The following is a 117,941-nucleotide window of genomic DNA, read 5'->3' as shown; positions in this document are numbered from 1 at the left end:
CTCTAAAAACATTGAGCGATTAAGAAGGGAATAAGTAGGGGATACTTTTTTGACAAAAGGACCCCCAACCACAAGACCCGATATTTAGAAAAGTTTAACTGAATGGAACCAAAATAAAAACTTCTTATATTTTCACCGAAAAAAAATGTATTAAACGTATGGGGAAGGGTGTACCTTGTTCACTTCCGCTGATGGCTTGAAAGTTGACTTTACCTCGCACACTCAATAAAAATCGAACCAATACAAAGCGGACACTCGAATAATTTTGCATTTTTCCGAGTGGAACCATCCTAACAACTATTTATCTATCAGAGTTTGTTCGCCACACACAGAGGAATTGGACTGCGTCAAACAGAAAAGAACCAAGCCATCTGCTGTTGCCGAATCCAATTGGGCAATGTAATTTTATACATGAAAAGGGTTGTGCGGATTTTTGTGCAAATTTCAGTGTATTTTAAATTTATTCATTCATTCATTCATTCATTCATTCATTCATTCATTCATTCATTCATTCACTCACTCACTCACTCACTCACTCACTCACTCACTCACTCACTCACTCACTCACTCACTCACTCACTCACATTTATTTATTTATCTATTTCAATTTTAACGGGACCAGTCCCAAGTGGATTCCATTTTGCAATAAGGAACCACTATTTCTGGTTCTTCTAAAAAATCACTTATTTGCATTGGGAAATTAAAGGCATATATGTTGTTTCTAAAATGAGCCGGAAATAGTGGTTCCTTATTGCAAAAATTTAATCCAATTACATAACACTTAAATAAATACGAAGGCAACAAAACATACAACAAAACGGGTAAAGAGAGTGTGACTAATAAATAACTAGAACTCGTTCTTTCACCAAAGACTTAAAATTTTCTCCATAGTGTACGAAGCAAATTCTCTAAAATTTTCAAAGAAGTCTGCACAATAGTTTTCTTGTAAAAAATTGAATTGCCCAGTTAAATTTGGCAATAGCTGATGTGGCTTGGTTCCTTTCTGTTTAACGCGGTCCAATTTATGCTCCTTCGATACGCCCATATTTTTAAAAAAATGTGCTTTTTGATACAGGCAACCATCAATGAATGATTAATGTTAGCTCTGTTGCAAGTGAGTGAGGACCTGATATGTGTCATGCTTTACTTAATTTACATGCGTTTTTAGGTTGTAACATAAACAGTTCTGACTTGGGCATAGCCAAAAATGTGTATGGTCAAAACTAAAGAAAAATCAATAGTTTGTTCCAAGATGAGCCCGTTACCGCCTTATTTTTTCACTGGTGAACCCTATCTACAAACAAGTAAATTACGGATCCTAAATTTGGGACAAAGCTCATCCCTAACTTAACCTGAAATACCATTACTAGAGGAGTACGGCTGGAAATAGCTCAGCAACGGAGCCTTAGATTTCGATTGGATATCGTGAAAAATAATGCCAAAAAATCTCCATGACTTCTTAGAAAGCAAAAGTGAAATGGACTTTTTTGGGGGAGGGGCGAATTTCAACGGCTGTGTAGCCCCGTCCTCCTTAGTTAAATTGCATTAGTGTGGGCGTGTCAATGAAAAGCCCTGAAAGTCGCCTAATGAAGTGAATATTTCACTTATTCCACCACGATAGAATCCGCGCAGACAAAAAAATCTTATTCTACTATTCCCTCGGGTGGTGGGGGTGTGATCACCTCTTGCTGGTCCATGGTCTGTCAGTAGGGTTGCATAAGGCTGGCCTATCATCAGGAAGACCATGTGAAATGCTTCCCGACTTCCGAAGGTTTAATTAATCGTGGGTCATTTGACGTCAATTCAACCAGGCCCAGTACCTGACCCACTTCGATTTGGCTGAAAATTGGTACATATGGGGTCTTTACATCATTCTAAGAAACTAATCAGTAGGGTCTGCCTATCCGACGCCCCTTTCACGAGATATCGACCCCCAAAGATGAGGTGAATTTTAGTGATACCTATTCAAAAAATCCCTCTTTAGCCATTCTCATTTTCTCTACTTCCCTTCTCTTTGACTCTCCATAGCGAGACTCTGTATCAATCCATTATACTTACAAAGAGTGTTTCTAAATCAACTTTTCATGTAAATCCTGAATATGCCGTCGAAATTGAGCTGAAAATGATTTAAACGGCCTTAATTTAGGGTTTTTCAAAATTTACTATTTTTTCGCTACTATTTGTTCAAATTGAATTATCCAACTGACAGTCTTTCCGATTTTTGATTTTTTTCTCTACTTCAAGCTTAGGATGTATACTTTTGGATGATGAACTGTTTTTAATTGTTATCGAACGATTTAGGGCCTAAAAAATGCAAGTAGGCCAAAAAAAGGTACATAATTGATGTAAAAAAAAAAAAAAAAAAAAAAAAAAAAAAAAAAAAAAAAAAAAAAAAAAAAAAAAAAGACGATTTTTTACATATTAATGCAAGTATCTTCAGAGCAAAGACTTCAATTATTGTTATTTTTCTCCCAAATTCAACCTCAAAATGTATAAAAACAATTAATTAACATTTAAAGATACTCGTCAATCGGTTTAAGGACATTGAAAAATAAAAATCGGCCGGAATTGCTCAAAAATGACGGAAAGGCGATTTTTCGTACGGTAACTGATGCATCTTACGAAAAATCGCTGCCATTTTCGATTCTGTTCCTCTAGTTTAACCTTTTTACCTACTTACCTCCTTTAACCCTCTTTAAGGTGTATACTTCCGAGTACATAACATTTGCTAACATGCATCGATGCATTACGGATCTAAAAGGAAATGTAAATCGGCCGGAAATGCTCGAAAATGACGAAAATCACAGCGACTAATTTCGAAACACTTGGATTACCGTGTAGAAAACCACCTTTTCCCGTGATATTTAATAATTTCCGGCCGAATTCCTTTTTCTTTTAGATCTGTAACCCATTGATGAACGTTAGTAACCATTTAGTCCTCGACAATGTATCAATCCATTGATGCATGCCAGTAAGTGTTAAGTACTCGAAAATATATACCTTAAGGTTAAAGTGGATGTCCCTGTTTCACGGATATTTCATCTCGGAGTTTAGGGAACAACCTTCTACAAGACTCAAGTCTACCTTTTTGCAATTTTTTGCAAGACTTTCTTTTGGGCTAATAGGATATCACTTACATCAGAAGCATGTCCCCACAGGTGAACGCTACAGTTACTTAATAATGGAGTCAATGCAGGCTTAGTAATAATTAATTCATTACAGAGTCTTTGTCAACTCCACTAGCTAGTTTCCTAATGGCAAATATTTTGGAGGCAACTTTACGCTGTACATAACTGACATGGGTGTTCCAACTTAGATTTTGGTCAATTTGGAAACCCAATTATTTGACTGATTGGCTCACTAGAATTTCATGGCCTTGGAAAACAACTTTTTCAAAGGTGTGCATTTCTGGTTAGATTTAGTATGTAGGTTTTCTCAAAATTTAACTTACGATTGTTTGCCTCTACCCAATTATTAACTAAGGCAATTACCTGTTCTATTCTCTCCAGTATATTATTGCCCTGGACTACAACGTTAATATCGTCAGCATAAATTACTGTTTAACTGTCCTTAATGTCAGACGAAAAATCAAGCAAATCGTTAATATAGATTAAGAAAAAGGAGTACACCTAAAAGCGAGTCTTGAGGTACTCCATACGAACAATTTTTCATGGTAGAAAGATACCTAAGCCCATTTTTTTAAACTTCTGTTTGTTGTTTTCGATTTGCGAGAAAGCTTTTGACAAGGTTACAGGCGTTAATTGGAAAAACTATTTTTAATCAATTCTGTAATAATATTTCATGATCTACCAAATCAAAAGCTTTAGCTGTGTCAAATTGTGAGCTGACAACCAAAAGTTGGGGTCCGTTGCCCCCCCCCCCCCCAAGGGCCCCCCTGAAAATTTTAGGGGAGCCAAAAAGTAGCTCCCTTTGACCTAGAAATATCCCCCAAGTTTCAAATCTTTATCTCAATTAGGTAAAAAGTTAGAGGGGGTGGAAGGGACTTTTGGATCACCCTGTATGATATCAACATGTTATCACCATAATATCAACATGTTATCACTATGATATCACCATGATATCAACATATTACCAATATGATATCACACACTGAAAAAAAAGTTCCAAAATACCAAAATGCTTTTTAGGCGCGCTGCACGTCTAAGGCTTAATTTTCATCGTGGTCACCAGAGAGGTGATGCTGAGAGAACCCGACAGTCAAGGTTCGCCAGAATTAAGCCGCGCTGCGCCCGAGTTCCCAAACGGTCCCCCCTTCGAAGTACTGACTACGACCGATGTTGCTGAACTTCGGTAATCGCCCGAGTGTCGCTGCCACTCCGCCACGGACGCTCGCGTGGGGGAGGAGGCTAATTTAGCAGTAATAAACGTCCCCAGATCTGGTTCAATGATTAGAAGCAATGATATTCTTTTTTTTCTTTTTTTTTTCTGCTATTTAATGGCTTTGTGTCTAAGCACCTGTAGCCAACTTTAGACTAGTGTGTATCTATCGAATGGAGGTTATATGTGATTAGGAACCGACTTTAAAGGTGTGAGAAGCAAACAAAAAAAAAAAAAAAAATATAGAAACATGGAAAAAAAGGGAGGGGTTGATAAAAAAAAGTAGGGTTGAAGAGGGAGAGGGTGAGAACCCTTCACCATTTTCACGCTCTGACACCCGGCAGAGCGACTTCCTACGCCCAGAGACTGGGTAATGGAAAACATACAAAGTGAACATATGTTAGGAATTGAGTGTGGAAGAGAAAATGATTTGTTTGGAAAAAGGTAGATGGAAAAATTTAGAGGGTAAAACGGTTGGTGGGTGTGGAATAAGTTTAAGAAAATTATTAGTGTAAGAGTAAAGATTTGGTAGATTAGAGATGGATATCATTTTTGTCTAGAAAGAGGGCTATGGATTTAAGGGTATTGAGGTCACCGACCGAAAGAAGATATAGAGTTGAATAGGGTGGGAAGATTTCAAATTTATTTATAAGTTCAGAAATAAGGATGTTGCTATTTTTCAGCTTTTCACATTGGAAAAGGATATGCTCTAAGTTTCCTATGGAACCACATTCACACAAATTAGAGGTTGCTAAGTTGATTCTAAACAAGTGAGTGGGGTAAAAGCCATGACCAATTCTAAGTCTAATTGAATTCGTAATAAGGGAACGTTTCCAGTCAAGTCTGTAAAACCATGGTTTGCGAGAGAGTGTAGGGAGAAGTGATTTTAGTCTTTGTTCTTTCCAAGTACATGTTAACCAGCCAGAATTCCAATCATTAAAGTTTTGTTGGGAGATAAGGGGGAACAATTGTTTAAAATAGATGTTATTATCAACTAACTGAGCTGGATGAATCGATTTAGTCAATTGGTCGACTCTCTCGTTACCTAATATCCCTGAGTGACTAGGGATCCAGACCAACCAAATATTTTTTTCACGGTGTCTAAACAGGATTTCTTTGGTTTCTTCAATGAGGGGGTGAAGGTCCGGTTTTTGATTAATAAGGTTAACTAAGACACTATGAGAGTCCGCACAGATAGGTAACAACATTGGATAGATTAAGACTAATACTATGTTCGACAGCTTGGAGGATAGCCCACGTTTCGGCTTCAAATATAGAATTATATTCCGATAGAGAATAGACTTTATAGGATTCATTAGAGAGAAAGGCTGAAGAGGTGTATTCAGCCGTCTAGGCACTGTCAGTATAATACTGGGTAAAGTTCCTAAATTTTAATCTCATTAATTCATCAAAGTTCATTTGGATTGAAATGTGGTCAGATAGTTTTTTTGGAGGAGTGTCTAGAAAGATGGTATTAGGTTGGAAAAATTGAATGATACCTATTCTTGCAATTCTGTACATCATTCAGTTTCACAATGAAGGATACGAAAATAATATAAAGTAGATCAAGTTTTCGAAAGAGAGGAGTACGAACAACACATGAAAAAAATAAAATAAAATATGGACGGATGAATACCTAGTTATTAAGAAAGAAAATATTAAAAACGAAATAAGATGAATAAATGATATAAATTAATGTAAAATGAATAATATTATTAGTAATTTATTATAATATATTATAATAAATTATATTATATTTATTATATCATGATTTGTCCTATTAATGATATAAATTCGTAATATTATTTGATAATTTTTATAATTACTTCCTTGTCCCATCTTAATTGAGCAACATTCTTTTGACTTTAAGCCGCAGATATAAATGAAATTTTATTCAATGCACAAATGTGTTTCGAAAGTAAAATAAGTAAAAAAAAGTCTAAGGGAAACTTTACTCACAGCAATCTTGAATAACCCTATGTTTTAGCAAGTCTCATAAACTTTTCATTGCGCACCTTTTTTTTTTACTAAACGCTTTTCTATACGTGAAAAATAAGAAAAAACGCGGGAAATTTTTTTCCAGGCAAATTGCAATATTTTTCAACATTGCCTCCGCACTTTCTCGAGAGACGACAAAAAGACAAAAAATAAAGGTATATTTCTTGCTTAAAATTCTACCAGCTTTTGGATGCTTACCCGGGTTTGATGAAAAAAATTGTTTGCAGCCACGAAAAACCACAAAAACCTGAGATTAAGCCTTGTCATTGAAATATTTGTAAATTTGTGACGTCTGAAAAATTGGTGTGTAAGTGCACTTAAATATTATCACAAATTTATTCATTGAGATTTTTTTCCTTTCAATATGCTTTTTCACTGGTACCAAAAAATTTACTGCAATCAAAAATTACGAGACTTGAAAATTTTGGGTATATGTTTAGAAAGTGGTTCTGAACTGATATCAGCCGGGTTTTCCGATAGACAACTTTAACGTTGTACTTAACCCGCTTTAAAGAGTTCCAAACATTAATTTCAGGTGTGAAGTTTTTTGAAATTTTATGCTCTAAACGTTTATCACCATCATTGAATCAACTAAGCAACTTAAGCAACTACATTTCGGATTAAACCGGCCGGCGGCACGGGAGAGGTGCGAGAAGCGCAGGGAACTCCATATCGCACAGCAGTCCGAACGGAGCGTCCTAATGATAGGAGTGAGTGTAAACAATGCGACATCATAGATACCTGGTGGGGAGAGGGGGGTTCCTGGCCGTAGTGCTCTAGCAAGGTAAGGCGACACGGAGAATTTACCTCCGCCGCACACTAAATAGTCCAGGTTAAATCGCGAATATCTCGGCTTCTACTCGCAAAAGTGAGCTAATTTTTTTACTTTCTCATAATTATGAACTTTATATCAATCTATTAAAGTTTCATCGACTTTCATCGAGAGCCGCTGGCCCCATGTTCTGTGCAGGGTTCTTTAATGGAAAACAAGTGTTGTACTCGTCTTCAAAATTTCATCACTTTTCTTAAAAGTATATATAAGTTGTCCTCTTGTCGGAAACTAGTTGTTCGAAAGTGCTGGAAATAAAAAAAAAAAACAACTTTTGTTGTTAAATATTGACTTCATGCTTTTGAATGATTCGTCTCACAATACAAGGAGGTCATAAAAGATAAAAAGGTGAAATGGATGGATATTCTTGTGTAAAATTTTTGCATACTTTTCAGTGATGACGTTTTTTTCAACATAAGATTAATTAATTTAACCTAAAATTGGTCAAATCGCTGATTTTCAGGCGATTTTGCCAGTTGTTGTTTTCAAATACTTACTAAAATTCGGAAGGAAAAAAATAACAAAAGTCTAAAGTTTGAATATGATTCTTAACTTAACTTTAATGATCTCTAAAATTGATCTCTAGTAATTTTTTTCTTGGCTGCATACTTTTGGAGTTATAAAGGAAAAACTGGGCGTAGGTCCTTTTTGAAAAACTGCGATTTGACCACTTTCCAGATGGAATTTTTCGATAAAATTTTTTTGGATCTTACTGGGTACCTAGAGACTCTACATACCAAAGGAAAAGTTTGTGCTAATTTGTCCAAGGTAGGAAGCTAGATTGACTGGACTATACGAAGTCTCACTACGCTATTGCCAAGACGCACCAATTTTTGCACCATCAGACTACAGCTCTTCTGCGGTGTTGCCAATTCGCACGAATAATCAAATTACTTATTTTTTGTGCCACCTGGCAACAGCTGCACTTCAATTTATATTTTCACCTAACTTTGGGCGAGGATTCAGAAATGGACAGAGTTCATTAGAACGGAACCAACCCACATTTTCGATTAAAATTGAGTTTAGAACGTTTTTGAGATCCACTAGTTGTACACATTCCCCTGCCAAAAATTCTAAGTCGAGAAAAAAAAATTCGTCTGTGAAGAGGCGTTCAAGTTCATTTTCTAATTTGAGCCTTATGGAGAAACAAGACTTCAAACCTCATTTTCGTAGTTTCAACTTTATGTGGGTTGGTTACTTTCTGTTGAACTTGGTCCAAATGTAAGCTCCACATTGTTCAGAATGATTCAAGGCGGTTCAATGGACGGCTTTGAGCGATGCCTATTTTTCTCTGATGTTTTAGGTAGTTGTTAAACAGAAAACTAAAGCAACATTAAGACTTATAATTTGGTGATATATTTTACATAATTTAGGGTAATTAAACAATAATTTCAATGACGTTCAGTATTCAGTTCACTCCTAAAAAGTAACACATGAGAGCGAATGAGGCAACGTTAAATGCAGTTAGGCTGATCAGGTTTTTATGTACATATAGTGATGAATTAATGGGACATTTTAGAATTAAACTAACTTTATCCTTTGAGACACAAAATTTTTACAGCTAGATATGTAACACACAACCGTAGGTACACCTATAATGAGGTTATGATGGCAGGGGTTCAGTTTCAGTTAAAACTCAAAATTCACCGTATCTGTTGACTAAAAAAAAGCTACGGTCATTATGGAACTATCTTTATGTGCAATGTTTCAAGATTGTACCATACATTCCTAGGTACAATAACTTAAATTGAAGTTATGTCAGCAGGGATCCGATTTCAGACGACACTCAAGATTTATCAAAATTCATAGTAAATCATTTAACAAAAAGAAAAAACAGTTGGTACGAAACTACTTTTATGAACAATGTTGGGGGATGTCCCAAGGTTGAGTACATAGTGGCCTACTTATATCACTGGCAATTATGAGGTAACGTTTGGTTAAAGTTTGACAGACATTTGGGGCACTTGTTTAAGGTTAAGGAAAGTTAAAGATTTTTAGTTCTAAAATATCCCACCGCAGTTGAAAATGCCAATCAGACCATCAAAATTTCTTTAAAATTCCTGAATGCAGCGTTTTAAGGCTTGCATCGTCAAATGGTGGTGGAGCAGGGCCTTAGAATCTCAAATGGTGGTTAGAAGTCATTGTAGACATGCAAGTTCACATGTCCATGTCCTTTCCAGACGTTTGAACGAGATTCTTCTCAGATTTTTCTCTGTTGACTAAACTTTCTTTTGCAAAACGTCAGACAAAAATTGAGGACACCGCACCAAGAACAGCCTATAGGCGTATAGGTCGTTATTACGCCCATCTACTTTTCAGATTCTACATACCCTGGACTATGCTGTGGTAGCGATAGAATATAGATAGGTAACGGCTCGAGGTCGAAAAACCTTTTTTCTCCGAGTTAAGTCAGGCCTCTGGATTGATGGGTGCAAGAACGACCTATAAACGGGCCTATAAGGTGCTAGTTACCTTTTTCTTTACTCACTATCAATATTCTTTCATTTTGCGTTAGTCGTGCGTGATTGAAATGATTTATACTTCATATTGCCACCAAACTGACTGTTGGGCGTAATAATGGCCTATAAACCGCTTTTTTAAAATTAAATATATTAGAGTGTAAACCCAAAATGTATCGCAAAATCTACCTGGCATCCTTCAATAGAAGGGTTAGGTCACCCAAAAACACCAAAACAGGGTACCTGCATAGAAATGTCTGCGCAGTACATCCAAAACAAAACTTTAAGTGCGTTTTTCTCAAAACGCGGTTTCCAGTTATAGGCTGTTCTCTGTGCAGCGTCCTCAATTTTTCTTCTCGGGTTTTAATTTTGAGAGAAACCACTCCAGGGTATCTACTAAAACAGACTGGCTAAAAATTAGTACTTTTACAGTACATTCCCTACACATTCAGTACCCCCTCAACAGAAAAATTCAGTACTTTTTCAGTACATACCTCAGAATTCCTTGACGACATTGGAAAATAGAAATTCTTGTTCGAATTGCGACAAAAATGACGTAAAATTTCATTGGCGGCTCGAAGATTAGTTGCTTGTGTGCTGCTTACAACATTCAATTTCCCAGTATGAGGGAGAAATGGAAACTGATGAAAAATACAAAAAGCAAGAAAAGTGGGGAAGCCTAGGTAGATCTTAGGGAAGCCCAAAGACTCCTAAGAGAAAGCAGACTAGCTTGAGAAATTCTAACAAATTTAAGGAGAGGGTCAAAATCTGTAAGAAAAAGTATAAGGACCTGGTAATTTCGGGAAAAATCGATTTTGTCAGAAATAAAATTATAACATCCAAAAATAAAACCAAAACAACTTGGTCTATCATAAATGACAATGTGAGCAGAGAAAAAAGTAAAGAGGAACAGGAAATATCTGAAATTAAGAAACAGAAGGAAAAAATTAGAGACCCTAAACAGATAGCTGAAGATTTTAACTATTTCTTGGTAACATCCGCAGTCAATCAGAATTTCAGCTTTGATCCTAAGAAATTCAATTCCTGAATAAAGCTACCAGATAAACTTAAACTGGCTGGTATTAATACATCCAATGTGAGTAATACTATTAGTCAACTAAAAAAAAGAAAATCCTCTCATCATGATGGTATCAGTAACTGGTTCATTAGGTATTTTATTATTAAGGAAGAATTCTCATCAAGCCTCACGCGACGTATTAATCACTCCTTCATCACTTGTATTTTCCCCCCAGAATTGAAAACTGTTAGGTCTATCCTTTCCATAAAGAAAATGACACATCAGAAATGAAAAGAGCGACGCCAAGAATGGCACAATTTGGGCCAGAAGGGATTTTTCTGAAACCGGGCCCAAACGATACCTTATGATACCCTAAAACTCTGGTAAAAATTTTACCTTGAGTATACGCACCGTTTTTGAGAAATGGGGGGGCAAAGTTGCGAAATCGCCATCATTCTGGACAGCATTTTTACAGCAAAAAGACGGGAAAAATGGACGAAAAAGTTACACTATTGATGGGTTTGGGCTGTAAATGTTCTTATTGAGCCCCCGTGCATGTAACTGTGTTCAGTTTCAAAAATTTTGAACGTACAGTGGTCCAAAATGGGGAGAAATCGTGGACAGATAAGGATTCTTTGTCAAACTTTTTAAAAATGGAAGTAAAATTGTTGGTCTCCTGCAGAGATCATGTGAAACAATGTTCTTATCGGTCTTCAATGCATTCAATTGTGTTCAGTTTATCAAATTTTCATCGCACAATGGTCCAAAATGGGAAATCAGTGGACAAATTAAGATCTTCTGCCTAACTTTTTAAAAATGATGTACGACTATTGGTCCCCTGCAGAGATCATGGCGAACAATGTTCTTATCAATGCATTCAATTGGGTTCAGTTTATCAAATTTTCATCGCACAATGGTCCAAAATGGAAAATCAGTGGACAAATTAAGATCTTCTGTTGAAATTTTTGAAAAATAACATGAAACTATGAGGTTTTTCACTAGATTCGAAAGGTGTAAATTCAAAATAAGTTAGTAGCCAATAAAAGCTATCCATGTTCACTGTTTTGAACTGAACAAATGAGGTCTGGAAACGGTAATTCAGGAGAAACTTAGCTTTTGGAGCCTTAAAATCCGGCTAACTGGGTGGTTTTTGTCCTAGTTAGTTGTCAGAGAATAATTGTAGTTAGAATAATACTTTACAATAAATCCTTTCCAAGGATTTAGGAAAGGTTAGGTTAGGTTAGATTTCAACAGAAGATCTTAATTTGTCCACTGATTTTCCATTTTGGACCATTGTGCGATGAAAATTTGATAAACTGAACCCAATTGAATGCATTGATAAGAACATTGTTCGCCATGATCTCTGCAGGGGACCAATAGTCGTACATCATTTTTAAAAAGTTAGGCAGAAGATCTTAATTTGTCCACTGATTTCCCATTTTGGACCATTGTGCGATGAAAATTTGATAAACTGAACACAATTGAATGCATTGAAGACCGATAAGAACATTGTTTCACATGATCTCTGCAGGAGACCAACAATTTTACTTCCATTTTTAAAAAGTTTGACAAAGAATCCTTATCTGTCCACGATTTCTCCCCATTTTGGACCACTGTACGTTCAAAATTTTTGAAACTGAACACAGTTACATGCACGGGGGCTCAATAAGAACATTTACAGCCCAAACCCATCAATAGTGTAACTTTTTCGTCCATTTTTCCCGTCTTTTTGCTGTAAAAATGCTGTCCAGAATGATGGCGATTTCGCAACTTTGCCCCCCCATTTCTCAAAAACGGTGCGTATACTCAAGCTAAAATTTTTACCAGAGTTTTAGGGTATCATAAGGTATCGTTTGGGCCCGGTTTCAGAAAAATCCCTTCTGGCCCAAATTGTGCCAAAAAACGGTCGTTTTTGGCGTCGCTCTTTATAGACCACTATCTCTAGTCTCCTCAACATCTGAAGTTTTTAAACTTGTTATATTTGAAATTCTAGATAAATATTTACTAAAAACAATTCATTACGTGATATGCAATTGGGTTTCAGACGAAATCAATCAACTGAGTCTGCGGTAAGATCAGTGGTAGAGAGAATTGCATGAAATAATAAAAATAATATGAGTTCTGTATTCATAGCGTTTGACCTCTCCAAAGCTAGTAAGTAAAGCTAGTAAGTAAATTCAGTAATCTTTGATGTTCTTTCTCTAAAACTGCATCAAATAGAAATAGACAAGTACTTCATTAAATGATTAAACAGTTACCTAAGAAACAAATTACAGTGTGTGACTTTAAAACGAAAAGGCAGTTCATTTCTATCTAATCTAATGAAGATCATCTGTGGAGTTCCACAAGGCTCCATCCTTGGCCCCATCTTTTTTTCATCTTCACAAATGGTGTAGTTAAATATTTAAATATTAAAATAGAGTTGGAAGACATTCGCTCTCTATTATACATAGTAATCTTTGTGGATGACATTCTTTTCATTATTAGTAATATACTGTTGTCTCAGATAGAAATCGATGCATACATTTTAGTTGGCTACTTTTTACAATGGTGTGATTTTAATGGCGATATTGTAAACATTCAAAAAACAAACTTGACTATAGTAAACAACAGCCCACAAATCAACCCAACAGTGATACTACATGATATTGTTCCCCATGAAATAACACAATTTAAGCATCTAGCATTTGTACTGGACACAGATCTTACCATGACTGATCATGTAGGTACCCAAATTAAAAGCCAAACTTTCCAGAAGTATTAATATTTTAAGCTACATATTTCTCCAAGTTTTGTGATATTGATATGTTACAGACTATCTATTATTCTCTTTTTTCTTGTCATTTGAATTATTGTATCATCATATGGGGTACATAAAATAAAAGTCTTTTTGAACAGATTTTCAAATAACAAAAAGAAGCCTCAAGGACGATCTTCAAAATTAAAAGAAGGAAGAGCAGCAAAGAAATTTTAACAACAAAAATTTTTAACATAGCCATCCCTGTTTGTGTACTCCTCTTTAATTGCATTCTTTCAGAGTAAACATCTATTGCAGAACAACAGAGACGTACATCAGCATAATACCAGGAACAAAGATGCATTAAGGAGTGAGACATCTAACTTTAAGTAGGATAAGCATAGACTCCTAAGCTTCGGAAATCAATTTTTTCGAAGCTACCAAAAACTATGCAAAAGGAGGAAAATTTGCAAATTTTCAAAAGGAGTTGTAAGACCCTTTTGATCGAAAAGTGCATGTACTCTACAGATGATTTCTAATGTTTTAATTATATTCTATTATAGTGCGATCGTAATGAATTTGGCTGATTCTGATTACTATATAACTAAATATTTGACACTATTTCACGTTTCAATTCATGTTGAAATTATAAATAAAGAGATTATTCTTATTATTATTGTTAGCTGACTGCACAATTGCTATCTTGCGGGCAAATGCTACTCAAAGAATCAATGCACAGGGGATTGCATTCCTTCCAGATTTAAGTATGAAACATGCGTGGTATGAAGGAGAAAATCCCAGACATTCTTGAAAAATTTCTGCACTTTTCCAGTCCTTCCGGACCACTTTTATAAAAGCAGTCCTATTTCTGGACTAGTAGACACCCTGTACTCGGAGGTTGAAGGCACTGGCTAAAGTTGTTAAGCCGACATGCTACTTGCGAAATTTCTTCCCGGATATTCTAGATCGCCGGAGGCCCTTTGATGGCTAAATTCTGAAAATCATAATGCCCTATGAAAAGTTGCAGATTTCCTGCCATCCTTCAGGTTTCAATGGATGAACTAATTGATGCAAATTATAGAAAGTTGTTTTTTCTTATTTTTTTATTTTGCTAAAAGAATATTTTGTGAAAATTTTTAGCAGAGAAACTGATTTGTTTCATTTAGTAGAACAATAAATTAAAGCTGAACTTTTGAGACATTACGATCCAGGTGGCTCCATACTATTGGTAGCAAAGCAATAGGTTCTCAGAGGAACAGCCAAACATGTGTTAACCCCAAAAATGTGGCGACGCACCCTTCTGTCCAACTTCCAATTTGAAATATATGATGGTTCTAAAATTATCATAATTCATGACTGAGCAGTGCTTTCCAGTAAAAATTAATTTTAATGCATGAAATCAGAAAGAAAGTGGTGAAGTAAAGAGTAAAGTTCGTCGTCAAAATGACGAAAAGCCCACATTTTTGGACTAAAATCCTTCTAAAACCAATGTTAATTGAGAAAATAGTTTGCTGCAAATATTAGCATTGAACGCTGCCAGGTAACTCCGTTCAGAGAATATTAGGGACAAGCTTGTTAAAAGACCTTCTGAAGAAGAAAATAAATAAATACCTATGATAAAAAATAAAAAGTGGCGACAAAACTTTTGGCCCAATAGCTGAAAACAACCTATGAATTATATACGTCATAAGACACGAGTCAGGCATACTTTCAACTCAGAAAAAGCTCAAGTTTTCGAGGATAATGGAAACAGTGAGTCAGAAAATGTGTAATGCAAGCTACATCTGATCTCTATTTGATTTTTTTTAACAGAAATTGATGTTTTTTTATCATTCATGTTCTCTTTGACCGTTTTTCCTTTAAAAGATACTCTTTTAATAATTCGCTGGAAAATTTGGCTCTTAAAAATCAAAGTTTTTGATCTTAAGAATCGACCTTACACAAATCATGTGGAAGTCCAGTCATGTCCAGTTTACTGCTGGTAGCTGCATCATGTAACTTGTTACAAATGCCACAGTTGTCAAGAACTTTTTTTATAGAACTTTATTTGAGTAATATTCTACAGTTTTAATTTCTTCAGGGTACTTTTGAAGATATTGAGCAGCTAAATAACTCAAAGATTTCCGAGAGTCATAAGAAAACCACTTATGTTCAGCATCCTTTGCATTTAACTAGTCCCTTCTGGGCAGAAGAGGAACTAGAGACATTTCAGAATCCTGTTTCACCATTAACTCCTGAAATAAGTAACTTCTGAACATTTTTGAGTCCCACAATAGAGGGCTTACTTCTACAGTTTTTTTTAAGGTTTTCTCAAAATGAAAAAAAAAGAGTTTTAAAGAATTATGGAAATTAGCAGTTTCCGCACAGCACAATTCACTTCTGCTGTGCTTGAATTGTATCCTATGATTTAAGTTCTGGTGAACTAAGAAATTAGATGGATAGTCCATTGACTACGACCCAAAAATGGCAAAAACCCTGCACTTTTTGATTGGAATATACCGCTTTCAGGGCTCATTGGTGGTACCCTCAGGAGTAATTCTGGAAAGGGCAACACTCTGAGACCCGCGACTGGAGCAAGATGGCGTCCGTTAAAGTCCACCATTTTGGTTTTTTTCAAAGCGCTGTCCCTCGGTTGCTGTTGATCCGATTTTAATCAACTTTTTTTTAAAAGAAAGGCAATTTCTAGGAGAAAAATTTTATTCCTCATCACTTTTCCTGTCAGACTTATATCTTGTATTCAAATTAGGCGGAACTGAAAATGTTCCAATTTTCGGAAACTTTGAGGTCAAATAACTTTCAAACAGGCGAGAAAATGAATATTTGGTCTTCTCTGAAGGAGCTGTAGAATTGTCTGGCGTTTAATTTGATACCAATACCATTTCTGTGCGATAATAAATAAACTCGTGAGACCAATTTAAGTGATGCGCGCGGGTGCGCGGCGCGGGACCCGTTTCAGCGCCCTGGACGGCCGACTCAACCCTTCAATGGGCTGTATTTCGGTTGCTGTGCTGTCGATTTTGATCAAATTTTTTTTTGTAAGTAGATGTACTCGAGAAGAATCAGCTCATTAATTATTATTGGCGCTAACTTGATAATTTTTCAAAATTTTCAAGAAAATCAAAAATTTTCAAATTTAAAAAAAATTTGTCGGTTGAATATGTGATGCGGGCGATTTAAAATGGGTGTTTTGTCATCAAATGTAAACGAAGAATTATTTGAGGTTTAATTTGATACCAAAACCAATTTACAGCGATGAAAAATAAACCCACGAGTGTAATTTCAGTACACTACCTACTGGAGCGCAAGGAACCCCTCCGCTCCTCCGCTGATAACTTACTGCGGCCGGCGCGGCGCGGCGCCGCAATGCCTCTCTTCGCGAATCAAATATGGAAGGTATGTATGGTATGTATGCAATGTTGATAACAGCGACACGCTCTTTTTCAAGATTAGAAAAGTTTTGTTTACAAATTCCTGCATGATCTAGTGATCGATGCTGTTCATTTGCGTCGGAAAAAGTAAGGTCATATCAGGCGGAATAATTCACAGATCTCCTCGCGGTAAAGAAAGCTTCGTAGACGAATGGATTCTTTAGGTGTGACTAAACAGTCTTAAATAAAGTAAACTGTTTAATATTCAATATTTTTTAGTTTCGCGTACGTACTTTTGCTGTTTTTATAACCACAGTGTCCCTTCCATAATTCGAAATCATCCCACCGCAATAAATGCGAACGAGCGGCCGTTTTGGAACAGAGGATTCTTAATGAATGTGAGTTTAAATTTATTTCCTATTTTGTGATGTGCTCTCATCAATTTGGTCAAACGCTTAATGTTGATAACACTGCTTTACAAAGTTGTTTTAACAATACGTATTTCAGAATTGTTTTAAAGTTCTTACATTCTGTTACCTTTGGGAGCGTTCATAAATTCCATTACTCACTTTTTTGGCATTATCGACTTCCTTCCTCCGCATGTAAGTGTGAGCAAAGCAACTTTACAAGCCTACTATATTGTAGTGAAGCCAACGATATGCCGATAAACCATGTGCAGAAGCATCTTTTTGTAAGTAAAATGCGAGCCCTCCAAAATTTGCCTCCAACAAAGGAGGCACTTCATCAGCATTGCCTCCGCGCATCTTATCAAGCAGGACAAATTTGGGGGCGTGCTTTTGCTCCAGATGATATCATTCCTGCTGGGGATGGAGAAGAGTAAAAGGAATGTGGAAACCAAAATGGTCAACTTTACCTTCAATCTGGGATGCATGTCGAGAGCTGGTGAAGTGCTCCTGTACAGCTGGCTGCAAAAATAGATGCTCCTGTCGGAAATCTCGTGTTCCTTGCACGCTTCTCTGTGCAAAGTGTGCACATGGGGAAGGAGTTAAATGTTTGAATGAATTCAACAAAAGGTGATTAAGTTTAATATATTTTTCAAACGTAAAATCCAAAGTTGGACTTTCTTGCATTAATAGGAAACTCCATTGATTTAGAATACTTAAAATTTAGTTGATGCAATCCAACACCCCCCCCCCCCCCCCCGGACCATGCCAGGTGATTACAAAGTATCATAACAGAGACAGAAAGGGATGGGGGAGAGGGGGAGAGAAGAACAGAAGTGGAGAGAAAATTGCAAAAATATTCTTCCTTTAGCCAAAAATACAATAATTTTGCTTTCAGGTGTCTTCCTTTCTTTTTCTAATTCTACTTTAATGGAAAGAATGAAACGAACAGATACCAGTTACAAGCTTCCTTTACTTAGCGAAGAAAGAAATGCAAAATTTTATTTATTCACTTCTTTGCATATATTCCAGTGTAATGTTGATGGACATAGCACTATTCTTATTTCTTTCGATTTAGGTATTCGTTTACTTTAGGGGGGGGGGGGGGGGGTTACATTGAATAGGATTCGAAAGATTAAGCATGAACTCCCTCAATTTAATGAGTATTTTTTTTTCTTTTTTCCTTGTTCACAGAATGGATAGTGAGAATGTTGATGAAGAGGCTCCATATCTTCCGGTAGTCCCAGAAAGTGAAGAATAACGTGCAATTAAAACTTGGATCTCCCTTTGAATTTGCCTTTTAATTCACATCTTAATGTGATATTCCATGCTCTACTTTTTTAGATAGTAGGCTTATCAACGCATGGAACGCAAGACCCTTCATGTATTTTCTTCCGCTTTTATTTTTTTAGAAAAAACGTCCAGTCTATATGCATGTGATCATTTCTTTATGATCTATTATGAATTATCGTGTTTTGTTTTTATTTAGTATTATACATTCCTAAAAAGGAGTTTTTCTGTCCAAAACTATAGAATTAAATTATATGTCTTTTAATGTTGATTTCTTCCAAGTTTTCCAAAGATCGATCAAGAAAATAGTTTAGGCTGCAAATTATTCTAGAGTATTGCTATGAACTCTGTGTTTGAAGTAAAATTCCTATCGCAATTTAATGTTCTTTTCTTCACACTGGAATGACGGTGGTATAAAATACATCTTATTATAATAAAAAATATGTTTTCCTATTCAACTCTACAACGCTATGATTCCACAGAAATTTTTTAAAGCTTCGTAAAAAGTAGTTATTTAAACGGAATATGTGGCAACCGAAGTACAGTGCATACAAAAACTGTGAAGGGCTTCAACAACCCCACACGGGTCACGCGCCGTAAGACGCGCAACCCTGCGTTCCACTTAAATCACTCAGGCAGGTTTATTTTTCATCGCACAAAATTGGTTATGGTATCAAATTAAACCTCAAATAATTCTACGTTTACATTAGATGACAAAGACCCATTTTAAATCGCCCGCATCACATATTCAACCAACAAATTTTTTTTAAATTTGAAAATTTTGAAAAATTATCAAGTTAGCGCCAATAATAATTAATGAGCTGATTCTTCTCGAGTACATCTACTTACAAAAAAAAAATTTGATCAAAATCGACAGCACAGCAACCGAAATACAGCCCATTGAAGGGTTGAGTCGGCCGTCCAGGGCGCTGAAACGGGTCCCGCGCCGCGCACCCGCGCGCATCACTTAAATTGGTCTCACGAGTTTATTTATTATCTCACAGAAATGGTATTGGTATCAAATTAAACGCCAGACAATTCTACAGCTCCTTCAGAGAAGACCAAATATTCATTTCCTCGCCTGTTTGAAAGTTATTTGACCTCAAAGTTTCCGAAAATTGGAACATTTTCAGTTCCGCCTAATTTGAATAAAAGATATAAGTCTGACAGGAAAAGTGATGAGGAATAAAATTTTTCTCCTAGAAATTACCTTCCTATTGAAAAAAATTTGATTAAAATCGGATCAACAGCAACCGAGGGACAGCGCTTTGAAAAAAACCAAAATGGCGGACTTTAACAGACGCCATCTTGCTCCAGTCGCGGGTCTCAGAGTGTTGCCCTTTCTAGAATTACTCCTGAGGGTACCACCAATGAGCCCTGAAAGCGGCATATTCCAATCGGACAGCGCAGGGTTTTTTGGCGTAGTCAACGGACTAGGACTCATTAGAAGACCATGTGAGTAGTATCTCAATGGAGTTCTTGCATGTGTCAGAGATCGGCAGTGATAAAAAAGAAGGAATTCAAGGTTGCAAAGAGATCAAAGAAATTCCATTTCTCGCTCTATTCCTACAAACTTTAGTTGCTCAGTTGGACCATATCTGAAAAAAGAGGAAAAACAAAAACAAATAAATGAAACAATTACATGAAAGGATTAGGGTGAATTTCAACTTTAAGAAACGAAGTCATCTCAAACTATGAACACCACGTTCGCAAGAGTGAATGGATGTTTTAAGAGTCAACGCAAAAAATACATTGAAGAATTGAATTTTGATATGCATTGTCTCCTGACAAAGACAACAGAACTAAGAGTTAAGTTCATACGTTACACAAGAATTTATAAGGTATTTCAATAAACAGTGTTATCATGAGAGTCTGATGTTCTCAGGAGGATGGTGGGGACCTAAAGTAAATAACTGCCTAAGAACCCTGCAACACTAGGGGGAGATTAGTCGTTTTCCATGCATTGTGATGAAGTAGGTTAACAGGTTAGTATGAAGATCAGCATTAGCACAAAGCTGGAAAATTAAACAATTTGTTCGGGTAGGTGCCAAAATGTTCGCGGTTTGAACATTTGCCAGGAACACGGATACGTTCCAAGTCAGTCTAGGCCACCCTGCTCTCCTTAGCAGTGCTTCCAGAGGAGAACATCTTCTTTGCTCTTTAGAGTGTGACGAAGACAATGTTTTTATTCTTCCTACATTCAAAAGCTAACTTTCTTTCACCATTTTTATTTTTTTGTCTCCTAATTAGTTAGCATGTGTTCGCAGTCCTTCACTTGAAAAACCTTTTGAGGTATCCTCTCCCACCCCCACAAAAAGTTATTTTCATTTCTTCCAACTTTCTTCTCAGTAAGATAACACTGTGCAATCAAAACGAGGGTAAAAAAGTCTCTGAGTCGAAAGAAAAAGGTTGATGTGTATTATGACGAGTTGAGTTCGTAAAAGACCTCTGTTTTCATGGTGGCCTTCCAGCTTTCCAGGTAAGCCAATGTCCATCAGAAAATAGACTTTTCAGTTTTTTCGATGTTTTCGTGAAAAGTTTTCCATTCAGAGTGCAAAAAAGTTTGTTAGGAACACATAGGTGTGACCTTAACATCGAACGTCAAATTGAACTAGGTGATCAAAGACCGTAATCTTCAGGGGGAGGAAAGCCATTAGAATGATGTATATATAGTATTTTAATGGGACCAGACTATATCTTCAATTAACAAAAAAAAGAATATATAGCTCCATCATCAAAAGTATATTGGTTTATGGAAGCAAGGTGCAGCAGTTAAAAAGCGGTCCCAGGACATTCTTTATGCAACCAAGATGGACTTCTGGCGTAAAATAGCTTAAGTGTCAGGGAAAGATGTCATTCGGGAAGAAGCAATACAATTATGGGCGTCGTGAAAAACATAGTGCATGAAATTTTCATGAAAAAACTTGTCTGGTATGGTCATATGCAAAAGATGCCGGATGATAAGGTCTCCTTAGACGGTTCTGGACTGGGTCCTTCTAGCAGGAAACGTAGAGGACGCCCTGCCAAATCGTAGATTGATGGTATAAGGCAAGAAATAAGGAAATGTGGTTTGTCGGAGGAGCTGTGGCAGAATCACTACCAGTAGCAGTTGAATGTCACAGAGCACGGGGGAGCACTATGAAAGCCGCATGTTATCCTCCAACAAGTTTACTTGCATCTGGCAGGAAAATAAGAGGACACTTCCTTTATCCTTTGATCTTCGGGAGCCCTACCACAATAGGCTCATTAGGCTTCTTCCAAAAAAGCACGTGCTTCTGGGTAGAAATGACTATGCGGCCTTATTTCATAGGAGTTACACAATTTTGACATGTGCTCCACAGAGTCAATGTTGAGATCATGCCTAACATTCACATTCCTCTCAAATCATCGCGTTTTTGCATCTTTTGAAAAACTTCTGTAGCAGGACAGCACTCCTAACCACTGGATTATCTCAGTGCTGCAGATTGCCGAGCATTACACGAACACTTCAGCAAGGGATTCTCTTCGTAAATTTTTTTAAATCAGTATCCAATAATTTTGTATTAAGAAATGTTTGGTCACACTGCGATCAATATCTGGATGAAACAGAATGTGGCCTCACTTTGTGAACAACTTGTTGGAATAGATTGTTTAAAGTAAAAAAAAAATATCAAATTACTTATAGTTGAAATCATGTTTATATGAGCACGTATTTAATTATATTTAAATTAGGTAACTGGATAAATTACGCAGAAGAGGTTTAGACTTTTGACTCCCATTGAAAAAAAATTGAAAGCATCTAAGAGGCTGCCTATTTTTTTCATTGGACCATGAAGATTTTCAAAAAAAAGAAAAGTAAAACTGACCTGTAATCAAAGAATAATTCCTCTCCGGAATGAATCGCTCGCTTTGCAAAGATACCGATTCTATGATCCCCATTCACCATCATCACTTTAGCATAACAGTTTGGATTGATAGAGTGGTTTGCAAATCGAATTTTATTTCCTTTGCGGGTGGCATCAACAACGAAATCTACAAGGGAATAGATTAATAAGAGTACCGTAACTTTTGCAGCAAGTAGCACTAATATGGAAAAACTTGCTTGGATAACCACAATATTATATATACAGTGCATGAATTTGCCTTCAGCTGAGTATAGTTAATACTCAATGCAGGTATGTAATAGAGTAGAGCACTCAGTTTTCACAAATGTCTCATTTGGTCGTTCAGTACCTGAAGTAAATTATGAAGGTGCCTAGCAATCTTTCCATGATTCCAGTGACAAAGTTTCTGAAATTTTATCATTTCTTAAATACTTAAGTTTCATTCCTATAAGTCTCGGTAACACAGTTAAAAACAGACAGAATAGCAGACTTTTTTGGCAGGTCAGTCGCGTGGTTGACGACCGAAATTAACTGAGACATCATCATATATGTAAACTCCGAGACCTTCTGAATTTGCACATCTGGTCACGCTTGGTTCCAGCGTTCTACCCGGCCGATTTTCTTGATTTTTGCGGCTATCGACAGGCAATTGTATCTTGATGAGCCCGCTTTATTCAGATTTTGAAAATATGACCCAGCTTTCTTTGAATTAGGCGATAAAGTTGCAAATTTTCCCATTTAAACAATGTAAATTTATATTTTTTGTCATAGTTCGTTTGAGCTTTCTACAGGGCCAATCTCCATAATTTTTACGGCTAACGACAGGTGATAGGCCCTAGATGAGCCTGCTGTAATCAGATTTTGGAAATATGTCCAACATTTTTTTATAATAGAGTACACCTGGCAGCTTAGAAAGGGGGCAAAATTTGAAATTACCGCAATTTTTCATTGACGGGAATTTCAAATTTTCCGGAAAATTGAACTAAGCGGGAAATTGTGAGTCTTCATCTGTCAGTACAGTAAGGTAAGTGAATTGAAGGTGTGCTCCTTTACTACAGACTATCCAAAAGTAACAAAACGTTTGGTTTCGTTGGTTCTGTTTCGTTTCACAAGGGGAGGCTACCGATTGTCCCCCTCAGATCGGGTTCAAATTTGGCAGAAAGGTAGAATAGGTTAATATAAGAAACCGTATTTTTTTTTAGGTGCCAATGCCCAGCCGTTTTTGAGTTATGAATTTTTGAAGTTGCCGTTTTGGCGTGTCAGCGACGCGCTCAAGTTGAGCCTACTGTGCGCGCACCTTTTAATGTGATCCGAGATGTACGATCGTCAAACACGTCCACCGGCCAAGCGGTAGCGTGTTCGCTCACGGCGCAAGGGGTCCGGAGTTCGATTCTTGATCCGAAAATTAATTTTTACAATTGATTATTTTGTTTTTTAATTGCTTCATCACAACAAATTGTAAGTCACTTTGTAAAGGCTAGGATGTGAATAATATTTTTTCCCCCTTTTTTCTCAAGAAATCATTAAAAAAAAATTTTAAAAAATACATAAAAAATAATTAGAATCATAACGTTTACAAGGTGATTTATAATTTTATGTGTTGAAACGATGAAAAAACAACATAACCAATAGTAAAAATCAGATCTTCCGATCAAGAATCGAACTCCGGACCCCTGGCGCCGTGAGTGAGCACGCTACCGTATGGCCAATGGACGGATGTGACGTTTTCAAATCTCGGATCACATTAAAAGGTGCGCGCACAGTAGGCTCAACTTGAGCGCGTCGCTGACACGCAAAAACGGAAACTTCAAAAATTCATAACTCAAAAAACGCTGGGCATTGGCACCTAAAAAAAAATACGGTTTCTTATATTAACCTATTCTACCTCTCTGCCAAATTTAAACCCGATCTGAGGGGGACAATCGGTAGCCTCCCCTTGTCAGTCTAGGCCTGAAGTTAAAAATAAATGACAGTTTTCTTATCTGAATCTTATTGGTCTAATTGCTCTCGGCCAGAGGGAGATTGGACAAATAAGAGTCGGGTATGAAAATCTTTTAATTTTTTTTGGTCGTTCTTTTGCCAAAGCGGGCCTAAGAGAGGGCGAAGCGCCCTCCGGGGGTTGGGCCGCGTAGCGACCACAGGGCATAGCCCCCTAGTAGCTTACTAATGAGAGAAAATATGAAATTAGAGGTGTACAAAGAGTAACTAAACTTATTACAAACCATTATTAAGATTGAAAAGAAAACTGCACATGTACTTGTCATAAACTTTCCCTCTTCTGTCAGCTTCATCTTGAGTAATAATTTCACCGCAATACTCAGAGATGAATTCATTCTTTTGCGCAGACTCTCTGAGAAAGATTCCCCAGCCCGCAACATCTGATGGAGCCATGAGCAAATGTTTGTCTGAAAGATAAAAAAAGTCATCGGGCACACACTGAAAGAAAGAATTAAATAAAACTGGAAGATTATTTTACAATAGGTAATCCTTGGTCAGGGCAATTTGATTGTTATAATTTTGTACTAGAATTTTGCTCTGACATGACCAGAGATTTTGGGTTGCCTTGATTTTGCTCAGTTCCACTAGATGGAGTATACCTACTGGATGCTTTGACAAGAGAAGACCGAAAAGAAACCGATTGGTCTTTGCCTTTGCCGCCGGTCTCACAGTATTAACTTCTTATTTCATGGGGATCTCAAGGTTCTCTTGGTCACGCACTTTACATGGTTATCCAGAAATCACTTACCAGTTACCACCCCCATCACTTTTTTCCTTGATGACCTAGAAATTTGAAAATTTGGGCATGTTCCTAAGTGTGACGTAGTAACTTTTTGGTCCCCCCAAAATCTTGAGGGAGAACACTCAGGTGGCCCACTCTAAGGGGGCCAACTTTTTTTTTTCAAATTCTACCCCCCCCCCCCTTTGTGACACCTATTCGAAAGACAATTTAAAAAAAAATGGGTGCAAATCGCAGATCAAAATGTTGATTTTTCACAAAAAGGCAACCGGTCAAAGTTCAAAATTACGGAAACCAGGCATTTCTGTTATCACAGCCAGATTGGGCTGAAACTCAACATAGAGCGGTTTTCTGGGACGAGAAAAACGATTCTGACATTAGTTTTCCGGGAATTTTAGTCCTTTTCAAAATGGCGGCGGTCAAAACGACGACCTAGAACGGGAAGTGGGTATTTAGGGTGCTTATCGGTGGATTTGCATAAACCTTGCTAACAGGAGGTTTCTAGGCGGGAGAAAAACGAACCTTTTATTAGATTTTTGAAATTCTGAATAACTTCAAAATGTCGGCGGAAAAAGGGTGGGAACTTGGTATTACGGACGTTTACTGGTGGATTTGCATAAAACTCGATGCCCAGGTAGTTTCTGGCTTGAAAAAAAAAATGACGCATTACACTATTGAAATACTAAATACTTTCAAAATGGCGGCCGAGTTTCATACAAATCAAGCTATAAACGTCCGTCATACCAAATTCATGTCATTTTTCCGCCACCAATTCGAAGGTATTCAGAAATCTAGTGGAAGATTCGTTTTTTTCATGCCAAAATATCCCCAAACACAAAGTTGCATACAAATAAATAGCCTAAATATCCACTTCCTGCTGGAGGTTGCCGCTTAGACCGCCGCCATTTTGAAAAGGACTGAAATTCCCGGAAAACTAATGGCAGACTTGTTTTTCTCGTCCCAAAAAACCCAGGGGTTACGAATTTCATCTCAAGCCGTCAATAAAAACAAAGATGCCAAATTTCTGTAATTAAGAACTTGAACCGGTCGCTGTCTTGTTAAAAATCAACACGTTGACCTACGGTTTGCACAATTTTTTTTTTTTTTTTTTTTTCTTTTTACTTTACGGTATTAGGCAAGTATTTTACTTTAATGAGTAAAGTACTTGCCTTTTGTATGCTGCATTTGTTTACCAAAGGACACTCTTCAAAATCGGCGTTTTTGGGCCCCCCAGGGAATCGTGCCATATTATGGGGGCTGATAGAGGATCATCTGAAAAGCCGAAACATGGTCAGTTTTCTGCCCTAAGCCCCGGGGAGACAATGGTGGCGGGGGGGGGGGGGAGTCCAAATTCTTGTATGCCCATAACTTTCAAACGGTACAAGCTATTGCAATTTCCTTTTTTAATTTAGATTTAGCGTTAAAAATACTGTAATTTAAAGAGGTTGAACTTGAAAAAATGTTGATATTTGACCAAGTTATGATGATTTTTTTAAGTAAATACCCCTATTTTTTGGGCCTTTATTTCGTAAATTTGACTCTTGCTTTAAGGCATTGTTGTTAGAACTAAAAATGTATTTCATTTTAAAACTAGACACTCTAAGCTTTAAAAGAGCCCAAGATCATCCTGGGGAAATGATTCCTAATCGCCCTATAGTCATTCAAAGTTGATGCGACGCACCTCATGGGACTCCTCGCACAGCAAGCGTCCTGCCGACGGACTCTTCCAGCACCATAACTGTGGGCTAGGAGGGGATAGAGGCGTAAAAACACGATAAAGTTACTCATCATAAAGTTATACATTGTATTTTTTTAAATATAAGCCGATTTAAATCATTTATGAAGTAAAATAAATACCACCAAAAAAAGTAACTCACCTGAATTTCACTCATTGTCGTGCCGATCATTTTCTTCATTGTCCTGATCCTGAGCTTCACCTTCGTTATCGCCAATACCCTGGAGCCTTTCATCGTTTTGTGGTAGAGCGGTAGACTCGTTACAAAATTCGGCTGAGTATTTCGGACGGTTTTGTGTCGCCCGTAAAAAAGGTGCCAAATTGATGCCGCAACATGAACACAAGGGTTCACAGTGCTTACGTGCTTTCTTCTTATAAATGCAAACATTTTCTTTAAGGGTATTCGTAGAGTCATCACTGCGATCCCAAAGTAGCAACTCAATACATTTTTATGGAAATGTGCCAAGATAATAATTTGGCCTTTATCAATAATTGATTGCACGCTGAAATTCTTTACTCACGCAACTTATGTAGATAAGAGTCTTCGCTAATTAAAATCTCATTTTTGCCTTTCAGGCAGTGATTGACAATGTATCCTCTCCTCAATTTAATTTAAAATTTCCCGAAAAATACGGTTAACTTTGTAGTTGTCCTGCAGCCTGGTTGTTTAAATTTTTTGTTTGTCGGGACGACATAGATGACATAGGTTAAAAGGCGGAGAGTGATTGGTCGGCTATGTCTTATCGCTGCTTTGTCGTGCCTTTGTCAGATGGAATGGATGACATACTGTCGGAAACTTAAGAGGTGCCGTTAGCTTGTCGTGAGTTCAACCCGACATGAGCACGACGAAGCAGCGATAACACATAGCTGACCATTCACGCTCCGCCTTTTAACCTTTGTCATCTATATCGTCCTGACAAACAAAAAATTTCAACGATCAGGCTGCAGACCGGCAAATCCGTGAAACATGTTGCGGCATCAATTTGGCGTTTTTTTACGGGCAACACGAAAACCGTCTGAAATACTCAGCCGAATTTTGTAACGAGTCTACCGCTCTACTACAAAATGATGAAAGGCTCCAGGGTATCGGCAACAATGAAGGTGAAGCTCAGGATCAGGACAATGAAGAAAATGATCGACATGACAATGAGAGAAATTTGGGTGAGTTAATTCTTTTGGTGGTACTTATTTTACTTCATAAATGATTTAAATCGGCTTATATTTAGAAAAATACAATGTATAATGTAACAATGTGACAAAATCATTGAGCTCGACCCCTTTCTTTACAATTAGGAGGTTGTCATCCATGTACCGTTTATACAACATAATTAGAAAAGGAACAGTGCTGAGAGTATCAAGTTCAAACTGCTCCATGACTAGATTAGCAAGAGTGCAATAAATCGCATCTTGTTCTGACTCATAAATTATAATCCATCAAATCGCCTTAAACTATAATTATAACAAAATCATTGAGTTGAGATTTTCGTTGCACTGAGAAAAAATAATAATTGATGATTGAATTGTTTGTCTTGAAAGTTGTTTTGTACCCATCGATATGCATATTCATATGCAATGCCATGTAGCCAATACTACTATCTGAGATGTAGATATTTTTCACCTACCTAACTCTATTTTTAAGAAGTATTTAAGTTCATCTACTCCAAAGAACCGCCATAGTTTAGGGCCTGCGAAGTCACTTTGGCATGCCACCCTGAAATTTTCAGGGTATCTTCTAGGGTCCCTGGGACAACTTCTTCCAGCAATTAAAATGTCCGTATCCCAGGACAACATATTCAAAATGGCCACCATGTCTAAAATCGAAGAGTCCGGAGATGCTCTCAAAACTTTCCCCCCAAAATAATGGAAATTTCTAAGAATTTTAAAATTAAAAGGGCATCTAGTGCTTCAACTGAGTGCCAAAAAACTTCTTCATACCCTCAACATAATCCGTCAGGTTCAAACCCACTAAGCCCTGCCGATCCCGTAAATTTAGCGACAAATTTATTTTTCGCAATTTCTACTTTGGTGACATTTTCAGCAAAACCCAAGTTCGTCGAGAAACTGTAGCAGCTGGCTTTGACCCATCATTTTACTGTATTATATCAGAAATCGACGATAGTTCTCAAATTTCTTGAAACTCCCCCAAAAAATCCAAGATGGCGGCCAAAATGACCCTTGCTGGATCCCTTGATGACACTTTTAGGGTCGATAAGCTTGTGCTCCCTTATGTGCCTTTCCTATCCAAAAATCTGGCTGGTTTTTTTAAAGTATCTAAGTTTTAAAGGTGTCCATTGCAGGTATCTCTTATGTTTCTTATGTGAAAACTCAAGTCTGACACACCTAAGCTGCAATCTGGGGGTGTGGTATACCAGATTCCATGTGCTAATTGTGATATTTCTTACATCGACCAAACTAAACAACCTTAAGCTAAATGTTCAAACGAATACAAGTACAAAAGGAGGGAGGTGCCAGCTTTACACAACCATAAGGCTGTGGAATCAATATCTCTAGATATTGGATTACAGCAAAACCGTCTGGCTTATAATAATCTTCCATGCATCAAACCATCTTTCATTATTTACTCCATGAATTTGTTGGTGTGATTCAGGGTTTCCTTGTTATCTTTGAAATGTAAACAAATTTGTTAAGATTTGTTAAAATCTATCTCTTATGTAAAAAGCCTTGTAGTGTTGTGACTTACAAGCCGTGCAAATTTCTTCACAACCGGCCGTGAAAACATGCCTAGACATTTGAGAGATAGAGCACTGATCTAAATCTGAAGTATTAGGAGTCATTGTGTGCTATTCGCACCGGCACAGCGGTCTCTGCTTGATTTTTACCCCAAAAATAGGGCTTATAGAGAAATATGTAGTGATGATGAAGATATTGATTTCACAAGCTGCATTTAAATCCAGGTACTTGGTATTATTATAGGAAAACCTGCAAATAAAAACTTACGAAGTCCTCTTTGTACACTGACATTCTTGCAAGATATCTTCTTGACGTCATACTGATCTGCTCCACAAGTCTGACATAGGTCAGGATCACATTCTCTGACAGCCAAATAGCATGGGCACTGTTTTGTGTTGCACTGTGCTTTGCAGCGGCAACCAGGAAATCTGTTTTGACCTAAAATGAGAAAGAAAAAAATTAATCTTGTGTCTTGGTGATGTAAACTTTGCAGATACCTTCCATAAAACTCTACTATGCTTCAATCATTTCTAAGTTCTATACTACAAGTATTCTCTTGAGGTTTTGAGTACATGTGCTAATACTACAGGATATGTGCACTTGAAAAAAGAAGGAAGAAGTAGTAGTAATATAAGTTTATTTTAAAGCGGAGCTTCAGCATCTAAGGCCATTAACACCTCTAAAGAAGGTAGTAGTAGTAATAAAGGTTACATCAATAAAAATACAAAAGGGTTGAGGGGAAAGGTTAAATTCTGAGTTTAGTGGAGCGCATAAATTCAAAAAGTTTTACAGGATGAGTATTCAGAAGAAAATTTTTAAGAGAGGGTAAGGGGCAGGGAAAAAAACGTTTTCGGATTTCTTTATAGAGTGGGCAGCTTATAAGAACGTGATCTACTGTTGAGGGGGAATTCGGACAAGAAAAAAGAAGGAAGGAAGAAATAAATAAATAAATAAATAAATAAATAAAACCCTTTATGTTGGGATTATTTTCATGTTCTTGTGTTTGATTTGTGCTCTTTTCTTCTGTTTTCGTAATTTTCTACATAATATTAAAATTCTGTGGCTAAATTTGTGAGCGCTGTAAAACTAAGGATAGTATTAATAATGTAAATATTGTAAACCCTCATGGGTCCTTAAATGATGTAAATGCTATGGATACATCAGCCGAAAACAGAGATCAAGAGATTTTTGTAGTTAAGTATGATTCCTAACTTTTGGTTGAGGCTAAAAATTACATTAATAAAACCTGATCAATTACCACCACATTTTTTCACCACATACACTTTCGCTACGAGGAGGACCTGGAAAATATTTTTAAAATTAAAGGGATACGTTCTATGATTGTTAAGATAGAAGCAATCAAAGTTGAATCTGAGAAAGCTACTCAGTGTAAAAAGTTATTGCCACAGTTTTCATTTTAGCAGAAAGCAGGCCGGATGCTGCAAAAGTGCGCCTAAGCATCTGACCAGTGTATGTCCTTTAGGAAAGAGGGTTATCAATATCCCAGGTTTGTAGTAAACTATGGGGCATGGGGTCATCCAGCTAGCTACAGAGGCTGCCCTTTTGCTTCAGAAATGCAGTAGGAACGAGAAACTACGATCGGTTAAAAAAATAAGAAGGAAAACTTGGAAAAAAAACGAAATCTTTCCCGGTTTGCCGAGGAAAAGCAAGCATAATGAATTAAAGTTCTAATAAAGCTGGTGTAGCAATTAATTTTAATACTTGAGTCACTCCATAGACAGATTGACGAGGAGAATAAGAAAAAAGAATGTTATTATTAAAAATTCATCATGAGTTCTTCTTAGCTCTGCAACGATTTCTGTCATATACATGACCTCATCACGAGAATCAATGATAAACATAAATGCGTGGAATGCAAATGGACTTTCTTCAACCAAACTCTTAGATTTTGGTAGTACAATGGTCAGTTTGCAGACGGATATTCTCACTTCACAAAATAAAAAAAAGGCTTTTTCAAAGGGTTCAAAATTTACAGTGCTCATCACTCTGCCAGGAAAGGTGGGGAGGGGGAGCCGCTGTGGCTAAACGACAAAATGTCAAGCATTCGATATTCAAATAGATCGAGGAGGAAAGGTTTCGAGCAGTCATAATCCAGCTTGAGTCATCTTTAGGCTCATTTAACATCGCAGCAGTGTATGCACTGTCAAGACACAGCTGTTCAGAAACTAACTAAAGTAAATTACTTGAAAAGCTTAACCACTTCTTAAGTGGAGGAGCCTGGAACACTGAGAATGTTTGTGGGGCATCCAGAAAAACAAACACCTCGGAACTCAAAACGGAACCTCGAATTCACGGTCAATTTTATCGGCGGAGACTTCATAACTTCAGAGAAGCCAACATTTTTTCCACATAATCTTACGAAAGAACCTGACACTTTCGACTCCTTCATCTTCAATAACCTCTCCTTTAAACAACAAGACCGTGTGCTATACGCTTAACATCAAAAAAGATCATGCTCTTGGAACTCTCAATTTGCGCCGCGCCTACGCTAGTAAACATCACTAATCTCCTCTAAAACTGACTGAAAAAAATTCCAAAACCACATAACAACTCATACTAATAACTCGGTTATACAAGTAAACGTAATTCTTGAGGCAGCCAAATTAAACACGCCGGTGGCCACTGTAAATTAATGAAATTATAAATAAATAAATGAATAGAAGAAGAGGATGCTAGAAACATAATAGCATGCAATGAGGTAGTTGTACGATTTTTTCCAAATTGTTAAAGTATTTTCTTAAAAATTTTCGGATAACAGGAACATCGAGAAAAAACCTCGAAAGTTCAGATGTTCTTTAAAACGGGGTTCTTCTCCAAGCCTGAAAGTCACAAGACTCTGACGTCACGACGCACAGCCACAGGTTTTTGCTACCTAAACTCCGTGCTGATGTCAGCTAATAAAAAAATTGGAAAAACTCGCGTTGTCTGATTGGACCCACTTTTCTTATATTGATGGCTACCTGAAGAGAAGGTGAATCATTTTCAGGCTTAGTTTTTGGCTCTCCACAACAATTTCTGAGACGATGAGTTAAAACCGTTCCTTTCCCGTGTTCTAAATGGAGCAAGGAGGCCGATGGGTGGTGAGCAGAGAGAGATGCGTAGCTGCCAGCCTTGCTGTGGCTCATTCCATAGCAAGCGCTAATCATCATAATCACTCAGGGCTCAAGATGAGCTTAGAGTAGCCTAACCTTCAAAGGATAAACACTAGGTCAAGATATGGGTGATAGCGGATAGGAAAGACTGCCACACGACGTGACGTGTACTTTGACAAACTGTAGCAGCCAATAGAATTGGTTTTATTCCAACTTGCATTTGATGGAACATTAGCGACCTTTTTCAGACTTCAGGACTTGATTTTGGATTTTTTAAATGTTACCACCGTTTTTCTTGCGAAAAGGTCTAAGGCAACAAATTTATTATTCACAACTCCCTCCCCAGTTTGACAACCCCATTCAGCCAATTTAGGTTTTTGTTTTCTTTTTTCTAAGAAAACTTACCACCTAACTAAAGGAGCGACACATTTTAAACCACTGAGGCTAAGAGCTCATACAGTGTTTTCAAGTAGTACAGCGTATGGGCCTAGTTTATCATCTTATCCACTTGCGGTAGGAGACTCGTTGATAAGAAAGGCGATCCTCACACTTACTAGATACTTTTTTGAAGACTCATGAAAAAATTAATGAAAACATTATGAATGCTGCTTACAATCTGAGCTGCATTTACAAAATTTTTCACAGAAATTCTGAGCAGCCACACATTGACAATTATGGTCACACTGTTGGGTGGGTGGATGACGACATGGGGTGAAATTATGAACATGATTAGAGCTTGAATCTTTTTTCAGCTGAATTTTCCTGCAATGCATGGACCACAACCGATGCTTCTTCTTCTTTTTCCTTGGAGGTGTTAAGTCTTTGAGGGCTTCTTCTGCAGAGATATCTGCAGCTTCTTTCGATGCAAACTGATACACCTAAAATCAACAAAAGAAGAGATAAGTCAATGGAAAAACAGGCTTTCATTCAGAAACCTTTGAAACCAGCAAAAAACCGATTTTATTTAACAGGAGAATTAATGTAACCTTGGCGTCCTTTCTCCAATTTCTGCCTGTCAACAAATTTTTTTTTTTGTTTCTCCTTTTTAAGTGACGGTAGGAAACTGGGAAAAAATCATCGAACTCTTAACTGGTCATAGGCTAATTTTTTCACAAGGGAGAAGTTAGAAATGTAACCTCTAAGACGTATAACATGGGGTCCTTTTTTTTAACTTTCTAATCGATTAAAATGCATTCACCATCACATGAAACTTTTCGGAGACAATGTTTTAACTTAGTTATATCCTCAACTTTGAGAAAATGACAATTATAAGTGCATTCCTTTCAGTAGACTTGCGCTAGTTGAGCTGGCAGACGTGTAACCGTGTTTCACGTAATTCTGGTGACGCTCCGCTTTTCGCTTTCTCTGTATCAAGCAGGTACCACTCATGGGTTTTTTTGGCTTTACGTCTATAGAGTGAATTTTAATAAACAAAACGCAGCTCAATTTAATCGGATTCATGTTCTATTACTTGCTCGAATTAAATTTGTAGGCTGAAAAATCGAGCGTCACACTTATCCAGTGTAATTCTGGTGACGGCTCTCAATCTGCCTAATTTCATTTTATTATCAGAATATCTTTTATTTCTAGTAGATCCGCGAGGCATGAAAACATAACCTCTCTTACTTTGCTCTTGGTACCATTAGCATTCGCATGAGAAATATATTAATGCGAAAAAGTAACTTCTGGTGATGTCACCCGGGACTATAAGCATCACCAAAATGACAATAATGTGTGGGACCATATCTTTTGAGAGGAGGTCTGCAAATTCATTACAGGTGCGGTACAAGCTATGGTTGCGATATTTAGTGCTGAAATAACTATGTAAAACTCCAACTGTTCGATAAAACTTTAAATCATAATTCGGGGTATTCTCAAAATCCCGCTCCCCCCTCTTAATTTTTTGAACCGTTCGGAATACAAAAACAACTTCAAAAAATCATAACTCCTGCTGAAATTATCGTAGAAAAAATATAAAGCAGGGAAATTTACCAGATTACAAGCACTTTAAAGTGAAAGTCGTAGGAATCCCTTCAAACTAATTTGAGGGAGGGGGGCCATAGGGTGTACCTTATTTTTGAGTTTAACGAAAATCAAGTTGGGCAACCCCTAAAAAGTTTCTATGTAGTCTCTAAATGAACCCCCTAAAAGGAAAAAAATTTAAAAAAATTTTCACCCGTGCCTCAAACGCCTAGATCCAAAATTCAAAAATTTTGACAAGCGACATATCAATTCTGAAGGAAAGTTGCAAGTTACGGCCTTTTGGCCGGAGATTTCGTCCGTTTTGGCGTGCCTTGAAGCGTAAGGTCACAAACGGCCCAATGACGACGTGAGGTAGTGGGTCGGCCGGCCGCTGAGCGCGCCCGCAGGGCAGGGTTGCGCATCGCCGCTTTACACCGGCGTAGAGCAACGAACGGTGGGGTGGGAGGGGGATATCCGGTGGAAAAGCATCCACATTTTCTATCCATAATAAAAATGCATTATACTTTTTCAATATAGATGAGGAAATATGAGCCATACAAGACAGTGATGAAAAGAGTGACGAATACATATGTAGTTTGTACGATTAGGAGCGTAAGTGGGGAAAATTTGCCGTAACTACAGAACAGCCCTGAAAATCTCCGGAAAATAAAAGCTGCTATTGTCAACATACCTGTTGATTACCAGAACAGAAAATTCTCACACACCAGAGGTGCCGGAAACCACTGGTATTTGACTAATTAAAAAGATATGTGCGATGTTGTCGAATAGTAAGCCCTTTACGCGATCAAATGCGTTCAGTGTAATGGAAAAGTTGAAGAAAAATTTGATGAAAGAAAATTGCCTTAAATTCGGGAAGTGCTCCAAGTGTTTTTCTATCATGTGAAGTGTTCGCACATGAATGTCAATGGCAGTGCGTGGAAAACCTCTGATCTGGTAATTCCAATATGGAATGAAAAATGTAGAATTCCTGTGATGCATAGTGTCTTTGTTTAGTATCCTCCACTGTGGATATTATGCATTCTCGATTAGGTTTTCGCTGAAGGATTAAAAATGCATTGTCCTCTTCATTTTCTATGATATCTAAAGCATTGCATAAAGCAATAACGAATAACATGACCATTTTTACTGTAAAATCAGTCTCCAAATTCTTGTGAACCAGCGACCGACGGCTAGCATTTTTTGATACGCGCCTCCACTCCTCATAAGAATGTAAACATTTTTAAAACATGGCCACTATGCATCACAGGGATTCTACATTTTTCATTCCATATTGGAATTACCAGATCAGAGGTTTTCCACGCACTGCCATTGACATTCATGTGCGAACACTTCACATGATAGAAAAACACTTGGAGCACTTCCCGAATTTAAGGCAATTTTCTTTCATCAAATTTTTCTTCAACTTTTCCATTACACTGAACGCATTTGATCGCGTAAAGGGCTTACTATTCGACAACATCGCACATATCTTTTTAATTAGTCAAATACCAGTGGTTTCCGGCACCTCTGGTGTGTGAGAATTTTCTGTTCTGGTGATCAACAGGTATGTTGACAATAGCAGCTTTTATTTTCCGGAGATTTTCAGGGCTGTTCTGTAGTTACGGCAAATTTTCCCCACTTACGCTCCTAATCGTACAAACTACATATGTATTCGTCACTCTTTTCATCACTGTCTTGTATGGCTCATATTTCCTCATCTATATTGAAAAAGTATAATGCATTTTTATTATGGATAGAAAATGTGGATGCTTTTCCACCGGATATCCCCCTCCCACCCCACCGTTCGTTGCTCTACGCCGGTGTAAAGCGGCGATGCGCAACCCTGCCCTGCGGGCGCGCTCAGCGGCCGGCCGACCCACTACCTCACGTCGTCATTGGGCCGTTTGTGACCTTACGCTTCAAGGCACGCCAAAACGGACGAAATCTCCGGCCAAAAGGCCGTAACTTGCAACTTTCCTTCAGAATTGATATGTCGCTTGTCAAAATTTTTGAATTTTGGATCTAGGCGTTTGAGGCACGGGTGAAAATTTTTTTAAATTTTTTTCCTTTTAGGGGGTTCATTTAGAGACTACATAGAAACTTTTTAGGAGTTGACCAACTTGATTTTCGCAAAACTCAAAAATAAGGTACACCCTGGGGGGGGGGGGGGTTTCCTGACCCTCAAATGCATCAGTTGAAAATGAATATGAATTTCCCACGAAATGAATCAATTGTCCATAAATTTGCCCCAAATTTATCTCGATAAGTTCAAAATTAGTTCAACATTACGTTCTCAATTCCCCAAATACACGGCAAAGTTCAAAAAATCTTTAAAACTTTAATGTGATTAAATTGGATCGTTTAAAGTTCGTTCTTTTGGACTTGCTCCAGTATTTGGGGACTTGAGATCGTAAAGTGGAACTAATTTTGAGCTTACCGAGATAATGCTGGGGCAAAGTCAGGAAGAATTGGCTCATTTTGCGAATCTTATGACTTTGGAGCTGACGGATTTGGGAGTCAGAAAGCCCCCCTTAAAATTGGTTTGAACTGGTTCTTACGACTTTCACTTAAATGTGCTTACAATTTGGTAGAGGGCGACCCCAAAAACGACCGTTTTTCGGCACAATTTGCGGCACAAAAGAAGCCGATCGGTCGGCACTTGGTGGGCCTGTCATGGAGCGCTACGGAAAAGAAGTGAATTTTGGGAAGCGTCTGTAATTTTTGAACTCAGCGACCCTCAAGAATCCCTAAAAATGTATTTTGCACGGTTTGAATCTATAATCTGATTCATTAACATCCAAATCCGGCTTTGGAACCATATTTTGGCGCGCGAAAATCGGTCGGCGCCTGTTGAGCGGAAACTTTAATCGCGCACAACTTCGGGACGGTTCATTTCCCCAGGCTTATGGACCATTCGCTGCATGCGGAAAAAGACGAAAAATTTAAAAAACTGGTTCTGATTCGAACATAAAAATGACTGCCTTGGGAATTTTTTGTTTCAGAGAAATTTTATCGACCATAAAACTGGAAAAAAGCACATCTTTTAATTTGAAAATGAGGCACTGGATGCAAAAAGGGCATTCCTCGATTGCGGTGTTTCAGAATCTCTGTTGCTAATTAATTCCTTGAAAAAGAATCTAATGAGTGATTTTTCCAGAATTCTCTTCATGGAAAATTGTAAAATCATGAGGAATATTTAGTAAAATTCTTAGTGAAATGGATGAATTCACTTTCCTTACAATGAATGAAATATTAGAGAAGATTCTGAAACACTGCAACTAAGAAGTGCCCTTTTTGCATCCAGTGCTTCAAATAAGATATCAGGATTTTGACCTTTAGAAGCTTTCAGCATGCAATTTTAGACGCTTTTTGTCCAAACCGGACCTCGATATCTTTCTTTGTTGGAGAGATGTCAAGGTTCACAGGTTTTGACTTCAACTCCTCTAGCGCCCCCCCCCCCCCAAATTTTGAGGGAATCTGAGATTTAGGAAAAGAAGTGCTCAAGTATGAGTAATCAATACACTAAGTTTGAAGGGGGGGGGGGCGAAATAAGCCGTTTTTGCGTAAAACTCTTTACATTCAATCACCCAAAACTCTTCATCTGGTGTACCAACGGATATTTTTTTCATTTCCTATTATATAACTACCGATTTCAAAGAGACATTTGCTTTTCCTGATGAGTAACATTTAAAACCATGAAAAATAAGGCAAAAAGAAACGGATCACCAGAATTACAACTATACAAGGTTTTCTTACCATAAAACTCTTTACATTATCAAACGAAACCTTAAACAGTAATATTATTCTCATAGATGAATGTATGTGACTTCAGAAAATGTTTGGTTTTCATAGTTTCAAGAACTTTTTATTTTAAAAAGTTGGAAACCTCAAGTCTCCCGTTAAATAAAATCGGCCCTCGCGTACGAAAATCGTGTTAAATCACATTATCTAACGTGCAAAGGTGATGTAAGAAGCAAATTAAAGTGGTCACTATAAATAACAAGTAGCAAAAGCTACCTGCTGAGGGGGCGCCGCCCCCCCAGACCCCCCCCCTTTCAAATTATATATGTGAGACTTTGAGTATCATAGAAGTCGTGCGGCGACATGCCGAATGAAATGCCACAATTAAAATTATTGGATCAGATGATGAGCTGATAAAAGCCTTACCCAGTAATTTGGGAACATTTCTGACACAGTTTGGTTGCTTTAACTATCACTTTGATTTGCGAAATACAAATCGTTTTCACTTCGTATGTAGTTAAATTTGATTTTGACTGACTTAGTTTCTGATCGATTCAAACTCATAATATACATTTAGGTTCCAGGGAAAGAAAAATGCAGATGAGCTACACTTCACATGAATATAGATTGATTAAAAATAAATAATCCGAAGAAGTGATGGAATAAATGATAATTGTTTACTACAGTAAATACTATACCTAGGATTCATAGGAATTTTAAATAAAATCCCACCCACCACTAAAATAACCCATATGTATATACTCGTGGTGCCTGCTCTCGGCTCGATTTCGCCGAATGGAATTCTTTATCATCGCGGTTGTCCTTGTTGCGTGCGGGAGGAAATGAAGGCGCGCTCGCAGTAGCAAGAAGCAGACACGCCAGGTTGCTTGCGACGCGTGAATGTAGCTTAACCTCCACAGATTAACAAACCGTCGAGCAGCCACGCGAAAAGTCCTATACCTACTTAGAGAAAAAAAAAGGAGGTATTTGCATCTTGAGGTTTGTTTACCCTGTGACGTAGGTCTGTACAACCTGGCCAGCGAAATCCGAAATTCGTACTATGAAAAATTGACCATAATTTCCGATTTTCCGAGGTGTAAAATACACAACTCAGCAGAAGGAAGAAAGAAAAATCGATTCGATATTTCTGGAGATAAATGTATCGATACGGACGATATATCAACGTTGAAATATCGATACAATATTTTGGTCTAAAATATCGATAGTCTGGTGGCGCGGAACGTCTTTGGGGGGGGGGGGGGGGGTTGGGCGCGTAGCGGCCAGTCGCAAGACGATAGAATATCGCACCCGAAGCCCGAACCCAAATTGAGCCTCATTCGAGCGGGTCTCAAAGCGGGGCCCAAGGCTGCAATCGCGGCCGAGCGGGCCTCACAGCGGCCCCCGACCCTCGGAAAAGTCATAAAAACGAATGACGCTGATCAATGTTCCCACAAAAATGACGCGGCGCAACGGCTGCGGCCACACCGGAGCGTAACTGTAAGAGGAGGAAGGGGGGGAGGGGAGGGCCCCCTTCGGCCCTGGGCAGACCGACCCTGGCGAGAGTAATAAAAACGAGCATTGGAGCCAAATTCGTCTGTTTGTTATTTAGGGATAGTGTCCTAGCCTAAGTTTATTTAAAAAATAATTAAATAAGAGGAAGGATTTCAACCCTGAAAAATGTGCTGAGACCACGGACAGCCTGTGACCCTGGGATCTTTGTCAGTTTTGGTGAGCACAGTTACAGAGATGGACCATTTTTTTAGGGGGCGAACAAATCAAAATTTTGAGCCTTAAGTTGGTCGCAACCATATCCGGAAGTCGTTACAGTGACATTTTTGTGCAATACGCTTCTGTGGAAAGTGCAATACTTAATGAATACTTTTGACAAATCGAGTTTTTTCCGGTTTGCGCTTCAAACGTGATTTATTTGTGGAGTGTCATACGTTCCTTTTTGAATTGAAAAACTTGTCAGATGCATTGGGTAATAAAGTACAGCATCTCTCATTTCTTAACGCAGGGGGCGGCAAATTTTGCATTTTTTTAAAATGTAGGTTTAAAAAAAATCGGATTCAGAAAAAAAAAAAATTACAAACGAGAAAGCGTCTTTCGGTGACACAAGAGACAGCACCTTTAATTAGTCGAGTTAAGAGAGAAACTAAACACGCAATTTGGCATGGAGCGGTGCAGCAGTGATGATGAGGACTTGAGATAAAAAGGAGAAGCCCTCAGCGCGGCGCACGGTGAATCGAGTCAATGAGATAGGTCGGAAAAAATTTGGGAACTTAAAACGCTCATAACTCCGTTTATACAAGAATCTAATGTTCTGCAAGCTGTTCCACTGGTTTTCTCGTGATATTTTCTTCCAGTATCACCCCTTGAACTTTAAAATGTGACGAAATAAACATCAACATTTGCAGTTTTTGTCAAAAATTTCATGCCCGACCCCTCTAATTGACTCAATCCACTGTGCGGCGGTCGGCGTGAAACGCATAGCGCCTACAAGACTGTAGGAATACTTCACGCATTGCGCCAAACACAGTGCGGTCAGCGCGGCGCGCCGGCGGAATTTAAAATTATTAAACCACATTTATGTTTGTTCTTGCATAATTTTTACCTTCATTTCTTACAAGTGGAAGGCTTTGTTCACACATATGTAGATAGGTTTACGGAACTTAACTTTCACGCAAAGTTCCGTGCGAACTTTTGCTAGTAGTGAGGGGCATAGTGTCCTTTCTTTTAATTTTTCTTGTTTTGCCGGTTGAAAATGCGGGTGTGATCCCTGCGAAACGTCCCGGGTTTCTTATTATATTTTATGTGTTTCTTTTTATTATTTGCGGCCTTAGTCCCGTTTTAAGTTGTTTCTCTGTTACTGTTTCGGGCCGATTAAGTTGTTTTTTATTGATGTTTCGAAACGAATGAGAAGGGGGCGGCAAGATACAGGTGGCCCATAGGCAGCAAGTAGGTAAATCCGGCCCATGGGCGGCAAGTAGGTAAATCCGGCCCTGTTTTTTAAATGAATTTTGAGTCAAATTTACGTGAGAAATTGATTTACCAAGATTATTTTTCTTAATTAAAATTAACTTTTTTTTTAATACAATTTTTACATAAATACATTTGTTCGTAATTTCCAATACTTTTTACGAAATTTTTATGTTAATTTAATTATTAGGTAAATTTGACTTCCTTTTCCGACTTTTTTCTTTTTTCGCGTTTTTCTGTGACTTTTAACAATTTTAGACTTTCTTTCCTTACTCTAGTAAGGATCTAGTCGTCAGAATCTATCCTGAACGACAACTTACATTCATGGAAAATAAAGCTTTAAATGTTCCTGACCATTTTTTACCATCCAAACTCACTGGAACACATTGTATAGGTATATGAAAAATTTGAAGAGCATCGCTGTCAAAAGCTAAGTTCTCTTTCAATTTAGCTCTTTTTGTATGGTCTACGGGTAAGGACAAAACTAACTGTTTTTGCTAAACGCTTACTGTTTTTTATTCATAAAATTTGAAAGTCTCAATGAAAGCAAAGCTATGTCCAATCACAGCTAGGTATTTTTATTTTGAGACTGCACATCCCAACTTCTCCCACTTTTTCAGCCGAATTATTTTTTTTTTTGGGCTAGATTTTGGTTGGTGCAGTAATGCTGATGGTTATTTTTAGAAGACTATGATGGTGAAACCTAAAGTTTCCGATGATATTTTATCAGCATAGTAAACTCAACCACGACTTCAATCATAAATAATTCCATTTAGCGAAATCAAGCTGAAAGGCACAAGTAAGGGTTCATGAAAGTTGAAGTCATAGCTCAACATTATAGGGTAGGTTCAAGTAACTTTTAACGTGTTTTAGACTTTTTTTCTTACCGTAGACCCTGAAAAACCACTTAAATTCAAGGAAAATAAAGCCTTAAATGTTCACACCCATTTTTAAATGTCAGAACTCACTATACCACATTATAATCATTATAAATTTGAAGAATATCGCTGTGAAAAGTTGAGTTTTCCGTAGATTTAGCACTTTCCGTATGGTCTTTAAGGTAATGACAAAAAGTGCTAAATTGAAGGAGAACTCAACTTTTGACAGCCATATTCTTTCAACTCATCATGAATATAATGTGGTCTAGTGAGTTCTGACAGTTAAAAAATGGTTATAAACATTGAAAACTTTTAGTTCGATGAATTGAAGTTGTCCCTTAGGGTCCATTAGCGCTAAGGAAAAAAATTCTAAAACTTGTTTGAACCAACCCTATAATATTCTCCCACAGGATTCAATTTCAGACAGTAATAATTAATCAACATAAACATCAACCATTACTGATAAATCATCAAAGATCCTATTGGGCGAAATTCAGCCAAAAAGCACCCGTTTGGAGTCTTGACATTTTGGCCACCGTTGGTTGCTTATTTACGCTATTAAACTGTGACTCGATGATAAAGAATGCCATTAGGCGACATTGAACCGAAAGGCACCTGTGTGGGTTCTTTACATTATGGTCACAGTTGATTGCTAAACGCTACCAAACCATGGCTAAATGATCAGAAATTCCATTAGGCATAATGGAGATGTTGCATGTGTGAGGAATTTGCGATTTGACTGTTGAATCTTGTGTAAAAGGTCACGAGAAACACGATGGTGCCACTGGTTTTCTCTGAAATCATCTCCCAAGCTCAAAAAAACGCACTTAAGTTGAGGCCAAAATGGAGGGAATATCCCACCCTACCCTGAGAGTCCAAGTCTAGATCAAGACCAACTCTCCATGCAAAGATAGGGAGCTAATACATTGACAGGGCTACCAATTTATCTGGGGACTCCAAAACTGAAAACACAGCAACCCTGCTAATGTATTTGCTCCCTATCTTTGCATGGAGAGTTTGTCTTCATGTAGACGTGGACTCTCAGGGTAGGGTGGGATATCCCCTCCATTTTGGCCTCAACTTGAGAGCTTTTTTTGAGCTTGGGAGATGATTTCAGAGAAAACCAGTGGCACCATCGTGTTCCTCGCGAACTTTTATACAAGAATCAACAGTCAAATTGCAAATTCCTCGCACATGTAACATCTCCATTGGGCCAAAATGCACCGATATCAATACTTCATATGTTACTTGGTTCCTCGAAAATTCTCCTCTTGGACTTAGCCTAAAAGTGTGAACATTTTTTAGCCTCCGGCGAAACCTAGAGTCTATACGGCTTCGCCGCACGACTAAAAACCAGCACTTAATTGTCAAACTGAGTATTTGGCACCACTGCTCAAAGTATAAATGAATGAAAATTGAAACGAAAAAACCACTTTAAAAAAATCAATACATCAGACCAGTGATTCAATTTCTGTGATTTCAAGCAGTAAGTCAAGCAGGGGCCATATTATCCCGTTGCTTACTAAAAATAAGCATTATTTCCTAAAATATCCTAAAGACCTATGTTTTGGCAAGTGAGCAACAAAAACCCTCCTAACTGCAGATCTGTAAAAGTTCTTGCAAAAAAAAGAGGAAAAAAAGAGGACCCAACAAACTTCTTAAGGGGATGTGTGACACAATCAATCTCTCACTTTTTTATCGCAGTAAACATATCGGATACTGATCAAAAGTCACCATTGCGCCAACTTTCTATGAGCCACCATTTTTACATAATCCACAATTGAAGTCTCAATAATTCCTTTAATAAATTAAGTTGGTACCAGCTAAAGAGTTAAAGAAATCCTTCATATCAGCACTCGAGAACAGGTCGGCTGTAAAAGAGGAAAACGGGAAACCCTGGGGCGTTCCGGCACATCGGATCAGCAGCCTCTGCCAAGTAGCAGTCTCATCTCGAATTCCGCATGCTTTTTCTTTTCGCCGTCCAAATCAGTTTTTTTCTCTCGCTCACTCTCATCATTATCAAGCAGCCTGCGCTGCATTTCTCCTTATTCACTGCCGGTCTGTCCTCAAAAACAGAGGTTGCTAATTTTTGGCCATTCTAAACTTTAGCTAGCCGCCATTTTGAAACAGTTCAAGATAAGGACTTCCCACTAAAATTGTTCTTCTTTAATGTTCTCTGAAATGTGGTATCACAAGATGAGGGGGTGGGTCTTTCCATCTAAAAACGAAAACTTGGGAGTCTCTTGTCCCCTATCGGGTCTCTTCTCATGGAAAGGTCTAACAGGGCTAAAAAGAAAGCTCTTTTTGTCATAGCAACGTCCTCCAAGTTTCAAATCTTACCTCGAATGGGTAAAAAGTTGAGAGAGGGGGGGGGGGGAATTTTCTCACAACCTGAATGTTCCACACTACTTTACAAGAAAGTTTGATGAGAAAAAATGTGTTGCACTGATAGGTTTCTAACTTTGTATAGTGATAAAAATGTCTATTGATAGATTACATGGGACAAACCAAAATTATGAACGATTGACCACACCTGTTGACAAGTTTTTGTCATCATGATTTGAGCAACAGCACAATAGTTATTGAGAAACACTCTCTGAAGACAGCGGAACAGAGACTGATCTGACCCGGTCCACTCTTTTTTATCATCAGCTCCCATCAATCCCAGCAGAGAAAATGAAGTTGTTGTTTCAACAGCGTTTCCAGTAAGTTCATCATTTTTATATTCTGTTGATAGGGATCAAAGAGCAAAAAAATTGGTAAAAAATTAGAAAAGAATAACAGTGTACCAAAACAAAAAAAAATGAATGGAGGATAAATAACACTTGAAAAATATGAATCAATCGCTGCAATGAGTCTTCCCTGTCACATCTGATGATCACATGTTTGTAATATCTGGATGTGAGATGAACCATTTTTCAAGCAAGGAACATTGCAATGGGAAACACACTTACACACTTTAGCATACTACCAAGTATGTTAAACTGATGCATACTAATAAGTTGCCAGAATTTTAGTTCATATCAATATCAACAGAGGGTTTGAGGATGCATTGTGATCTAGCAGTTCTGTCAGATTCCAAACCGTCATGATACCGGCTGGATTTCATTTTACCCTGTAATTCTAACTGTAATAATTGGGGAAGTAATTGTTTCAATCATAATTAAATAAAAAAATTAATACATTTGCAATACTTGCCACATTGTTCTACAATGTTTGAATTTACATCATTCCAGTCACCACTGCTCGTCATTAGCCTCTAGCAGTGAAAAATTGCTCTTAACACGTCCAAAACCCCGGAAAAAATACCATAACGGTGCGCGTGCCATATTATGATGCTGATGAGGAAGATTTTTCTGATATTTTGAAAGCTTCAGAAACTTAGTAGGCATAGCATGAGTCGTTGCTCCATGGTTGATGATACCGGCACATTTAGCTGTTTTTGATCATGAAGAAAAAGAGAGTGACGACAGCATAGTCCCTTGAAGTTGGGTCAAGAATAGCGTGTTGCTAAGTTTGAGTCCTGTTGACTCAAGTTCAAGTTACTCTTTTTCATTTTTGGCGGTAATTAGCTTATTTTCTGATATGTTATGTTGTAGTGCCATTTTGTTATGAGTTTTTGGTTGTGTATTTTGTAAATTGCAATCATTTTCTTCTATGCACTTGTTGAATTTATTAGTATTATTGAAAGTTGTTAAATTGAGAAGCCTTCAAGGCGAATTTTGTTGGCATTCATGTTCTGAAATGCAAAAACCGCAGGTGAGCGGAAACTGCATCGACCGTACATCAGGATTCCTAGGGCAGATATATTCAACCTCTGAAGATTTAAGGACACCTGTTTGCTCAACAAAGTTCAGCTCCTGGCCTTCCAATAAACAGTGGACACCAAGATGCTATGGAGCGTAAAAGCATTCAGCAAGACCATAGGATCAGGCATATTCGTACATGCACTGTTATTGCCATTTCAATACATCAGTGTAAAATTTTAGTAAGGGAATTTAACGAACTATATTTCTTAAATGGCCACCAGATAGCAAAAAAGTGTAACGCTCACAGGCAGGTTTTCACAGGCTGGAGGAGGGAGGAAGTGGAAACCCAAGTAATCCTAATTTTTCCGAAGTCAACACCTATTGCCACCCTGGGAGCAGCTATGGGGCATTCCCCTTTCCATGGGTGATAGAAGAATAAACGATTAGGGGACAACAGACTGGAAGCGGAGGAGGCATACTGAACACTAAATTTCAAGACCTTTTTCAAAAGCTGCAATAATAGTGAATTATTAATGAGATCTGACTTTAATGCAGGCGTTTTCAATCTCGAACTGGCAGGAGGACTGGGCAAGAGCAGAGGGGATGATAACCTCAGAACTCATGCCTCCCGAATACTCAAGGAAGTTTGCAAGTAATCTGTTGAGACTGGATAGATGCAGACTGAGAAAGCTGATTGGTTCACTGACAAGGCACGGTCACCTTAGGCAGCACCTGTGGAATATGGGAGCCTGGTAGACTGAACCTGTTAGCAGGCCTTGTGAGGTTGAGGATGAAACAACAAGTCGTATACATTTTTAGAGTGAGGCGCTGGAAATAAGAAGACGTGAAATACTGGGCACGACTAACTGGTACGATTGCTTTCCACTCAAGGGACCTGCTAGAGCTCTGTCACATCTCCTTGGGGGGCACGAAGTTTCTACAGGTGTGATTCGAGTACATAACTGGTCAAAATAAACTCAATAGAGCTCCCATGTTTTGGGTTTTGTCCCCCGGGTTTTAATCTCCTGTAATTTTATCAAATCTTATCCGTTTTCCAAGAGTGATGAAAATTCACACACCACAAAAAATTGGACTCGTATAATTTATTTCCGCAATTTCATTTCTTCATCTCTTATAATAGACGATTTCACCCCAGCAGAGTCCAATTGATTTTCAGGGAGGATCTAGGTAAAATCTTTGCTAGAATTTCGGAGCAACTTTGGTGTTTACTCAGATTATAGAAATCTCAGGTACCGCGAAAATGATGTAAAATACTTCGCTCACATCACTTTCAATTGTTCATCTCTTTAGAGAGAGACAGCCATTTCAAGAGGATCAAAAAACCCCAAGGAAAATTTGAGGAAAATCCTTGAGGGAAACTTTGAGCAATGTTGCCGTTTTTCCATAGTAATGAAAACTGGCACGTCTGGGAGTTGAGGGTAAAAACGGGGATACATCAATTGGAATTGTTTATCTATTTCGACAAAGAATTTATTGACAAGCGAGTTCAATAAAATTCCAGGAAAAATTTGTAGAATGGCAGGTATAAGCGAGGTTAACGTTTTCATAGACTCACGAAAATTAGACTGTCTCGGAAATTTGGAACAGAGCGTGTCGCTTCTTCAATTTCATTTGATCATTCACCCTAAGAGAGAATTTCATGACAAGTGAGTCCAGCAGACTTTATGGGAAAATTTGAGAAAAGTCCTAGAGCAACATTATTGAAAATTTTCTTCAAATTTTTTCTGAGATAAATTGGACTCTCATAAGATAAAACTCTCTAACAGTCATTCGGTTCGCTCAGAGCAAAACAAAAACAATCTTAAATGAAAGTAGAGGGCTTAGGGTTTAAAATAAGCCTAAGTTCATCCTTAGGAAACGATTAGAAGCGGAGTTATTAGTCTTCAAAGTTGACGCGGCGCGCGGGAACCTCGTATGTTCCGAGTCTCAAGGTCACCTGCGCCCCCCGGATTGCCCGCAGGTCGCAAATTTTTAAATTTTTATGCTTCTGTAGGTCGTTTTTAATGTAAATCATTCAGTGAAGATAGAATATTCGAAATTTTTGAATTTTATGGGAGGAGCAAGAGGGGGCTTAAAAGTATCAACCATTATGTCCATCATACCTCATTAAACATTTGCTGACAATGACGATTCTGTTCTTATAATTTAGAAGAAACCATGGACCCTTAGTTCAAATATACATATGATCCATACAGAACGGAACCATTTAGAAATTATGACCCATTGATGCCAAATTTTGGGGTACCCCTAATTTTAAAATTTTATTATTCAGCTGTAAGCTACAGCGCATGACGGAACTCACTTGGTAAGGCCAAATAGTTTCTCGTAGAAGCAGACGAGCTTTGAGCTTCAAAACAAGCCTCAGTTATTCTTGAGGGGACAATTTGAATTAAAAATATTTAACATTAATGTGGTGTACCTCACCAAAGGCCCATTGTGAAAAATTCAAAAATTCCGATTATTCTATCTTCATTAAATGATTTACATTAAAAACGACCAAGAGAAGCATAAAAACACACAAACTTGCGACCTACAGGCAATCTGGGGGGCGCAGGTGACCTTGAGACTCGGAACATACGAGGTTCCCCCGCGCCGCGTCAACTTTGAAGACTAATAAGTCCGCTTCTAATTGTTTTCTCAAGATGAACTTAGGGTTGTTTTAAACCTTAAGCCCTCTACTTTCATTTAAGATTGTTTTTGTTTTGCTCCGTGCGAACCGAATGACCGAAAATATCGAAAAACGAAAACTTACGAAAGGGGGACCTTGTATAATTCCCCCAAAAGTGGGTCAAAATTTAAAATTTTATTAATATCATACATATATTCTGAAAGCTCTCATTTTTTTGGAAATTGTGACACCAAGATCATCTTTCTACGACAAACCGTTGAGAAGTTATGCTACTTTAAAGTTTTTGACTTTGACCCCCCCATCCCCCTTTTCCCTAGGCAAAAAGTATGACCAGTTTTAAGTGTCCAGGAAGACCCTCTTCATCCCTGAGTAAATCGTACAATTCCGTGTTTAGGCAGATTTGGCCGTTTTGTTGTAGGGTCCTTTTAGCCTTTTGATTTCATCTGACTGCTTGTAATCTTTACAGTATGACCGTGGAATGGTAAAGAAAAATCACTTCAGCTTAAATTTCAAGCCATAATGTTGCTTGGTTTTCCTTCTAAAAAATAAAGCATGTGTAGAGACTTTCTAGCATTACATCTGGTGTAAGTATGTGGTTTTGGAACTGAACCTCACCTTTACTATCGTTGCTATCCTCTGAACTCGCTTCATTGCCTGAATCTACTGATATCTGTTTACAAATCTTCTGCTGCTTTGCTTCATTTCTGATTTCCTTTTTGACTATAGTATTTCCTCCGCCTCCAGGAATACCTCCACCTGATTGGTTTAAAGGTGACGGCTGAGGTTCTTGTTTGATCTCATCATTTATTGACATCTCCTCATCTTCTTCCTCCTCCTCCTCCTTACGTTTTTCTTCAGCACACTTTTCAGCGATTGCTGCTAACTTTTCTTTCATCCCTTCCTAAAATAAAATAATAGAGATGGGTAAGAAAAAGGAAAATTCTGGGGGAAAAAATATTGATATAGAACCATTAAATAGTCTTTAAGTAAAAGAGCCCTCAGAGAGAAGCTTCCAACACCAGTGGGGATCAGTGGCTCTCACTTTACTTGGATAAAACTTCAAGAGGGTAACATATAGTTCGAAGCTCAAAGCCAGAAAATTGGGCAATTCAATTGGGTAAAAACCAAAATATTCGAGAATGAAGAAGAGTACTATTTTCTACGCTTTCTTTCCTATGGTACAAAAATCGTTTTGCATTGCTCTTTCTTGCCTTAATTGAGAAATTTTTGGCCAGTAAAATAGAGAGGGAGCTAGGGGACTAAAGCAGGTAGGATGGTAAAGCAGAGGAAGATTGACAATAACACGAGATGTAATGCCTTTGGTAGAGGCTAACCAAGCTCCTTGCCGCATTGGTAAAATCTGAAATAGCAATAAGTTGCTGAAACACAATGGACCGACGCACTGATGCCTGGAGTGCGAGAATGGGTGCAGTGGTTTTACCAACTGAGTCCATGAGCACCAACTTGTTTTTTTGGATGTTAGTCTCCTTCCCTACCAAGGGATTCATTTATGAACTCCAAAAATTGGAAGGTCACAAATTGGAACACGCCTTATTTAATTAACAACAAAGTAAGGATAGCAAAACTTCTGCTACTTAAAACTATTTTGCTCCATTAATGAGAGGTGTTGAAATAGCAAACACTTCACAAGTTTTCAGTTTTTTCTAGTTTGAGGTTTGAAGCAGAACTGAACCTTGAAATACAAAAACTGTTAATTCAAAACATTACACAGCAAATCTTTGGCACATAACTTACTCATGCATGTGAAACTTGACAGGTAAAAAAATGAGGTGCTGTGGTTATTCACTTTGACACAATATTTGTCAGGTTATGAAGAAAAAAAGAAAAAAAGATAAGAAGAAAAACAAGAAAAAAGCATGTGAAATATTACATATTTTGATTGGGTAGAGCCAAGGTGTTGTGAAATAATAACTAAACGTTATTTAGTAGAATACACTTTATTAACTTACCTTAGGCATTTTGGCATTTCGCAATCATCAGAGGATTTTTACATCACAAAGAAATACTAAGTATAACAAAATATCACAAGCACCACCTCTGTTTCTTGTCACAGTCGTTCATCTCAGTCAGAGAGTACGAGTCTTCATTTTAGTAAAATTAGGATTTTTAGTTGGCACGCCTACCTGGCGCACTTTGCATTAAAGAAAGGATATTTATGTACCTGGAATTTTTTTGCTTCCAAAGCAGCACTTGTAGATAATGCTAGTGCGCAGAATCAAAAAAAAAAAAAAAAAAAAAAAAAAAAAAAAAAAAAAAAAAAAAATTCTAACAATAATGACAAAGAGAAATCAATTTCAGGCACACATCAAATAAATTGCCACTCTTGTGAAAGAATAAACAAAGAGAAAACAGAATGATCTCTACAGGAGTGATTCAACGAGAGTCGTCAAATGTATAAATGCATATTAACAGAGAGGGCCATAAAATTGACAAGGAATCAATCAAAGTAATACATTAGTGCAGGGATAAGAACATGCTTTCAAGTACTTGAGAAAGTAGAAATAGCAAAGGCAGTAAATAACAAGCAGTCACTGTTAAATATTCAATCAAACCAAGATTGATTCCGCGTGAAATGGCAATATGAACAAGTGCTGGACTCTAAGAAGAAAAACCCAAGATACACATATTTCCTTTATTTACCGCAAGGTGCGCTGGATAGCCAGGCCAACTAGAAAATCCTATATTTATGAACATTAAGACTTGTACACTGTAATTATGATGAACGACTGTGATGTGACAGAAGTGATATTTGTGGTATTTTGTTATACTTGGTATGACTATGTGATATTTTCTTATACTTTGTATTTCTTAGTGCTGTACAAATCCTCTGATGATGGCGAAATGTCAAAATATATAGGGTAAATTAATAAAATGTATTCTACTGAATAACATTTGGTTATTATTGCACAACACATTGGCTAAACCCAATCAAAATACATATCAATTATGGTGTTGCTAAACCCTGCAGCCTGATTGTTGAAACTTTAACTGGCTATGTTGGCAAGATAAGACAAGACATAGCCTTACCTGCATCATTTAATATATCGATTTTCGATTCTTGTCAAGCCGACATAAATTTCAACAGTCGGGCTGCTGGACTCATTCACAATACATGTTGCCATGATTCCAGCTTGAAGTGATAAGCAGCAATAATGCAACAAGTCCTTAAATAGAAAAATAACTTACCAAGAGAATGTAACAATCAGGACCACAAGGATCAGCAAATGGTTTTAAATCTGGGCCTTTCCTTTTTCCAAGATTAGGGCCAGAATGATGAGATTTCAGGCCTAGGGAAGATAAAATGAGTGGAAACATTAATACAAATGAAAAATCATGGTAGAGAGTATTTCTGTTCCGGGATCAGTATGATTATCACTGTGTTGTCCTTGATCTAATGGCGAAAACAATGTCATTATTTCATTTTAATTTTTGAATACTTAATTACATATCTCCGTTAATCACCCTAAACTTAAAATCGGGGGCAAGCAAAATTTCATTTCATCACTCCCTGACTTTTCCCCAACTCCTAATAAAATTCCCTGACTTTTTTACGATAACGTGAGGGCACTTAATTGACGTGGTCAAAAAGTACCTGTGAAGCATTGTTAAGCTACAACCTGCAGAGATTCTTTCCAGTATGATAAGTTTAACTGAGTTTTATTAAATTTGAGGTCTCAGGATCAATTTTAAAATGAAAATCATGACAGTGATCTCTGAAGTCAATGATCATCCGTGCTCCATCTTCAATTCAATGAAATGATGAAAATAACATTTATTCTATGTAACGGATACCTCATAATTTTTTTCTTCTTCCGACTTGACAGATTTCCAAAAATTTCTTGATAAAATTCTAACGATAATACTTCCTTGGTTTCTGCAATATTTCCTTTTCAATTATTTTTATTTTATACTTACAAAAATATTCAAGAAAAGATAATTCACTGCATTTTATTTTTAGATAGTGTTTCCGCGAGCAAAAAAAATTTGGCTGCCCTGGAACCACACTCTTTTGGGAGGAGTCACCCCAAGGTTGGGACCTTTTCTCTGTGGAAAGTGTGGAGTTGTACTTGTTGGAGAAATTGCAACAATGCAAAGCAAAAAGTAATATTCATCAGCTGATGTAGTTTTGTCTTGAATAGCCTGTCAATCCTGCCTCTCTCGTTATCTAAAAAAATCGCTTGTGCTCCTTTCATCACTTGTTCCTCTTGGTTATGAGCTCAGTGTATTCTCACGACATTTGAAAATTACTGAGAGTAAACATTTCAAGCATTCTCGCAATCGCAAAAAGCGATTGAAAAAACAGTGGGCGCTTGGCAATAAAGAAAATGGAAAAGTTCAACTTCTTATTGGATCGCAGAGCGTTCCAGTAATATTAGCAACAGAAAATTAGATGAGTTACGTTTTCCTAAGTTTGCTGATCTCAAACAGTGAATGCAAAAATACAAGATGAACAAGATGAAAAAAGACAGCAATTGAGAGGACATAAATGGCTGGTATAGGAGAAATTGCAACAATGCAAAGCAAAACTTAATGATCATCAGCGGATGTAGTTTTGTCTTGTATAACCTGTCTATCCTGCCTCTCTTGTTCTTTAAAATAAATCGCTTGTGCCCAAAAATTGCATCCCTTATTCCCTTTGCTATTGTTCCAACTAAGGAAGCAGATGAATGCTGATGTCCCTGTTAGAGACTTGGAGATCCAACCTTTGGAAAGATTTTCCTAATCAATGCGTGGTTCCAGCACAGCCCAGCTTCAGACAAAAGTAAGAGGAGGCGTGTTTCTCCACGGAAGTGTACGTAAATATACACTTAACCTCACTTCCGCAAAAACGGCGCAAACCTATGGTCATCGGAGACCGCTTGAAAGCACCACCCGGTTAGCACAACAGCACGATCAGCTGGCCCGTCGTGGACCCGACTTTTACTTGGAAGCCGGCTCCACAAAAAAGGGCCCCGCACACCTCTTATGGGAAGCTGCACCATGAAGGATTGCCCTCTGACTTATGTCATTCGATTCTCCTCAAGATACTGATCAAAAGTTATAATTGCGCCAACTTTCTACGATGCACCGTTTTCGCAAAAAACCTATGAGAAGATTCAATTTTTCGGTGATAAAAAGCCAGAAAGATTCCTCATTTCAGTGCTCGATTGACAAGCGGCTGTGTGTCAACAAGGAAATCAAGGGGACTCCCTCACCGAGCGGCAGTCTTATCTCGGATTCCGCACGCCGCACACTGTGGTATTTGACCAAAAAACCTGGCCAAAACCTCAAATTTAAATTTTTTTTATTGGAAGACCAATGTGATATTCGAAATCTACACTGTTTTTTACCCTGGTAGACATGTATGTACCATTTTTCGAGTGGCTCAATTTCCCGCGAAGAGACCACGAAGTTACCTAATTCTCAGCGATTATTTTGATATGTTTTGGCGCGCTACTCGTCGATCAGTTTACTTCAACTGTGTGGCCATAAAAGGGAACTTCGGCGATATGCAACACATTCTTAGGAGTATATTCTACACAACTAACCACAGTATTTTCGAAATTTCCTTTTTTAGTGATTTTCACAGGAGGTTGAAAAGTGATGTAAAAGTAAACGTTTTTTTCGAAATTCAGAGTCCGATTTCTTTTTGCGCTCAACTGCGCTCAAGCGGTTTAAGGCGGAATGTTATAGTCAAAAGAGGGTATTTTCAGGATTCAGGGGTGACAGACTGAGGAAAACTGAGGAAATTGAAATTTTTGACCTTAAAGATGGACTTTTGAGCGATTTTTACAAACATGAATGGGAAAAATTATGTCGATACTAACGACTGAAATTGGATTTTTCCAACAGCTCTGACCCATTTAGTACCAAAATAGGTGATATTTGGTCACGCAACCTGTTTCTCTGGCCCCTACGCCCTCGAAAGAGGGATAAAAAAAATAATTTGAAAGCGGATGGGAGGGTCACTTTAAAGTCTTGCAAAAGTGTTTAAACCGTTATCTAACAATCTCTGCGTGCATTATCCTTGAGTATAGACATATTTATGCCATGTTTTACTTTTACAGACAAATTTGAGTCCATGCGGCCGCGGGGTGGGGCTTTAAAAGTGGCCCTCTGGCACCATGAAATTACGCTGAGAGGCACATTTGAAGCCTCGTAACAGTGAGATATGTGGTTTTGTTACGAATTTCGCAGTGAAGTGCCCTCACTTTGAGATGTGGACCATGGGTGAGGAAGGAACCCATCAAAATGAATCATTTTCACAGGTGCTTTCTGCCCTTACGATGGTTCTTATTATGATAAAACTCATTTTCATCTTATAATTTAACCTCAAATCATCATATGGAGGTCCCGGCACTTTCATACTAGTACTAATTCTGATTCAAAACTGTCAAAAATCTAATACCTAGAATGATTCATATTAATTTTTTTGGGAAATGTTCAATTACTCCTCAATGTGAGAGATCGGCTGTTTCGTCAAAAATTTTGAAGTGACTTACACTGTTTTTTAAAAAAAAAACCATTAATTATGAGGTAATAGAAAGTCCCTATTTCGAAAAGTAGACCATAGGTGAAGGAGAAACTTGTCTAAATGCACCGCTTTAGACAGATACTTTGCGTCCTTTTAAAGGCTTTTCGGAAGGCTTCTTGCACCCTCTTTAAACTCTCCGCAAATTGTCATATGATGTGTTGGGTGGTTAAATAGTGCATATTATCACTTAAGAAGAAGTACTGATTGTAAAATATTTGTAAAACTCGGCGATATCTGATGATAAATAGTTTTGGCCAGCTTTTCAGGTCCAATTCCACAGTGTGCGCCGGCCGGCCGTTTTGCTCGACCGACCATTCAAATCAGATTCTTGAGGAGCATAAGAACAGGAAAGTCTGAATGTCTACCAGGCGAGTGCGGGAGTGCATAGCCCCTGAGTCGGCAGGTACAGATAAGAAGACGGACACGCGCTACGTTTTTTCCTTATTCACATCGGGCCTGTTCTCAAATGCTTTGTTCTTTTTAATTCATAGTTGCCGAATAATTGAATCTTCTCATAGGTTTTTTGCGAAAACAGTGCATCGTAGAAAGCTGGCGCAATTATAACTTTTGATCAGTATCTTGAGGAGAATCGAATGACATAAGTCAGAAGGCAATCCTTCATGGTGCAGCTTCCCATAAGAGGTGTGCGGGGTCCTTTCCTGACCGTTGACGAAATTCCCAGACTTTTCCCTGATTTTTCCCATTCCCTGACTTTTCCTGGTTGCTAGCCACCGTGTACAGTTGTTAATTTTTTGAAGTCCTTGACATATTTAGTGTTTGATTCTCCCAAGTGAGCGATCAAATCTTGAGACATTTTATTACAATTGAAAAATTATTATAGGGCATGGTAAAGGGCTTTGCAATTAGCATGATCAGGGATGGGGTGCGTGTCACAACATGAAAAATGCCAATCGTAAATACTCATGATAGAAGGTCGTGACAAGAGCCTGCCTTTGGAGGTGGGTCATCCTGCCAACCTCCTTGTTGGAGAGAACGTCATCAATCACACCTGTGTTCAAGTTTTAATGATTCTGGGATCAGCCATGCAAGTGCTGATTGTCCGTCAAAAACAGTAACTTTCATTTAAGAGGCTTTAAGGACAAGGCGCATAAGTGCAGTTTTTGAAAAGTTGTGATATTAATGATTTAAAGTATAACTAGTCTTAATCCGAACTTTGCGAAAAATTTGCCCCCAAATTCCAATTTTTAAGCATCAGAAAGTCATTTTGAACTTTCTTTCCCCTGTTAGATTCCACGTAATTTCAAAACTTCAAACACGTATTTCTCGAAATGGAATAAACTTTACTTACATGCTTTGTCCTCCGAGCCTCTCATTTTATAGGTGATTGCTACATATTTCTATGCCACCAAATTCTATACCTGTAATTTCTACTACTGGACGAGGTGGCCATTTATTCTGCATCTTAAATGCACTCAGCCCTCTTACCTGATTAGAATGATTCTTATCATGTTAAACCGATCAAAGTTACATTCTAGTGAAAACTGATTTCCATTAAAACTGATTTGCCCTGCTTGGTCAAAGCAGAGATTGCTCAGGCTGTCATTCCTGGCGGTGATGTCGCTACTCAGTTTGTCCATTCCTCAAATTTTGTAAATCAAAATGTTGAACAACCATTAGGTCAAAACGTTTTTAAAGCACTAGCCACACTGAGACGTCGCCGCACGTTCCGTCGCGGATCGGTTCAATCCGTCTCCTGCCGTTTGGCTTTGCTTATCGTGGAAATGAGTGAGCGGGCGCGCACTAACGCGTTCCGGATCGATGCGGCGCCGTCTGGCTGCCGAGCCGTACGCTGACGGATATAGCAATCTTGCTTTTTGAGCAAGATTGGAGACGGAAGACGGACTGACGGATGCCAATCTCCAGTTTTGTTTTGATTGCTTATGCAGTGCGCACGCTCTTAAAGGTAAAACGATGGTGAAACCGCAAAAATGCTTATATCGGTTGCGGTGTTTGAAAATCTCCGCTCCTATTTTATTTTTTAAAAGGAAACCGAACCAACATCGTGGCTTGAAATTTTCACAGAATATTCTTCACATAGAGAAGAAAAATATCCGAAGTGCTCAATGAATGATGTGGTTTTTCATACAAAAAATAAAGTATGACAGGAAGTCTGCAACGCCGCAAACCGATATACGCATTTCTGCAGTTTCACCATCGAAAAGATCAAGCAGATGGAAAAATTTGGCGGAGCTCTTTCGAAAGTATTTAAAGAATTTCTGTTCATCACCGAGCAAATCAGGGAAGAGAGTACAGTACTCTCCACAATGCTCCCGCTTCATAATGATTTCATGGACCTAAAATCTCCTCTTCCTTCTTTGTTTCAGTTCTTCCTCTTCAAGTACCTATACACGCCAAAACTATTGCCTCCTCATCAGACAAGGTTTCCATTTTTAACGATGAAAAACACTAGAGAAAAGTTGAGTATGAAACTGACATGCGAACAGCTTTGAGTCATCAAGCTCAACTGCATCCTAGAGCTAGCCGGATCGCATCGGAGCAAGGTGCGCTCCGTTTCGTCCAAGAGCCGTACAACTGACGGACGCCCGTCGACGGAGCCGCGACGGAACGGACGGCGACGTCTCAGTGTGGCTAGTGCTTAATGGCACTTTATAAGGCCCCTGAATTGCGAGTGGCCCATTCATTTGGAGTGCCCGATCATGACCAATCGCCTATGTCTGATGTTATTAATTCTAGTACATTCTGTGTTCTGCTTGAATGCTGGAACGTCCTACTGAGTTCTAATCCAGGTAAGCCACCAGCATCACATTAAATAAATTCCAACATTCCAATACAGCCTTTTTCTTAGTATTTACTGGTAGATGATCAAAATGGCGATTCTGCTTTCCACTTAAATTCTATTCCTCCTCTGCCCCAAAATCAACCGTTTATACCTGTCTTAAACCAAGGTTCGCTTTTCAATTCTGTCCATATGATAGCAGAGTGTCTCCTTCAAGATACCTACGAGTTAAAACCGAAGTTGTTCGTTTTATGCCAAAATTATAGTGACTATGATGAAGAAAGTGAACGGCTCAACTCTAAAGTGTTCATCAGCTTACTGGATGATTTTTCCACAGTCTCCTCGAGAAATTTCCCGCCACCTCTTAAACTTCTCATAATTGTGCAGAAAAACCGGGAGGTAAAACAAGAAGAAAATATTGGAAATTTACTTACAATAAATACTGTTCAGCTCATTTCTACGTAATTTCCATTTCCATTCACCCATTTTTTAAATATTTGTATAAATTTGTTGATGCCCTCACAGAAGAACTCTTCTGTCTGCTGACAGCACTTCAATCCCTCGTCAGTTTCAAACTTTAAAACTCATGAACTTCTTAAAACCTTCGAAGAGGTGACTTTTGCTTGGAAGTAAATCAGGGCTATACAGCGGATGGACAAGTCCACAGGAAAGTTCATGGGCGGTTTAAAGAACTAAAGTGCTGACAGCAGACAGAAGAGTTCTTCCGAGAGGGCATCAACAAACTGATACCAATGAATCGAGAGAAGCTGACAAACGGCTGAAGGCCTCAAAAAGGAAAAACCCGCAGACGGCAGCCAATAGGCTCTGGTGAGGTGAAGTAGCGAAAATGAAAGGGCACGCTTGCGGAGAATGAAAAGAGATTTATTCACTTAACACGGCGGGTGACAAACACTACAAACAAGAGAATAGATCCTCGAGATCTGGATAGAAAAACTAAATTGGCGGAAGAACAGAAAAGATGGAAAAATCGGGCGGAACCAAGATCGTCAACCGGCCGAGAGCGAAGCAAAGCACTGACTGAAGAAGAAGATGGCGACGGCTAAGCTGATCGGCGAGCTTGGTTCGAGGAGAGGGTGACATCAACGCCACTCGCATCTCGAAAGATGGGAGTGGGGGGAAAGAACATCGTCTCACCAAGATCTAAAAAATGTGTAAATGTCAACTGATTTTACGTTGAAAAGAGCTGAACAGCACTTATAGTAAGTAAATTTTTAAATATTTCCTTTCCCTTTAACCTCCCGGTTTTTCCGCAAAATTATCAGACGTTCAAGAGGTAGCAGGAAATTATTCAAGGACACCCCGGAAAAATGCAATTACCAAGCAAGCACTTAATCAAACATCAAACATCAAAAACCAATACACCCTTTAAAAACTGGGGGTGTTACCTTTATGACGGTGTAATTGCAATTTGTGTAGCAATAATGGTTGTTGAGAAATAAAATAGGGAACTTTACTTTCTGAGCGACCCTCGTAGTTCACTTGAAAGTACCAAAAATTAGGTCAGCCGAAAACGGCGTCTTAACCGCGCGCTCGTAATATTTGAGATTGCGCATCATGATCAATATGGCAGCGGAGTCTATGCCAAGCCCGTAGTGGAAGAATAAACTGCGATGGCTCAGTGGCATGGGTTCTGGAGGTTGTGTATTGGCCGCCGCCATTATCCCGTTTATGACACATAATGTCGAAGTTTTGATGGCGGTAGTGAATGAGACAATTCAAACATGATCTTGAGGACTGCTAATAAGGAAGGGTTATTTCTCCACCGAGACGATTTTACCGTGGGTATCGTTTTATCCGTACCGAAAGCTGAAGGAATTGACTATTTTCAGGCGAACCCCTACCAAGCTTAACTGACCCATTGGCCTCGCTCGGATATATAATTAGTTTTGAGCAACACAGTTTATTGATTTCTATGATTTCACGACTAAGTTTCAAATGAAGTTCAGCATGTGCCTCTCTGGCCCCTGACAAGCAACTCAAACCAAAAATTGCTTGTATGGGAATTTATTTCTCTGATCCTAGATATTACATTTAATTTGTCTGGACTGAGGGTGGGCCCAGCATTATTCTTCCATCCTGTTATTTGAAAATTATTCAAAATCATCATTATGTCAGCCGGCAAAAGTATCCATTTGGAAATAAATTTCAAGCTATTATACTATACATTTTGAAACTTACGGTGAAGGAAACAGTCATATTTATAGCATCGTCTACAGAATAAAGTATGGAATGAGTGCATGCTTTGTTCACGAGGAACAGACTCAGCAGTTGGTCCATCAATATTTGGTGTACACTCTGGAGGGAGAGCATTTGGATCCAGACTTTCAGTCAATTCAATGTACCTAAATATACAGAGAAAAGTTGCAGCAGATAACATTTTGAGTTGAACTTAAAAAAAATATAGGGTTTCTCTAAAGAATGCAGTAAAATCGAGCTTCACCATAGGAGAATGTAATGTTGTTGAATTTTGTTGAGCCACGTTTAACACTGTCAGACACGATTACTTGTCCACGTATATGCTGGTGCAAACTATACTTAGAATTGGTAACAAAAAAAAAAAAAAAAAAAAAAAAAAAAAAAAAAAAAAAAAAATTGGGTACCAAAGCTTGGACATCAACATTACATTTTTCTTCCTTGTATAGTAATGTATCAAGGAACAACATAGGCTCAACTACTCTTGATTTTGTGTGCAGGTCTTTAAGGGTGAGAAGTAAGGTAATAAAAACTGGACTACGCCTCAATGTTTTCACACTCAATTCGTGACACAATACGTAAGGGAAGCACAGACGAAGAAACAAGAGTTGAGACTGTCAAAAGAAAAATTTGAAATTTAAAGCATATGAATGGTGAAACTTGCATTACACAGCACAACAAATTTCGGGTTTTGGTTTGTCCTTCGAACCAAACCAATTTTTTTCGATTCCTGGGTGCTAAAGAAGCCCGAAAATGGCCTTATTAACTTCAGGAAAATTGGCTGGTCCTCAGGGCACCGCACTATGGTCCACAGACTGGATTTAACGGAACTTTATTCGAAATGCACTGCACCGTTATAAAAGGTGTTGGATCTTATGTTTTTTGGGTCGCTAATTTCATTTTACATCTTAGTTTAACAAAATATTAAAATCCTGACCGAGAAATTTAACTTCAAATGTGATTTCTGCCACTTTAAAGACTGAAGATTTTCTCCACCCTATTTTGACATGTATAAGAATAATAACAAAAAAATCTCTCGCTTGAGATAAGGTGATTCTCATGTATTTTTAGGCGGTAAATCTGAATATGACCTCCGTTTTTGTCCATCACCCTTCAATTTTCCGAAAAAGCCAATTTTACCCGGAAAAATGGACATTTTTGGTGTTTTTGCGACTGTTGACCTCTGCAACATGTAGGTAAAATTTTTTCCAGGTACAAAATAATACTATTTCGATGTATGTTGATCTACTGAGTCCGAAAATGACTTTTATTGTTCTTATCACCTCTCACTTTTCTGAAAAAGCGACTTTTTCCCGGGAAAATGAGCAAATTTGACGTATTTTTGTCATAATTGAAAATTATGTTGATAAATTATACTGGACCCGTGGTAGAGTGATTCTTATGTATATTAAGCTGCTAAATCCGAATATGACCTAGGTTTTTTTTTTATCATCCTCCAGTTCTCGGATAATGCCGATTTTTCCAAGCCTTTTGGGTAAAACCTATCCCAGACTCAAAGAGTGTTAAAAATACATTTTAAAAATTATTTCGATGTGTGATACATCGGTTCCTATGTATTTGAACTTGCTAAACCCGAATATGACCTTAGATTTTTCCCATCACCCCTCATTATCCCGGAAAATTCAATTTTCTTCGGAGAACGAGTTTTTTCGGTATTTTTGCGCCAATTTACCTGTTCTATGGAGTTGTAGCGATTTTTCGAGTTCCTCTTTAGGTCTTCTCTGATGTCTTAAGAAACATTCAACCGGAGTTCAACCTCCGTTTGCCTCTTACAACCCCCCGTTTTCCTTAGAATACGGAAAATCGTCGCAAAAATACCAAAAGAGCTCGTTCTCCGAGGAAAATTGAATTTTCCGGGATAATGAGGGGTGATAGGAAAAATCTAAGGTCATATTCGGGTTTAGCAAATCAAAGTACATGAGAGCCGATATATCAAACATCGAAATCAATTTTAAACCGTATTTTTAACACACTTACAGTCCGGGTAAGGTTTTACCCAAAAGGCGCGGAAAAATCGACATGATCGGAGAACTAGAGGTAATAGACCAATACCTAGGTCATATTCGGATTTAGAAGCTTAATATACATAACAGAATCTCTTTACCACGGGTCCAGTATAATTTATCAACATGAATTGCAATTATGACAGAAATACGTCAAATTTGCTCATTTTCCCGGGAAAAAGTCGCTTTTTCGGAAAAGTGAGAGGTGATAAGTAAAAAACAAAGGTCATTTTTGGACTCAGTAGATCAAAATACATCGGCATACTTTTATTTTTTAAACTTAAGGATATGTTGAACAAGATTTTTCAATCCGCAAAGCATTAACTAGACTTAAAAAAAACTTAGAGCTTCCTAAATAATACGAATTTCACGGATTTCTATCATTTTTCGTCGTATGTTTGCAGCATTCAAAAGCATACAAATTTCAGTTCAAAATTAATGAAACTGGGTGAAAAGGAAGTCACTTGCCATCAGGTGGATCCATGTTGCCCAAAAATTTACATAGATGAGGCGTAACTCGATAAAATAAACACCTTGTAACGCACCACCGAATGCGGTCCACATTCAGCTAATGAAGACCTGTTGCGCGCTCTGTTGTTAGGGTCCGTCACAATCTTATAAATCATTATTAGTGTATGAAAACTTAGGTGACGATCCATGACAGTATGTAAGATAAAACTGTAGTGCCAAACTTTAATTTTTTCCACCTTCAAAATTTGCTTAAAGTTCCGTTAAATAGGGTCTGTGAACCATAGTGCACCGCCATTTTGGATTTTTCAAAATTGAGAAAACCCACGATTTGATTTTTGCAAATGTCTCCTCAACGGTTCATCTCACGAAAAAAAAACAATAAAAAGCAGCGGAAAGAGCATAGAATTTCCTTAAAAAACCTTAAAAACGTGACCGGAACTGTGTTGAAAGGTGGCCAAATAGTGCTGGGTCCACATTACTTTGAAAACAAAACCAAAAAGTTCCAAAATTTTCAATTGGAGTAAAAAATTTTGAAGTCCAATAAGTACCAGTACGAAACTTGCCGTCTTGCAATACAAAATTTGTACTTCGAACTGGAGCTTTGATGCCATCTTGGATTTAGCGAGATTTTCAGTTGGGTTCACATGACGAGTGTGATCTACTGATGAGGTATGAAAAGACCCAAAAATCCAAAATTATAGATCTCTTGACGTTGCCTCGCCTTAATATTCCAGTGCAAACTGACTGAGCTGAACACTCTCCCCCTCAGTTTTGTACTGATACTCATTGGAGCTCACAATTTTTGACTCTGATTGAAAATTTTTGAACTTTTTGGCTTTGTTCCACCCACCCACCCCCCCCCCCCCTCAAATAGTGTGGACCCAGCACTATTTTCCCACCTTTTTACACAGTTCCGGTCTCGTTTCTAGGGTTTTTTTTTCTCTTTTTTTCGTGATTCTAAGGAAAATGGTCGAAAAAATCACCTTTTAAGGGCGGAGCTAATAAACTGCTGCTTCAAAGTATTAAATCAAGTTTAGGAACTATTGACATATGTTTTCTAGGAGTAAATTTTATGCTCTTTCCAATAAGCATAACGGTTTTTTACTCAGATAATCGTGGCTGGAGGTATGAAGCAAAGTTTCTCCTAAAATCAGCAAAAATGCGCCTTTCATAAGCTAATTTTTGAAGAAAACGTTAATTTCACAACCAAAAAATTAAGTTAGAAACAACAAAGGAGGATGATTTCCATAGGAAAGAGCGACGCCAAAAATGGCATAATTTGGGCCAGCAGGGATTTTTCTGAAACCGGGCCCAAACGATACCTCATGATTCCCTATAACTCTGGTTAAAATTTTACCTTGAGTATACGCACGGTTTTTGAGAAATGAGGGGGCAAAGTTGCCAAATCGCCATCATTCTGGGCAGCATTTCTACAGCAAAAAGACGGGAAAAATGGACGAAAAAGTTACACCTTTGATGGGTTTCGGCTATAAATGTTCTCATAGGGCCCCCAAGCATTTAACTGTGTTCAGTTTCAAAAATTTTGGTCGCACAGTGGTCCAGAATGGGGAGAAATCGTCGACAAATCAAGATTCTTTGTCAAATTTTTAAAATTGGAAATAAAACTGTTGGTCTGCTACAGTTTTCATGGCTAACAATATTCTTATCGGTCCTCAAGGCATGAAATTGTGTTCAGCTTCACAAATTTACATCGCACAGTGGTCAAAAATGAGGGAATTAGTGGACAAATAAAGATCCTATGTGAAACTTCTAAAAATGAAGTGAAACTGTTGGTCCCCAGTAGAGTTTAGATCCCGGAAAAATTCTTTAAAATTCTTTCTGTTTTTTTTTTAAAATTTCTGAGAGTTTACATATTTTATTGAGATAATGCTACAAAGTCTATTCTATAACAACGTTCTATAAACAATACGTTCCGACATGCAGTAATAATTAAAAAAATTAAATACATGAATTTTTCCGGGATCTAAACGCTACAGGGGACCAACAGTTTCACTTCATTTTTAAAAGTTTCACATAGCATCATTATTTGTCCACTAATTCCCTCATTTTTGACCACTGTGCGATGTAAATTTGTGAAGCTGAACACAATTTCATGCCTTGAGGACCGATAAGAATATTGTTAGCCATGAAAACTGTAGCAGACCAACAGTTTTATTTCCAATTTTAAAAATTTGACAAAGAATCTTGATTTGTCGACGATTTCTCCCCATTCTGGACCACTCTGCGACCAAAATTTTTGAAACTGAACACAGTTAAATGCTTGGGGGCCCTATGAGAACATTTATAGCCGAAACCCATCAAAGGTGTAACTTTTTCGTCCATTTTTCCCGTCTTTTTGCTGTAGAAATGCTGTCCAGAATGATGACGATTTGGCAACTTTGCCCCCTCATTTCTCAAAAGCCATGCGTATACTCAAGCTAAAATTTTAACCAGAGTTTTAGGGAATCGTAAGGTATCGTTTGGGCCCGGTTTCAGAAAAATCCCCACTGGCCCAAATTGTGCCAAAAAACGGTAGTTTTTGGCGTCGCTCTATTACGCTCTTTCCGCTGCTTTTTTTTGTTTTTTTCGTGAGATGAACCGTTGAGGAGATATTTGCAAAAATCAAATAGTCGGTTTTCTCAATTTTGAAAAATCCAAAATGGCGATGCCCTGCGGACGAGCCAATTTTCCTGACGTTAATAAGGCCATTTTTAGGGTGTTTCTTATTTTTTAAATTTTCGAATTCGAAGGAGGTCCTAGTCTTAAAAGTTGATGTGTGGATACATTAGAAGCCTCGTACAAGGAAAAAATTTTAAAACAATTTTTACCCGGTGCTCAAACGACTTAAGTGACACAGGTTGAAATTTGAGATTTTTAGACAAAATAACACTGTTCCCCCATGGAAAACGCCGAGGTACGGCCCTGTAAGACGAAAATTTCGTCCGTTTGGTCGTATCTGCAACACAAAAGCCGGAAAACACCCGAGAAAGGCGCGCGCAACGAGAGACACTAGGAGCAAAATGGGCGCGCCGTAGCGCAACGCGCGCGCGTCCTCTGCACTGCCTAAGCGACATGCCGCACGCACGCACTAAGCTTATGGGGGCCCGTAAGTTCCCGTCCGTTGCAATGTATCATTACAAATTGACCTGGATACTTTTTAACATTAAAAAACAGTTGAAATGTGTAAATACATCAAAAAGACAAATTTTCTTTGTAAAATATTGGCTATATGTAGGAAAATCAATTTCAACAAATTAAACAGCTCAAAGTTAATGAACTAAATCAAATAATCCACAGTTTACTTAAAGGCTTAGGGTCTTAAAATGGTTGACAGACTATTTTTATTATTTTTGTATGGTTTTATTGACTTTGGCTGTGACTTGTAAGTGATCATGAAAATGCAGCTCTTGCTTATATCAGGAGTTGGCAATACAAGTACTGATTCCTTTGTAAAACTTCTTGTGAAATAGGATAGTTTCACTGGTTTTCTCCGAAACAAACCCTAAAACTGAAAAAAAATTCTCAAAGTTAAGGCCGCATTGAGGAAGATATCCCCGCTTTTCTGAGATTCCACCTTCGTTATAAGCCTTCTCTATGCTAAGATAAGGAGCAAATTGACGGCGTAAGTTCGCAATCATATATCTCAATGGACCACTAGACAAGGTCCAAATTTAAGTATTCTGATACATGCTTCTTAAGCAGAATTTCTCGTAGAGCACGATTCGCGCGACGAAAACTAATGAAACAAACTCCAAACGAATATTACGTTTTTATTTCACACTGGTTACGAGGAAGTTGAACTGCCCGCTGACAAGAAAGTCAAAGCTATACATGAGTAAAATCGAGCACTGCAACAGTTTCAGCAAGCTTCTCAACGAGCAATGTTCATTTCCCACCGTGTTTTGTTCAAACTATAAGCAATTTGCTATAGCTAAGCCAAAGCGTCAAGATTGAGGTTGCCACATTTTTAAATCACAGAGACTGTCATGATAACGTCCAGCGCGCAATATGAATCACGTAGAGCACTGAGTTTTCATGAGCGGGTGCTTTAAATTCACAGATCAAGAATCATTAATTTTCTTCGAAAGGAATTGATTTTGGTCATTTTCGTTGTGCGCATTGTGTTTTACGTGAAATTTTGGTTAAGAAACATGTATCAGAATGCTGAAATTCGTACTTTGTTTAGTGGTCCATTACGGTGTCTGAATATCTCCGTTATGTGTTATTTTTTTAAGGAGAACCAACTGACACCATTCCTTGAAGTTCATGCAGATTTTTTTTCTCATATGGAAGAAAAATCACAGCAGTTTTAAAGAATTGCCGTTGAGTAGTTTTCCGTTTAAAAAATAAAGTACGTAGGTATGACAAGAAGTCTGCGACGTCGCAAACTGAGTCGTGTGACTGCCGACTCACACCGTCGAAATGAATCAGCAGGATTGAGGTCAAAACTGAAAACACGTGTTTTTAGTTTTGGAAACGCCAAGCAAAGTGCCTACCCTGTCAATGTATATTATTCGCTCTTTGCATGGAGAGTTTGACTTGATACAGAGGTGGACTCTCAGGATAGCGTGGGATATCCCCTCCATTACGGCATCAACTTTCAGAGCTTTTTTCAGTTTTGGAATTTGTCTCGGAGGAAACTGATAAAACCATTTTGTTTCTCGCAGAATTGTGCGTAATAATCAGTACTTAAATCACTAATTCCTACCACATGCAAGATCTCCATTACCTTCCGATGTTACCTATCCTCCTGTTGTGTGTGGACATCACTTTAATTTTGAGCTCAGCATGATCATTAACAACTTTTATGACTTAACTACTTTTTTTACCTCAAGATATTCGGAAGTAAATAGCCATGGGGCTGGGCAAGAGTCTAGAAATGAAAATGGCAAATCCATGATATTGTAAAAAAGGCTAGAATGTTGGTTGAGGAGAAGCCTGGACTTATCGGGCATTCTTCAGCGTAGGTACACATTGAGGAGGACATATGTCATATTGGGGCCCCGAAAAATGACCCAGAAGTCATCGCAGATCTCAAGAAATTTTGCAGCTTTAACAAGAGTACCTGCAGCCTACAGCAGCTAGTGTTGTGCTCTATAATTTATCCAGCCACGTATGGTACCTCTGTAGTAAAAATTTGATTCCCTTGGCATTATTTGATAAGAGACTTACATCCAACACTAAGAGAGTCTTTGTTCACAACATGAGACACAGTGTAGGATTGCCGTATCCACCTGTTCGCCAGAACGTACAGTTTAACTAATGTCTAGGGTCACATTTGAAGACAATTATTTTCATGATCTCTTACAAATCACAGCCAAAGTCAATAAAATCATACAAAAATAATAAAAATAGTCTGTCAACCATTTTAAGACCCTAAGCCTTTAAGTAAACTGTGGATTATTTGATTTAGTTCATTAACTTTGAGCTGTTTAATTTGTTGAAATTGATTTTCCTACATACAGCCAATATTTTACAAAGAAAATTTGTCTTTTTGATGTATTTATACATTTCAACTGTTTTTTAAGGTTAAAAAGTATCCAGGTCAATTCGTAATGATACATTGCAACGGACAGGAACTTTCGGGCCCCCATAAGCTTAGTGCGTGCGTGCGGCATGTCGCTTAGGCAGTGCAGAGGACGCGCGCGCGTTGCGCTACGGCGCGCCCATTTTGCTCCTAGTGTCTCTCGTTGCGCGCGCCTTTCTCGGGTGTTTTCCGGCTTTTGTGTTGCAGATACGACCAAACGGACGAAATTTTCGTCTTTTACAGGGCCGTAACTCGGCGTTTTCCATGGGGAAACAGTGTTATTTTGTCTAAAAATCTCAAATTTCAACCTGTGTCACTTAAGTCGTTTGAGCACCGGGTAAAAATTGTTTTAAAATTTTTTCCTTGTACGAGGCTTCTAATGTATCCACACATCAACTTTTAAGACCAGGACCTCCTTCGAATTCGAAAATTTAAAAAATAAGAAACACCCTAGCCATTTTTGGGCTTCTTTAGCACCTAGGAATCGAAAAAAATGGTTTGGTTCGAAGGACAGAACCCATGTTGACCAGTGTTATCAACATGTAACTATTTTAACGTTATTCATTCTCCAGAACTTGATGGAAACTTAAGAGTTTAAACTTGATGATTATCATTACTTCCTGGGGAGAAATTTTTTTATTGTTTATTCTCATTACTTCCAACGCATATACCACTGGTTTCACCAGACTTACTTCTGACGCAACTCTTCTGGAGTTCCTTTGTCCGGAAACATTGAGGAGACAGCTTGAAAAATCACTGGGGCAGGAAATGGTTTCTCTTGGCTCGTTTTCTGATCTGATTTACTACTGGATTTGCTACATACTTTATTTGCCTCCTCCTAATGAAATTGAAACAATTTTGTACTTTCATTAATTAGAAAAATAAACAAAAAAGGCACAGATCTTGAATAGCTGTAAGGCAGACATATAACTCTTCTTATACTTTCTGGCATGAATTAAAAATTGCTCCTGTTATTTATACTGTAATCATCATTTTTTGAACCAAGTTTAACGAGAGGCGGGCAGAATTGGCTTCTTGCCTTAGACTCGACTTTGAAAATTCTAGGAAGGAGTTTGGAGCCCCTGAAATTGTTTGAAAAGTTCTAAAAATTTGACCCAGTATAGTTCATTTATCCTCCCTTCACTTTAAAAACATTAAGTCCTGCTGAATTTCCGAGACGAAGCGACATCGTCACTTCAAGCGTCAAAAATTTGATTTTTTGTGATATTTCAATAATGATCGCACAGTCTAGCACTAAAAAATGCTGAGAATTTCCTAAGTGTGACTCATTTAATTTTTAACGCTGAGTCCATAAATGACTTCAGTTTTTTCTTTACTCCCACAAACTTTTCGGAACATCGAGAATTCGAGATATTCATCAAAAAACTAACTTCTTTTAGGAAAATTCTATTTCCCGGGAGATTGATGGATCGTAAGACGAACAAGGGTCATTTTCGGACTCAACAGCTCAAAATACATTTGAAATCATGTATACTAGGTCTAAAAAATTTTCCCTGCTGAGCCTGGTGACAACTGGGCAGCATTTTGCAAAAAGGAACCAAGAGCATTCAAATGTCGCTAAGATTGTGCAACTTTGTTTGCCTTGCAAATATACACAGATTATGTAAACAAATTTTATCTTTACTCCCACTATACTATAACTTGAAGACAAAAATTACCTTCGTAAATATAATTTAATGCATGATTTCAGTAATTTTAATGAATGAATATAAGATACACAATCTTAGCAACATTGGAATACTCTCGGTTTCTTTTTGCAAAATGCAATCCAACTATGTCCCAATCAAATGGCTTAATCAACCCCCATGTGAAGCTGATTCTTTTTTTTTTTTGCACCTGAAAATACAGGAAAATCATCTTAAGAAGAGCCTAACAGGGCTAGGCCCACTTACTATTAGCTGCTGAAGCCGACATTGGCCTTAAATTTTTCCTCTGACCTTACAATATCCCGAAAAATCGCGTTATCCAAAAAAAAAAAGAAACATTTTTAGAAAATATAATTTTCTGATAAAATAGTGCTTGATGAAGGGAAAACCAAGACCTGCAATTTTAAAAAAGTGAATTTTTTGGTAGTATCTGTAATTTTTGAACTCAGCAACCCTGAAGAATCCTTAGAAATTTCTTTTGCACGGTTTGAACATTCAATCTGATTTAATAACACCCAAAACCGCATTTTTGACACGCGAAAATCGATCAGAGCGCGTTGGACAGAAACTTCAATTGCTCATAACTCCAGGAACGTTTGGTTCCTCAGCTTAATGGATCACTTGTTGGATGTGGGAAAAGACAAACAATTTAAAAAATCAGTTTTGATTCAAATAAAAAATTGAGATCTTTGTGTATCCTTCGTTTAACAGAAATTTTCTAGATTCAAAAACTGAAAAAAGCACATATGTTAACTCGAAAATGTGATTTCAGGATTTTGATCTTTAGGACCTTAAAGTATGCAATTTTAGAAAATTTTTCGTCTAAACCGGACCTCGATACCTTTCTTCGTTCGAGAGATGTCGTCTAAACCGGACCTCGATACCTTTCTTTGTTTGAGAGATGTCGAGGTTCACAGGTTTTGACTTCCACCCCCCACCCCCACCCCCCTAGCGCCCCCCAAAATTTTTTGGGGGTCTGAAAATTTGAGAAAGGAAGCGCTCAAGTATGAATAATCAATAGACAAAGGTTGAGGAAATTTCAGAGGGGGGGGGGGGGGAGCGAAAAACGCCGTTTTTGCATCAAGCTCTTAATGACCAAAATGACACAGTAAATGACATCTCACAATACACTAGATGCACATTTTGAATTACCTTAATCCTTGATAATCAGAACATGGCCGCCTTTTGGAATTTTTAATAACCTTAACCTCCAACTTAAATTTTTGATGTACATTTGAAGTTCATAATAAATTACTTCAGGCGCACTGTGCATGGTAATCAGCTTCAAGAATCAGCTCATTCAGGAGTTTAACATACACAAAAAAAAAGTGACGTTGATTTAACATTTCGGATATAAAGAAAGTGCAAGAACGTATACAATACTGGATTACCCGCTACAGCAGTTACTTTAGCAATGCCAAGAAATAAAACAAGATGATGTAGCATGTAATTCAGCATTTTATAAGTTCTCGCACACTTTTTTTTCATCCATAATGTTAAAAGAACTTCACTGTTTTTCAGGAAAATTCTGAAATTTTTAGCACCCGCCAATTAGTTATGAGCAATTTAATTCAGATCTGTGAGCAGAGGTGGAATATACAACATTTGTTTTCGGATATTTTAAACAAACCTGCTCTTTGATTTGATGTTGCACAAGTGCATTGATCAATTCAACAAAAAGTTGGTCATCAATGAATCCAGCTTCACGATCCCCATGGACTTTGCCATCATAGTTTTTAATTAATTCCTCAATGAATGTTCCATCGTGATCAAGAACTTCATCCCCCATATAAGGAATATTGTGCAAAACAGTTTCATCTTCCACCTGAAGCACAAAAAACAAGAAGGAAATGTTGATGCGGTAAGTGAGTGCCAATTTGGCAAACAAAAGCAAAAATTTCCAAAAACAACCTTTAAGAAATAGCAGGTATGGATTGATCTGAGCCCTCTATCTGCTCCAAAACAGTATGAAATATGTTATCGCACAAAGTTCAATACTTTTTGGCTCAGGTCGTACGTATGCTTTTAAAACAGTATGAATAAAATACTCAATCGGCTGGCCAAAGTTCAGTATTTTTCTTGAGAATTGTCTCCTGCTTAAATGAGTGATGCAACAATGCAAAATTTGTGTATGAAAAGCCCTTGCAGCAGCCTTTTTATTTGACTCGGCTAAATTTTGAAAAATCACTAACGGGTCCACCACAATGTGTAAAAAAAGATTGGTCACTCAGATTAATGCTTCATAGAGCTACGTGTAGATTCATGTCAAAACCTTGTTACCTATCCTACTCTCGCATGAAATAGAAACACTATTTCTGTAGATGAATTTTTTTTTTTTTTTTATTTTCATTAATTTTCTTCAAAAACAGTTTGCAATATGTAGGTAATCTGGAGTCATTTTCATGAAAATCAGTTCATTGTGCAATGGCATATGAAGGCAAAGGAGGAATGATACACTTGAAAAATCTACAAGCAATCTTTCAGCATGCATTGGAGACAAATACTAATGATTACAGTAAGAGCATTGTGGCAGACACGTCAGTGATTCTTCAAAATTTAGCTGAGTCAAATAAAAAGGCTGCTGCAAGGGCTTTTCATACATAAATGTTGCATTGTTGCATCTCTCATTTAAGCAGGAGACTATCCTCACGAAAAATACTGGACTTTGGCCAGCCGACTGAGAATTTTATTCATACTGTTTTAAAAGCATACGTACGACCTGAGCCGAATAATATTGAACTTTGTGCGACAACATATTTCATATTGTTTTGGAGCACATAAAAGGCTCAGATCAATCCATACCTACTACTTTTTTAGTTTATATAAAAAATGCAAATAGATAAAGAAAAGGGACGGCTCCTGCAAGGGCTAAACATATTTACAAGTCATGACTGTTGCATCACTCAAAAATGAAGGGGCCTACATTCGATTTGCAGTGACATATAATTTTTCATTTTTTTTTAGAAGTAACAAGACAATTTGGTTCACTAAGTTTAAGACTTTGATCAGATTCTGTACCCCTTTGCATCTGAAAGTTTTTTAAGGTGTTTTGCAGTTTATATCAAGTGGTTTTCGGAATGATGTGAATCTCAATTACAAATTTGGCTGGAGAGAGAGAAACTAAAAATAACATTTTCAATGAGCAGAACTGGGACTTCTTGTTTGATCAACCAAATATTAAAAGGGAGTGAAAGTTAAAAGGAGGTTCTTGCATCTCACAAACAAACATTTAGACAAAAACAACGAACATGAAAAACAAATAAGACACTCCATATTCTTACTGATGCAGGTTGACCTTATTCTTAAGACCGAATCTCGGGCGCGACCCGGCGATGGTGCTGTCGACAGGTCTTAACAACCCTGACTGTCACTTAAATTGTAGCAGAGCAGGATACAAATCTTTACCATAAAGTTTTGTTGGATTGGAGCCCATGTGTACATTGTGGGAATAGCTGGCACAGCATTAATCAGTTTGATTGGACAACCCAATACTCCGCCATCCAAAAATGTGACCTCTGCCTTTTTCTTAGGGGCCACCGATGGCACATTGGAATCGGCCCGGTATGACCAGATTATTTTTGTTTCATGCCAGCGTCTTTCTTCTTTCTCCAGCAATTCTAAGGGCACAAAAAAAGAAGAAAGGGAATAGGATAGTGTAGCTGATTTTCTGTATTTTAGCAGGATCCATTGAAAAATCGATAAAATGTTGGAATACCAATCATAATTGTGTTTCTAGCATTTCTTGGGGGCATGTGAAGGGCATAAAAATGATTTTGATCAAAAATAAATTAGAAAGCCTCAGTATTACTACTGGTGAGTTTCAAATCCAAAAAGGAGGGCTCTACCTGAGTTTTACCATGTTTGAAAAGTAAAATCAAATCAGCAGAAAACGCAAGAACCAAAAAGATTATTTTTTACAATATTGAAAGGCAAAACCTTGTTTTTTTCTTTGATTCTTAAAAACCCAATGGTAGGCTTTAAAATTAAGATGCCATTATGCAACGCTTCCGCACTATCGTGCTTAGTTGAAGAATACGGTATTTTGGCCAGGTTATTGCTAATCTATACTACAGTACTTTCTCTCTATAACGAGAACTCAAGGGACCGACCGATATTCTCGCTACAGAGAGATTCTCGTTATAACGATAGTTGATATTTAATATTGGAAGTTCGAGGGACCGACCGATTTCTTCGTTACAGGGAGATTCTCGCTATAACGATACTCGTTACAGAGAGAAAGTACTGTAAAAGCTCCGAGACCTACTAAATTTGCATATCTGGTAACGCGTACTTCCAGCGTTCTACCGGGCCAATTTTCATGATTTTTTCGGCTATCAACAGAACATCGTCTCTAAATGAGCCCGCTTTATTCAAATTTTAAAGATAGATGATTACGTAGCATGGTGTCAACGATCATGGTGTCAACAAACAGTTTTTCTAAGTTTTTGTTGACACCATGATCATCCAAAAATAAAAAATTCTGACCCTTATGAAAAATGATCACGACGTCAACGAAACTTAAAACTTGCCTCAATAACACCTTTTAAATTTCAAGTCTTGTTTTTCTTGTGTTATTTACTCGAACCTAACCTAACCTAACCTGACCTAACCTAACCTTACCTAACCTAACCTTACCCACCTTTACCTAACCTTACCCAACTTTACTTAACCTTACCCAACTTTATCTAACCTTACCCAACTTTACCTAACCTTACCCAACTTTACCTAACCTTACCCAACTTCACCTTACAAGACCTATCCCACTTTCACAGAGCTTAACTTTCCCCGCCCTTATCCTACATAACTTTAACCTTACCTACTTATTCTAACCGTACATGTCCTGACCTAAACTAACCTAATCCAACTATACGTGACCCAGACCTCTCCTGTACACTTAATTTTTTAATTTTACTCACAAGGAAGAAATTTTTCTGTTTGTTGACACCGTGATCGTTGACACCATGCTCAGGGCCCATTTTTGCGTTTTACTGCCTGATCACGACGTCAACAATCGTTGACTCCATGATCAGATTTTTGGTTTGTTGACACCATGATCGTTGCCACCATGCAACGTTACCATTCAGATTTTTTTATATTACGTGGTAAAGTTGCAAATTCTCCCATTTAAAAAATGTAATTTCTTATTTTTTGTCATAGTTCGTTTGAGCATTCTACTGGGCCAATTTCCATGATTTTTGCCGTTATCGACAGGTGATAGTCTGCAAATGAGCCCGCTTTGATCAGATTTTAGAAATAGGACCCGGGTTTTTTGAAATGAGAGTAGACCAAAGAGCTTAGAAAGGGGGGCACAATTTGAAATTCCCGCCAATGAAAAATGACGGCAATTTCAAAAGCGGGAAATCAAACGAAGCGGAATATTTTGAATTTTGGTCTGTTTGTAGGGTGGCCAAAATGAATGTTTCCAGCGACAAAAATTGATTTTTTCTAAGTGATTAGTAGTTGAAAGTCACCTTTGACTTTCATTCATACTCATACCTGCTGGCCTGCTTAACCTTAGCAATAACTGTTGAGAGATCCAAAATTCTTTGTGAAAATACTTTTGCAATTAAATGCAATAAAATTATTATTTTTTAACTAAAATTGCAAGGTTCTTACACCATTCGGTTTGTAAAAGTAAAAGTAAACATTCCATAAAACCTATTCCACGCACGAGAAAGGGGGGCAATTTGGAGTATAAAAGAGCCTAGGGTGCTGTATTAGAGCAGTGAGGTGTTAATAAGGACTACCTCAAAATTTTAGGGCGATTATGATTCGTTAGATTGCTGGAAACAAGCTTAAAACTAAATATGATAATAGAGATATATTCTTCAGGTGCGCTCTTCCGACACCACGTGTTGGATTTACCTACTTGTTTGTTATATACCTATTCTCTCGGTACTTGGATGTTAACTCACACAACCAATTTCCGGTCGTAATGTTAGACTTGATTCCTAAAAAAATGGCTCAGAATTGCAATTTATATCATTTTTTGCTGAGTTTTTTAATGACTTACATTTCCTGTACAAGGGTGATTACATAAGTTGCAAAATGGCAGCAAGGCCTTCTGCAAGGTCGTCTTCAAGATTTCAGCAAGTCACAAGACCTTGGAGCAAGATCATTAAAATAATCATGCCAACCGAGAGTCTGTCACTCAGGGGTGTTTTTTTTTTAACGCTTTGAGTGCCTGAGGGACACTGGCCAATGGTAGAGGCATATGCTAGAATGCAACAGTAAAGTTTTTGTTTTGAAGGGTGTAAAAGAGGTTATTGATTTCAGAAGTCAAAACTCATGTCGAAAGTTTGTCACCAATGTGTCATTGGGCTATTTTTCTGTGAACAAGAATAGCATGTAACTAAGCAAATGTTCATTGATGTTTATTTTACACTAATGCCACTTTGGAAAATGCCTGGAGTTAATTACATTAGAAGACTTAAAACTTGCTTTGAATTGGGCCTTTTGGACACCCTCTGTGCAGTGCCAAGTCAAAGTTGGCCCTCATCAATAAAATGGGAAAGTATTCGAAGGACCAACTCGATTCATTAGAAAATGACAAAATAGAAAGGTTAATAGTACAACTGTGCAGTTATATACTCATCATAGAAGATCAAATCAGCGAGAGATAATGAAGGTTACTTCCCGAGAAAGAAGGAAATTTTAAAACTTGATTTGAACAAAAGTCTGTGAAGAAAAGGGGAATATGAGAAAAGGTAATACTGATTGGACGAAGTGTCGTACCTGCCATGCTTTTGAGATTGTTGTTCCATGCTACTTTCACTTCATCTGCTCTTTTGAACCTTTTGACTTGGCGTAAGCGCATGTACTCTGACTTCACTCGCTTCCGCCATTCTCCAGAAACAGAGGATTTACTACCAGACATGCTGTAACAAAATCAAATACAAACTATGATACTCAAAGACATGAGTAGTGGTGATAGTTTTTCATTTTAGATGCTTCTCATGATTTTGATTGATAGTAGTGTAGACTGGTGTAGACTGGTGTAGACGTTTATTCAATCTAATTCACTTGAAGAATTGTCTAATTTAACTATTATGCATTTTTCTAATTTTGAATGTTAGTATTAAGTTTAATCTAAGTTGACCCGTTTGTTTGCCTTTTGGCGCATTTTTAACGAATAAAGTGATTTCTATTCTATTCTATTCTAGTAACTCTCGTTGCTTTTTTGAAAAGCTTCAAAACACTTTCAGCTTCATAAGTACGAGCTATTGACAATGCAACAGATGTTCATGCCTTTATGGTGAAGCTAAAAAAAACATGCCTCCCAATGGCTACTTTGTACAATTGTAGTTCTTGTATTGTAAAAAATAGATTATAATTTCGCGTACTTACTGCGCTATTTATCAATTTTAGGGGATGCGTTTCGGGGTCGAGATGGCCCCTTCATCAGCGGGCAGTGAACAAACCTGGTTGTTTTCCATTCCCAATCCATGCGCTGGTGCTCGATTGCCATGTTTCAATTGATTCAGGGGTGCAGAATCTTCCAAGCTTCCACATTTTCACTCGCCCACCAAACGCCTTTCCACATTTTTCTCACCAGTTTTCGACAAAATTTCCCACCAATCTTAAAAATATGACGTTTAACTTCCGTTTACCTATGATTTACGACTTTTGGCCTCTTAAAATGTTCCCTCCTTCGACATTTTTGGGGTTTTTCCACATATTCACGCACCGGGGTGAGCGCGTGATCGGGCACTTTCCGCACTCCTGGAAATAGGATATTATTTGTACCCACCAAGTCCGTGTTGAAGTTGGTTTTTCAATTCAATTCAATTTATTCACTTTCTTCAGTTTAAAATGTACAAAAATAATTACAATCAACTTCCCTCATCCGTGAGTTCAACTCGCGTGGATGAGTCAGTTAAATTGAATTGAATTGAATTGAAATTCATTGAAACTTGGCAATCGAGCACCAGCACATGGATCGGGAAAGGAAAACAAAACAGCGTAAGTTCACTGCTAGCTGATGATGGGGCCATCTCCACCCCGAAACGAGTCTCATAAAATCGTTAAATAGCGCAAGTGAGTATACGAAATTTTATCTCTTCTTTACAATATTGTCTCGTGACTGTCCTACAAAAGTTTCTTCCTTGTATTACTTCATCATGAAGAAAGTAACAATCATTGACGTATGGGGAGACTTCTCTATTATAAAAGTTTGCGTAGTATCAGATCATAACCAAAGGTTTTCCTGTAGTACAATGAAGTAAAAAAGAAATAAGTAGGCAATGTCGCAAGCTGTATGAAAAATTTATCTAGTCCTGAGATAAATTTGTTTTTTCTCTCCGTCCTACTTTTCCCCCACTGTTCCTTAAAGAGCAACTTCAATTTCTTCAGAGCTTCATCCTACTTTTCTACTTAACTTTTCCCAGTTGTATTTATTTATGTGAAGAGACAAAAATGCTATGAAAAGCCAAGGAAATTATAATGAATCTGGCTAGAGGAATGTTGAGACATGGAGAAAACCGTTTAAATCAAACTGAAATGTTTGATGAGGTTTTGGAATTGAATAGGATACGAATTGTCTGCTTAAATGTCTTTCATTTCGCCCATTACAGAACTCAATGCCCACTAATTGGATAGCATTTTGCAGTTCGGAACTATAGGCAGTACAGTAGGTTTTCAGGAGAGCAACTTTTGCAAAAACCATTGGCGTTTTCCCTCAAAACGATCAATGTTGCGGTTTGATGGTTCATTTTATAGCTATGGAGTTCCTTTAACACCCTGTGTTGACAGATTCTTCGAAAACAGCACACTATTGCCAAAAATTACAAAAAAAGGCTATAGGTCCTTATTGTAAAATGAAGAATCCGGGGAAGCTCATTTTGCAATTAGGAACTATAGCTTGTTTTAGCACTGACTGCATAGGGGAGACGACCCTGGTGTCACTATTACACACGGGAGGGTTAACCCCAATAGAGAAAACACCCCTTCCTCCCATCATACGAGGATGGGGAGGGGGGGGTGCATTGTCCCTGCTGAAAGATATACTACCAAAAACAGGGTGTGCCAAAAATATGGATACCTACCGACTTGCTAATATTTCGAGAATAGTGGCAAATATTAACATGCAATTTGGACGGGAGGGCTTATAGATTCGATTGACATGAATCGATCGAAAAATGAAAGCGTGAATCGATCGACAAATTACTGAAAAACCGGTGTCATGAATCGATCGAAAAGTTGGAACAAGAACCGATTGACGTGATTTGATCGGCACTGATTCGCTTGACGACCGTGAATCGATCTAACACCTGCGAATCGATCGACAAACCCGTGATTCGTTCGAAAAATCCGTGAATTGATCGATAAACCCTTGAATAGGTCAACAAACCCGTGAATCGTGAACTTTTGAAAATTCGAAAATCCAAGATTGAGGATGTAGCCTAAAATGCTATCTCGGCTCTTGTTCGATCGATCATGCTGATTTTCGGTGTCAGTAGGTAGGTATTTTTGGACGGGAAACTCGAATTTCTGGTCAAATTTTGAAAATTCGAAAATCCAAGATGGCGGATGTGGCCTAAAATGCTATCTCGGCTCCTGTTTGATCGATCTTGCTGATTTTTGATAACCGAGGGTATTTTTGGACGGGGAAACTCGAATTTCTGGTCAAATTTTGAAAATTCAAAAATCCAAGATGGTGGGTGTGGCCGAAAATGACCTTACTTGAGTAAGTATCCCCTGGGGGATCTTTCATTCCTCGAAGACACGCGTTCAAAGGGGAGCTCAGAAGAAGCAACCTCAAACTTGTTTTTCATGGATTGAAATGCGAAAAATATCGGAGAAAATTATTGTGGCTTATGCGCAGTAAATACTTCAAAAAATACAAAAATCAAAAATTACTGAACAAGCTCATTGTCGAAATTAGAAAAAAATTCAATTTTCGAAACTCGGCAAGGAATTCGAGTTACCCGTCCAAAAATACCCCCTGTTACCGAAAATCAGCATGATCGATCGAACAGGAGCCGAGATAGCGTTTTAGGGCACATCCGCCATCTTGGATTTTTGAATTTTCAAAATTTGACCAGAAATTTGAGTTTCCCGTCCAAAAATACCACCAAATACCAAAAATCATCAAGATCGATCGAACAAGAGCCGAGAATGCCGAGATAGCATTTTGCCGTCCTTCCTATAGTTCCGAATTGCAAAATGGGAAATCCGAGTTTCGCATTACGCAATAGGGAACCATGGTATAGGTCCCAATAGATCGTATTTCATACATCAAATGGGTGAGATTGTATCGATATCGATTGGTTCAAAACATAAACATAGCCTCAAAAGTAAATTCAGAAATCTGAGAGAACGGGTCTTTTGTAACAGATTTTTTATTCTTTTGAGTACCAGATGCCAATGCGAAGTGAAATTGTCAAGAAATTTCTCATTTTCAGCTTTTCCAACTAAAATCCTTACAGTTTGATTTGAGGTTACGTTCTATTGTTTCGAACCAAACGATACATCGAACCGTTATCGAATACGGTCTATTGCAAAATGAACCTCGCGTGATCCTGCGACAGCAAATTTTTGCGGGGTCGCTGAAGCGGGATAAAAATCGTTTTTGAGGATTTTCTTTTTCTCAATAGTAAGTAAATACCCTCCTGATACGGAATTCATCATAAAAAAAAATCGAAAATTTGACCCTAGTTCCTCATTGCATAAAGCTGTTCAATTATACTTTATAACTCCAATGATAGGCAGAGCCTAATTCGAGAAATTCACGGAAAATTAGTTGTTCCTCTGAGATTTCATGCTTCACTAGGTATTTCTTCTTCGGGCCTTCGTTGCTCTGCCTCAAGTTCACCAAGAGATTGTTTGAAGTTGATGATTGATTTTCACATTAGACTTCAAATTTTTATGTTCTGGAGTACAAGAAGAGCCGCTCACAGGCGATGATTTTTAATCTTCTTAAATATCATTCCTGGCCAAAAAATTTTTTTGCAGTGTGGATCCACACTTCCTTCCGTTTGTGAAGGTTTAAGTACTCTCTGCTCGTTTTTCAAAACGGTTCTGAGATACAGGAAGTTATACTTTAGTGCCTTTTTCTTCTGCTTTTGTTTATTATTTTCTTCTTTTGCTTATTTTCTCCTTCGTTGTCTTTCATCTTCTTGTTAATTTGCATATCAACGGAGAGTGGTGGCGGTTAGAATACCACAAAGTAGGCGATACTCAGTCACGGTTTCATACAGGATTTCATACAAAGGATGTAGGATATACAGGACAACACAAGATGGACAGGAGAACATGGGACGGACGAGACAGCAAAGGATGGATAGGCTCGGTTCCGTTTCATTATTTTTTGTTATTAGTTGAAAATAGGTTACCTGGAACAAGATGACAACAGAAGCAGAAAAACGAACTATATATCTTGTACACTGATTTTAACTTGAGATCATAATGGTATGTCTGATAAAATCGGATAATTAAATCCACTGTGCTTCTACAATGGGTGTAAAATATTCTCTTCGCTTGGTACATCAAGAGTGGCGGTAGCCACCCCCGGTCGAGGAAAATGACGTCCTACTAAAGTCCCGATAACAAACTGGTGGCCGACACTCTTAGTCACAGGCAACTCCCTTAATCTGAAAATTCGATCAACAAGTATCACAAGGATCTGTATTCTTATTAATTAAACCACTGAACTCGGACTCGTGAGTCAACACTTTTCTTTTATTTCCTCATTTCAGCAGTCTTTAATAGTCTTCTACGGTCTCTCAGCTTTATGTTACATCTTTAAATATTTCTTTAAATGTCTTTACTTTCCCTCACAACGAATTCCACAAATCTTTCACCTCTATTCAAAAAGATTATTAAAAGTATAAATATATCATACATTTTAAATGATTTTCTTTGGCACCAAAGAGCAAATTCAAATTTATGGAAATTTGATTTCCAATTAGAGCGCTATGAAAGCGGCTTACAAAGAACATAAAAAACAGCAGACGCAGCGTTGCCTGCAGAATCATCTGAGTAATTTTCTCAAATTGGAAGCAATGCAATTCAGTATCGATTTTCACGGCGAGAGTTATCATTCCTTCCATTTGGATAGCTCCCATAAGTAAGTTTTGAAGCACCTTAGACTGACGTCAATATTAGTTTTCAGACAGAGTGATTGGAATCTGAACTTGAATGAATAATTGGATCATTTCTCATAATCATATCGATAATCCATGATCGTTGATCCAAGTCATATCATTAATTAGCATCGTTTCTCCACCTTTAACTGAAGGATCCTTTCCTGGCAACATTTAAGGGCGACGCAACTCCTCTCTTTTTTCTAACTTTCCCTTCGTATCACTGACTCCACTGTACTCCATTTCCCTAGTTGCCCGTTCCGCACAAATTGCGTCACTCCAAGACATCATCAAAAATGAAATGGGGGTTTTGTGAGCGTGTTCCAGACCACATTAGGTATCAAACCTGTTGACATTTTTGGTTGGAGAGTGAAACCCATCAACAGTCCAGTGAAAAGGCTACTGGGCTCTGATTGGTTGATGAAAACACCAACTTCGTTGACAGGCAGGACAACTGTTTACGAATCTCGTTAAAAGTTGACGAACATAAATTTGCGTATTGTTGGACATCTCAGTTAAAATTGCCACCATGATATCTGAAGTAAAAAATGGAGCCTTTCGACAAAAGTCAAAATACATCTGCAACCTCATTGTAGAAATTTATGTCAGCATGACAAGAATCGAAAATTAATACATTGCACAGCACAGATAGGGATGCTTAAGGTGATTCGCCAAGCTCAAGAGGCGTGGTCAAACTGGCATGTGATGTATCGCATCGATGAGTCGAACGTTCAGTAGAGATTCCTTCCTGAGCTCCGAAGGTGGGGTTGACAAAAAATCCTGCCGAATTTCCATCGCAAACTGTCTGGTGCGCAATCGGGAGCATCGATGTTTCCTTTCTGCAGACTCACTGCACTTTCCACGCGCCGAAGGATTTTCTGTCAACCCTCGTCTTTCGGGCCAAACAGGAATCTTTTAAACTCAAACCAACTTAAACGCCCTTTTCTTTAAAAAAGGAAAATCTGAACGATTTCTATTCTATTATATATATGATTAGGAATTTTTTTTAAGTAATTAAGACCATAAGGAATACAAAAAATACAAATAAGGGGCCGTCCATAAATTATGTAAGGCTCTTGAGGGGAGGGGGGGTCTTTAACAGCCTTATGGTGCCTTACGAGGGGGGAGGAGAGGGCTTGGCTGAGCCTTACGTCAGCTTTGTGGCCTATATTTCAAGAAAATGCAAAAATCCATTTATCGTCAGGTTGATAATAAAATTCAAGATGAAACAGAGGAAATCAGGAAACCACCGATTGCCGACCGATCAACACTTCTCTACTCCGTGGGATGATGAGTAGTGACTTCATCCTTAAGTATGTCAACTTTATACTTTTAACTATTTATTCTAAAGGTCAAAAAAATCTTCAATTTTGCTCCGTATTTTTGATTATTAAACTAATTATATCATTCATCTTTCCTGTGAAGTTACTCCAGAAATTTAGTTTCACTAATAAAAATTTTTGCTTAAAAATATCATTGTTTTCTATCGGAAAACGTAATGCTTCGATCTGCAATAACTGAAAAAAAAAGGGGTCAATTGAGCCTTGCGTAATTTTTAGAGGGGGGGAGGGAGGAGGGTAAGGGATGCCTTACGGTGCTGCACAAGGTGTAAGGGGGTCTTAAAATGGGAAAAAGTGTCTTTCCTAATTTACACTAAAGGATGTTAACTGTGCACTATGTTACATTAATTTCAGTCTGGAGTCTGCTTTTTTTTCTCAGAAATAACAAGTTCATTGGCAGTCAATAAGTAGTCCTAGACCTTAGATCCAGAAGTTTCCCTGAAGCAAGAGAAGCCCTTTTCAATTACCTACATGCATCAAAATGCAACCCTCACTCTTCCTCCAAATACCCTACGCTGCATTCATAAATATGTTAAGGACATTAGAAAGGTGCCCCTAGGTGGACGCGAACCATAGATCTAACGTTCACATGACGAACGCTTTGCCGCAGCATTGCGGGCAACGGCAGAAACTGGGGGAATATGCCGGTACATAGGTAAGGCATATAAAGTTTTTTCTTTCTCCACTAGAGCTGAGAGTAGAGACGCATCGGTGAAATGCTGTTGCTTACTGATGATCTGCGGCAGGATTTTTTGTCAACCCTAGCCTTGCAGCCAAGCAGGAATCTCTGCTTAACTTAAACGCCCGCATCGATTGGGTAAAAAATCTCAGCACATTTTGAATATTTAGCAAAAATACGCACTAAAGCCCCTGCACTTAAGCCTAGAGAATCATCCTGAACCCAAAATTCAGAGAAACGAAAGCAGATACGTATTAGGAAAACACCTCACATTTGATAGCTAAATTAAATGCGAGGTTATTTTCCGAACATTATTCTGCTTTCATTTCTCTGAATTTTGCCAATTGCTGGATTTAGAATGATTCTTAAGGCTCATGCACAGGAGCTATGGTCCTTTCTTTTCTTAAAAATTCGAAATCTGGCAAGATTTTTGACCGAATCAATGCGATATAATGCATGTCAGTTCGACCATGTCACTTGAGCTTGATAAATCAGCTTAAGATAGGTGAAATTCTGACATGACAAGGGCCCGCTTAAAATAACTTGTCCTTCTTCGTAATATGGGCGTTATGGGCTTATTCCAACTCCGCTCAGAAGGACAAGTTTACTGAAACGGGCTCTATGACTTAGTTAAGGTGGCTAAAGTGGACTTGGGAACTTACGTTTATCTCGAGTAGGCTAAGCGCTGCGCGGCACGCTATGCTCAAGTTTGAGTTAGACGGGAATTGAGAATTCACATTTGATTTCAATTTTCAATCAAATATAGTAATACCACACTTGCACAATATTCGAATTATCAAATTTTCAAATTACCAAGGCGAAATGAGTAAAAAACAAGCAAGGATGGCAGAATGGAAGGGACACTCGCATAGAATAATAAAGCTAACGCCAATAGAAGGGACACTCGCGTAAGCGGCCGTTGTGACTTGTCTCTGGTTGTGACTCTCGCCTGCTGTGTGGCTGTGTGCTGCTGTGTCCAGATTTGGTTAGGTCTCGTTGCCCTATGCCCTATACTTTTCTGAACTTCTGAACCACAGATTAGTCCAGATCGCTCACAGATTAGTGGTAATAGTAGGGCCCAGCTAATTGCAGGGTTGCCAAATGTAATCAGTGGTGCCAAAGAAGAGTCTAATGTTATGTAAGTGTAAAAGTCACTGCCACAGAGTAAAAGAGTTTGAGTATCAAAATTAATGTAACGAAAACGATTTCCACAGCCTCGTCGTGCTCATGCTGGCCAGATGACTGATAAAATCACATGTGATCAGCTACAGTTAGAGTGTTACAGTTGGCTATTGCCGCCATTTTCATTTCTGAATGTAAACAATACCCGCCAGCTCCAGCTCAAGAGCTCCAGGTCCCTGTTCTTCTTCTTCGTCACGAAATCTGCGAGAGTGTCCTTTCTATAGGCGTAGCCTTATTATTCTATGTCATCATCCTTCTCAAGAGTAAACATCCTCGTGGCTTGACTACTCTCACTTCTACCCAAGAGTGAAAATCGGTAAATTATAAGTAGTGAGTACCAATTTAAGGTAATAAAGAAAGAGATCCAAGACCCATTTCTTTCTTTGTACCTGGAAGTAGTGAGCAAGTAAGCCGTGAAACATTTTGCCACGGTATTCGTACTGACAGGAAGCTTCATCTTTAACAGTGAGAAAGATATTTAATCGCCGAACTTCTCTAAGGTAATTACTTTATGTATATCTTACTATACACTTGGAGCTGCGACATTAATTGAGTCGAGCGCCTTAAGAAACACTTTAAAAAAAAGAGAATTTTTTCATCTGATGCACCTATGATCTGGTACAGCAACTGGAAGTTCTTGTTTTGAACGGTATGTACAGTTGCTGGAGCTTGTTTGCAATGATGAATTTCCCGTTTTAGAACCAAAACTACCCAATATCTTTTGGTGTGAATACTTTGTTTTGATACAGTGCAAGAGCATTGTATTGAGCAGCTGTAATGATCGGAGCGATACATCTTGGGCCAATACAATTGCCTACAAGAAAATACCGATTTTGTTTACTGATATTTTTATGGCCAAACTGCAAAACCACTTATCTTTGTAGTGTGTTTCAAATCTCCGCTCCTGTTTTGAAAGATAAACATGTTACCTTCATAACTTGAAACTCATGTAGAATATTATACTAGCACAGAAGAGTATCTCAGATTCAGATTCATTTTATTAATAAAAGAAAAAACATAATACAAATTAAATTAAGGCCACTACAAAATAAAAAATGCCAAGAGGTCTAGCCTCGCGTGGCAAAAGTAGTAAAACATAAACTAATTGAAAAAGAAATCATAGACGATTGGCACCACTGCCTACTCAGCTCAGTCTTCTAAGAACTTAGATTAACTTAGTGACAATATAACAAAGTAAAAAACAAAAGAGTAGAAAAAGAAAGAACACATTAAAATTTAAGACCCTAATTAATGATTTAGACATGAAGGCATAGAGAGACTTTGGATTGCTGCTCGTTTTAGGACACGTTACTAAGCCACTCTCTGAGAAGACTGGGTGCACTCAACTGGCCCTCGGTGATCAACCTACTGCCTGAAGGCTTCAGGCAGTAGGTTGAACACCAAAGGCAAATTGTAGGCAATATTTTTCTCAGAGAGTGCTAGTCGTATGGGCGGTAGAATTGCTCGCCAATCACCTGCTCTACTGACCCCAGCTCTTGTGCATGCTAATTGGAAGTTGGGCATCTCTGATGGGAGCATATTTAGGAGTCCCTTATAGTATAACTGTTTGAAAGTTGGGACATTTAAGAGGGATGGTAGTTCTTCGGAGGGGTATCGCCTAGGTAGATTCAATACAACTTTAATCGCACTTCTCATTAATATAATTATTGGTTTGAGAATGGTGTCAGAGGCTGCACTGTATACTTCTATTCCATAGGAAACTGTAGCTTGGAATAACGCAAAGTAAACCATGCGTAAGTTTTCGACAGAGAGGTACTTACGAAGGTTAAGCAGACAATAGATGACAGATTTTAGTTTTGCAGCCATGGTTTTAACATGCGTATTCCAAGCTAGTTTTTGATCGATAATAACTCCCAGGTATCTCCACTCGTCTACCTCCTTCATTTGAACACATTTACAGCCTATGCGATTACAACTAATATGATGGTATTTTATTGGTGTTCTATCTATTTCAATTGGAACAAGCTTACAGGAGAATTTAATGTAGACGGATTTATCTAGGTTGAGGGTTAGAAGATTTGAGGAGAACCAGGGTAGGATGACAAATTGAAGGCTATCTGATACGTTTTTAAATACTTCCTCCCATGTATCGCCCCAATATACAATGGATGTGTCGTCCGCAAACATGGTTAATAGCGCTTGATAGAAATCATGGTTACAGAGTTCATTTACATAAAGTAGAAAGAGTAGCGGTCCGAGAATTGAGCCTTGCCCAACTCCAAATTCAATTTCTTCAACAGAGCTATAACTTTTCAATTTGACAACTTGGGTGCGATTAGACAAGTAACTTTCCATTAATTTGAGGGGAATACCCCTGATACCATAGTTGTAGAGTTTCCCCAAGAGTATTTTATGTGACACAGTATCGAAAGCCTTAGAGATGTCAAGAAAAATACCAATGCACTTCTTTTTGTTCTCTAAACATTCCGTGATTTTCTTTACTACTCTTGCAATGGCTTGGGTGGTATTTTTTCCTTTCAAAAAGCCATACTGATTTTTTGAGATTACCTTGTTGATGGCCAAAAACTTATTAAGCCTTTTACAAATTAATTTCTCGAAAATTTTTGCAATGTTGGAAATTACCGTGATGGGTCTATAATTTTCAGGATTCGTCTTTTCACCTTTCTTTTTGTAAATAGGTGTCACAGCCCCCACCTTCAATACTTCGGGGAAAACTCCCTCAACTAAGGATCTGTTTACAAGTTGTGTTAATGGTTTAGACAAAATGTCTACAGCTAATTTAATGATTCTTATGGGAATCATGTCTAGTCCACAGCTTGGTTTATTCTTAAGTGCCATGATTTGGCCTTGGACTTCTAACTCATCTACAGGATCGAGGAAAATGCTGTTTGTGACAATTTTGGTTTTTACCTTCTTGGCTGCGAACTTGACATTTTTTTTGTAGGAACTATTTTTTCTTATCTAGGGTTGCTGTTAGTCCTCCTTCTCTTTGACATGTCCTTTATTTGGTAACATTTAACATTTCACCATAGTAGAGCATTACTGTTGCTCTTGCTGTTACTCTTCCATGAATATTTGGTAACATTTGGAATCGTTTGTTCTTTGTATGTGTCAAAATCAATGTGCGTACTTAGTTCTGTCAATGTGTAGAATAACGAACGGTTTTAGTTTCAGTATGAAATGGCATTTTGATTCGCACTTTAACTACTTATTGCACAGAATAACTAGTTATTCTGTAGATTAATGAACCTGAGAATGTCTGAAAAGCTCTTTTTAAGGGCTTTCCAATGATATCAGAACGGGTCACTTTTTCAAAGTGGCACCAGTTGGCATGGAATGTCCGGGGCAGCTGGATAGCAGTATTGAATTCTAAGCTTGTGGCTGCGAAGGTTGCGTTGGAGTGGTGAGGCAAAAAAAGCTGTCCAATTTCGGCTCGCTGTTGATCCTTTTTGTGGTTCCTTCCGTTTCCTGGCTGATTCTGCTACGTCATCCTGCGTGACATCTTGCGGGCTATTGTTACAGCTTGCCGGGTCGGTATCATCTTTTTCATCCGACTTTTCAAATTTGTTTTTCAGCTTTGACACGTAATACTCTTGACTATCACTCTCCAGCCCATTTTCCTTCCTTCTGCATGACTTTCCATTTGCAATGATTTTTTTTTAGAATTAAAGATATTATTTTTCGTTCCTCTCTAGTTTTGGCATCATAGTAGTGAGCTATTGCAGTTTTGGAACTTTTTAGGTTGGATGCTTGTCAGAGAAGGTCCCATTTGATTGTGTCTGATAAAAGTAAGACCGTGGATGTTGATTAATGTTTTGATTAGTGCTTCCCCCCCCCCCCCCCCACAATCTTTTGCACCAGTTTAAGTTTACTCTGCCCACTGTTTCTTTTAACAAGTTTTGGCAGACGTCTAAGACTTTCCGCTCTTTGTCTTTTATGTCAACTTTATCTTCCTCAGAAACTCCAAAATGATTGACTTCTTTTAAGCGGTTCATGGGGCTGATTATTTCTTTCTGCGCCTTGAGTCCATTTTTTAATCTACATTTTCTTTTTATAATCCTTTATATTTACTGTGGTTTTCTTCACAGATTTTGCTTATTCCTGTTCGAATTACTAGTTCCTTATCTGGTTTTAGGTTGCTTCTCATTTTTCAAACCGTTTCGAGAACTCTTCCACGTGTACCTTTATTCATTTCCCTCAGTTTCCAAAAATAACGTTGCTATTTGTTTACAAGAAGACCTCCGGTCCCCGCCACTGGAGTACACCAGCTTTTTGATCTGTGGGTTCAAATTTCGATGTAAACAAATGATGTAAACAAACTGGTCCCCACGGACGCGATGGCGATCCGAATGATTTATCTTCAGTGAGTCGATAGGTCAAAGACTTTCGATCTATTTACGATAACTACGATAAGTTCAAGGTCAAGTTCAATCCCATAAGCACTGATAATCGAACCATTTTCGAATGCTCTATTAAGGAAACATCAGCAACATGTAGTAAATTTCATTCGGCTCTGGCATATTCATTCATGAAGCCTGACATTAAACGCACTCGCATGTATATGTCGCATGCAAATAGTCAAATCAGGCACTTCATCAAATGCCTAAGCAGATAGTCTTTTAATGCTTTACATAGATTTTTATGTTTTTGACGAGGAATTATTAAGTTTCCATTAACTTGAAAGTGATAATTCATCAAAACTACCAACTTATCTTGTATTGTGCCTTCCAAATGCTCCCCATATATTTTAACTTTTAGAATTTAAAAATTTGGTATTATGTGACATGGTGAAAATCCCGAGATGAAAGCTCCTCTAAGGACTAGATTTAATTTATTTACAATTGTATGATACCAATTTTTACAGGAACTCCCTTGAAAGAATAATTAGTTTGTCTAAAATCAGCAAAAGAATCAAAATCTTAATCCAAATAAGATTATTTGACTATTGCTTAGGCATTTGACAAAATGCCTGATTTGACTACTTAATTTTCTGCAAAATATACATCAGATCCACTTCATGAGAATATTACTGTGAAAAAACACGCAAGAAATTCTGGAGCTAAAAAGAACTTGTGCATACGGCTCTGTTGCCCAACATAATCCTACGTAACCATTAACTGTTGATGGAAATTAAATTAACTTTAAGTAAGTATGGGCGATTTGGCGGGAAATGCTCATCGGAAGTCATCTATTCAAAAACATAGAACGAAAATTTTTTTGCATGACGTACCTATTTCGTAAACTGTAGACAGATTCTGTCAACGGTCGTGGAACAAAAATTCGCTCTTAATGATGGGCCGCCTTCGAAAAGGCATTGCAATTTTTGACCCATTTTTAGGGTTTTTTCAATTTTACTGAAGTAAAACTTAATTTAAACTGAAACTGTGTACTTTTTTGGAAGGAATGTAAAAGAGTGAATATAAGTATATGCATAACTTTTTTCTATATTGCCATATTTTTGAGAAAATTGTCCTGAAGTGCCAAAAATTGGACTAATTATCATGTCAAAGGATTGAAGAAGTGAATGATGACTCTCATGTGAAAAGTGTGAATTTTAATTTTTGTTTTACTATAAGTAACATATTTAACATGGAAAATTACGATAAGTCTCTCTCGTGATAATTAATCCAATTTCGGCACTTAAGAACGATTTTTGTCGAAAATTTTGCAAAGCAAGAAAAAGTTACAAAGAACATCATTAATGTAATTTTTTACGTTATTTCCAAAAATTTACCCAGTTGAGAGGTTCATTCAAGTTTAACACATGTAAAATTGAAAACACCTGTAAAAATTGGCCAAAAATAGCAACAATGGTCTCTGAGGATCTTTAAAATTAATTTGAAGCTATTTTTATGGCCAAAATATAAAACCTAGAAAGAAAATACCTATGATGCACTCTTAAGGAGTGTGACTGAAGGTCGAATAACATTCAAAATAGTTACCTTGTATATGAAAAGGCTTCAAAACGGGATATCTCGGTCAATTCTCACATCGTGGAAAAATAGAATTTGCAGGTGCCTGAAATTTTATGGATTTCGTGTTTAAGTGGAAACTACTGAGTGAACTGAACACGAGGGTACCCTTGGTTCATAAATTGAACAATTATTGGAGAAGATATGACAAAATGATCTAATCTGCTAAAATACATGTGTTTAAATAGGAAATGCCGCCGGATAACGTCACTAGGCGGTGCATTTTCTCGCTTTAATATATTTTTGGACTATATCCCAAATCAGAAAAAAATTATTAAAAATGCTGTGAAATCAGCTCGTTAAGTACTTTCAGATGAAGCAATAAATTTGCATGCAAATTCTCCATTCAGGCACAATTATTCTTTTTATCTGTTGTATGGATTGGTGAGAGCTGTTACCTACGTCAATATGAAAGTTGTGCCCCATTTTCTTAAGCCTCAAGCGTGGCGATATTAAAATCTTTCCCATTTTTGGCTCTTTGTAACGATTTTCTCAAACATTTGGCAATGAAGGACAAAGTTACTTAAATAATTTTATTCACTCTTTTACGTCTCTCCTAAAAAGTACACAGTTTTTAGTTTCAATTAAGTTTAACTTGAGTAAAATTGAAAAAACCCTAAAATGAGTCAAAAATGGCAACAGTGGACCGCGAGGCCCCTTGAAAATCCTCGTTAAGCTTGTCGGTGGCAAGGGAGGGTGTGCGCAGACGACTCCGAGCGCCGGGATTCCAGTCGACGCGCTCGAAACGTAAACTTTGATAGCTCATATCTCGCGTACCTACCAATTGTTCCCCTGGGAGGTATAACATATCAAAAGGTACGGAGAGGTACAACAAATGAAATGAACAGCTTTTTGTTCGAATCGAGAATCCGGCATTTGACGATGTACTAGGGTTGAAAAGAAATGGACCCTGCAGAAAGTGTGAAAATTAGTATCATTGCAATCTTAAATTACCTAAACGACCAAATTAACTGTATATTTCAAAAGAACTCAATTTTTTAAGAATTTTAGCGCATACCACAACTCAATATCTTTTTTCCTTCGAAAGATATGGAGTTCAACGGTTTTCAACTCGGCGTCGCGACGCTGCTACGCGGGAAGAAATTCATTGCAGGCCTTGACATTTTGGGAAAAGGCGTATCCTTCAACAAGGTGCGACCTATTGAAAATTGACAAAATCCATGAAGGGGGAAATTTCGCTGATTTTGCATACACCCCTTTCAAAAGACCGATCTTGTTCCCCTATCGAGGGATCGAAACTATCCCAATACCATTGCGATCGGGTTCAATTTTAGTGAGAAAAGCTACAAACTCTAAAGCCGGAGTAGAGAAAGTTCTTAGCTTTCCCCCATTTATAATTTACCTGCCCCATTTGACGAGTGAAGGACACATGTAGGAGCAAAGGGGCAATGAGTCAAAGACACACGCAGTATTATAGATGCTAATATAATGTGTTTCTGACTGGTTGCGCTTTGTTTTTCTTTGATCTTGGTTTTTGTTCTTTTTCTATTTTTAAAGGATGGGGGGCAAAATTATTTCAGTAAAATAATTCAAGCGCATGAAGTCAGGACTTCTCAAGTTGTCACTTTGAAAACTAACACTCCTGTAAAATCCAGATAGTTTCCTTCTATTTGTCTCCACGCTATATGATAAGATTAATTTACTTGCATTGAATCTAAGCAATTGTAATAACCTAGCACAATTTCTCCTCCCGTACTAAAATTATTGAACTGCACTAGTAACCCTCAAATCTACGGCCACCACAAATCCCGCAGCAAAGCAGAAACATGAAAATAATGCGCAAATGCGGAAATTAAGTTTCCTAACGGAGTGAGCACATAAATCTCCAGCAGGCGGGCGAGATCCAGCGACACCGTGCGCTCGAGTTTTACCTACATCATATCCACGACAACAGCAATTTGCCCCTCTGTCTCCTAAATCCGCGCGACCTACTCAGAAATTCTTTCGGCCCCGGTACCCTCGAAGGGCTCCCGCGGCGCCCCTGTTGAGGAACCCCGGGGGGCGCTCGCACCGCTCAGCGCGGTACTAAAGAAAGAAACTCCGGTCAAAACGAGGCCCCGATCGGCCCAGCGGGAAGGGAGCCAGGTCGATTTTTCCGAAAACAGATAAAAGGCCCCCGCGGCCCCCGGATGCTGGGATCCCCCAACCCGACCTTATTGGACATTTACGACCCAGGACCGACCCGCAGACGGAGATGGGAGCCCGGGGGACGGAGGGGACAAGAAAGGGGTCGAAGAAACGACATTACAACAGGACGCAACGCCTCTCCGGGGTGTAGCGAGGAAAAGTGAGAACTCGTACGATCCTGATCGTCAGAAAGCAAGCCGTCTGGAAAGGATCGAGCTTCAGCAGATCAAGCCACAGGGTGCCAGATGCTCGTCGGGACGCCTGGGTTCGGGCGCCAACACACTTGAAGTGCGTAATCAAAAATATTATGAGGTGATTTTCCTGAGGTGAAGACAGGATTGGCAGGAAGGAATAATGAGAGCAAATTTGAACATACTAGAGTCAATTTTTATTGACGAGAAAAGAAAACTATGTCTTAAACACAATTACAAACTTAAAAGTCTGAAAGGAAAAATTAACTAAATGCGAGATCAGAATAGGATGATTGAAGACAAATGAGTTGATCGGATTGATTTTTAAAATACTTTGAAAGGAACGGTAAAAGGGACATAAATAATGAATGAATGAATTTTTCCTTTTGATTATTTATTTGACCATAAATTTTCCAGACAACCGGTGCTACTCACCACGTGCACTCAATCTTGTATGGCGGATTTAAGGTTCAAAATAAATTCAAATAACAACCAAAATCTCAGGTGCTACTCAACACGTGCACACTTGGAAATGGATCGATTATGAGAGAATTATTTTGCAACAAAATAAAGTACAGTCGGTTTTCCAATATAAATTAAGGCCGATGAAGTAAAGAACAGAAATAAATTCAGAAGTATATAGACAGAAAGCTCAAGCAATTATTTACTGTAGGAGCTACCCATAAACGGATGCGTCACACAAGTGAATAATTACGAGGAAAGATGGTATTTTCGATTGCAAGCGTGCTACTCGTCACGTGCACAGCTCTGCAACAGAAAGGATCCGGAGAAGGAGGAAGGAATCGCATTTAACTCATCTTGGTCGGATGTCTGCGGTGAAGTACCGGTCGGGACCCCATCAAGTCCATTTCATCTAGCTTTCGTAAGCGTCGACCAACTTCATTCGACTCCAATAAATTAAATATACAATTAATTAATTTTTTTCTTACATAAAACTATTCTCCTAGGTTAGCTTCAGGACTTCCTTTAATCAATTTGGTGAAAACAATTAATTAATTAAGCTAAAATAATAAATAGTTAAATAATAAATTCTTAAAAGTTTGAGCGACTGAGGCACCGTGCACACGCTAAACAGCTGGGCAGTCGGGTACAAGAGTTTCCAGATCGCTCCGCGAGAGCGCTCGAGTGGCGCGCGGCCGACCGGTGTACTGCGGTACTTCGCCGTTCCCACAGAATGCGCTACTGTCGCAATCACTTGCTACGCTCAACGGCGCAGCTGTAGCCATCGAAATTATTACAAAATAAATACCTCATTAAATTTCGGCACGGTTTAAAATAAATAAATAGAAACTTAACGTGACGGAAAAAGTACCGTCACACCGGGGGGGGGGGGGGGGGTGGCGAGGTTAGAAATTCCCCGGAACTTAAGCTCCGGTCGCCCGGAGGCGTCCGGGTGCCGAATCTCGAGCCTGGAAGACAAAGGGGCGGGAGTGGCGGCGGTTTTTCCGGAAGAAACCCATCAGAGCTGTAGCAAACCCCCGGAGGGGCGGAACGGGAAACGCGGCGAAGGGATGAAAGAGCCGGCCGCCAGGGTCCAACCAACCAATTTTCAAGAGCGTAGGACACGGGAAGAACGAGGGATGGGGCCGGGAGTCTCAAGGTCACGATATCCGTCCAATCCTTTTGTTACGTAGATGTAAATAATTCAACGGAAGATTCAATATGCTCATGCCAAAATACCACAGAGAAAAAAAAAGGAGGTGTTTGCATTTCTGGCATCTTGGAATTTTTTGATGACTTGATTGTAATGGGGGGATGAAATAACCCAACGCTCGTAGTCAAACGGTAGAGCTGATCTATATCTCGATACAAAATACAACGGTATACACAAGATGCACTGGCTAGATGCTCCTATACTCGCTGCCTCGAAGATATGAATGAATCCGCCGCGAATCTCGAGAGCATACATCTCGCAGCAGTCGATCGAGCTATGACGTCAAAGACGTGATTGCGAGATAAATCGGCGCTCCGAGATGGATACTCTAAACATCCAAATGCTCGCCTGAGCCTGCACTTGCGAAATCGATGGCTTTCGGTCCTAGCTAGGAAGCATAATGGAATGTGGCCCTAAAACGTAAGTGATATGGCCCCATTCTATTACATGATGACGTAGGTGGGTACAGCGACGTTTAGCGAGAAGAGGACGTCGCTGTACCCACATACGTCATCAAGTCATCAAAAAATTCCAAGATGCCCGAAATGCAAACACCTCTTTTTTTTTCTCTATGCCAAAATACCACTCGATACCAAGTTTCATACAAACCCATCGATAAGCAGTCAGACTGAGCCTAAATATCCACTTCTCGCTACAGGGCACCACATCATAAAGGACTGAACTTTCTGAGAAACTACTGCTGGAATCGTTTTTTTTTTTTTTTGTCCCAAAAACCCTGGCATTTCGAGTGCCATGTCAATCCGTCGATATACACGAAGATATCAAATGTCCGTACTTTTGACCGGTCACAATTTTGTTAAAAATGCACATTTTAATCTGCGGTGCACGCCTTTGTTCCTTTTTTCCCTGTCTTTCGAGTCAAATGTCACCAAGGGGGGGGGGGGGGGTTGCCATTTTAAAAAGAAGAAAAAATTGTCCTCCCCCTTCGAGGATGCCGTCCCCAAAGTTTCGGGGGCACCAACAAGTTGCTTCTTTTGACCTACGAACATAACCATAAGTTTCTAATTTTTATGTCAATCAGGAAAAAAGTTACAAGGGTGGTAGGTGACTTTTAAATAACACGAACTGACTGAACAAACGGACCCCCCCCCCCCTTCTTTTACAAAATTACGTCACGTTTTGCTTGATAACTTCCCCCTTTTGCAAGAAAATGAACTCACTTATTCGATGTTTTAATGGGCCAGTCGCAAACTTTTGCTAGAGCAAAAATATGAGTTGTTACGATTGGTAAATGTCTCAAAAATCCTGATGAGTGCATTGGCAAAGTTTAAAATGCACTCCTAACTTCACAATCTGCGGAAGAAATTTGCGTTTTTTTTTTAAGCTCCCCGCTTCAAAAACGATACTACGGCACAGGTGAACAATTCGTTAGAGGAGTCGTTTTATCCAACCCCTGTGCACTAAGATACTATACAATATTCAACATGGCCGACACCAATCCGCCAAAACCTATGTGCCAGGACGAGATACTAACCATTTGTTAACAACCCTTCGTGTTTACATTCACGATTCGTTCGTGTTGATAAATATCCGCTTTGGTTGACCGTGTGTGCTCCCGATTTTGATTTGCGCGCGGAAGCGTCGGCTGTGTTGGGTATTGCTATTTCGAAAGGGTTGAATTGAACGAATCCTCTAACGATTTCACCCGTGCTGTAATATCGTTTTTGAAACGGGAAGCTCAAAAAAACGGAAATTTCATACGTAGACTGTGAAGTTAGGAGTACATTTCAAACTTTGCCAATGCGCTCATCGTGATTTTTGAGACATAATTACACCGATAGAAACTTCTCTTATTTTTGCTACAGCAAAAGTCTACAACAGGCTCATCGATTTGACATAATAGAAACATTTGCAGAGAGCTGCCGGATTTTTTCTTGATTTGCCGCAGTACTAGATCCCTCACCTAGGAGGAGTTTTCCCGTTTAGTCAGTCCACAACACCCTCCCTCCCACTCCTCGTAACATCATTCAATCATCGTTAGGTGCTTCTTTAAGGTCAACACAGCCATGATATCCATGAAAATTAAAAGATTCTGATGTTTTAATGTATACTCCTCCCGTTATCAGTGCACGTGCACAGACCCTGGATCGCGTCAGAGGGAACGCGATTTCAAAAATGTGGCTGAGACGACACCGATTTGCGCGGCCGCCATCTTTGATGATCCGGCTTTGCGCGGTTCAATGGGGGCACAAAATATGCAACTTCGAACTCGTTTTTCGTGCCTTAATATTTTTCCAAAAATCGGGGAATATTCCTTTGAGCCGTGTGCACTCTCTATTTTTCCAAAATGCAAGAACTAGAAATCACTGAACAAGCGAATTATGTCAACCCCCCCCCCCCTTCCCCCCATGCCCAGGCATGCTTAAAATGGAAACAACTCAATTCCTCCGAGAATATCCGCCTTAAGTTGTTCGGTTCTTAACCACGCACTGATTGCTAATTTTTTATCTAGTTTGAAGAGTTTCTTAAACCTAAGTGCGTAAGAAGTAGGTGAAAGCATTGTAATTTTGAAAATCGCCGATGGATGTGCAACACGTTTCTCTCTTTCCGTAATATTTTTGTAGCTGTCTTTCTATTCCTAACAGTATAATCTCTTATGTTTCAGACAATAACAGGATGCCACAAAATGAGTACATTGAACGATTCGTCAAGCTACACGGGCGCAGACTTGACTATGAAATTCGCAAAAGAAAGAAAGAAGCTCGTGAGAAGAAGAAGAACTATGGCAGAATTCTAAAAGGTATCAAAGCTAAACTATGGTTCCAAGAAAACAAGCGTGAGAAAGTCCAACTTCAGAAGAAGATCAAAGCTCATGAAGAGAAACTTCTAAAGAAAAAACAGAAACATGACACGCCTAAAGAAGGAGCCTTGCCAGCGTACCTCCTGGATCGTGACGTTGAAAGAAATGCGAAGGTTTTGTCAAATATGATTAAACAGAAACGGAAGGAGAAAGCTGGTAAATGGGATGTGCCTATTCCTAAGGTAAAAGCGCAAGCTGATTCCGAGGTTTTTAAAGTCATCCGCAGTGGTAAAACAAAACGGAAAGCCTGGAAAAGAATGGTTACCAAAGTTTGTTACGTTGGTGAAGGATTTACAAGAAAACCTCCCAAATTTGAAAGGTTTGTCAGGCCAATGGCTTTGAGATTCAACAAGGCACATGTTACGCATCCTGAGTTAAAAGCTACATTCCATCTGCCAATTATCAATGTTAAGAAAAATCCTAGTTCACCTCTCTTCACTAGTCTTGGAGTAATAACCAAAGGTACGGTGATCGAAGTCAACATCAGCGAGTTAGGTTTAGTAACACAAGGGGGCAAAGTTGTGTGGGCTAAATATGCTCAAGTAACCAATAATCCAGAGCTTGATGGTTGTATCAATGCTGTACTGCTTGTGTAAATTATAATAATAATGAATGATGTTTTCAAGTCTACCTCTCATATTTTTGTCACGTTTTGCCCAATAACATATGACCATTAACAGAAAAAAGACCTTAGTATATAGAGCCACTTTTTTAAGAGGAATGATTTTATCCAACTCAGATAAAAAGAAAGAGGTTGTTCCAAAAACGCCGATTTTGCCCCCCCCCCCCCCTGGATTGGGCCCAAACTTTGCTCAGATGTTGTACTAAGTGTCCCCGATGCTTGGGAAAAATTTCAGCCCCCTCGGATAATTAGGGGGGAGGGGGCAGGGGGGCAAAGTTGCAATTTTTTTACAACTTTAAAAATCGATGTCTCGCGAACGGTTTGAGTGTAAGTGTTGCGGTTTGCGCTAAAAAACGTCAAAAAATATTCTCTACAAGAATATTAATGCTGTTTGCAAGGTTGCGTGATTTATCGCGGTCATAAATCGATTTTTTCGATTTTGAAGGTTCCACTTTTTTCCGTTTTTCGTCTCTCCTCTCTTTGGAATCGTTGCTACGTGAATAAAAACGTGTTGAGGTGATTCTCCATGAAATTTTGCATCTACCACACTTTGTTTGATCTTGGGGAAACGATTCGTTCGTGAGTTGTAGCGATTTTTCTGCGCGTTCTCGGTTACGCGCGGGCGGCTTATCGGCGGCGCTCCATCCCGCGCGGGCAAGGCAGAGGTTGTTTCACCGCTAAGGCCGTATATTCATGCTGTAGGCTGTAATTATCGATATTTTCTCCTCCCCCCACCCTTCCCCTGCAATAAATATTTGTTTAATACTTCGTTATACAGGGTATCCCAGACCACCCGTAACAGGTCTTTTTCTCGGTTGGTTTAGGTAGTACGAAGTGGGGGGCCGCGGGATTGAATAGGGAATTGACCCCAAGGAATCCGAATTTCATGGTCCCGATGCCCCCCTAGCCACCCTCGGGGGGTAAAAGGGGGAGGCACAATATCTCCCGACTTAGGGGATCGTGACCCCCTCTTTACCTCACAAGGGGGGCATGGGGGGGGGGGGGTTCGGGACCGTGAAATTCGGATTCCTTGGGGTCAATTCCCCATTCAATCCCGCGGCCCCCCACTTCGTACTACCTAAACCAACCGAGAAAAAGACCTGTTACGGGTGGTCTGGGATACCCTGTATAACGAAGTATTAAACAAATATTTATTGCAGGGGAAGGGTGGGGGGAGGAGAAAACATCGATAATTACAGCCTACAGCATGAATATAAGGCCCTAGCGGTGAAACAACCTCTGCCTTGCCCGCGCGGGATGGAGCGCCGCCGATAAGCCGCCCCACTATGGTCCCAAGCCCGATGTAAGCGGCATTAAATCAGATATGTATGTTTAAACCTCGTAACAAGAGTTTTCAGGGGTTTTTAGGGTCGCTGAGTGCAAAAATGCTAATATTCTTCAGGAAAAATCCATTTTTAACATTTAATACTTTATTTAACTGTGATTATATTTTGTTCAGAAACCTGAAATTGAGGCTCATAGATCAAGTTGCCGCGGTGGAGCAGCGGACATCGCGTCTCACCTATCTTCTTGATGTCCCGGGTTCGATTCTCGGAAGAATTTTTTTTTTTCTTTATAAGTGTAAGAATTAATTTTGCATCGAATGGATTATAAGAAGCTTAAAGTAGAGCCTCGTCAAACACTACTATCAAGGGAACTCGAAAAAGACAGCTCAGGATAATACTTCAACGTTTCATGGCTCCAGAGGCCTACTTTCAAGTCCCACCGCTCAGCCGTTTGAACTTGTTTTCGTCTGCCAAGCTAAACTTAAGCTTAAATGTATCCATTTTGATAGATTATTTGTTTGAAACATGGGTAAACGTAAAAAAAAACGTTTACGGGACCTCAAAGTGGCTTCCCAAGACAATTTCATTGCTCGGTAGCCTTACTTTCAAGTCCCACCGATCAACCGTTTAGACTTGTTTTCGTCTGCCAAGCTAAACTTATGCTAACATACATCCACACTGATAGATTATATGTTTGAAACACTTAAATCGTCAAAAAAAAAACTTTTACGGGGCCTCAAAGTAGCCTCCCGAGGCGATTCTTTGCTGTTCTTGAGCACAAGTTTCAATTGGTCCCGATCAACCCCCATCAACTCGTATTATTCTGCCTGGGCAGATTTAGGCTCTAATGCATTCGATTTGCTAGAATATGACAATGGAACATGATAAAAGTCATCGTCAATGGCATATGATAGTTAATTGTAGTAAGTGATAAGAAACGCGAAAACGTCATTTCTCATGAGAAATAACTTGAGGCTATGGTGTGTTATTGATCTGCCACTCAGAATAAAAGGTAGTCTAGAGTCATGGCAATAACTTCCGAGTAAAATTACGAGGTGCTCCGAGGTGCAAAGGATATTTTTTGGGTCCTACTTTTGCGATTTTATTGAAAAACTGACTATGTCTAAGGGTTAATCTAGAGCATTAGATATGATGAAAAAGAACAGTTTCAGCATGAAACATCTTAAACTTATCTTATATTTTGTGAATCAAGTGCCCAAACACTTTCAGGTACGGTGAAACGACGAAAACAAGCCCTTAAACACAGCACTGCCGTTCGGTAACTGGAATCGCACTCAAAAGTGCTCCGCGTGCCGCACTTCCCAGGCTTGTCACATCTTTAATAGTGCTTCAATCGAAGTGAAATTTTACAGGAGTCTTCTCTACAGTATGTACTATCGATCTACTTCTTAAAATCTAATATTTTCCAAACTTCACTTCTTCGATTTATTGCCGCTTAAACCGGGCTATTGGGACCATAGTGCGCCCGCGCGTAACCGATAACGCGCAGAAAAATCGCTATAACTCACGAACGAATCGTTTCCCCAAGATCAAACAAAGTGCGGTAGATGCAAAATTTCATGGAGAATCACCTCAACACGTTTTTATTCACGTAGCAACGATTCCAAAGAGAGGAGAGACGAAAAACGGAAAAAAGTGGAACCTTCAAAATCGAAAAAATCGATTTATGACCGCGATAAATCACGCAACCTTGCAAACAGCATTAATATTCTTGTAGAGAATATTTTTTGACGTTTTTTAGCGCAAACCGCAACACTTACACTCAAACCGTTCGCGAGATATCGATTTTTAAAGTTTTAAAAAAATTGCAACTTTGCCCCCCTGCCCCCTGCCCCCTCCCCCCTAATTATCCGAGGGGGCTGAAATTTTTCCCAAGCATCGGGGACACTTAGTACAACATCTGAGCAAAGTTTGGGCCAAATCCAGGGGGGGGGGGGGGCTAAAATCGGCGTTTTTGGAACAACCTCTTTGATTCTTGACTTTTCTCTGACGATTTTTCCAGGATCATTTCTATTAAGTTGCAAGGAGCTCAATGCCACCAATGCCAGTTGCACCAATTTTTTTTATTGCTTTAATCGAAAGAACTAAGGCTCCTGATGTCACAGGAATTTTCCCGGAGTTTTTTGATCACCGGAAACCCCCAAAAAATCAACTTAAAAACGCCTCAGAATTTGGATTTCCAAAACGGTCGTTTCGGGTCCGCCATACTTGTGACGTGAAATGGTTCGACAGACCTGGTTTCTTCATCACTTACAATGTCTTTTCCCGTAAGAAAATGGCAGCCGCTTTTCAAATGCAAATATCGAGTCAATCGATAATTTTTTGATCAAAATGGAAATCAGAAATGGATTCCTCGTACGTTTAAATGGTTTTAGCCTTCATTAGATAACTAAGAATCGACGGGATAAACCCTATTTTTAAGGAAGACTGTGGTCAATGGGCGATTGTTTACATCTGCTTAGTGATAACAGACATGGACATTAGCTCAATATTTGGCCATTTTCATGAGTTTTTACTTTTCTGTCACTATTTGAAGGTAAGTTTATTTTGTAAATCAATTGTTTAGTGCCTTAGGATCATGTTAAAAGCTGTAAACCTATACATTGTTACTTATTAATTCAGAACACACTCCGGCAGTCCAACGCTCAAACCTGGATGTAGAGAGTCAGTTATTATTTCTTACTATTTCACCCTTTATTGCTTCACTGAAGACACCAAAATGATAGTATCAATCATTGATGATGAAAAAAACTTACCTTTGACAATACTGATGAGATGAGGAGACTGGTATGTTTTAGCTGGAGGCAAGGAAAGTAGACGTAGGATCCTTCTTCGGTTACCAGACTTTATCGATAAATTTTTCTGTACAGTGTTACATTTAAAACACACAGGATTTTAAAATAACATAAGATTATAAAACGTGGGAACGCTCTGAATGATATTGAGATGTTTGTTGAAGAGTTCAGAATGATTTACACGCATTGAGAGAACATCCATGATTTGAGCGTTGGACTGCCGGAGTGTGTTCTGAATGAATAAGTAACAAAGTATACCTTTTCAGCTTTTAACATGATCCTAAGGCACTAAACAATTGATTTACAAAATAAACTTACCTTCAAATAGTGACAGAAAAGTCAAAACTCATGAAAATGGCCAAATATTGAGCTAATGTCCATGTCTGTTATCACTAAGCAGATGTAAACAATCGCCCATTGACCACAGTCTTCCTTAAAAATAGGGTTTATCCCGTCGGTTCTTATTTATCTAATGAAGGCTAAACCATTTAAACGTACGAGGAATCCATTTCTGATTTCCATTTTGATCAAAAAATTATCGATTGACTCGATATTTGCATTTGAAAAGTGCCTGCCATTTCCTTACGGGAAAATACATCGTAAGTGATGAAGAAACCAGGTCTGTCATATCATTTCACGTCACAAGCACAGAATCCACCAATCACAAGTATGGCGGTTGAAAAACGACCGTTTTGAATGGGTCGGTTGCAAAAACAGCTTTTTTTGAGTTTGAGAGGTCATCTCAAGGTTTTTTAGTAGCGCCATCGTTCTTTTCGTGAAAGAGCTTGATGCAAAAACGGCTTTTTTCGCCCCCCCCCCCCTCTGGAAGTTCTTCAGACTTTGTCTATTGATTACTCATACTTGAGCGCTTCTTTTCCCAAATTTTCAGACCCCCAAAAAATTTTTTTTTGGGGGGGGGGGAGCTAGGGGGGGTGGAAGCTAAAACCTGTGAACCTCGATATCTCTTGAACGAAAAAAGATATCGAGGTCCGGTTTGGACGAAAAATCGTCTAAAATTGCATACTTTAAGATTCCAAAGGTCAAAATCCCGATATCACATTTTTAAGTCCACATATGTGCTTTTCTCCAGTTTTTAGGTCTAGAAAATTTCTTTAAACAAAAAATTTACAAAGATCTCAATTTTTTATTTGAACAAAAACCAGTTTTTTAAATTGTTCGTCTTTTTCCGCATCCAACGAGTGGTCGTATAAGGTGGGGAACCGAACGGTTCCGGAGTTATGATCGATTGAAGTTTCCGCTCAACGCGCGCCGACCGATTTTCGCGCGCAAAAAAGTCGGATTTGACTGTTATTAGATCAGATTGAATGTTCAAACGAATGTTTAGACGTGCCGGGCGCGCGAAGCGCGCCCAGAACGGCTAGTATTAATATCAACTTCCATTCATTCACTAACGCTCTGATCAAGAGATTGCCGTTCCGGTTTGTGTTTGGCAGTGGACCATAAAATTCCCCGGAATTGAACTACCAGGAAACCAAGCGGTGCTTTTTGCAATATTTTACCCTTATAATGCCTCTATTACCTACAATCAGATACTTTACTTCATGGCAAAATAACTTTACGCACTACGTGGGCAAGTATTCGATTTGACGAATTTGGTTGTGAAGCGATGTTAATGGAAATAAATCAAAGTACAAGGCACGCTATTTCATGTCATGCATAGACCTCTTTGCAATGACTCTTAATAAGGTCAAGAGGAAACTCTTTTATTAATAGGTATTTTGACTGTCCAAACAGGGCACCTTCAAGTTGGGAAGACGCATTTAGATAAGGTAGAAAGCAGGGCTGGATTAACCGTAGGGGCAAAATGGGCCTGTGCCCACAGCGGCAAATTTTCGGGGGCGGCAGAAATCGAGAAACAAAAAAACAAACAAAAAAAGCCGCCCCTGAAAATTTGACCGGAAAAAATAACTTAAATTAGAGAGAAGAGGCCGTCCATAACATTACGTCACTCGCCTGGGGTGGAGGGGGGGGGGGGATCAGGAAATCGGACAAATAGGTGACGTAATTTATGGACGGCCCCAAAGGAAAAGGCAGTCTCGTCAGCAGGAGAAGGGCTGTGTCGTATAGCGGCAAATTTTCGCGACCGCAAGTACTGTTGTATTTTCGCAACACCTCCCTGCGCCGCGCCACCTGACACGATTTTCAGCATGCGCAGGCGCCTCGCCGCCGCTCCCCTCAACCCTCTCCCAGTACCAAGTCCCTGTCTGGAGCAGTGATTTGTTTTGACAGTTGACTGACTCCCGTATCTTGATTAAACAATAAACCCATGTAAAACTTTACAAAAAATTACTAAAAAATTACAGCCTCATTTTTGGACATTATTAACTAAAAAATGGGCTAAAATTGCATCTTACAGTGGTCAGATCTTCCAAATTTTTCGGAGGGAGGGGGGTGATGCCCCCCCCCCCGGCCACCCCTCCGGAGCGGCAAATTGCCGCGTGTCCACAGCGGCAAAATCGTTAATCCAGCCCTGGTAGAAAGATACTTACGTATTACTTTACCTATAATTGAGATAACATGCGATAAGTAAGTCAGTTCCCAGTAAGCAAGATAGAGCTCCGTCATTTGGATCCGCCAGTCCGTAGGGGAGCTCGTTCCAATACTCGCGTTTTCCTCGAGATGTAGCGGTTGATTCTCGATTGAAGATTGAGTTCCTAAGCGCGCTCCTCACAGTCTCCGTCCACTGTCTCCAGCGGCCGACTGGAGATTTGAGTTGTTGAGTGCGCTTCTCACGATGTTCGTCCACTGTCTCTTATGGTTGGACGGAGTCCAGGCGGGCGTAGCAAGCCGCATTTGTAGTACGTTTGGAGCTGCGGAGAAATGCAGGAGTCTGGTTGCGCCTTCCCTACAAGCAGGATCCGAATCCACGGCCAAAGGCACTCCGCTCAACGCGCGTCTTTAAACCATGAGTCGTCACTCGTGAGCAGCGCTGCCGTGATAGCGAAGAGAGCAGTAAGTGCAAAATGAGGTTTTAGGAAAACGGGCTCAGAAGCCTCTGATCAGAAAAGAGGGTTATTCATATAGGCGAAAAATGTACCCAGCCCGGAATGTACGAAACTTTGTGGGCTGATAGTACTAGTTGAGAGAGGCTTATCCCTAGCTCCGTTTTTGCAGGAACCCCAGGGAAACAGCGTTGCCATTTTTTAAAGTCGTAACCTTCAAACATCCATAAATTTCGGAGAAATGCAGTTACAGAGCTCGTATTTATACCAAAAGATGCAAAAAATTACGTTCTATCGACCTATGCCAAAGAAATTTTAATTTGACTCCGTTGTTGCCACGTTTTGGCCATTTTATTAATTTTCGTAATTATTTAAAATCACGTTACCGCCTAAAAAAGTGTTTGCGGTTGGTGAGGATTGAATAAAAACATGTCAGAATTATTGTTCGTTTGATTCCGCATCCATCGATATATTATACTTTTCTGAGAGACTTAGGGAACACGAGTTATAGCGATTTGAAAATTCGGCAACACGCCCGATACCCCGATATTGACGCTCGTTTAGGTACGTTTCGCAACTCCGTGTTAAAGCAAAACGCCTAGACCAAACAAAATTCGAAAAGTCAGTTCATGTTTTGCGCTTTTTTGAAACTTTCACATGATTTTTAGGAATTTAAGTAGCGGCGGTGTTGCCGGTTTTCAATGAAAACCACCGCTGCGATCACAATTTAAAGCAGTACTCATTTAATCTTATCCAGCTACATTTGTTAACCTAAACTGACCATTTGCGACATGGTGTTGACAACATTGCCTAATTTCCGTCGGAATTCGCGTAGAGGCGGGGTTGCCAGTTTTCATAGAAACCGCCACCGCAATCAAAAAAAAAAAAAGGTATTACTTCTTTGATCACGTTCAGCCTTATTCTGTAGTTGGAATTGTTTATTTATCGAATCGATGGTTTCCTCTATCTCTCCGCAACGGCAGTGGTGGCCGACAGTAACGAGATATCGAAATTTAAAGCTACCGAATCACTCAAGCGGTCCGATGAGTAGTTTTGGCGAGGGGCCTAGATCCATTGCTCTTGATCTCTATACAATATCGATATCTCGGCACTGTCAGGCACCACTGCCGTTGCTGAGAGATAGAGGAAACCATCGATTCGATAAATAAACAATTCCAACTACAGAATAAGGCTGAACGTGATCAAAGAAGTAATACCTTTTTTTTTTTTGATTGCGGTGGCGGTTTCTATGAAAACTGGCAACCCCGCCTCTACGCGAATTCCGACGGAAATTAGGCAATGTTGTCAACACCATGTCGCAAATGGTCAGTTTAGGTTAACAAATGTAGCTGGATAAGATTAAATGAGTACTGCTTTAAATTGTGATCGCAGCGGTGGTTTTCATTGAAAACCGGCAACACCGCCGCTACTTGAATTCCTAAAAATCATGTGAAAGTTTCAAAAAAGCGCAAAACATGAACTGACTTTTCGAATTTTGTTTGGTCTAGGCGTTTTGCTTTAACACGGAGTTGCGAAACGTACCTAAACGAGCGTCAATATCGGGGTATCGGGCGTGTTGCCGAATTTTCAAATCGCTATAACTCGTGTTCCCTAAGTCTCTCAGAAAAGTATAATATATCGATGGATGCGGAATCAAACGAACAATAATTCTGACATGTTTTTATTCAATCCTCACCAACCGCAAACACTTTTTTAGGCGGTAACGTGATTTTAAATAATTACGAAAATTAATAAAATGGCCAAAACGTGGCAACAACGGAGTCAAATTAAAATTTCTTTGGCATAGGTCGATAGAACGTAATTTTTTGCATCTTTTGGTATAAATACGACCCAAGTAGCATTTTGCAACGAAAAAATTGCAATTTAAATGAAATAAAATTTCCAGATGATTTCAACTTTCTTGCAAGAAAATTGCAATTATTTTACAACATCTGACCCCCTCATTGTAAAAAAGTTGCAATTTTTTTTTGCGAAGAAATTTCAATATTGACGACCTTTAAATTTCAACCCCTAAATTTTCCGGGGAAATTATAATAATTCGAACCCATGCTTACCTAATGTCCTACGACGTTTAGCAGCATAAAATACCGGATGTCCTTGAGTGGGCTTGAACCCGACCCGCGAATGTCATAGCGGAGCACTCTTTCACTGAGCTACAGGGAGCTGATGATGAGCAGGGTTGAAATCACGCCTGTTAAGGCTGTTATCGCATGCATTGCGTCAGTGCGTGGCTCAACATTCATCATAGATTTGATTAACGCCGTTTTTCTCAGGCTTCTTTCTTTTGCCTATTATTTATTTTTTTCATATTTTTTTTGTCTGATTTTTTTTTCGATATCACGTAATAGGTACTCACACTAAATTTACACCGGTGTAAATTACACCACATACTAACTTGAGAACTTAAAAATATTTTCAAAAAATATTTTTAAAATATTTTCAAAACTTTCATAAGGAATATTTTTAATATGCATGTTTACAGGCAATATTTTTGAATTATTTTAAAAATATTTTTTGTAAACATTTTCAAAATATTCCTTTAAAATGTTTTAAAAACATTTTGAAAATATCTTAATTACAATATTGCCATGAAAATATTTTGATAAAGGTGACAATATTTTCAAAATATGTTGGGCTATATGGGTTAGGTGAGACATTTAAGTCGAAAAAACTTTAAAACAACTAGAGAATTGGATGCCAGGCACATGGCGTGAATTTGTTACAACATGATTGCACCGAAATTGCAGTCTTTATAGTGCCTTGAAAAAGAAGGTTAGGCAACAAGCATAATCTACATTTCTTGCAAACTTATTGCAATAAAATTGCAACTTTTTAAGCGCCTTCAAATGAACGTATAGGCAACAAGCAAAAATTGCAATCAACTCACAATCTATTGCAATGAAATTGCAATCCATGCTACTTGGGGAGCTCTGTAACTGCATTTCTCCGAAATTTATGGATGTTTGAAGGTTACGACTTTAAAAAATGGCAACGCTGTTTCCCTGGGGTTCCTGCAAAAACGGAGCTAGGGATAAGCCTCTCTCAACTAGTACTATCAGCCCACAAAGTTTCGTACATTCCGGGCTGGGTACATTTTTCGCCTATATGAATAACCCTCTTTTATTGAACGAAGCCTCCGTTCTTTCTCAAATTATCACTATTCATCCGGCTCCCAGAAATCGTTAGCATGATTAAAAATCGACTGATTTTATTTCAATTACATAAAAAAGGTATTTTTCCCATTCATGCTGGGTAATTGTTAGGCAAGACTGTCGTAAATGCTATCTACTGCATGTTTTAGTGGTTGCGTTTTGGACACACAACAAACACATTTTCAGGTTAGAAATCGGCAGAGGACGGCGGCATTTACTTGAAAGCACTGTCCTCTCTGGAGGAATATTGTCACTTACTGCTGTCTTACCTGAAACCACGTCATTTTTTGCCCACTTAGGGGAGACCGGGGTTATGTTGGCCACGGGGCTATGATAACCATCGTGAGAATTTTGTAGAGGAAAACGTAAATTTTATGTTTTGATGAGAAGAAAGGTTGGCAGCGATGTAGACTAACAATTTAAAACATCAACATCGATGGTGTCCCCCTCTGTTATGCTCTGTGCTGTAACATTCTCGTTTACCTTCGAAAATAGCCCGAAAATGCGATTTTTTTAATTTTGAATTTCGTTTACTGTGACGAGTATTTATTTTGTATCTTATTAATCTTTGTTTCTATTTGAAGTAGACCCCTTTCCTTTGATTTTAGTGTATAAATTAACGGCTTTCGACTCCTTGTTTTTTAGTTCGATGACTTTGATTTGAGGTAACCTCAATCGGGGCTATGTGGACCATTTTTCTGGGGCTACGTTGACCTACCTACTAAGAAAACATACATTTTAAATTTTTTTTTTGCGTAAGGTTTCAAATCCATTTTCTTTGAGTTTAAAACGGTCCTATTTAGTGGAGAAGTAGATCTTCTTATTATTTTTTAAGTTGCTTTTCACGCCAACTCACTTATTAAATTTGATACTGTTCTTTAAAAAAGAAAATTTTTATTTTTAAATTTTTAGCTCCAAAGGTATTGAGTTCTACAAACATTACAAAAGATAAGTGTAAGGGCTAAATACTAAGCTTTTTTAAGTGGCCAATATAGCCCCAAGCAGGGGCTATGTTGACCAAAATGGATTTTCTTTTAAAAACGCATGAAACTCACAAAATTAAAGTATTTTGTACAATGTTTTCAGTTGATTTTAATTTTACACTGTATGCTCAAGGATTAGAGCATTAAAGAAATGGCATTCTATTCTTCTGTTTCTTCAGACACAAGTTTTCAAAAAATCTGTTCAACATCGCCCCGGTCTCCCCTACAGCTCTCTCATGTCTCCACAGTGGGTTTTAACTAAATCTAATTAAGAAAATGAAAGTCCCCATATCTGAAAGCGGAAAAGTACAGCGAAACACCTCCGGAAAACATCCCCGCTAAAAAGAAAATCATTCGCTGGGCCGTTTTTTTTTTTTTGCCCCCCCCCCAAGTCAAAATGGCGGCCGATATGCGCCGCCGCGGGGTGCAAATGTTACAACTCCCTCACAATGTCAAGTGACACATCGATTCCTTTGAATTTTGGTCGTAGAATCCGATTATGAGGTCAGAAATCCCTCACGACTAAGAGGGATCCTGCAAATTCAAGATGGCGGCCAAAAATAGGCCCCGGAGTACCTAAAAATTCTCAAATCCAGCTTTTGGTGACGAGTGAGATGTCTTTTTTTATGTTTTTTGGGTCATAGGATCCAAATTTGAGGTCAAAAATTCCCTTCTGGCCGACAGGGATCCCTCAAATCCAAAATGGCTTCCATTTCGGGGCTGACATGCTATTTCCGAAAGACGTGTCTAGTCGAGTGAGGTGTCTTCTTACCTGTTTTTTGGACCACATGATCAGAAACTGGAATCCAAGCTGTGTCCCAGTGGGCCGGAAGGTAAGATTTGTCCCTTAGCACCTTGATTGTAACGTTTTTATCAACTATTTAAATAAAAACTCAGAATTTTACTGTTAGAACGGCGCCAACCACACCAAGAATGCTCTATTCTTACAAATAATGTTTGACCTTTTTGCCTAGCAGGAGCTATAGTTCCGTGCTTCACAAAAAAACTAGCGCAAGAGAAATAGGAACAAAACAAAAATAATCTCCTTTTCAAGAAAATATAAATAAATTCAAGAAAAATGACAACCGGAGTACAAATTAATTGTATACACAGCTAGTAAATGAAACTAATTTCTTCTGCTGTTAAATTCACATACAGCCCTGAGGAAATTTCTTTTGTAATCTGGATGAGACTTCGGTACTTTGTACTTATTCCATATTTTTAAGGAAGCAGCATGAGTGACTCGAGGACAAGAACAAAAATCGGCCCAACTAATGATTTTTGGAACCCATTTTGGCCGCCATCTTGGATTTGAGGGATCCCTGTCGGCCAGAAGGGAATTTTTGACCTCAAATTTGGATCCTATGACCCAAAAAACATAAAAAAAAGACATCTCACTCGTCACCAAAAGCTGGAATTGAGAATTTTTACTCCGGGGCCTATTTTTGGCCGCCATCTTGAATTTGCATGATCCCTTTTAGTCGTGAGGGATTTCTGACCTCATATTCGGATTCTACGACCAAAATTACATAGGAATCGATGTGTCACTTGCCATTGTGAGGGAGTTGTAACATTTGCACCCCGCGGCGGCGCATATCGGCCGCCATTTTGGCTTGGGGGGGGGGGGGGCAAAAAAAAAAAAACGGCCCAGCGAATGATTTTCTTTTCAGCGGGGATGTTTTCCTGAGGTGTTTCGCTGTACTTTTCCGCTTTCAGATATGGGGACTTTCATTTTCTTAATTAGATTTAGTTAAAACCCACTGTGTCTCGTCTTTATTAAAATAAGATGAATTTTGCTGGTTCAGCTATTTTAGCGATTTCATCTGAAAGCGATTAGACGAATTTTGTAGGAAACTCGATTTCGAAAATTTAACCCTTTACTGCTCTCTTCGCTATCGCAGTAGATGAGGTTGTGTTAGTTTGTTTTGGATTGAACCCAGAGTTCGATATTCTATCGAATAACGTTGTCCTGAAATCAGTCTATTATTAACTTTAACAACACGTCTTATGGATCGTATTTGATAGTGGTTTGATGTATCATGTTGTTCGAAACAATAGAACATAACTTCAAAAAATAATTAGGATTAAGTTGGGTAAGCTGAAAAGGAGAAAATTCCTAAAAATTTCACTTTTTATTGCCATTAGGTACTCAAAAGAATAAAAAATCTACCTCAAAAGACCCGGTCCCTCAGATTTCTGAAATGACTTTGGGGGCTATGTTTACATGTTGAGCCAATCGACAACGATACAATCTCACCTGTTTGATGTACCTACCTATCGATTACGATCTACTTAGATGCTTTTCAAAAGAGTTTTCACAACTTAATAGACAGAGAGAATTTTTATGCTGGTTTTCATTTAAAACCATTCAAACCATCATGACCAGGTAGGGTTCTGAAACATTGAATCTCATTCAGGGAGAGCTTTTCGGAAAACCAGGGGAATTTTTCATTTGCCTTCCAATAATTGTTTTCTCCTTTCCTTTCCTTGACTTGACTTTGACTAGGTACTAACGAACATTGAAAACTTGCTGGAGCTACCCTCAGGGCAACAGAGCACAGGGGAGAATTTCATGAGCCGCCGCGCCGTCCGCAGGGCGCATGGAGCACGACCTTCATTATTACCAAAGACATTGAATCGCGTAGACCGTGCATCCTGTGTTACGGAAGGCGAGACAACTTTTAAAAATTTGCATGCCACTGAGTAGTGCCACCACTCATTGGCATGCGAATTTGTAAAAGGGCCGGATAGTGCCGGGCCCCGAGCTTTGCGGACCCTTGACGCTGGTTTTTTTTTTTGTGATGGGGATCGGGCCCGCAATTTGAGGAAGCCCGGCTTTCAAGGGGCCCAGCTTAGTTCCTCCCTCAGCAAAGATTATTTTTCTACTTAAAGGAATTATGTAAGGGGCCCCGAAAGAGGGGCTCAGGGGTCAGAAATTAAATTGCAAAACCGCCGTGGTCACTGCCAGAATCGGGCGAACAGATTCGTGCAATTTATTGACAGCCCGGGTGCTTTTAATTTTTTGAAAACCTACAATCATCATACGGCTACTTACTCAACTCTTTATTTGACCTACAAATTTATTCTTACACTAGCTTGCACACAAGTAAATTGTGAGCGCGTGTTTTCAAAATTGAAAATTATAAAGAATCGGCTCCGTTCTTCAATGTCTCAAGACCTTCTCCAGGCTCAACTGCTTTTATCCCTCGAAAGTGACTCTCTTCCTAGCATCGAAGAAATCATAGACCGCATTGCTCTATCTTCCAAGCTTTTCAAGGAATTTTTACTTTTCTGATCTCCTCCTTAATTAACTGAGACTGTGAGTAGGTACCGTCATTTTTCTTTTCTTTCTTTCCTTCTTTCTTTTTTTCTTTCTTTCTCTCTAAATTCCTTCAGATTTTTAATTTTACGTATGAAAAATACCACACGTAAAAGATTCTTCGGTCAAAATTTTGAAAAAAAAGTTACTGATTTATATTTGGACCTAAGGACCTTTAATGCGCTAATATATTTCCGAACTAATTGCGTCTTCTCTTACATTTTGCCGTATTTCCGGGTATATTTCCTAGCGAAAATAGTTTTAGACTAAATTAGCTAGCGTGTGAGAAATTCTCTTAAAAATACGTGTTGGTCTAAATAGCTCTAAAGTTCTATTTTTTTGAAATTCAATATTTAACAGTTTTCAGAGGGTCTCAGGTCTCCTATTCTTTCAGGGGAGGGGGTAACACCCCCGTCCGCATCTACGGTTGCAAAATTTAAATGATGATAAAATCAGAAAATTTCATGAAATATTTCAAGAAATTTTGAAAAATTTGAGATATTTCACGGCCTCGACTTAATTGTTTTGCTTAAAAAATAACATAAAATGTAAAAAAGGGTCGTTTCCTGCACATTTTAGGACTTGACAATTAGTGCTCTCTGAAGCGTGCAATATCAAAAAAGTGGTGTAAAATGGAGTATTTACAGGTCAATTTTTTCAAAATTTTCCGGACCCCCCTTCGGTGGGGGGAATCCCCCCTCGTGGGGGCCGTCACCTATTGGCCCTACGGGCCCTTCCGACTTCCAGCCGCCCGGGCCTTTTAGCTTCTATCCGGCCCTGAGTGGTGGCACTGACCCGCATCGATGAGTTCGTGTGTCCCAATTGCGCACATATGCGCATGCGCAGTATAGTCCAGGCAAATAAGCCATGAAAAGGGCTATAGCCTGCAAAAATCCCGGGTAGCAATGTTTTCATCGTTTCCTACGTAATTTTTGACGCTGAATCCGAATTTCAACTTTGCGCCATTAAATTCGGACCGGAAAGTTGCCAAATTTGGCAAAAATTGCCTAAAATCAGACTTTTTTCCGGATTATGGCCTGTAACTTGCCAAAAATTGATCTAACGATAAAATTAGTTATTTTCAGAAATAAAGCTCGCTAAATTTCCTGTAAAAAAGTTCCAATACACTTTTTTGCTCAATGCAAAATCAAGCGCGCTGGCGGGCTCCGAACTTTGGAAAATGAGCAAAAATTGTGTTTTTCGCGGTTTTTGTCCGATGTCTCCTGTTTTAATCGTCCGACGAGTAATTTATGGACAAATTAAGTGAAGATCATAAAATTTACACTTCGTGAAATGAATTGATGTAAATAATAAGGATAACCCAACACATTACAGTATGCGCAATTTTCGCACATTTTAGAAAGATCGGAGCCCGCCAGCGCGCTTGATTTTGCCTTGAGCAAAAAAGTGTTTCGGAACTTTTTTATAGGACATTTAACAAGCTTTATTTCTGAAAATAACTAATTTTATCGTCAGATCAATTTTTGGCAAGTTACAGGCCATAATCCGGAAAAAAGGCCGATTTTAGGCCATTTTTGCCAAATTTGGCAACTTTCCGGTCCGAATTTAATGGTGCAAAGTTGAAATTCGGATTCAGCGTCAAAAATTACATAGGAATCGATGAAAACATTGCTACCCGGGATTCTTGCAGGCTCTTTTCCTTGTTTGCCTGGACTAGTAGCGGCTCCCGTGAATTTTTGTCGAAATGTGAGGCCTTGTCTCCACGGGACGTTTTCATGGGATTTGTCCCAAGTTCAAATCGCAGGAATGAAACTTCTGGGATTTTTCTCAGTTACCGTCTCCACGGGACGGGGCTCATACAGTCCTCCGACTAGTTTGCGCGGGAAGATAAAGTAGTTAAAGTCGAGTATTTAACCGGGATTATTATATAATAATAAATGCACTCAATTGACAATTAGACACATTATATTTTAAATAAACAAACATTAACAATGTAGTAATGAATAAAATATCGCACAGTTCGTTTTCACTTCTTCTTCTTCTCTCAGTAGGTCTTAGAGGTACAAGTACCATACTTGGTACTGGGAAAAATATTGAGTAACTCAATATTTTTCCCAACTTCGTACGTGGGATTTTTCCCTGGGACAAATCTCGTGAAACGGCTCGTGGAGACAAGGCCTGAGGATTTCTTCCTCGGTTAATAATTAGTTCAGAGAAATGAAACAATGCTATTCGGTTGTAAAGTTATACTAGCCGTTCTGGACGCGCATTTGCGCGTCCAGAACGGCTAGCCAAGGGGCTACGCCCCCTGGACCCCCGGCCACTCGCCAGTCGCCGTTGACATTCTGCTCGCTCCACAAGCTATTTTTCTAAGAAGTTGGACATATGATCACTATGATGTATAAATTTTGGAGACCCTCAAGGAAAGAATGATTTTGTCACAGAACCTTGTTGCCGGAGCGTGCCATCATTTGCACATGAATAGGTGTGTGGAGATGAAGCGATGATGGGGATCGATCATTTCTTCAAAAACGCATTTGACTGGGACGTCATTCCATCGGGTGGCGGAAAAAGACAATCCATGGATCTCCTTCCGCGATTTGACTTGCTGAAGTAGCAAAAGTTCTTTACCTCTTAAGAAGATTATCGGTGGCGCAGGGGGTCTAAAAACTGCTCAACGATAGTATAGTTCAAGTTCCGAATCGCAGAGCCCACTCGTGTTTTTTTCTTATACTTTCATCGCATATACATTTCTCTGATGTTTTTGTTTTATTCTCTCTGATTGCATATTAGTAATCATATCCTCATTTCATTTCCTTTCCTTTTCCTTTTTCTCTTTCTTTAGCATCTGTGTCCATTTACAATTATTATTTTAAAATAGCTTTCTTCTGGTATACAATTGATGCTTCAAACGGAATCAATTGTTTTAATGACATTTCCGGCTAAATCATGGGTTTTCCCAGGAAGGCAGCCTCTCGTCCCCCCAGACTCTACTGTTGCCAGAGAAGTTGCTTTTTCAGCACTTTTCCCAGTTCAAACTCGTGTAAAGTATTCACATTTATCGCACAATCTGGCAACCTCTCGAGTGAAATAGAAAAAGGTAGAATCGCTGAAAGTCTGAATCCTTCGAAGTTTATATTAATGATGTTCTGAAACTTTTCCTCTTAGGAATTTTGTCTGAAAATGGACTTTAAACGAGATATTCGTGAAAAACCAAGCGCGCGAATGAATTCTCCATTGCCTCTCTGCAGTCTCTTCGAGTGCTTGGGGTACACACTCTCTCCCCTTCCCCACCCGCCAATCATGGGGCTCTGGGAGACTTGTCTCACTCCGCCTGTACTAAACCGAGCCGGTCGCCCGGTCTACGTGATTCAATATCTTTGATTATTACGCTTCTTCTAGTATTAGAATGTTCACTAATTGGTTCACTAAACAGCTTGTGGTTAAAGTCGGAAATTTAAAAAAAAATTAATAAAAATATTAATTTAACACGTAGTTATCCATTTGACAGAATGTCGCTACTTCATTAAAGAGCCGATAACCTAACCTAACTGCTAAGTTAGTAGAATTCCCTTGTTTAGCAAAAAAAAAAAAGTTTTGGGACCTATATGGACCAAGAATCATGTTTTGGGGTATATTAGTCCAAAAAGTTTTGAGACCATCGGGCATCGAACCCGGATTAACGTGTCCCGCAGTCGAGCGTCCTAACCGCTCAGCCACCATTGTAAGTTAATGTGAAATTAGCATTATACGAGTTTCCTCGCCAGGGAGCTTTCCCCGCTAGAAATGGTTCACAACCCGCTCGCCGGGTGCGCCGTGGACATCAGCAGCTCTTGAAATTCTCCTCGTGCTTAATCGGCCACCGGGTTATGCTTGCCTTCAAAATTGCAGAAGCAGAAAGCTGCTTTGTGCTTGGCAGATTTCATTGGCATTTCGGAAACTTCATTCAAACGCTGTGGTTTTCGATTATTTGAATGGATCTGAGCCTGTCTCTTACCTAATCGGAAGGAAATTTGTTAGGGTTCTTTTTTGTGAATAAGGCTTGTTGAAAATGTTGAGACCTTAGATAAGTATAATTAATAGTAAGTGAAAGAAATAAAAGAGATGATCAATTGTAAACTGAAGCTGTCTACATATTTTAATTTCTGCATTAAATTACGAAAAATGACTGATACAGAGCAAGATAACTATACAAACACGCAGAAAGAGAATTGGAAAATTACAGCAAATGAGTAGAAGTATCCAGTAAAAAATTAAGAAATTATGCTACACCTATGATGTTTGTACTAAAAATATTTTTTACAAATATCATTAACATAAAATTTGTTATGCGTCTTTGTTAAACTATCTACCTACATGTATACATCTATCTGTACCTAACAATGCATGCATATTTGTTGTTGGTGTAGTAAATGCTTCAGTGAACATAAGTACAACAAATACGAATATAATACTATCAGAGTGGCCAAAATTTTAGAGTCTTGAAACTCCCTGACTATCCCTGACTTTTCATGAGAAATTCACTGACTTTTTGACTCGAGAAAAATTGCTCAGTGAACTTGCTCAAGAGGTAAGAAAAACCAAAGTTTAGAAATTGACAGCTCTTCTCATATGTACCAAACTTACACTTCCCCTCTCTACAAAAAATAATTGAATCAGTGAGGGTGAAAGCACACCAACTCGAAAAAATGAAAATGTTCAAGGGACGTAAAAAACTGCACAGCGGGTGGCGAAGTTAGTCTGGAAAAAGCTTTTGGGTGCATAAGTGCAAAAAATTAATAAAATTTTAAAAGGCGGAGTTAAAATAGATGCGCCACCTTTGATGCCATTTGTGAAAATAGGGCATCTTGGATGAAAATTGAGCATTTTAAAGCTACTGAGTTGGTGTGTTTACAATCTGAGTCATTCGATTTGCGTTTTGGCCTACCTAGAAAGTAAATTGTGTAAAACCTTGATAATGAAGGCTTGGGAAACCACGAAATTTTTACAAGTATTCAGTATTCTCAGAGG

The 117,941-nt window shown here is 38.6% G+C and overlaps 2 protein-coding genes across 2 annotated transcripts; one reads left to right on the top strand and one right to left on the bottom strand.

Annotated features, from left to right (window-relative positions):
• Positions 1-8,498: 8,498 nt before the first annotated feature.
• Positions 8,499-84,796, bottom strand: E(z) (histone-lysine N-methyltransferase E(z)). The gene is made up of 14 exons (XM_019049863.2): positions 84,500-84,796; positions 76,471-76,613; positions 73,141-73,352; positions 71,366-71,560; positions 68,761-68,906; positions 60,032-60,195; positions 51,747-51,847; positions 49,155-49,440; positions 44,674-44,867; positions 33,194-33,458; positions 29,735-29,905; positions 24,527-24,709; positions 22,287-22,452; positions 8,499-20,039 (listed from the first exon to the last, which is right to left on the bottom strand). The coding sequence occupies exons 2-14, from the start codon at positions 76,610-76,612 to the stop codon at positions 19,979-19,981; spliced, it is 2,286 nt and encodes a 761-aa protein (XP_018905408.1). The 5' UTR covers position 76,613; positions 84,500-84,796; the 3' UTR covers positions 8,499-19,978.
• Positions 84,797-85,242: 446 nt separating this feature from the next.
• On the top strand, positions 85,243-98,438 carry Ip259 (NSA2 ribosome biogenesis factor-like IP259). Its single transcript, XM_072296508.1, has 2 exons — positions 85,243-85,519; positions 97,614-98,438. Exon 2 carries the CDS (start codon positions 97,625-97,627, stop codon positions 98,402-98,404), a length of 780 nt encoding a protein of 259 aa, XP_072152609.1. The 5' UTR covers positions 85,243-85,519; positions 97,614-97,624; the 3' UTR covers positions 98,405-98,438.
• Positions 98,439-117,941: the final 19,503 nt, after the last annotated feature.

This window comes from Bemisia tabaci, chromosome 2 (assembly GCF_918797505.1).
Source record: "Bemisia tabaci chromosome 2, PGI_BMITA_v3".
Lineage (NCBI taxonomy): Eukaryota > Metazoa > Arthropoda > Insecta > Hemiptera > Aleyrodidae > Bemisia > Bemisia tabaci.
This window is presented reverse-complemented; position numbering and strand designations above follow the sequence as displayed.

What these genes read in the sequence shown, in the direction of transcription:
- Ip259 (XM_072296508.1), top strand. Translation starts at nt 97,625, where the DNA reads ATGCCACAAAATGAGTACATTGAACGATTCGTCAAGCTACACGGGCGC.